This window comes from Spinacia oleracea, chromosome 4 (assembly GCF_020520425.1).
Source record: "Spinacia oleracea cultivar Varoflay chromosome 4, BTI_SOV_V1, whole genome shotgun sequence".
Classification (NCBI taxonomy): domain Eukaryota; kingdom Viridiplantae; phylum Streptophyta; class Magnoliopsida; order Caryophyllales; family Amaranthaceae; genus Spinacia; species Spinacia oleracea.
Genome location: NC_079490.1, coordinates 181,607,508 through 181,751,686, shown reverse-complemented (window position 1 = coordinate 181,751,686; position 144,179 = coordinate 181,607,508). Strand labels below are relative to the sequence as shown.

The window sequence follows — 144,179 nt, the reverse complement described above, 5'->3', positions numbered from 1 at the left end:
ATTTGATCCCCGCTCTTTATTAAAATAAAGGTAAGATACTAAGGTTGCTTACATTTGAACCTTCTTTGGAGAGCTAAATAGGGGAGCCTTGTGCATTGGGTACAACGTTTTTTACTTATCTATAACTATTACTAAAGTGATAACCGATAAGGTCATTACTGTCCACATGACAGCCTCACTATAACAAAATTCCCTCCAAACTCTAAAGCTGATGTCATTAATTTATGCTTTTGCATTAAATTAATTAATTATTAAGATGGGTTAGAATTTAATTTACACGCTTTTCAAGTTCCAAAATAAATCTTGCACCACCACTCTCCATCTCTTTATGTCTTCCTTATTATTGGAAATCAGCATTAGCATTACTATCCTCCGAACTTCTACCTTCCATTCATCTATTCTCTGTTAAATATGACACCTTTATCATTATGTAACTTTTTTCTTTGTAATTTCGTTGCATTAATCTTTCTCTATTAAAGAACGATAGTGAAAGTTCATCAAATGAGCAAGAGGTTTCAACAAACTGTGCATTGCACGGGTGCTAACCTAGTACATCAAGAATCAAATACCTTGCATGCTTTTTTTAAGCTAAAAAACCATGTAACACAGAATAAGCAGACAGCTTACATTTGAACAACATACATTTGAACAGCATAAATAAAAATAAGATTATATAAGGTAACCCCAAATCCCAACATCGAGAAAAGTTTTAAAAAATTATGTCGACAAACAAAAGAACAATTTGAAGCGAAGTCGAATACCCACTTGATTAAATTAGTGAAAAAGAGCTCGAAAAATAGCTACTTTTTAAATTCTGATCACCGATCAACACAAGTTTACTGTTTCTTGAGAGTTGAGACCACCCAGAAATTTATATTACACAATTTCAAAAAATTACACTTAACAAATCCAAACGATCTAAAATTGAAAATTACTAATGTTGGAAACTGGATTAATGTTGTATTTTTTTGCTAAAAACAAAGCCACTTTTAGGATCAAACCCCATAGAATCTGAGCTACATAAATTAAAAAAATATTTCAGTTCAAATAAAATAATATCATCCAATTTAAAATTAACATATTATACGATTCTGTTAGATTCAAGAAAAATCAATCCTAGATTAACCCCAATCAGCAAATGTTTAGACTAATAATTACTCCGTAGTAACTTATCAAATTTAGAAGGTACCTGAGGATTGAGGAAGATGTCGGCATCATGAGCGTAACCCATGTGGCAAATTGGCAATGGTGTTTTTTAATTTTGTTTAAAATAATTCTTGGATTTTGGACTTGCCGGTTGCCGACCTAATTCGTTCGGTTCTTGTTGTCGGTGAAGATGATCTACAGTGAACGTCACAGAGTTTGTTTGGACTTTGTACGGGATATCACATTTTCTCAGTAGTTGACACGCACGGGGAGCAGGCGGTGCCGGGAATTATTTTTTTCTCCCCCCCTTAAAAGCATTTTTAATGGTGAGCTATAATAAGTTGTGGCTAAATTTATCACATTAAATTTTTAGTTATAACACTAAATTTTTAAGAGCTGGTTATGTCATTGTTGTACCAATGGTGGGCTACATATTCACATGTTCTTTTTTTGATAAACAAATGAGGCAGAAAAATGAATAATGAGAATTTAAATGGCGACCTATTACCATAGGAGACAGAACCTCGGTCTCGCTTATTTAAGAGCTAATAAGTTCATACTTCGTACTAGTATAATATGAACTCATATGTAGAATAAGGTCTTGCTCTTTTAGATTATCCATGAATGCATGAAAGTAATTTAATTGAACTAGAATTAATTGAATGTTCATGAATTGAACTGAATTTAACTTGATTGAACCATAATATAATTATGATAATAATAAAGAAATGATAATAAATAAAAAGAGTGGTATGGAATTAGAGTTAGGAATGACATTAAGATGGTAACAGTTTGAAACTTGATTTTTAATAACACATGTTTGGTTTAATCCGGTTTTTTTTTTCTTTCTTTTATTCAATACCTAAAGCAAAGGTATAAGTCAAACACAACTCCCCTTAGGTTTCTAAACCCCGTACCTTAAAGGTTTGAGATACGTGTTTAAAATTATCAAGCAAACGCATGAATAGGTTTAAGTCATTCTAAACTCTAAATGCATACCTCATACCCTGAATTCGTGAACAAAATACTTAACAATTAAATACCAGTATATTTTTTATCTAAATTAATTATACATCATTTTATGATTGGATTCCTCTTAATGTGCAGTTGCAAATTAACGAATTCCCATAACTTTTTAATTCTATGTATTGGGAGATTTTGTTCCTCGACAATATGAAAATAGTGAAAAATCAAAGTGGCAAAAAGAAAACAGAGGGAGAGTACATGTCAACCACTGTTGTTTAATGGGTAGATAATTTTATACGAAGAGCCACTTACATTATGTAAAAAGAGATGGCTATCATGCCTAATTCATTGTTGAGAATACAACATAGATACATCATACACACCACTATAACTAGATTGCCACTAATTTAGCATAAGTAGGCTAAACATAATTTAGCTCATGAGATAGCAACAAGACATTGTTGCAAAAATATAATTATCTCAAACTCAAAGCATATATAGTTGCATGGGATCCAAGCCTTATTAAAGAGCGGCTATCCCCTTCCCATGCCTTCGATACCACATCCTCACCCATGGTTATGTTCCGTAGTATTTTATGGCAGGTTATGCGGGGTTCAGATCAACCTTCTTTTTTTCCTTTTTAAAAATACAATATCGACAATCATTGTACTCTATCCTCCCGACATAAGAAAATGTCTCGAAATAACTGTCATTAAAATATGACAATTAAAATTGGACGGAGGTAGTATTATTATTGTTATCATGCAGCTGGAGGAAGAACTTTCTGTGAAGGCCTTGGTACATTGTTCTTAAACTTGAAATCAACCTTAGCCAAACTTTGATGTCCACCTTTATTTTCCAACTTACTAGATAACACTCCATCGACGAGAGATAATAGGACACGTTCGAGGTCTCCGCCGTCGGACCACCCATGGATCTTAGCATTGATGAGCTTAGGGTTACTTGAAATTACACCCCAAAGTGGATAGTTCTTCCTAGGCATGCAATAATCAATTTCTCTTAGCTTTAAGCTAGGACAATGATCACCATTTCCATCACCTAAATAAATGAATGTGTTGTCCCCTTCATTGGTTAATAGCTTTTCCATCACTACACCCTGTTGTTAAGTACAAAAATACATATTAGTGGATATAATTTTAATTTAGAGAAAATTAGATTTATTGAAAATAAAATATTTCTTCCACTAAATGTTAGATGCTTATTGTGCCTTTCCTTTAACTTTGGAAATAACTTAAATACCCCTTTGTATCTTAACTTATTTTGATTGTGACATTTTTTGTCTACCTTCATTCATGCTACTATTCTTTAGTTTATTTTTCAAATACAAATTTGTTTATGCCCCATATATTTGTTTTATATGATCGTGGATGAATTTTAAACACATAAAAGATCATCATATACAAAAATATCAATTTAAAATTCATGGTATAGAGTAAAGACACAGGACATAATAGAGTAACCCTAAGGGTTGGTAACCCTTTAAATATTGAATTATGATTGGATACAAATGCATTGAAAGTTTGAAACTCACCTTACAACATTTTCTCTCTCCAATTAATTACACTCATATATTATTTTATGTTATATGTATCTTAAAGGTTGCTAACCCTTAGGGTCAACCAAACATTTTCCGTACACATTACATAATAGGAGTAATGACTTTTTTTTATAACCAGCAGTAAAGTTCTTTTCTTGTTTTAGAATAGTAAATGAATGAGTCGACTATATTTTAAATAATTTTTCTAAACAGTATTGAGTCTTATAAAAATATCAATGTAATATTCATAGTGCGTATAGACTAAAGACAACTATGCACATTTTATAAGAACGACAATTTTTTTGTTTTGTTTTTACTAGCAGTAAATTTTTTTTTTAATTGAGCTGGAATAGTAGATGAATGATCTTACTAGATCAAAACAATCAGATCCTCTGTACGATGTAATATTTAAACACTCACCCCTAAATAGACTTTTTTTTATTTTTAATGGGACCATTTTTTTTCAAAAAAATTGAAAAACAATACTCACTACTACTCCCTCCGTATCTGTCCTGTTTGATTAAAAACACGGATTTAAAAAAAAAGTAGAATATAGTGTATAAGAAAGTGGAAAAGTGAAATATAATGTATGAAAAAAAATGTAAAAAGTGAATTATAGTGTATGAGAAAGTGAGAAATTAGAAAAAATAATGTCCAAATAAAAAACATGACTACTCCGTATAAGTTTAAGATGCTCGAAATAAAAAACAAGACTATAATTTTAGCACAGAAGAAGTAATATTTTCCCACTTAAAATGTTGAAAATGTCAGTTTAATACATAAAGAAAACAAAAGTAAAAAAATAAAGGGATTGGGCCCTTTGATTTAGAGCACATAATAGTTTGTGCACTCAATTGTGAAAAAAGCCATGAGAATGTGGATGGGCCCATCCTTCCCTTCTCTCATAATTGAGTACATAGCCACATATATGGCTGTTAATCTGTTATGTGCACTTCACCTTTATCATGGGATCATATACTTCATCCGTTTCTTATTAGATGTAATGTTTCTATTTCTACACTAATTGCTTAACTATTTTTTACCATTTATACTTGAATAAAAATATATTTATAGTGAAAACGCCTGTACATAATATATTTAATTAAGATAGAGCTTTTTTTAATTAACTCAAAACATTAATTAATCGAAGAGATGGTTAAACGTTTAATTCAATCATATATGGGGCCTTATTAAATTATAATAAGGAGTGTATTTTCATTTCCACAGTTAAAATACTTCGTATAATTTAGCATCCAATGAGTTTTCCGCCGTATATTGAAATATATAAGGGTATAAACTCAATCTAATTTCTTACATTGTGAAACACATGACAAAATTAAATCTATTCCTAAAACTATATACATTTAAGTGAAAATTACTAATGTGAAAATAGAAAAATATATACCTTACACATGTTAGGAGGGCAAAGAATGTTTTCACAATCATGAGGTTTTGTTGTGAAATCATGATGGGGAAATATTCTAACTCTCCCATTTTCATCCACATAACCCGGATTTGTGTGAATCTCAGTAAAATAATCCTTGATTCCATGATGATCCAAAATTGTTTCTATAAAGAACCTATTTGCATCACTTAGTATCCTCAGATCACACCTGAAATTACAGTCCCACATAAACCGAGTGAAATATTAAATATTAATACATAGAACGTAAATCATACTGTAAATCTGTAATGAATAACTATGTAGAAAAAAAATTGAGTTTTATATAATGGGTACAACTTAAAATCTTACTGTATGAGTTAAGTTATCTTGTAGTATCTGATGTGAAAGGAGGTGACTCACAAGAACTTCACTCGAAACAATGACTTTTATTTTTTCCATTTTCTTTCTTCAGAAAGTTTACTATTTTAAGAGAGCACGCTTCGTGCTAGACGGGGAGAAAAAAATAGGTTTAACCTGACGCTGAATATTCTAATTTACTTTTTTTATTTATTTTAATTAAAATACTCCTTAAAAAATAAAAATAAAGAAGCTAGTATCCTAACTTAAGAATATTTTCTTTTAAGGATAAGATAGTAGGTGTTAAGCCCAAAAAAATCAAAAATTTAATAAGTGGGAGATCTTCGACCTCTAAATTTGCAATTAAGAGCTCAATAATTAAACTTGCACTATAGTATCATAACCCTAACTTTCATTCCAAGGTTTTCCTTCAAACATTTTTTAAGCAACTTGGACCTAGAAATTTATTTACCACATCTTTCTAGTATTGTTAATTATCAAGAAATATTTTCTTTTTGAAACTTATCAAGAAACAATTAACAGGAAATATGTTAATCAAGTTGATTATAAAAATTAACATACCATGTTTATCAATTTATTTGATCCATTAATAACCGGAGAGGTTATTCCCAATTAATCACGCACTCCTCCCATTCGATTTTACGTAAGTAAATTTGTTTAAACGACCATTATTGTTTCTTACTCTAAAATCACAATAGAGTGCCATGGACTCATGGAGTGGCATGTAGTATTATTATATTAACTAATTTCTCGGTATTTCTGTTACTCTACCTAAGTGTTACCATTTTAATTAATTGAATTTATTTCATAAAAAGTTGGTGCATTTTACGTGGTCGATAAGTGCTATTATGAGTTTTCTTTTTTTAAGGTACCGAAAAATGAAAATTACCCGTGATATAAAGGGGCTTACTATTTACCGTCCCATATTACTCAAAACCGCCCTAATATTTTACCCATATATCCCCTTTATTTACCCCCTCATTTTAGCATTTACCATTATCCTTTACCTTTTCCCTTTTTACCGCCCACCCTAAACATAATGTGAAATAATTTTTACATGGCCGAGACTACCGGTGGAACATCAAATTCACAAGAGGACTTTTTTTCGGAAAAAAATATTCAGAAACTTATGCATTTCTAGTTTGTACCATGGTACAGACTTATGAAGTTTAAGCCTGTACCATGGTACAGACTTATGAGTTTTGAGCTCCGACCATGGTATAGACTTATGTAGTTTAAGCTCGTACCATGGAAGGAGCTTAAACTTCATAAGTGTATACCATGGTCGGAGCTCAAAACTCATAAGTCTATACTATTTAATGTTTTGATTTGTTGTTGAATTTGATGTAATTTGTTTCGGAGAAAAGATTAAGACACTTATGCATCTTAAGCTTGTACCATGGTACAGACTTATGAATTTTAAGCTCGTACCATGGCAGGAGCTTAAAATGCATAAGTCTATGCCATGGTGTGAGCTTAAAATGCATAAGTCTATGCCATGGTGTGAGCTTAAAATGCATAAGTCTCTACCATGGTGTAAACTTAAAATGCATAAGTTTGTGGAATCAAAATTAAATTAGTATTTTTTTAATTTATTGATTAATGTACTTATTGACAAATAAAATTGCTTGGTTTAAATAATTTTTTTTATGGGTGTATGGTGGTGGTTTGGATGAAGATACTTTCTCTCTTCAAAATAGATGGGGTAATTAATTTGGGAGAAAAGTTTCATTATATAAGGATATTAAAGTAAAATAATAGGGCGGTTTTGAGTAATGTGGGGCGGCTTTTAGCGCCTCCACGACATAAATTGTGTAAAGTAATTAAAAAAAAGAAACAGTAAATGCGATTGAAAGCTCAAAATGATTGGTGACTTATTAGAGAGAAAAAGGCAAGAAAAATACCCAGCATCGTAAGCTGATTTAATGGCGGGAATGATACGATCATGCATAGGCGTTGTTTTTAAGACCTCCACTATGTCATTCTTCGTTACTCCTTTCTCATGCATCGTCTTCATCATTAAATCCTGCAAAATTTTCGCAATTCGCGTTAATAACTATTTTTAATCATTAGAAAAATAAAATAATAAGCGTAAAATACAATTTATTGTACCATTTTCATTCATGTGTTCTCCTCGATTATTTTGTCGGGTTTTTTCATAATGTTCTCTAAGTCCACAAATCTCCAATAATCCGTATTATATTTGTTCCAAAGGAAAGTCCTTGTTTTTATGATTCTTAGTGCATTTTATATTTATTTTATTATTATAAGGAAAATAGAGTTAAAAAGTGAGTATTAATTTCTGCATTATACAAAATGAATAAGATGATAATAAACAGAGGAAAAAACAGAGGAAAAATAGAGGGAAAAAAGGAGACCATTAAAGGATTCCAAGGCATGGTAGGAAGAAGTTGTTCGAACAATTCAGTGAAACCAAGATTATCCAAAACCCAATTATCAGTATCACAATCAACAATGGTTTTATCGAAGTCGAAAACGACCATGATATTCGCCATTGTACCTTGGGAACCCATGATAAAAAGATAAACTTGGTTTTCAAAAACAGCAAAGGCTCTTTGTGTTTATGTTTAGAGGTGGGAATTTTGGAGGACGAGTAGGGGGGTATTTATAGAAAACGATGGTATGTTTTCATGTCGAAAATAAAAAAATAAAAATAAATAAAAATAAAAATAGGGAGTAAAAATTTGATACTCAAGGAATATTACATACATTCGTGTATAATGAGGTGGGAAAAGTCATAAAGTGTATCCCTTTAATTTTGGAGGATAACAGAAATAAAATCAAGTAGGACAAACATGATGGTGGTAGTACGTTATTGGAGTATGGAGTTTATGTGGATTATTCATACTCGTACAAAAAAGTGATCTTTGCTTCAAGAACTTGCATTTAGTTGTTTTGAGATACAAGGAGGTCCATATAGTCATTTTGTTGGCCATTTAGACCGGTGTAGATGCACAATAATAGGTTATAGGTTCAAATTTTCCTCCATGTTTGTCTTTTGTAATGTCTTTCTGGTTTAATGACACCAAAAAAGAAAAATTCTTATGCTTTTTTTCATGTGTACTTATGAATATATATATATATATATACCTACATTAGTTACATACATATATATCTTATCCGTTTCATAAATATTACAATGTTGTTGATTTAACAAAATTCAACAATATTACAAGTATTCCCTTTAGAAAATCTAATAGTTCCTTTCGCAATTCCAAATAGTCAAATCCCCTCAATGTATCTGTAGACACAACAAATTACGTTGCCCCAAATTAGTACTCATTGTTTGGACTATACATTCCCCAAATTAGTACTCTCATACTCAGTGTTTGGACTATACAATGTTGTCTAAATGGTATAAGCTTGAGAATTGGATCAACAACATATTGCTAAAAGTTTAAAAAACGAAGCCCAAAATATGATAGATGGAAAGCCCTAATTAGGTTTAAGGCTACAAGTCAAAGTAACCCTAAAGTCCAATCTCCATGTTAAGTGTAATAATCCACGTGTGAGTTGAGATAAATTATCCCGTATGGAAAAGAAAGAGGGAGTATGACTAACATATAAGATTGACGGACTACTTTACCTATCACCAATTGGTTTAGAATGAAACCCCATGAGACTTACTCCTTCCGTATTTATGTAAGGGATACACTTGCCTTTTCCAGCCGTATTTATTTAAGAGATACACTTGCCATTTTTAGTAACTTATCAACCCCACCATCTAATTAAATAATACATCTAATTTACCCTATGACCCACCATCCTATTAAACAATTAATTTCATAAACCCACTCCCCTCCCACCCACCAAAATGATATGGTCCCCACTTGTTTAATTATTAAAATATCTACCCAACCCTACTTGCTTTATTATTTAAATAAATACGGAGGGAGTATATGTGATCAATCTCTCTGAAGTGAAATTGATTGAAGATAAAAGTAACTCTAATTAAGGACAACCACGACCATATTTAAGGGTAAAATAGAATCATGACTCAAGTACAACAATAACCTTGCTTAAGGGTCAAGCGCAAAAGAGAAAATACGGAGTAACAAACATTTCGTATTATTTGTGTCAACTTTTACAATTATCAGCAGTTACCATAATAGTATCTCATCAAATTTGTGAAAATGCAAGCTACATAAAAATTATCAGAAAAAATTCTTTGAAATGCGGACTTATCGTTTAGTTCGCTTATCAGTGAAATAGACGACAATGATGTAACGTTTGGTGAATACTGAATTGTGTTTGTCTTTATGCTCATCGAGTATTGCAGCTAAATTGTCGATGCCCATTTTTTTAGGGAAGTTGACACATATACTCCTGGGTATCAAATAGTAATATATCATGGACTTCTATTGGTTGTTTTCACATAAGCAACTTCATAAGAGATTAAAATTTAAATCTAAAATAGCAACCCCACATGAAATTTAAAATTCTAAACCAATCACAGCCAAGGGTATCATACCCAGGGGGTATATGTAGCATTTTTGATTTTTTAGTGAATTGAGTTGTAATTGGTAGAAGGTACGCCCGATTATATGTAGATTTACATATAACCAGATCTTTTTGTACTTTTAACTATCAAAAAGCAAATTTTATAGTTTAAAAGCATTTTTTGTATATTAAAAGCACATTTTTACAGCTTAAAAGAACATACGTTTTAAAAGAAGAGAATTTTAATCTACACTTGATTAAACCGGGGTCCTCAAATTTAAGTTTAAAGGATTTGAAAGGATATGTAAATTATTGTTGGTTACTCACCTCTTAGGTTTAGTTTATTTTCTTAATTCGAAGAAGCTACTCCATATTATAGTATTTGAAAAAAAAAATGAGTGCTTTAAAATTGCAAAATGTGCTTTTAAACAGCAAAAATGTGCTTTTAAACCGTACAAATGTGCTTTTAAGCTAAAACTAAAAATATAAAACAACCCGATTGCATGTAGCTCTACATACAACCGGGTGTACCTTCTAATTCGTGTACATGAGGGGAAGATGGTCTGAATGTTCATGTTGAGTCTGAACAGGACATACAAGGGCCACTTCTCCATGTACCCGTATAGTACCTGAGATCAGATTCGAGACAGGGCCGCCCTCATTGGCAATGACTGCTACCTCGACGATGATGATGATCATTGGGAGCTCCCTAGCTTGTGCATCTTTGATTAAGTTCATGTTTGAAGTTCATGTCAAGAGTCCAGATCTAGATTCCATATCTTTCATTTTTCAAGTCCAAATAAGTCCAAGAGTCTAGAATTAGACTCTTGCATCAATGAGTCTAAGCCCGCAGAGGCCGAATGTCAATCTAAAGTTGTTGATGTAATGATTGTTGAATTTAATAATAATTCCATTTCCTCCTATTCTCCAACTTCATAACACATTTCTAATTCACTTGACTTTTCTTCTCAAGAAATTGACCTTGAAATTAATTTGAAAAGATATTGAAAATCATGAATCAACACGCCTACAATTGAGGAAATCGAAAAAGTTAACCTTTCTAACAACAATGATCCGAAACTAGTTCATATTGGTTTGACTTTATCTCAAGCAGAGCGTGATGATCTGATCAAGCTCCTCACATAATACATAGACGTCTTTGCATGGTCCTATCATGATACGTCAGGGGTTGATCCAAGCATCGAGCAACATACAATTCCCTTCATTCTAAGTTCTTTTCCTATCAAGCAGAAACTCCGTCGAATGAAACCAGATGTTTCCCTCAAAATCAGAGAAGAGGTCTCCAAGAAGCTAAAGGACGGGTTTATCAGAGAAGACAAATACCCAGACTGGATTACCAATGTTGTTCCAGTTTATAAGAAATATGGCAAAGTACGAATGTGTGTTGACTACAAAGATCTTAACAGGGCTAGTCCTAAAGATGGTTTTCCACTTCCTCACATTAACATTCTAGTAGATAATACAACAAATTATTCCTTACTCTCGTTCATGGACGGGTATGTAGGCTACAATCAGATTCCCATGGCAGAGGAAGACATGAAGAAAACAACCTTCATCACTCAATGGGGTACATATTGCTACACAGTTATGCCATTCGGACTGAAGAATGCGAGGGCTACTTATCAGAGAACAACGAAAGCCATCACGAGTGACATGTTCCATAAGGAAATTGAAGTATATGTCGATGATATGATCGTCAAGTCCAAAGATCGTCATGGACATACAACAATTCTTTGAAAATTCTTCGACAGACTCAGGCAATTCAATATACGACTCAATCCACTGAAACATTCGAGGTAACGTCTTGCAAGTTACTCGGGTACGTCATGAGCTCTCGAGGCATTGAATTTGATCCTTCCAAAATCAAGGCTATCTTGGTTATGGTGCCACCCACGAATAAAAAGGAAATTTGGGGGTTCCTTGGAAAATTACAACACATCAGTCGATTCATCTCCAAGCCAGCTATGGTCTATGAGCTAGTGTTTCGCAAGATTCACAAGAATGAGCCTATATAGGACGAAGAATTTCAACAAGCATTTGACATCATCAAAGTCTGTCTTTCAAATTCTCCAGTGTAAAAGCCCGCAATTCCAGACATTCCACTCCGGGTCTATCTTATAATAACCGACTTAGCAGTTGGCGCAATGCTCGCCCAAGAGATCGATGGAACAAAAAGGTAGTGTACTACTTAAGAAAAATCTACTCGAGTACGAGACCAGATACACTCAGCTCGAAAGACTTAGTATCGCCTTAGTTTGGGGAAAAAAAGAAACTCAGACACTACATGTTGTCCCATACAGTGCATGTAATATGCAAAGCAGATCCTCTTAAGTTTTTGTTCGAGAAAACGGCTCTCAACTGTCAATTATCCAGATGGTTGGTTATGCTAATCGGGTTTAACTTGAATTAGTATCTTCCTCAAAAGTCCATCAAGGGTTCCACGGTCTCAGATTTCTTGGAAGATTGTCCTATCGAACCCGAGGAAGAAAGTTATGACTTATCGGATGAGCAAGTATTAATGACAAGCGGTAATAGTTAGTCGCTACACTTTGACGGTGCATTCATCTAATAATCAAGAAAAACATTCGAAAAGTTACGAAAAAATTCAGAAAATTTCGAAAATATCACAAACATATAAACATGATAAAAAGTACTTTAAATACATGAAACTCATGACACCACTGATGGAGTTTACAGTTAAATACATAACATGATAGCGGAATAACCTCAAAGCAAGAGTAACAGCAGAAGAGGTGAAATATGCCTTATTTAGTATGGATAGTGAGAAGGCTCCAAGAATTGATGGTTACAATGTTCACTTCTTCAAAAGTACATGGCCTATGGTTGGCTCTAGCATTGTCGCTGCATTCCAAGATTTCTTCACTCACTGTCAGATGCCTAAACATGTAAATTGTACCCTGGTGACTTTGATTCCTAAGGTCCCTGATGCTGTTCACCTCAAGTAGTTTCGACCCGTAGCATGTTGCACTGTACTATACAAGGTAATTTCCAAGGTCTTGGAAAATAGAATGCAAGACATTCTGCCTAACCTTGTCAATGAAAGCCAATCTGCGTTTGTTAAAGGTAGAGTGATCTTTGACAACATCCTGGTAAGTCATGAGCTGGTGAAAGGGTATAATAAGAAGAGAATTTCTCCTAGACGCATGATCAAAATAGACCTTCAAAAAGCATACGACTCAGTTGAATGGCCTTTTGTGAAATATCTAATGCTCTTCCTTGGTTTTCCTTCCCAATTTGTTTCTTGGATTATGGAATGTCTAGGTACAGTTTCTTACACGTTTAATGTCAATGGGATGCTGACTGCTCCTATCACAGCTAAGAAAGGGCTTAGACAGGGAGATCCCTTATCTCCTTACTTATTTGTACTATGTATGGAGTACCTCAACAGATGCTTAGATACGTTGAAATATAATAAGAGCTATCAGTTTCACCCTCGGTGTAAAAAGTTGAATCTCACACATGTGTACTTTGCGGATGATCTACTCCTATTTTCTAGAGGAGACATTTCTTCTATAAGGGAGCTATACAAGGCTTTTCAAGTTTTTTCTACTGCTTCCGGGTTGAAGGCTAATCTGAACAAGAGTTCGGTGTATTTTGGCGGGGTAAATCTTGAAGTGCATGAAGCAGTGCTTGAGGAGTTTCAATTCACCAAGGGCACTCTTCCTTTCAAGTATCTCGGGGTTCCTCTCTCGACCAAGAAACTATCTGTGATTCAATGCCAACCTTTAATTCAAAAGATTTTAGTCAGAATAAACTCGTGGACTTCAAAATTTTTGAGCTATGCAGGGCGAGTTCAGCTTATCAAGTCGGTTCTCTTTAGCATGCAAACATATTGGAGTCAGGTTTTTTTGATTCCTATGAAAGTCCTTCTACTTATTCAAACTGCTTGCAGGACTTTTCTTTGGACTGGAGTTTCAGGAGCGTCTAAAAGATCACTAGTAGCTTGGGAGACATTATGTAAACCCAAGTCTTCTGGTGGATGGAACTTCACCAATATCATCCTTTGGAAAATAGCTGCAATTTGTAAACTGTTGTGGAATATATATCAGAAAAAGTACAAGCTCTGGATCAGGTGGGTTCATACTTACTATGTGAAGTCCAGACATGTGCTACTTATGGTGCCTCCTCCTCAAGCATCATGGGTGGTCCGAAAAGTGTTTGGTGTTGCTGCTTATCTTACACATCTGCCTCAAGGTGTAAGTTTTCTTCACCAAGCTACTTATTCAGTCAGGAAGGTTTATAATGCCTTAAGAGGTGACAATCTTAAGGTTCCTTGGAAGAAGGTTATATGTAATACTTTGAGTCCTCCTGAATGTGTTTTTATTGCTTGGTTAGCTGCACATACAAGGCTGTCTACTTGTGATAGGCTGCTTAAATATGGTGTGCATTATGACCCCTTGTGTATCCTATGCAACCAGGAGCTGGAGACACACGAGCATTTGTTTTTTTTTCGTGCACTTATGCTGCTGAGGTTTGGCGTTTAGTACTTATGTGGCTGAAGATTGATAGAAGTCCAGCAGGTTGGCAAGCAGAATTGCAGTGGATGTGTTCTCATACTACTGGTAATTCCGTTTGGCATTATGTCTACAGATCAGCACTAGTGGTATCCATTTACCATATTTGGAAAGAGAGAAATAATAGAATTTTTCAGAGTTGTAAAGCTGACGCTTCTAGTCTGTTTAGGCAGATTCAGTTTGTTGTGTATAGCAGATGCTATGTGAGAAATAGGTTCCGGTCTGTGGAACTAGAGTGATTGGTTTTTTTGGGGTTGATCGGTAGGGGGCCTTCCTAGAAGGGCTGCTACTTGTCGGTTTTTTTCCCCCTTGAGATTCTTTGACTTGCTGTTTAGCTTTTGTCCTTGTTTTGGTTAATAAAATCCAAATATTTACCAAAAAAAAAAAAAACCTCAAAGCAAGGAAGCATGTATAAAGTACAAATTAAGCATAACTTACGTTTGTAGCGTGTTTTCCCTTTAGTTCAACGAACACGAACAAGAACTACAAATGTCATTCCTCTACTTGGTTCACCGACACGTTCAGATCCGTCTTGAGATTGATGACTTAGATCTCCTTTAAGATATTTTCTTTTGGGAAGAACACTCTAATGGAGGCACAAAGAGAATTGGGATTCTCTAGGTCCTTAGGTTATAATAGAATAATTAGGTTAGTTGGAAAACATGTAGAATAGGTTATTCATCAAACCAAGCCAACCAGCCAAGCAAGGAGCTCAACCGGCCAGCAAGGCCCACGACAAGGTGCATCGCAGCGAGCAGTTGGGCCGCGGGCCAACACTACTGTTGTTGCAACTCTTCCGCGCGCGTGCCTTGGAAGCCAAGGCCATGGGCCAACGCTGCGTGCTTGCGCGCTGCGCCCATGGGCCTTGCGCCTCGTGCGCTTGGCTCATGGGTTGCTTTCGTGTTTGCGATTAAATTATCCTTCGACAATTTATTTATCGTTTCGTACTTGACGATCCATTATCGTGCGATACGATTATTCATTTCGCCTAGATTACGAATATACGCAACACGATATACGATTTCAGATCCAATGTTAAATCGTATAATTATGTTTTCCGAACTAATTTTCCGAAAAGCTATTAAATGAATTTCCGATTTATTTAATCCGGTGATCTGTTACATGCCAATGGTCTGAACTTATAGGTTCAGTCAAGAGTAAGTTGTGAGCCTAATTAGGATTAAAACTCACTGATAAAAAGCATTGCTCCAGCCAGCTGTTCCGATCACTTGATCTCACCTAATTAATTGTTTGTAATTAGTTTGAACCTTTGGTATTAGACTAATGCACATTGGGTGAAGGACATATTTCCTTCACCGATATGTCCAGATGATGTCCAGATCAGAACTAACATTTCCAGATCATAATTGATCTGTCCAAATCATAACGGTCTGTCCAGATCATGTCCAGATAAGAACCGATATGTCTAAGCAATTTATAACATATCATGTCCAAATCAGAACCCATATAGTCAAATCATAACCGATATGTCCAGATCTTGTCTAAATATGAACTGATCTGTCCAGATTACGTCCAGATCATAATCCATATGCCAGGTCTCCATATCATGTTCAAATCAGGACTCATATGACCCAATCAAAATCGATTTGTAAAGATCATGTTCAGATCATAAATTATCTGTCTAGATCATATCTAGATCAGAACCCATATGTCCAAATCAAAATTTATTTGTCTAGATGATGTCCAGATCAGAACCGATCTATCGATAACATGACCAGATCAGAATTAATCTGCCAGATCATGTTAGATTAGAACTGATTTATCAAGATCATGTCCAAATAATATCCATATTAGAACCCATATGTACAAACCACAATTAATATATCCAAACCATGTTCAGATCAAAACCCATATATACAGATTAAGATCTGTCCAGATCATATCCAAATCAAAACCCATATATTCAGATCAAAATCAATTGGTCCAGATCATAACATATCTGTATAGATCATGTCCAGACCAGAACCCATATGTCTAGATTAGAACGATCTATCCATATCATAATCGATATGTGCAGAACATGTTTAAATCGGAGTCGATTTGTCAAAATCATGTGTAGACCAAAACCCGTATGTCCAAAACAGAACTTATTTATCCAGATTATAAATGATTTATCTAGATCATTTTCATCTATGTATAATATAAGAAACAGTTAAATCATGAGCAAAGTGGAATAGATAATGTGTAATTTTAATAACAATACTAGAAATTTTAGTAACATTTATTTTACATGTAAATCGTTTAATATTAATAATTTTAGATTTTTATTTAAATCTTAATTCTAAAAAATCATATCATTTCAGATCAGATCATATCAGATCAGTTCATATTTATAGACATGCATTTGTAACTGAAAACAAGCAATTTTATACATGGGCGAAATAAAGGAGGTTGTCGGGGGCCATGAACCCTTCTAAATTAAGTATGTATTATCAACGGTTTTTTCATGAAATGCCCATGAGGTTTGCAATAATGCATCAAATACCCTCGCGTGTTTCGAATCACATAATATACCCCTATTTATCCATATTGTTCACCAAATACACTTAGACTTAACGGACGTTAGTCCTCCGTTAGCTATGTTTTACCATTTTACCCATAGTGAAGGACATAAACTACAAAAAAATCATCTTCTACTGTTTCTCTCTCCTCTCCCCTGTTCTTCCTCCTCTCGGCGGCCGATCTCCTCTCTCTGGTCACCGGCGAGCCTAATTCGCCGTCGAATTGCAAGGATTTCATCTGCCGTAGGTAAAGCTCGTCGGATCGTGTTGTTAACCTTTCTCCTTTTGAGGTGGTCTAATTAATAGTTTTTGGTGTTAAATGATTTTTGATTCTTGAGTTTTTCCCCAAATTATAGGGTTTCTTGAAGATTTTTGAGCAATTTCATGTTAATTGCAAGAATCTGAAAATTGGTGATAGATTTGTTTCTGCGTTCTTCGGCGTTTTGATCGAAGGATTGACCGGATTTTGATCGGAGGTTGGTCTGTGGTTTGGTTGCGATTCTTGGGTTCGTTGTTGAGCGAGGCATCTTATTCCTCAGTCGGCAATTCACCTCTACAAACTCCGAAGTTCTCCACCGTCCTCCACCCCTGGTTGAGCGGAACTCGGAACTGTTTGACTGAGATGGATCTTGTCTTTGCAGTTTACAGTGTGGCATTCCCAATCGAAATCTGCATACCTTGAGGCGTTTGGTTTGTCACCAAACCTCCGTTGCTTCTGCTCTGTACTACTAATTTTTAATTTTCTATTCGTAGTTTCGTGACATAAAACGAAGAACTACATTTGAACTGTTTGTTGTCTCCGTTGTATATTTGTCATAGTATACGAATATATTATTTTGGATGTTTCTCTGTGGAATATGATGACGGTATTTCTTGAAGCAAGAGATTTAGATAAATAGTTTCTATCTTTTGTGAATTGATTCATACTGAGGTTAAAGTGGACTCTATAATGATTATGAGCTTGGTTTCCACATGTATTCAGATAAACAGCACCTCTGTCACTAATTCTGTATTGGCGTTTGTGAATAAGAATGGTTTTCTCTAAGAGAAAACTGTTTGTAATGTTTATAGATTTGTATGCAAAATGGGGGATATTCCCATAGCAAGGAAAGTGTTTGAGAGTTTGCTGGACAAGGCCACTGTCTCTTGGAGTATAATAATAAATGGGTATGGATTACATAGAGACGGGGAAGGTGCAATTTCTCTTTTCTCAGGGACGGAAGATTATGGAATAAAGCCTGATAACATTACATATCTTAGTATCTTATCAGCCTGCAGCCACGTACTTTGTATATTATTTTGTATATTTGTCATAGTGTATGAATAACAATTAGCAGAGTGATGTTTTGTGTGTTCTGATCTGTATTCTGTTTTGCAGCCACGTATGTTTTGTTGTTCTGACAATTAGCAGAGTCATAGTATACGAATAACAATTACCAGGAGTATTTGGAAATGAATTGAGTATTAAGAATATCTTGTTGGACGAAAGCCTCACTCCAAAACTCAGCAACTACTCGATTCAGGCACAACAAACATGGACCAGCAGTGGGAATCTTGCTCTTAACAGCGAAAATCTTGTATTGCATTTGTCCACTTAGAAATCGGTTTATGTAAAGCTGTTAAATTCAAATACTTGGAATTTGGGTATTTGGTGCAACTTAGTTTACAAATAGGTGTATATTATGCAATAAGTTTATAAATAGGGGCATTCTGTGAATTATAAACATGACTTAACGGAGGACTAACGGAAGGTCGGATTAGGGGTATTTGGTGCAAACTTAGGTAAAAATAGGGGTTTATTATGTGATTCGAAACACGCGGGGGTATCTGGTGCATTATTGCAAACCTCGGGGGCATTTCATGAAAAAACCGTATTATCAAACATATGTCTAATATAGCTGAAGTGGAAATGTTACATTGAAAGTTAAAATGTGTTGGAGGTACAAGGTTTTAAATTTGTCTCCCTTACTTTTATACTTGTGTGTGTGTGTTATTTTTATTTTATTTTTTATGCATTGTTATAAAAAATTATATGTTAAGTTTTGGGTCTTCTATATATAATTTTTGTTCCACCACTGTCTATATATTTAATAATGTAAGGGAAGTGTAGGGGGTTTTCTTTTTCCCGCACTTGTTGGATTTGCTTTCCCCTACGGGTTTTGTAGATTTTTGAATTTCGAATGAGTCACCACCAAACAATATTTAAGGGTTCGGTTTGGAAAGACCAAAGTTGACTCTTTTGGATAAGGCATTGAATCTTAGAAATGGATGTGTGAGATCCGGGCAAGGGAACGAAATGCTTATTTTGCGAGCTTTTGAAAGTATATTCGAGTACATGACAAAGATCGTTTTCGAATAATCCTAGTCATAACACTAAGTTGGTTTGAGCATGCATTTTAGAACATAGAAATTTCTACTTGTATGTGGTCACTTTGCTTTAAAGTTAATTAAAGGAACCTAAGGCGGTTTGTCCAAGAATTATCTTTGTTAAGCGTGATGTAACCTTTTGTATGTTATTGAATTTAGCATGTGAGGTGATGAAAGCAATAAACATGTAAAGCATCATCACAAGACAGTAGGAATTATTGAAATGCGTACAAAACCACATCACCTTGAAAAAAATGTAAAGAGTACAGAATTAAAATTGCAAAAGTAAAGGTGTGATATTGAAAGTGCGTTATTGAAATGCGATATTGAAATAGGGGTATTGAAAGTGCGATATTGAAATGTGCGATATTGAAATGCAATATTGAAATTGTATTATTGTACTTGAGATCCGAACGCCAAACAACTACTTAATAAAAAGTGTGCCCGACACGGATTCAATTCTAAAAATCTCCACTTTAGATGAGTTGCTCATCATAAAGTATCTTTGATTTTGGTTATTGAAATAGAAATTGAATATTGAACTTGAATATAGAACTTGAATATTGAACTTGAATATTGAAATTAGGAGTCTTGAATATTGATTCTAGCTAGTTTAAGGAAGTGATTACAAACAACCTAAACATCATTGAATCTTGAAAGTGGGACTTGCATTTGAACATAAAAAATGATGGTTCATTTGTTCTAGTTTGGAAAAGGGTTTGCACTTTTCCAAACATCATTGAACTTGTATAAAGTCGGGATTTTTGAAGATTTGAAGATGATTGTTGTAAGTAATACTTTCAAGAGTGAAAGCTTCAACTTACTAATCATGTTTTTTTAAAACAAAGCATAAAGATTGAAACTTAAAATTTGTAGAAGGAGTTTGGATGATCATTTGAGGGGGAATTTCAAGTATGAAATCCCCTCAAAGATTACTCATTTTTTGACATTTCATAGTTCAAATGTGTGTATGAACATCACAAGAACATCATAGCAAAACTTGAAATAATAAAGGTAGAAACTTTAATTTAATTATGGCAATTTGTATTAGGGATTCGGAATTACCTAGTTAGGGTTAGGTTGGTTTTCCGATTAGTGCTCTCAATTGCTTAAGTGTTTGGAAATTGAAATGGAAATTATAGATTTGAACTTGAATTTTGTATTTGATTTTGAGAGCAGAATTTTGGATTACGATGTTGTACTAGAAATCTGCCTCTCCAAATGCTTAGAAAATGAGGGTTTTTATAGGAGATTAAGCGGCTAAAATCCAAAAGCCACCTGCGTCTGGCGCAGTCCCAGCGCCTAGCGCTGGTGACGTGGCCCAGAATTCGCCAAAACAAGGACGATGACGCCGTCCTTGGTTTGTTTTGTATTGTTGTACCTTCGTAGTATTTGTACGAATTTGGCACGTAGTGTTTGCTTGGGGATTAAGGCTTGGTTTGCGTCTAAAAACAAGCCGTTTTTTAATTTCGGATTTCGTGTTTGAACTCGGTTTTACGGTACGGGGTCTGGCATGCTGGTTTTGTGGCTCGGCGCCCGAATTTGGATTGCTTAATGTCATTTTGACTGGAAAAGACCTTGTAAAAATAGAGAGGTCCATTGGGTGAGATTGTTTTTGGATTTTGAAATTGATTTTTGGAATTTTAATTTTGTACCGAGATCAAGTGTCAATTGATAAAGTATATTCCAAAATTAGACTTTGGATTTTGGAATATACTTTATCAATTGACACTTCCGCACGGAGTTGCACCAACCACCTAGCAAGGATAATAGTATAGTCATCATCCCATTAGGGGAGACACGAATTAGGTGTCTACAGGAAGTATACGTAAACTCAAAATTATGACCTAACTTATCAACCTTTGTATATACTACCTCCGTTTCAATAAGTTCTTTACACTAACTATTTACACGAACTCCAATGTCATATATAACCGTTAGTATATCCAATTCTATTTGGGAAAAAAATATAAAAAATTGATATTTAAAATACATTTCGAGACAAATCTAACAAAATATCTCATGATAATTTTTGATAGATATAATAATAAGAATTTATTGTCAAAATTTTGAATGTTGATCACATTTTTCAAAGCGTAACGAAGGTAATAAAATATATCCTATTCATTTTTTTAAGTAAACCATACTTTATTAAGGCTCGAAAGGCCAAGGAGAACAAATGATTGATCAGCAAAAATTCCGACACTAATTAAAGAAAACTAGTTTTTGGGCCCGGGCGATGCCCCGGGTTACTACATTAATAAAATTCACTTTTAGTTATATGTGTTTTTTTTTCAATAATAACATGAAACATGTAATAGCTTAGTGGTAAAAAGCTTTATTGTTTAAACTCTAGGTCAAGGGTTCAAACTTTAGCAAACTATACTTGATTTTATTTTTAAGATTACATAGAGCGAATTACCCATAAGCAGAGCGCCACGTGTCACGTATACTTTCTCATAAACGCCTTTTAATATATAGTATAGATAGGAGTAAAAGTTAAGACCAACAAGTCGTTAGCCCCTTGGCCCCCTTCTGATTTTCAGCATTGTTTTTTTTTTTTTTGGTTTAGTATATACGTTGTGTAATGGTCTCTTCTGACCTTGTGTAGTTTGTATTTGGTAAACCTTAACTTATTTAAAAGGTCTTGTACGTATAAAAATGTATAATAAATTTATTGTATATCGTAATAATTTTTACTTAATTTTTGGTAATTTTTAACATATTTTATGCTTTTTAAATAGATAAATATTTTAAAGGGTTACATAGTTACGTTTATACTACGTACTATTACATTATTAGTGATTTTAAAGGGATAATTGTTATTAAAGCAAAAAAAAATTATTACTAAAAATTATGTAGCAGATAATATTTACGTTATATCAGGATAATTTTTAAATATTTTGACTTAACTTTTACTACAATGTACAATATTTATTGTACGTCACATTTAAATAAGAATTAGTATTTGGGCTCGGGCGATGCCCTGACTTGCATGAAACATGAAATATATAATAGCTTAGTGGTAAAAATTATATTATTTAAACTCAAGGTTAAGGGTTCAAACTTTACGCAAATCATATTTGACATTTTTTTATGTGTATGAAGATTATATGGAGCGACAAAAATGAAATAATTCCACAAAATAAAGCTAAAGCTCGTTGTTCATAGATGGACCAACCAATCAACAATAATTGTTAAAGAAGTGCACGGATGTGCCCCTGAACCACTAATACAATGCCCTAAATAATTCATTAATAAAGATAGTTAGTTGCAGATGATCTCTGTGGCAGCTCAATTTACGATCACTAATTTTATAATGTCTCTTTAATAATGGGTATTATTATTGGTCTTACTTTAATTTCTGGTCAAATTTATTGTGAATTGAACAAATTGTTTCATTTTCATGAAATAACTTTATGTAAAGCATACTCCCTATACCAATAATGATCATGTAAGTTTTCCCACTACATATAGTAATGTATCTTTTTTGTTACAAATTGCTAAAAGGAAAAAATCTCAATCTAATCCAAAAAGTAATATAATGCTGCCTAATTAACTACGTCAGCAAATTGCGTAGCAGAACCACCATTAATAAGTAAATTAAGACATCACACACTTCCCCCCGCACAAACTTGTTAAAAAATGCACGGGTTTAACTTGCAATTTGGATTATACATCTAGGTATATAATGCTCATCATACACTCTAAGGAACACTTCTTAAGTGCCTAATGAATATGGAGAAATATTTCAATGTACACGTACAAGTGAAATATTATACTATAAGTTCTTTGGAATTTGAACTATATATTCTTCTGGTATGAAAGATATGTTCTTTGATTTTGAAATAAATATTCCTTTAAAAACATGGTGCACAGTGAGCATTTTGCACCCGTACACATAATCCACATTTTGGGTTCCTTGTTGTCGTGCAAGAAATGTATCAAGTATACGGTAAAAGTTTTAGAAAAGGAGAGGAGAAAAGAAGAAGACAATGTTTATTTGTGCACTTAGGCCACATTTTGTTCACCTTATTACTCCTCATATGTGACGCAGTCAGAATTACCAAAGAAAAGCAAGCGCTAATTTTTAGAACGAACGAACAGATTTACGAGCGATAAATCTGTAAAAGCTCCGGAATCCACCAGAAAAGAGATACACTCTCAGAATTTTATTATCAAAAGAATAGTTGTTCTCTATTGACGAAAATAAAGTGTTTAAATAGTTAACACATAACCCTAATACGAAACGGAATTAAAAACAAAAGTCGAAAATAATTAAACTGCAATTTTCGAGCCCTAAACGAACTTGGATGGCTTAAAAAGCCCATCAGTCACATCATAGCAGTGGGTTCAACTCGTGGGCCCATTTCCTTTCCAAAAACATATTCTATTAAGCAATCGGACACCGGAGGCTCGACTAGTAGAAATCATTTCAGCAATTTTTGGCAATTTGCTTCTTTGCCGAATCGTGCAGCCATCCTTCCTACGTCAATATGATATGATATAACCTTGTCTGATATGATCTGAACTGATTTAATTTGATCAAATATTTCAGAATTAAGATTTAAATAAAAATCTACAATTATTAAAATAAAGGAAAAATTGATTCTAAAAATACAACCTTTAAGCGATCTGCTTAATTAGGGTTGACTTTCCGTTTAACTAAGAATACCACAACCTTTTAGACTTGTCTTCTTATAAGGTGCTCCCCCTCATAAACGACTTGCTACGATAGGTAATATGAAAACCAACCTCACAAATTAAACATTTTTTCTTTATATAATTAACAAGAATATTAAAAAAATATTGTAGCATATTACCTATTTTAGCAAGTTATTATAGAGGGGATCCTTTTAAAAGAAGATAGGTCCAAAAGGTTGTGTTATTCTTAGATTAATATGAAGTCAGCCCTTTTTAAGCAGATCGATTAAAGGTTGAACTTTTAGAATCAATTTATTTATATGTAAAATAAATGTTATTCAAATTTATAATATTGTTATTAAAATTACACATTATTTACTTGACTTTGCTCATAATTAAATATACCTTATATTAGATATACATGCACATGATCTAGGTAGATCGGTAACGATCTGAACATATTGATTTTTAAACATGTTCTGCACATATCGGTTAGTTATGATCTGTATATATCGATTCTGATCTGAACATGTGGGTTTTGATCTAGACATTATCTGTATAGAATGGTTCTGATCTGAACATAATTTGAAAGATCGATTTTATATGGTTTTGATCTGGACATGATCTAGACAGATCGGTTCTGATCTGGACTCAATCTGGACAAATCGGTTCTGATTTGGACATGAACTTGACAAATCGGTTCTGATCTAGACCATGATCGGTTTTGAGATGGAAATGATTTGGATAGATCGGTTTTTATCTTCTGATCTGGACATTATTTAGATAGATCAGTTCTGATATAGACAAGATCTGGATAGATCAGTTCTAATTTGGACATGATCTAGACAGATCGGTTTTGATATGGACCTAATCTCAACATATCAATTTTGATTTGGACATATGGGTTATGGCTTGGAGAGATCGATTACGTTCAGGGCATGATCTAGACATCTGTATAGATCAGTTATGATCTGAACATATAGGTTCTGAGATGGACATGATCTCGACAAGATCTGGACAGATCAGTTTTGCTCTAAACATATGAGTTATGATTTGGAAATGATCTGGAAAAATTTGTTAGACATATCGGTTCTGATCTAGACATGATCTGAACATATTGATTTTGAGCTAGACATGTATGATCTGAAAAGATTGTTCTGAATTGAGCATGATCTGGAGAGATCGGTTCTGATTTGGGCATGATCTGGAGAGATCGGTTCTGAACTTGACATGATCTGGACAGATAAGTTCTAAACTAGATATGAGTGACCATATGACCAACCAGTTTTGATTTGGACATGATCTGGTAGTTCGTTTCTGAACTGGACATGATCTGGACATATCGATTTTGATTTTGACATATAGGTACTAATCTGGAAAGATCGGTTCTAATCTAGATATGATCTAGAAAAATCGATTTTGATCTGAATTGTGAGTTCTAATTTGGACATTATCTTAACAGATCGGTTCTAATATTGACATGATCGGGATGGATCAATTCTGATCTGGACATGATATGGACATATCGGTTCTGATTTAGACATATATGTTTTGATTTGTACATGATCTACACATATCGATTTTGGTCTGGACATGATATGGACATATCCGATCTGATCTTGACATAATATTGACAAATTTTTTCTGAGCTAGACATGACCTGTACACATAGGTTCTGATCTGGGCAAGATCTGGATAGATCAAATTTTCATTTGGCCATATGTGTTCTGATTTGGCCAAGATCTGGATAGATCGATTTTTTGGACATATGGGTTTTCATCTGAATATGATTTGGACATATCGATTTTGATTTGGACATGTTCTGCACAGATAGGTTAGGATAATAATAATAATAATAATAATAATAATAATAATAATAATAATAATAATTAGGATAATAATAATAATAATAATAATAATAATAATAATAATAATAAAACCTCCTAAGGAGAGGTGCTTTGTCTTGTTACCTCAGCGGAGATTCAAGACTTTAATGACTTTCTTTCTTCTCTTAATCTAGAATAATAATAATAATAATAATAATAATAATTAGGATAATAATAATAATAATTACGATAATAATAATAATAATAATAATAATAATAATAATAATAACAACAACAACAATAACAATAATAATAATAGTATAAATAATAACAATAATAATAATAATAATCACCGGAGGCATCAAAGTAGTGCTCTTGGGTGGTGACCCGGTTTACCATACTCTGATAGATCAACATTAGAGGTGATATGCTCTACAGCCCCCAGACGGTTACTCACTGTTTCTATGGTAGTGTCAAAGTTATCCACTGGCCCACTGAGGCCATGAGCTTAGTGATCTGATCAACTGTTGCCATTGGTTCTGGAAGTAGGAAGCTTGGAAATGGACTACCTGAAGAAGGACTTGCTGCTTGCTCAATACCGGTTAATACGGAGGCTAGGACTGATGGATCTCTTCTCAATTTGTTGTTAGGTTATGATACATATGACAATTCATAAATCATGCGGAAAAACCATATAGCCAGGAAAACATATTATTTAGACATAATCATTTAGCATAGTTTAGATGCATACTCTTTGTTGCGTGCCTTCCCTAGCTGCGCCCGAACCGAACAAGAACAAGTCTTTAGGACTCCAAGTGTCGTCCCTCCGTAGATAGTCCACAGCACGTCCGGATCCGCCTTAAGATTGACCAACTAGAATCGCCCTTAAGGTACTATTATTTTCGGCACTTTATAGGCAATTATGTAATTGAATTTTGCTCTCAAAAACTCACTTTGAATACTTGAATTCTCTCGGTAAATATGTGACCCTAGGCACTTATTTATAGAGTTTATGGAAAGGAAGTATAATCCTATTAGAATACAAATCTATTTAATTATAATCCTACTAGGACTCTAATTAAACAAACTTTATCTATTAGGATTAGATTTAATCATATTACGAATCCCGGTAGCCTTAGGATTCGAGTAGCACACACGAGTGGCGCACAAGCACCGCACACCCGCACGCAGGCCTTGCGGCCCACGCCGAGCGCACAGCGCAATGCCCACTGTCGCAGCCTTGTCCGCGCGCGCCCAAGCTTCGGCTGGGCCTGGCTTTTGCGTTGGGCCTGGTCGTATGCTTGGCGTGTGGTTGTTGCGCTTGGCTTGCTGGGCGATGGCCCGGCTTCGTGCTGGGCCTTCGTCTGGCAGGCCTCGTCCGATGCTAATTCGTACGATACGCTTCCGATTAAATTCTCGATTCCGGAATTCATTTCCGATACGAACAATATTTAATATTTCCGATTCTGGATTTAATTTTCGTTTCGAACAAATATTTAATATTTCCGTTTGCGGAATTATTTTCCGATTTCGATAATATTTCCGATTCTGACAATATTTCCGTTTCCGGCAATATTTCCGATTTCGGCAATATTTCCATTTCCAATAATATTTTCCGATACGTACCATGTTTCCGTTTCCGGCAACATCTACGACTTGGATAATATTTATATTTCCGATACGATCCATATTTCCGTTTCCGGTAATATCATCGTTTCCGGAGTATTCATTTCTTGCCTGTGACGATCTCAGCTCCCACTGAAACCAAGATCCGTCGATTCCGAATATCCATAGATGGAGTATTTAATGCCATTAAATACTTGATCCGTTTACGTACTATTTGTGTGACCCTACGGGTTCAGTCAAGAGTAAGCTGTGGTTTAATATCATTAATTCCACTTGAACTGAAGCGGCCTCTAGCTAGGCATTCAGCTCACTTGATCTCACTGAATTATTAACTTGTTAATTAATACTGAACCGCATTTATTAGACTTAACATTGAATGCATACTTGGACCAAGGGCATTATTTCCTTCAGTCTCCCACTTGTCCTTAGGGACAAGTGTGCATTTCCTAATTCCTTTGTCGCTCGATGCTTGCTCTTGAACATAAGGTAAGAGTTGTCATCCTTATTATGTCCAAAGGTGTTCCTCGGTTTCAGAGTTCAACTGATCAAATAAACAGATAATCATAGCCTATGATTCATCCGAGCACGGCCATGCATTTCACAGTTTCTAGCTCTCCGAGTGGCCTTGTACAACTTTTAAGCATCTCATCCCGATTTATGGGAGGACAATCCCAATCTTGAGATCTTGAGATTAGACTTCGTTTGATAGGTGATTACCTGAGCGTTGCCTTTATAGCCTCCTTTTACGGTGCGACGGTTGGTCAACGTCAAAGCAACCAGTTCTCAAACAAGTAATCTCAAATCACTCAGGTATTGAGGATTTAGTGTCTAATAATTTTAATGAAATTTACTTATGACAGATTTTCATCTCTTACAGTAAAGTTTCATAGGTCTTGTCCGATACTAGTCTTCCCAAAGTAAGTATCTATGCAAATGATTATGACATTGCCATGTCCACATAGTTCAAGAAACAGAACTACTAGTCATCTTTCATTCTAGTCGTCTAACGTTTTCTATGCGTCCAATTTTATAGAAAACTCCGACTAGGGACCATTTTCAACCTTTGACATTCAAGTTCACTTGATAGACATTTCTTAGTCACAGGACTGGTCCTGACAGTCTATCTTGAATATATCGTCAAATTGAAGGGACTCATCATTTAATAAACCACAAATTAAATGGAAAAATGAATTCTTTTCATTTATTGTGAATGATTAACCAATAATGTTTTACAAAGATTTAAACTCTAAAACTTTAAAACATTAAACAGGGCCATCAAAGCCATTCTCCAATATGCTTGATTCCCATAGCTGCAGTGTGCGAGTTGTGCTTCGCCTGCGGCAGAGGTTTAGTCAATGGATCTGATATGTTGTCATCAGTTCCAATCTTGTTTATCTCGACTTCTTTTCTTTCAACGAACTCTCGTAGAAGGTGAAATCTACGAAGTACATGCTTGACTCTCTGGTGGTGTCTAGGTTCCTTTGCCTGTGCAATAGCTCCGTTATTATCACAATACAGGGCTATTGGTCCTTTAATGGAGGGGACTACACCAAGTTCACCTATGAACTTCCTTAGCCATATAGCTTCCTTTGCTGCTTCATGTGCAGCAATGTACTCCGCTTCAGTTGTAGAATCCGCAATGGTGCTTTGCTTAGCACTTTTCCAGCTTACTGCACCCCCGTTGAGGCAGAAGACAAACCCAGACTGTGATCTGAAATCATCTTTGTCGGTTTGGAAACTTGCGTCCGTATAGCCTTTAACAATTAATTCATCATCTCCACCATAGACCAGGAAGTCATCTTTGTGCCTTTTCAGGTACTTCAGAATATTCTTGGCAGCAGTCCAATGCGCCTCTCCTGGGTCTGACTGGTATCTGCTCGTAGCACTGAGTGCGTACGCAACATCCGGGCGTGTACATATCATAGCATACATTATTGAACCAATCAATGATGCATATGGAATCCCATTCATTCGTCTACGCTCATCAAGTGTTTTTGGGCACTGATTCTTGCTTAGAGTCATTCCATGAGACATGGGTAGGTAGCCTCGCTTGGAGTCCGCCATCTTGAACCTATCAAGCACCTTATTGATATAAGTGCTTTGACTAAGTCCAATCATCCTTCTAGATCTATCTCTGTAAATCTTGATGCCCAATATGTACTGTGCTTCTCCTAGATCTTTCATCGAAAAACATTTCCCAAGCCAAATCTTGACAGATTTCAACATAGGAATGTCATTTCCGATAAGTAATATGTCGTCGACATATAATACTAGGAAATCAATTTTGCTCCCACTGACCTTCTTGTATACACAAGATTCGTCTGCGTTCTTGATGAAACCAAAGTCACTGACTGCTTCATCAAAACGTATATTCCAGCTCCTGGATGCCTGCTTCAATCCGTAGATTGACTTCTTTAGCTTGCATACCTTTTTAGCATTCTTTGGATCCTTAAAACCTTTAGGCTGTGTCATAAACACAGTTTCTGTTAAAACGCCGTTTAAGAAAGAAGTTTTGACATCCATCTGCCATATCTCGTAATCGTAATATGCAGCGATTGCTAACATTATCCGAATAGACTTTAGCATTGCAATTGGTGAAAAGGTTTCATCGTAATCCACACCGTGGACTTGCCTGTAACCTTTTGCAACCAATCTAGCTTTGAAAACTTCAAGTTTCCCATCCTTGTCCTTTTTCAGTTTGAAAACCCATTTGCTTCCAATGGCTTGGTAGCCATCTGGCAAATCGACCAAATCCCATACTTGGTTTTCAGACATGGAGTCTAATTCAGATTGCATGGCTTCTTGCCATTGCTTGGAGCTAGGGCTCGTCATAGCTTGTTTGTAAGTCGCAGGTTCATCACTTTCAAGTAATAGAACGTCATAGCTCTCGTTCGTCAAAATACCTAAGTACCTTTCCGGTTGAGATCTATATCTTTGCGATCTACGCGGGGTAACATTTCTAGATTGACCATGATTCTCACCAGATTCTTCTAAAGATCTCTGAGTTTCATCCTGAATGTCATCTTGAACATTCTCTAGAGTTTGTTGTTCGACTCTAATTTCTTCGAGGTCTACTTTTCTCCCACTTGTCATTTTGGAAATGTGATCTTTCTCCAAAAAGACACCATCTCGCGCAACAAACACCTTGTTCTCAGATGTGTTGTAGAAGTAATACCCCTTTGTTTCCTTTGCAAAGCCCACAAGGATACATTTGTCAGATTTTGGATGAAGTTTGTCCGAAATCAATCGTTTGACGTATACTTCACATCCCCAAATCTTTAGAAAAGACACATTTGGAGGCTTTCCAAACCATAATTCGTATGGAGTCTTTTCGACAGCCTTAGACGGAGCTCTATTTATAGTGAGTGCAGCTGTATTTAGTGCATGTCCCCAAAATTCTAATTGAAGTTTGGCCTGACCCATCATTGACCTGACCATGTCTAGCAAGGTTCTGTTCCTCCGTTCTGACACACCGTTCCATTGTGGTGTTCCAGGAGGAGTCAATTCTGATAGAATTCCACATTCTTTCAGATGGTCATCAAATTCATAGCTCAGATATTCACCGCCTCTATCAGACCGCAGTGCCTTAATCTTCTTGCCTAATTGATTCTCTACTTCACTCTGAAATTCCTTGAATTTGTCAAAGGATTCAGACTTATGCTTCATTAGGTAGACATAACCATATCTACTGAAGTCATCAGTGAAAGTGATAAAGTAGCTGAAACCACCTCTAGCATTTGTACTCATTGGTCCACATACATCTGTATGGATTAAACCCAATAGTTCATTTGCTCTTTCTCCAACTTTAGATAAAGGTTGCTTTGTCATTTTGCCAAGTAAACATGATTCGCATTTACCATAATCCTCTAAGTCAAATGGTTCTAGAATTCCTTCCTTTTGAAGTCTTTCTAAGCGTTTCAAGTTTATATGGCCTAATCGACAATGCCACAGATAGGTGAGATCTGAATCATCCTTTTTGGCCTTTTTGGTATTTATGTTATATACTTGTTTGTCGTGATCTAATAAATAAAGTCCATTGACTAATCTAGCAGATCCATAAAACATCTCTTTAAAATAAAACGAACAACTATTGTCTTTTATTAAAAAGGAAAATCCCTTAGCATCTAAGCAAGAAACTGAAATGATGTTTTTAGTAAGACTTGGAACATGGAAACATTCTTCCAGTTCCAAAACTAGCCCGGAGGGCAACGACAAATAGTAAGTTCCTACTGCTAATGCAGCAATCCGTGCTCCATTTCCCACTCGTAGGTCGACTTCACCCTTGCTTAACTTTCTACTTCTTCTTAGTCCCTGTGGATTGGAACATAAGTGTGAGCCACAACCTGTATCTAATACCCAAGAAGTTGAATTAGCAAGTATACAGTCTATAACGAAAATACCTGAAGATGGAACGACTGTTCCGTTCTTCTGATCTTTCTTTAGCTTCAAGCAATCTCTCTTCCAATGCCCCTTCTTCTTGCAGTAGAAGCATTCGGATTCAGAAGTGGGTTGACTGACCTTCCTCTTTACAGATTTGGCGCCAGTTTGCTTAGTTGGGCTGGCCTTGTTGCCACCTTTCTTAGCATTCCTCTTCTTTCCAGATTTCTTGAACTTGCCCCCACACACCATAAGCACATCCTGCTTATCACTTTTGAGCGTATTTTCAGCGGTCTTCAGCATACCGTGAAGCTCAGTGAGCGTTTTGTCCAGACTATTCATACTGTAGTTCAGTTTGAACTGATCATACCCGCTATGAAGAGAATGGAGGATGGTGTCTATAGCCATTTCCTTAGAAAATTGCTGATCCAGCCGACTCATATTCTCAATGAGTCCAATCATTTTGAGAACATGTGGACTTACGGGCTCGCCTTTCTTAAGCTTGGTCTCAAGAATTTGCCTATGAGTCTCGAATCTTTCGACTCGAGCCAGATCTTGGAACATGTTCTTCAACTCACTGATGATTGTGAAAGCATCTGAGTTGATGAATGTTTTCTGCAGATCCGCACTCATGGTGGCGAGCATTAGACATTTCACATCCTTGTTGGCATCAATCCAACGATTGAGGGCTGCCTGAGTGACCCCGTCGCCTGCGGCTTCGGGCATCGCCTCTTCTAGGACATACTCCTTTTCTTCCTGCATAAGAACTATTTGCAAGTTCCTTTGCCAGTCAAGGAAGTTCTTCCCGTTCAACTTCTCCTTTTCGAGAATTGATCGAATGTTGAATGAATTGTTGTTTGCCATATTTAAAACTACAATTGAAAAGAATAAACAAATAAATAACCATTCACAGTTTCTCTTAATAAACTTAAATTCTAACATACATGCATAATTCAATGTTTATTAAGCATTTTATTCAAGTTATGTGTTCCGGCAGGTGTGAATAAAATGATTCCAAGATCCTAAAATCATTGAAGAACTAAGCACAGTTTGTCGACTTAATCCTAAAACATCTTAGGTAAGCAAAAGCCTTTTGCTAATAGTCTAGAAACTATTCTTGGTTGATAGGTACGTCTAAGAACTTATTAGGTAAACCTATCGATTTTGCCACGACATAAAAGGACTCCTTACTTATATCGTTGAGTTTCACCAAAACTAACATGTACTCACAATTATTTGTGTATCTTGCCCCTTTAGGACCAATAAGTAACACCTCGCTGAGCGAAAACTATTACTAGATTGATGTAAAGGATATCCAAGCAAGTGTATATTTTGGCATGGCACCTTTTAACTCAATTTTAAGTTTGGAACTTAAGGCCCTTACTATGTTGGTTAGATTTTAAGTGAACTAAAATCCTTAATCATGCAACATAATCAAGCTTTTGATCTCATGCATTTTAAGACATATTTAGAGCAATAAATAACTTAAAGCATGCATAAGATAAATGTGATCTAGTATGGCCCGACTTCATCTTGAAGCTTTAACTTCAAAGTCCGTCTTGAAAATCTCCGTGGGAGGCATCATTTTCTTCAAATAGGATAAGCTATAATTAAAACTAATTACAACTATTTGATGGTACGCAGACCATATTTGAATTGAAAAACAACTTTGGTACTTTAGACCAATTACATTCAAAATTAATGGTACGCAGACCATATTTTCTATCCTATTTGCGCCATACTAGTCACTTCATAACCTGCAAAACAGTACATATACAATATATATCATTCACCCATTCATTATCATGAATGGCCCACATAGCTGGTTAGTAAAACACATTATGCATCACGTAAACATTTGCAGCAATTAATCAAGGGCACCAATAATCTACCAATTATTCAGTCCTTATTAATTCTAATCAAGTTGATTTAACCTTAAGGATTTGTAGACCTAATCAAGAGTTTATGACTAAAAAGGGCTCCCACTTAAACCAATAAATTCATATGCTTTACTAATTTTAAACATAAAATTGTATTTCTAGTCTAACCGGAAACATACAAATTTAATTAAAATTTAAAGCTCATATAAATTTATAATTGAATCCAAAAATTTTAATTTAATTTCAGTCGTATTTAAATTAATTCATGATTTTAATTTTAGTAAAATAATTAGAATAAATAAAATTTATTATAATTACAATATTCAAAATTAAAATCCAAGAAAATAATTTAAATTATTAATTTTAAAATTAATTAAAATTACGTAAACTGAAAATTTCAAAACGATCAAATCGCAACGCAACAACCCCACGCAACGTACGCCCATGGGCCACATGCGCACAACCATCGCTGGCCATGTGCGCGCAGCCCATGCGCTGCGTCGCATCGCTGTTGCTGCTATCCTTCGCAAGGCACCACGCGAGCTGGTGCTCGCTGCGCGCGCGCCAGCGCTCGATGCACGCGAGCCATCGCTCGCCAGCGCTCGCTTTATGCGAGCCAGCGCTCGCTGCGCGCGCTCGCCAGCGCTCGCTTTATGCGGGCCAGCGCTCGCTGCGCGCGCTTGCCAGCGCTCGCTTTGTGCGAGCCAGCGCTCGCTGCGCGAGGCATCGACGCTTGGCGTAGAACTCGTGGCACGCGAGCTTGCGCTCGCTGCGCGCGAGGCTCCGCACGCTTGCGCGAGGCAGTGCGCGCTGTGGCGCAGCTCGCTTGTTGCCCACACGCGACTGCTTTGCCTTGCTTTCGCCCTCGCCCATTCGTCCATTGCTCACAGCCCACGACACAAGGCAGGGCTGCTGCCTTGTGCTCGTGCACCATGGCCTTGCTCATTGCATTCGTGCCGCATTGGCGACGAGCTCCCTTGCTCGTCGTCACATGCCCGCACTATACAACACCCTAAAGGGTAACACGTAGCGTCCATTGATTTGTGCGTGCAAGTTATATGAACGAATCGCATAAAATTTAAAAAATTTATATTTAAAATTAATGATAAATTAATAAATAATATTAATTTCATAATTTTAGGGCGAAAAATCGAAAATTTATTATTCATTTGATTTCCGATTAACATGGATTCAAGTCTAGGTCATAAAAAATTTAAAATTTATCATAAATTTACAATTTTTATGGTGGTTTTTAATCATAGGTATCTAATTAAATTATAATTAATTATGAAAATCAAATTAATTCTAAATTATTCTAATTTTCAACAAATTAATCATAATTACAAATTAGATTGCATAATTAACAAGGCTAGGCATTCAAACTTGTTAAACATATACAGTAGGTCAATCAAAAATTCAAGATTTATCAACAAGAATCGCAAATATTTAATTTAACATCTTAAATTTACGAAATTTTGCATTCGAAAAACTAAAACCTTCGAAAAGTCATAGTTAGGCTTCGAATTTGAGAATTCTGGGTTCGGCAGAAAATTACTATTTTTGTCAAAATTTTAGAATGCCTTTTACATGCGAAATTGACAAAAAAATCACTCGATTTGGATGAGTAACGAAAAAACTGCCGAAAAACTGCGTACGTATAATTAAGTAAACGCAATTTGCAATTAATTAACAACTACGAAAATTAATCACCCCTTTTAATTCTTGCAAATTTGTAATATTTAACCATGTTCATGCAATTTAGATTATGAAAATAATAAGAGGCTCTGATACCACTGTTAGGTTATGATACATATGACAATTCATAAATCATGCGGAAAAACCATATAGCCAGGAAAACATATTATTTACACATAATCATTTAGCATAGTTTAGATGCATACTCTTTGTTGCGTGCCTTCCCTAGCTGCGCCCGAACCGAACAAGAACAAGTCTTTAGGACTCCAAGTGTCGTCCCTCCGTAGATAGTCCACAGCACGTCCGGATCCGCCTTAAGATTGACCAACTAGAATCGCCCTTAAGGTACTATTATTTTCGGCACTTTATAGGCAATTATGTAATTGAAGTTTGCTCTCAAAAACTCACTTTGAATACTTGAATTCTCTCGGTAAATATGTGACCCTAGGCACTTATTTATAGAGTTTATGGAAAGGAATTATAATCCTATTAGAATACAAATCTATTTAATTATAATCCTACTAGGACTCTAATTAAACAAACTTTATCTATTAGGATTAGATTTAATCATATTACGAATCCCGGTAGCCTTAGGATTCGAGTAGCACACACGAGTGGCGCACAAGCACCGCACACCCGCACGCAGGCCTTGCGGCCCACGCCGAGCGCACAGCGCAATGCCCATTGTCGCAGCCTTGTCCGCGCGCGCGCCCAAGCTTCGGCTGGGCCTGGCTTTTGCGCTTGGCCTGGTCGTATGCTTGGCGTGTGGTTGTTGCGCTTGGCTTGCTGGGCGATGGCCCGGCTTCGTGCTGGGCCTTCGTCTGGCAGGCCTCGTCCGATGCTAATTCGTACGATACGCTTCCGATTAAATTCTCGATTCCGGAATTCATTTCCGATACGAACAATATTTAATATTTCCAATTCCGGATTTAATTTTCGTTTCGAACAAATATTTAATATTTCCGTTTGCGGAATTATTTTCCGATTTCGATAATATTTCCGATTCTGACAATATTTCCGTTTCCGGCAATATTTCCGATTTCGGCAATATTTCCATTTCCAATAATATTTTCCGATACGTACCATGTTTCCGTTTCCGGCAACATCTACGACTTGGATAATATTTATATTTCCGATACGATCCATATTTCCGTTTCCGGCAATATCATCGTTTCCGGAGTATTCATTTCTTGCCTGTGACGATCTCAGCTCCCACTGAAACCAAGATCCGTCGATTCCGAATATCCATAGATGGAGTATTTAATGCCATTAAATACTTGATCCGTTTACGTACTATTTGTGTGACCCTACGGGTTCAGTCAAGAGTAAGCTGTGGTTTAATATCATTAATTCCACTTGAACTGAAGCGGCCTCTAGCTAGGCATTCAGCTCACTTGATCTCACTGAATTATTAACTTGTTAATTAATACTGAACCGCATTTATTAGACTTAACATTGAATGCATACTTGGACCAAGGGCATTATTTCCTTCATTTGTCCCCTTGACGACGAACCCACAAAGCCTCTTGACTCCTAAGGAACATATATGCAATGACTTTAGAATTTGAACTTACCCGACATATGACATGATGATATGTATGAAAATGGAATGAGACCTAGACTGACTCTAAGCACCACTCCGCTAAACTCAGGATATTTGGATTTTGTACTTGTAGCTATTTTTGAGAATTTTGACCCTTTTGTATTTGTACTCGTATCGGAATTTGCAACCTGTCGGAAATTTTTAGAGGAGCTTCATCCTTTTGTAGATTTGAACTAGGAATATTTCAAGGGATTTTCAACCCATGGGATTTGGAAAATTTAAACTAGAAATATTTTAGGGGACTTTCAACCGATCCGAATTTGAAGATTTGAACAGTGCTTCAAGGGGATTTCAAACCAAGTTGTTTTAGAAAATTAAACTAGAAATACTTTAGGGGACTTTCAACCCAACATAGAATTTTGTATTTGGTTTTTTTTCTAGAGATTTTCAACCCATTGGAAATATTTTGGAAATTATCTTAGGGGATTTTCAACCCATTGGAATTTTTTTGAAAATTATTTTAGGGTATTTTAACCCGGTCTAGTATTTGGAATATTTTAGGGGGATTTCAACCCGGTTTTAGGACTTTGTATTCGAATTATTTCTGGGGATTTTCAACCCGTGGAAACTATTTAGAATTTGTATGGGGTTTGAACTATTTTTGGGGAGTTTCAACCCGAATTGGAATGTGGTGTTTGTATTATTTTTGGGGATTTTCAACCCGTGGAAACTATTTTGGAAATTGTATTGGTTTTGTACTATTTTTAGGGATTTTCAACCCGTAGAAATTATTTTGAGAATTGTCTTATTTTTGGAGATTTTCAACCCGACAAACATTTTGAGATTGTATTTGAGGGTCATGACTCGATGAAGTAGGCCAACATTTTGGACTTGTAGTTTGGACTCGTATTTGATGGATGAAAACCATTCTTGAGTTTGGGAAAATAGGATTTGTGTTTTGAATTTGAGAGTTTGAAAGTTTGGAATTCGCATGGGGAAGCATTTGAGACTTCAATTTGATATTTGGACTTGAGGGATTTTTGGACTTGGACATTTGACTAGGAAATCCGGCATTATTGCGCCATGTGTTGGACTCTTGAATTTGTAATGGTAAGAGGTTAAGCTCTTTTGCGTGAGGTATGTTTAAGAGCTTTTGAATCAAACAGAGTGGTCTAAATGATGACCCTAAATCGGCGATTTAATGCACGAGGTTTGATGATGCTCCTTTGAGGTTTGGTTTTCCTAGTTTGGAGGCTAAGGTTTTTGGCAAAGCTAGAACTCAAAGGTTAGTCATTCACAAGTGCAAAGACGCCCGCACAATATGCACATACAAGCACGTTGTCACACTAACATAAATATGAATGCGACATGCAAAGTTCTCAACCTAAGGTCGGTCTAAGTTTAGGATGATGATGATGCAATGGTCGGCTTAGGGTGTCAAAAGGGTCCTTGACTAAGAGGGGAGTTCTGAACAAGGCGCCTCCACCCAAGGGACACGTATGTTTGCGAACACCCTCCAACACAAAATGTCGAGAGCATAGATAGAAAATGTCAAGGTTTGGTAGGATCGGAAACGGTCAAGCACTTTGGCAGGGAGCCGTATAGAGAATGACCAAATCTTTGCCCCCAAGGTTTACCTCGAATGTAGAACACATTCGTATGAGGCGAAGATAGAAAAACTTGATTTTAGGATTTTCAAAAAAATGCATGCAATGCTTAAACACAATTGAATGGACCAAAACTTGAAAAACAATTGTTTCGGTGCTCGTTCTCAAAGTTTTGGAGTGTCCTATTTCGAAGGAAAATATTATAGCTAATCTCCCATTCCGAGAATTTGAATAGAATTTGGGCAAACTGCCACTGTGAGCTACTGCGTTGGACGCAAGCAGCTGTGCCCTGGCAGGGGCTATGACGAGCGCTTCAGCAGGGCAGTGGCAGTTTACTTGAAAGATGTTCGTGCTCGAAATGCATATTTAGGAAAATCCCCAGTGGAGTCGTCAGATTGTTGGGGGCTAAATTTCTCGTAAAGGATCTTGTATTTATCTCATATTTTGTATACTTGTACATTCGAATTTTTGTAATCTAAGATTTGGGAACTTGGCGAATCCCATTTGGAAAATGCCAAGAACCTAAACTTGGCCAATTTATCGAAAATTCCGACCATTAGATTTGACTTGATTTTTTGCAATTCCACCCTAAAGGGGAGTCAAATTCTAAGTTTGAATTACTGACTTTAATTGGTTTGAACATTTCGAAAATCGAAAATTACACAAAATACATTAGAAATTTCCCTTACGGCTATTGATTATTGAATTCCCACGAAGTCGCCACCAAACAAGTTTATGGGTCCGGTTTGGAAAGACCAAATGACTCGGGATAACACTAGGACTTGAAACCGCATAGAGATTTGGGTAACGGAACGAGACACTTATTTTGGAAGATTGGACAAGTTCGGTTCAAACAAGACAAGGATCATTTTCGTGCATAATCCTAATCATGACACTATGTTTAGGTTGGTGGGCATGCCTTTTTAGAACATTGAATTTGCTAATTTGTACGTGATCACTTTGCTTTAAGTCAAACTAAAGGAACCTAGTCCGGTTGTCCAAAAATTATCCTTATTAAGCGTGATTGAAATTTGTATGTTTTTTATTTAGCATGTTGGGTGATGAAAGCATTAACAAATAGAGCAAAGCATCACAATAAAAAATAGGGTGCTATAAATTAAAGATTAATACATCACCACACAGAATGGACTAGGTGTAAACCAAATTGAATGCGTAAATAAAGGTGCGTAATTGAAAGGTGCGGAATTTGAAGGTGCGATATTGAAATAAGCAATATAGTAAGCAAGTAAGCATAAAGAAAATTCTAGCGTTGGTAAATATTTCAGTTTCTTTTTTATTTTATTTTACAAAGTCGTTTCGTACTCCTACGTAATTTGAACTTTTTGTAATTGGTTAAACCTTATTGATATATATGCACACAAAAGCGAAAAAATAAACAATTAAAACTATGCATTTTGGTAATATGTTAAAAAGAAAATTAAAGAACACACCTATCGAGTATTAATTGAAGTAGATCATTCCTACAAATAAAACCTGCAAAAATCAATACAAATATACAATCGACCGAGTATAGCTAGTGAACATATTATAATTAGTAATATTTAAGAGAATAAATGATTAGATGGAAGTCTCAAAGGACTATATAAACCAATAAAATATAATTAAATTATATAAACAAACAAAAGAAATCTATAGTAATAGTAAGAGAAGATGTTGTTAATCAACTATTGGTTTATAAAGGAAAAAGAGACTAAGATTTGATTGTATATAGGAATCTATAGTTTCATCATCTTGATTAATTTGATCCAAAGTATAATACAATTAACTAACCTTTTGTAAAATTATGTTGGAGCTTTGGAGGTGTAGGTTGATACAACACTACTTTTAAGCAATCCTACGTGATAAATTAGTATTTTATTTTTCAAAAAACTTTATCTAATTTATTTTTTTATCTTAAAATAATATGAAGTGAATTTTATCTTTTTACCATATTTATCTAGTTACTAATTTTTTTTTAAATAAGTAATATTTGATTTTATGACTGGAGTTTCTTATGGGCGCTATGAAATCTCTTAAAACTTTATATATATATATATATATATATATATATATATATATATATATATATATATATATATAGAGAGAGAGAGAGAGAGAGAGAGAGAGAGAGAGAGAGAGAGAGAGAGACTCTCGTAAGAACATTTTTCTCCGTAAGAAGTGTTCTTACGGTAAGAACACTCCTTGAGCCGTTGAATGAAAATTAATCTAACCGCTCAGATTTGATGATTACTAATGGCAAGTTTGTAATTTTTGCTGGAGATATACTCTCCCCTTCTTTTTTGTCTTCCGTGATTTTCTTTCTCTCTAATTTTTTTCCGTTGTTTTCTCTCTCTCTCCTCCTTCTCGCGCAGTCACCATTGCAATCGATCAAATTCATTGGAATTTTTATTTAATTCTTCATCAAATTATTTTGTTTTTCCTGTGTTTTCTTTGATTATCGTTTTGCAATTTCAATTTATTCGAGTTTTCTCAATTCATCGATTCTCTTCATTAATGTTTTTCCAGAGACAAAGTGGTGAGAGAGGGGGAGTTATTGTGTCTGAGGAGAGAGAAAGTGATATTTTTTCGTTTAATAAGTTTGCTCGCTTTTTTTTATTTACGATCATGCCATTATGGCAGTTGCACGAGATTAGATCGTGGCCATTGGATCTTTTCTAATCCTACGGTGTAAAAGGTGTTCTTATTGATAGATGTGTTCTTACTTAAGTGAGTGTTATTACCGGATTCCTCCCCTATATATATAAATATATAGTAGATTGAATTAGAACAGATTTCTCAAACTCAGACCGTGACATTTGAAGTGACACTTAAAATATTAGATCGAATCTCATCTACATCAATCATATGGAGAATTTCCATTTTTCTTCCTAATTGTGGTCGAATAATTGATGGATTTGTGGACCATAAATAGGTTATGTCACGTTACAAATTGACAAAAATTGATGTAACAATGATTTCTGAAGCAACCATGTCTTGGAGTGCATTATATTTTAGCCTTTTCAACCAACCTATGAAAGCAGTTTAGATGTCACTTTCTTTTGAAATGTTTCATCTTTTTCTCTCTCTCTCTCTCTTTTTCCCTAGTAAGTGAGCAATCTGAGCATGGTATATAAATAATAATAATGGTACGTAGTGAAATTTGAGTTAAAAAACTTCTTCAAAAACATATTATATGATATGGTACATAACAGATTGCAGTTCCAGACGTTCCAATCGCGTCGTACTCGATCTGCCGATGAATCTCCAGTTTGACACCGTATCGCATATGAATATGCAAGGTAACATTTATGCTTCTGCGAAACTGTTTTTGAAAACTGACTCGGCCTAGGCTTAGAGAAACCTCCGGACTAGTTAAAGGTCAGACTCTTGAGAACAATGCCAGATAAACCAAACCCGTCTTCTAGATCACCACAAGCTTACTAAGGTTTAAATGATTTACTTTGATCTCACAAACAAAAGCTTAATTTTAAAGAAAAGGAAGTAAAATTTCCACAATCTAAAATTTTAACTCATACTATATTCTTTATTTTTATTTTTATTTTGAGTATAAAGAGTATAATTCATCTTGATTTTTTTTTTGTTGAGTGTAAAGAGTATAATGGACTTTCCACTAATTGTGATATGCGCAATTCTTTTGTTTATTTTATAATAGATAATATCATAATCTTAGAGAACAAACAGCACTAATGCAATTCAATTTCATAACAATAACCCAATACTACAATCTTCTCCTGTTACATAAATATTACACCATATGCGTAGAGTTTAATCTGTGCTTCCAAATGTAAAGTTTGACCATTAATATGTTTAATTCTTAACAAATAAAAATTATCAAAAGTTGATACATTGAAACTATAAATCGAGATAAATCTAACTAGATCTCAGTATGACTACATTTTTACTTCTAATTCACATTAGCTAGATAGCAGTAAAAAAAAGAACGCGTAAATAAAGTTGATCGACATGATGCAGTATTTGTGAATTAGATGAAGTACTTATATCATCCACAAAGAACGAGACAAGAGTACTATGAATGAGACAATGACCCCAATAACACTCCACCAACCTTAGCTAGCTTGCGTCAAAAATAAATTCTGGTTTACCTCTTCATGGTATCAAAGGCTCTTCCACAAGAACAAAAAGTTAACCCTACAATGGTTTTACATTTCATTACCTCCACAAAAACACACAATTTTCTTTGTGTGTGGGGAAAGAAATGCATGTTGGATGTAGTATTTAGATGTCATATCAAAGTTTTCATTATTGTTTAGCCAAATTGCCCCGTACGTGCTGACTAATATAATATTTAATAAATAAATTAAATAATATAATTATTATATGAATAATTGGAAGATAAATTAGAGACCATATATTATGTGGTGTAATATGGTTCTCAAGATATTAGAATAGGGCCAACTTTATTTTGGTAACATATCATAAACTTAAGCCACGCACCTATTTGTAAAATGGTATGTCACCTTCAATCATTTTCTTGCTTCCCATAACATGTAGTCATGTCCCATACTCTTTTTTATCGCCTTTCATGGAAACTTTGAGCTCAATCCACCCTTTGGTAACATTGTAACGTGCAAAATTATATTGAACATACTAGCTTGACGCGCGTCTTCGGGTGCAACAAATTATATGCACTCGAAGATGATCATTCAACTCAAAGAAAAATTCCAATTATGATTAAATAAAAATTTGAAAACTTTTACCGTAAATTTTCACTATTAATGATGTAATTTGTTTCTTGAAATTTTACTTTATGTACATAATAATTGAATACTTTGGTAATCAATGAAAACTGCAAAACCTTAATTTATAAGAACAAAAAATTCAAGTAGTAACAATAATAATAATAATAATAATAAATAAATGTTACTCCGTACTATTATTATTATAATCAATAATCATATTGGCCGGTAAAATAAATGAATTATAATGGTAGTACTCATTTCCGTCACTACAAAAAATTGTACTATTAACGACGAGAAATCCCATCGCTAAAGGTCAATAATTGTTGATTAACGACGGGATTTTCCGTCGCGAACCCGTCATAAAAGGGGATCGTCGTTAATGGAAAATCCCATCGTTAACCCGTCGTAAAAGACTTTTGCGACGGTTGTTCCCGTCTTTGTTGAGTTGTTATCGTCCTTTTACGACGGGATTTTAACCCGTCGTTATTAGGTTGTCATAAAAGATACAAATTTTTGTAGTGCGTTCATGTACACAAGTACCCATCTCGTGTCCTTTAGCACAATACTAGTGATAAAAAAAAATGAATTATAATTAAGTTAAATTACTCTATCTATTTCATTTTACTTGTTCTATATAGCTATAGAATTTTCATATTTTGATCATATACAATAAGTAAAATGAGACAAAGATAGTAGAATCAATGAATAGATACGAGTGGAGCACAAGAAGAAAGCAAAGAGGGGCAAAGATCGAATTAAGGAGGAGCGGCTAAGGTTATAAGCAAATTGGTGATCGTACATTCATATTACTCGTATACAACCAATTGAGGTTGGCATGAGTGGTTAAGGGCAAAGGGCCTCTTGTTCCTTAACCAAGGTCTCGGGTTCGAGCCTTGGGAATGGAAAAAATCTCAACTGGGAGGGATGCTGCCCATTGAGGTACCCATGCAAACTCCCACGGGAGATTACCTCGTCGAAGGCGGTGAGAACTCCTCGTAGTAGAACAAAAAAAAATATATATTACTCGTATACAGGGTCACAATTGATGACCAAAGTTGCTAATAAAAATAAAGATAATGGCACCAAAACTTGACCAATTAGCCACATATATCACTGATATCCCATCCTATTCCTCACGCAACTCAACTTTTATTGTTGTTATTCTCTAGTGACATTACACGTACCTTCCCATTGTCTTTACATCAGATCATGTCACGTTTTTTTTTTTTTTTTTTCTTTTTTTTGGTGATAGGAATGTATTAGCATTATTGGGTTCAACAAATAATTAACATAATAGAAAAACAAAACAAAAGGCACTTATATATTACTTCTTGTAGTATAATTGTGTGTGACGATTTTATGAGATTATATTCCACTCTAACGAATCTTTATCTAACTAACATAAGTTGGTGGAGTTGGTGGGGAACTCACCTTGTGACTTGGAGGTCACAAGTTCGAGCCCCATCAACTGCGAAATGCTTGGGAGTGACTCAAGCGATGACCTGCGGAGCTGGGCTGGTTGACGTGTGCTAGATGCTGGTTCAGTTAGAGTCTCTTCTTCTTACCAATTAAAAAAAAAATGAATCTTTATCTAATTAGTCCCACATTAGTATAAGAGGACCTAATGATTATGATTATTTATAACAAAAAATGGTCCCCTCTTATCTAATAATTAATCACCGATAGTTAAATACTGTACTTCGTAAGCTAATGTTCGAAACAAAATAATGCCCTGAACTTATCATTTCCGTTTGAACTTATCTAAACTTAATTTATCTGAAATAGATTTATTTTTGTGTGAAAATGTCTGGAAAAAAAAATCTTATTTGAACTTTTCTTAACTTAATTGAATTTATCTGAACATATTTTGTCTGAAATAAGTTGAATAGAATAGAGCATAACTTATTACGTGTTAGAACTTATAAAACTTATTTTAGTTATAATGTACTTGGTCAACCCTCAGTTTTTTTGAACTTATTTTATCTAAACTTGGGTTATATCTTGTTCACCCTATTTTCACTTATTTCAAAAAAAATAAGTTTAGATAAGTTCAATTAAGTTTTAAAAAGTTCAAATAAGATAAGTTCGGTGAAAATAAGAGTTGACCAAGTACAATTTATAACGAAAATAGATTAGAATAAGTTTTATAAGTTTAGATAAGATAAGTTAAGAAAAAATAAATGAAATCGGGTAAATAAAAGACACACTTACATAACTTATATGAACTTATTTTCACGATATAAGTGGGAATAAGGCCGGTCATCTTAGTTACATAACAACATTTATTAACTGCATTGACTAGGAAGAGGATAGCAATTTAATATTATGAAGTTCATGATACAAAATAGTCGTGTTGGGTCACTCAAAACTCTGAATAAAATCTCATTTGATATGAGCTTGTGTTCAATCTAATAAACATTTATCATCAACCACAGTCCACCTGGGATCAAGGAGTTTCGATCACTTATAACTTATAAGCGTTTGATAAACTAGTTGGTTTTAATCAAAACTAGTTTTAAGCCCGTACGATCGAAGTTTTGTGTTGATATCGTGTTTAAAACTTAAATTCTACGTTTATAAGTATATCATACCAAGAAATTAAGTTTTTTTTTGTTATATATCTAATACTCTGTACTTGTTATGTTAAACTCTTTTGATGATGAGTAATAAAGATTTGGTCTCACACTTATATCCGAATACCAATAAAGCTAATCATAAAAAAAGATAAAAATAATCATTATTTTTTTGCGTGATCTTAGTTATATTAATCCGAACTAAGCTAAACAACTTTAATAATTAGATGATCAACACATTTGTCGAAAGTATTGAAAATTTGGAACTCTCTAATTTAATGTAAATAAAACTCAATTATCGTATATTCATCATTCAAGAAAAAATTAATTATTAAGAACAAACCATAGTGCATACTAAATAAATTGTTTTTCCTTAACAAATTATTAAGATAAAATAGTGCATTTGAGACTAAAATTTTTAACACGTGTTAAAATTTTAAAATTGCAAATCTTATTTTTCATTGGTCTTTTTCTAATGATAGTTTAAGTTGCGGTAAGTAAAATTTTAATTTTAATATAAAAATTGTCTAAATATGTTAAGTACATACGGAGTAGTAGTATTTGTTTTCTTATGAGATACTAAGTTTATCTTTCAACTAAATGTATTTGTTTTCTTATCATGAACTTGATCATTTCTCTTTTATAAATTAATTTAAAATATATTAAAGAATATTTTTGTGACTAACAATATATCTTACGTGGACGCTCTGAATGCTTTTGAAAAATTCCCCTTTATATACGGAGTATATATATATATATATACTAGATTCAAGCCCGGCCCGTGAATGCACATATTTGTATTAATATATTATATATTGAATTTACACAGCATATATCTTAAATTATTTATTGTATATTTTGTAAAATATTCTACCTTGTCCTATCCAATGTTAAAGCTAGAGGATAAGTGGATAACCAATAAAACTTAATATAGTTTCTTTTTATATATACATATATAATCTATGTACTGGTTAATATATTTGTCATAAAGTAGAACTTTTTTTTATACAACTTATACAACATTTTTAATTCATTTACTACGTTCCTTATTACTACGTACCTCTCAATTTCAATTCACTTTTGAGTTATTATGAAAATCCAGAAAACAATTACAAACAATACATGTAGACATGATATCATAAGATCCGTGAAATTATTAAAAAGCTTAAAAAAACAAACATATATTATCTAAAAATGTATTTCGTATCCTATAATATGAAAGCTAAATATATATACATACATACACGGATACACTAAAATATAACATCATCATCTGCATGGATTTTTCTCTCATCGGTTAATCTACATCAGTTTTGTTGTTAATTGGGGTTTGTTGAAGGAATATTTTGTGTAAAAGAATGATAATTATAATTAAATCTACAAAAAGTAGATGCATTTATAGTGCATTTGTGAGAATATTTTTTAAAACATGTTAAAATTTTAAAATTTCAAATCTTATTTTTCATTGGTCGTTATCTAATGATAGTTTAGGTTGCGGTCTAATATCTCAGAAAATACACAATATAAGCAATATGTTAAGCATGAAAAAATTATAAAAAATATTAATACACCTTATTACTATAAACTAAAAAAAAACTCACCCAACAAAACAAATATCATAAGAACAAAGTAAATCAATTAGAGAAAAAAAACATAAAAATAAATCAATAAAATCTTAATTAAACGTACTGTTTGGTTTGGTGGGAGTAACTTTAACATTTCATCTCATGGATTTATATACTCATACACAAAAGAGATTTATTATCTATAAGCTCTAATTATATATCTTATTCCAAAGTCCAAACATACTTTTAACTAAAGTTCATCTCTTATATTAGAAGATACTTTTTACATTTTTAAATTTGTTCAAAATTATTTTATCTAATTTGTTAGTATTTACTTGTGTGGCATTCAATTATTTTAATTCTAAAATAAATTGAAAATCTATTTTTTTCATTGGTTGAATTGTAATGATGAAAATCTATTTTTTTCATTGGTTGAATTGTAATGATTTCCCACTTGGCGCTTTATTAACTCGACAAATATGCCCGCTTTAACTATATATACGAAGTATTAGATTAGATTGAAAATTAACTTTCGTAAGTAGTGTATTAACCTGGTTTGGGCTTAACATTAATCTGGGCCGTACAATACCTGTCCTTCCTAAGTGCTAACTAAGATACTCAGGCCTACTAGTCTATAATGGACATCGAAATTGAGAGGTGATACTTGGGCCGAGGCTATTCAGCATTGGACGAGTGATGAATCGATGATGCTATTTGCCTTTTTCTTCACGAATAAAATAATTCATCGATCAAAATACACAAACAATTAGAAAATAAATCTGAAAACAAATTAAAATTAAATTGAACTTTTTTTCATTAAAACTACGATTGATGCACATTGCAACTTCTTCACCACATGATATGGACGCAAAAAAGACACAAAGAATCGTAATCTAAGGCTTAATTCTTAAAGGATAGTATAAATTTTCTAAACAACATATCTCATTTAATATTTTATGGAAATACTATTGAGATTGTTTTAGAAAAAACTATTTACAGTTGATACTTCGACCCATATTTAAAGATGCGTTTTTTTCACTTACTTTTTCTGAACTTATATCTAGTTATCATAATTTATTTTAGTTATAAATTGTGTTGGGTAAATGTCGCAAATCCTAAATACTACAAGTAACTTTTTCTTCTTTAATTATTTACTTGGTCTCCAAAGCTTGAATACCCTTGGCCTCCAAGGTTGTAATACTTGGTCTCCAAGGCCAAGACTGTCTCTTGTAGACTTGTAGTTGATTATCAATTGTTATTTTATTCAAAAAGTAGATGTGATCGGAGTTAATGGATTTTTTTTAATTGAATGAGAGAGGGTGTGGGGACAAAAAAAAAGTTAATGGAAGAGTGAAACAATATAATAATTGTGGGGGCATTCCTAACTTAGAAGTATAACAAGTAATCTGGGACGGGCGAAAAAGGAAAGTGGAACAAGTAATATGAGATGGATGGAGTATTAACGCAAACTTGTTGCGCGCAAGACCAATTGATAATCATTATGCTCCTCTTGTATCATTAACACACAAAAATCACACATCACAATACTTTTTCGAGAGTCCCACCATAATCTTGTACCCTTCGGAGTTGTACTTTCATACTCCTTTTTATATTAGATAATTAGTGCTCGTCGTTTGTGGGTCGTTTACCCTTTGAGGGTTTTTCCTAAGTTAATATGTGTGTATCGTTTTTTTCTTATCTTGTCTCTCTTTTGTCTATTTTTCTCAAACTTTTATTTGCTTCCGTCTGCTTTCTAACCCCAAAAAATTGTATTTGGGTAACCCTTATTTTTCCCGAACTTATTTTTTCACTTAAATAAGTGGAAAAAAGGTGAACAAAACAAAGCCTAAATATGAAAATGTATTAATAACTTCTAGCCCTAGCTTACGAATATTGTACTTTACAAAATTTTAGGAAAGACTGCCAACTAAGCACTGACTTCAATTAGTTAAGCTTGAAATTCAATTAGTTAAGCTTGAAATTCTATAAGTTAATACATTGGAACCAATTAGTTAAGCAATGAAATCAATTAGTTAAGCACTGAAATCAATTAGTTGAGCAATGTCCAATTAGTTACTCAATTGAACCAATTAGTTAAGCTTGAAATTCAATTAGTTAAGCAATGAAATCAATTAGTTAAGCTATGAAACCTGTTAGTCAGCACGTGCGCCACATAGCTGCCAACAAAACTGCCAACAAAACGGTCTTTCTTGAAGGCAGTTTTACACAAAAGCTTTTGATCGTACTTTGGCCAAACATTAGGGTCCTTTATCTTGCTTTTTAAATTATAGCAAAAATTAAACAGGTACTTGGGTTGGAGTCCCTTACGTAGTGATTTGGAGCATATAATAAAATGGTGCAAGCCTCGTAATTTAGAACAGAATTCATTAGTCCAGCTGTCCAAGTTATAAATGGACCTTAATCAACTAATTAAGGTATTGCATTCTGACACTGAATGCTTTACCTCCATGTTTCATCATTCTAAACGTGTGTGGGTGACTGGTTGTAGTGATGCGTTTGGTGGTAAATCGATACATCACCGACAAGTGATTGTATTTTTTTCCCCCTACTACGAGAGCACTAATCTCATGCGGGAGTTTGTATGGGTATCTCGATGGACAGTATCGGGAGTAGTTCCTTGACCGTATTAAGTGATTAACTCTCTCCTCTTTTATCAATATGAGACTCTCACATGTTTTATTTCCCGTGACCTTTGTGTCACGCTAATTCTGATACCACGTTAGAGGATCGGACCAACTCAACCAAAAGCTTAAGCTGATGGTTGAAGCCTCAAGATTAGTTTTATATTCTATCACGCCCTCTCACGTCTTAACACTAAGCCTTCATGTTCGAGTTTGGGAACGTAATAATTTTGTTGAATTTTTTTCTCAATTATTCGAAATTTAGTAGGTTCTGAATTGATGGGCGGGATAGGTACCCTTACAAAGTAACTTGAAATTGATACAACATGAATGATTGACTGATTGTACATTGTGTTGGTTGATTTGTGAGTTGTTTCAACTTAACTATGCAAAATAGTTATTGTTCGTATAACTAATTAGTTTCATTGCTTAACTAATTGATTTCAATGCTTAACTAATTGATTTTAGTGCTTAACTTATACGACACCAAGGTAATTTTTTGTGTAAGACCGCCTTATATAAAAGTTTGTATAACAAATATACGAAGTATGAGAGAGGAGAGAGCATCAGATTTGGGGTTGTATTGTTACTCTAGTAATTGTTACACTAGGGGGACTAGGGTAATGTATTACACCCTTGTGGAGGGGGGAAATTAGAGCATCAACACTCATGGGGAACCCATGAGTTTCTCTCCCCTCTTCTCATTGGTCCACATCACTTTCCACTAACTTTATCACATAACCTTTCCATTTCACAATTTCATACATACATTCATTAACCTCCCCATTTACCTTCTCTCTCCTACTTTTCCATACCCCACTACCTTTTCTCCCTCCTACTCTCCATACTCCACCAATATTAATAAAAATTATTTGATTCAACACATTAATATTAGATAATATTAATTAAATCAAAATTTGGTAATTATAATTAAATAATTACCATATAATTAATAGGATTAAATCATTAATTGTAGTACGTTAAAAAAAGCGTTATTTACACTAATTTAATCGTTAATTGCTATTTACACTAATTTAATCGTTAACTGATATTTACACTAATCCAACGGTAATTTTAAAAAAAAAAAAAAAATTTAAAGTTGGATTGTTTGAAGGGAAGAAACACACGTGGGGGAGTAATCTCCCATCAACTTGGGACCACTTTTGGGACCACTTTTATGTGGGAAGCTTCCCTTTTTATTAACCTCCTCTTTTGTTTTATAATTATGAGAAACATTCCACAATGGTGAGAACCCTCCCTTTTCCATTTTTTCTCAAATGGGAAGGGTGAAATCCCATGAATGTTGATGCTCTAAAATCTAACCCCAATCGAGACTTATCATTTCAACCCATAACTTTTGCTCCCCTAAATTTTACTCCCCATTCCACCTGATCCAGGCGGCCCCTTAGTTGCAACAACAGAGTCCATTTCATTTGTTAGCTGAAATTAAAAAATCTTGGTTCAAATTAAAAAATCGGTTGAAACACAAAAGAAAAAGAACAACCAAAAAAGCAGGAAAGTAATCCCAAACGAAAAATGGGCATTGACGTACAGAGTTTACACGCCCACACAAATAAGCGGAAGCCGTGATCACTTCAAATTCCAAGCAAAAGTAGAAAACCTAATTGAAGTTGGTCGTACAGGCTGCATTATCATTTGATTTGGTCCCTTGATTTTTCTGACTTGTGAACCCCTAGATATCCTCTTCTGCGATATGCCGAAATATGCGGATCTTGGATTGTATGGATTCATTATACAACTATTTTGTGGTCCAACCTGCATGTGATTAGCATAACATTAATTTAATTAATTAAATTTTGATTACATACATTAGGCTATAATCATGACAAATATAAGGCTTGATTCAGTTTCGGTTATTCTTTTTAATCTGGGGATTCCAACTTGTAACTTTACGGGTAACACTGTTTACAAATATTCTTAAAATTATAGAACGAAACACAAGAAACAATATACAAAATAAAGAAAAAAACCTTCATTCACTTTGCTTTTTATTTTAAACCCTCTAACTTACGGGAAACGCACTGTTTTCTAATGTTGGCAAAATGTATAGAAACAATGAGACAAACTATACAAAAATTAAGAGGAAAACATTCATTCACTTGATTGCTTTTAGTATATGAGCAACAGAGGTAAGTTACATAAACCTAAGGTTCGATCCCCGGTAATTAAGTAAAAGTTAGGGATTATTGATTAGTTTTAGTTTTTTTGCTTCTACTTAAACAACAATGACAAAGGGTTTAACTTTTCTTTTTACCCCTTTCTATAAGTAATATTGTTACAAGCAGTAAATAAGAAGAAAAAAAGAGTCTAAAAAGGTACTCGGAGAGCTTGAGGCATGGGTTGGGAAGAAATTGGCAATGAGTCAAACTTGCAATCAATGTTATAGAGTTGAGCAGCATTCTCATAATCTGCATTGGTGATGATAGCTTGGATGAGTGACAACAGAATCTGTTCGAACTCGACGCCGTCGGTCCATTCATGGATTCTTGATTTGATAAGCTTTGGATTGTTAGATATCAAATCCCAAACTGGGAAATCCTTCCTTGGCATCAGATAGTCACTTTCTCTTAGCCTTAAGGAAGGGCAATAGTCTCCAATTCCATCTCCTAAGTAAATGAATTTCTTGTCTCCATGCTCACATAACAACCTTTTTATCACTAGCCCCTGCAATTTTAAACAACCCAATACGTTAATTTAATACTACAGAGTGTAATTTGGATTATACATGCACCATGATGAACATTCATTGAGAATCTATTGAACATAGAGAATAATTTCAATGTACGTATACTAGTGAAATACTCCGTATTTAAACTATATGTTCTTTGGATTTGAAGTATATGAATATATTTTCCATATATTCTTTGGGTATGAACAATAAATTCTTTTGTATTTGATATAGATGTTCAATTAAAATATTAGGTTCACATCTTCATATGGAAACACAACTTTCAAATGATTATGTTCACACTTCAAAAGTACCGAGATGTAAAAACACCTAAAACACTCTTACTAAACTTAGTTGGATACCTAAACACATTTACCTTGCACATATTCGGAGGGCATGGGTTGCAACATCCATGGGGAGATTTGGTGAAATCATGGTGAGGTAAAATCCTCAATCTCCCTTCTTCATTAACATAACCTGGATTAGTGTTAATTTCTGAGAAATAATCCGTTAACCCAAGATGATCCAATATTGTCTCTATGTAGAACAAATTAGCATCACTTACAATCCTCAAATCACACCTGTACCGAAAAAAATTCCCAAAATTATTTCATTAATTAATTTAAACAACACCGGAATAATGATAAATGATAACGAACGGCCCTTGATTTTACATACCCTGCAGCATGGGCGGCTTTAATGGCTGGAACAATTCGAGGATGAATTGGGGTTCTTTTCAAAACTTCCACCATATCATTGATTGTTACTCCTTCTTCATGCATTTCTTTCATTAATTGGTCCTGAAATTTTAGAGAAAAATAAATTTTAAAAAAATTCAGAAATAAAAACAGAGGAAAACCAAAGGGAAACGTCAATTTTCTAACCATCATAGAATTCCAAGGCATGGAATTAAGGAGTTGATTGAAGCGATTAGTAAAACCCAATTCATCAACAACCCAATTATCACTATCACAATCAATAATTGTTTTATCAAAATCAAAAACTACAACAATTCCTTCCATTGTTGAGTTTTTTTAGAACTAAAAATAAAAACTCTGTAAATTGAGAAATTGTTTTAGATGATTTTGCTGTAAATTTGGTTGAGTACTAAACTTGAAGTTTAGTGGGTATTTATAGTTTAGAGAAAAATAATAGTTTGAAACTCCGTAAGAAATTACGAAAGGAATATTACAATAATATGCGTATCTGAATGGCGACCCATTAAAGACTCCCATTTTCTAGGTTTTGGGAAACACACGTTTTTTGTTGTTGTTAATCTTGTATTTTTGGGCCGTTGATTATATTATACACAATTAAGATTACTATCGATGGATGAGATGGGCTTAGATTATCTAAGGGTTAAAAACAAAGATATCTAAGGGTTAAAAAACACAAGGGCCGCCCAGAATTGGCGGCCTGAACCATGGTTGGCCCACCCGTAATTGGCGGCCCGAACCATGGTTGGTCCACCCGGAATTGGCGGCCTAAACCATGGTTGGTCCATCCGGAATTGGCGGCCCGAACTATGGTTCGTCCACCCGAAATTGGCGGCCCAGCCATGGTTCGGGCCGCCAATTCCGGGTGGACCAACCATGGTCCGGGCCGCCAATTCCGGGCGGCCCTTTTGTTTTTTTTTTTTTAAATGATTTTTTTTCTTGCCAGGTAAAAACGAATGTAATAATAATAAAATTTTAGTTTATTATTTCGTTTTTTATTTCGGATATTTAAAAAAGTGTTGCCAAAAAAATGAATAATTACTGAATTTCATAATTAAAATAATTAATATAATTGAAAAAAAAAATTGTTAGAATTTCTTGTTTAAAAAATGTATTTGTTTATATATTAATTTCGATTAAAAAAAAGTTTAAAAATGTGAAGGGGAAGGGTAAAGGGGTAATTTTCTTTAAAAGGGTAAAATTGTCCTTTCACCATAAATACGAGGGCGTTTTTAGCGATTGAGGACGTCGAATAACGATACACTTATTAAAACATATTATTATACAAGTGATAAAGTGTAACTACTCCGTATTTGCTAAGAAGTTAGCTAGTCTAAATGTCTAATACGTAAGACGGCATATGTAAGTTTTTGAATAATTATTCTATATTATTTATTACAAGACGTTTCTAAGAAAGTAGAACGTAACCCCTAACCTTGAGTTTAAATAATAAACCCTTTACCACTAAAACTTACATAAACATGTTTCATGTTATTATTGCGGGAAAAAAAATTACATACAAATCTATACCTAGTATTTAAAAAAGAAAATCATAGATTATTTGAAGCCATGTGACATCTCATTATTAGAAGTCAGGTGGCATCTCTCCTTTCATCCATCATTTTGTTTTTTTGTTTTTTTAAATTTTCTTTATTGTTTCTATGTTTTACAACTTCTAATCTCTCTTCCACTCCATTTTCCTTATTCAACATCAAGTTATTAATAGTCTACTATACTCATTAATCTCTTCCACTCCACCCCTTTAACATCCAATATTTATTCAACATTATAGTTTTTATATTTTTCCAACCTTCAAATTACACATCTATTTAATTCATCCGTTACCGAAGTCACAAGTACTCACTAATAAAAACTTTAAAAGACATCTGAACAATCACTATACAACCGCCCGTTGTTTGAATGGGCTCAAAAGCTAGTTTTATTAATGTAGTAACGCGGGGTATCTCCCGCGCCCAAAATCTAGTTATTTATTAAGAGTCGAACCCAATATCTTACGAAGCAAAAGGTTTTGTGCGCACAAGGTGTACAATAAATTTATTGTACACCAAAATAATTTTATGCATTTCTTTGTAACTTCTACATAGTTTTGATTAACTTTTATATTATAAAAATAAAAGTTGATAGATAAACATTTTAAAAGGTTCAAGGATTAGTTTTATACATAATTAGTGATTTTGAAGAAATATTTTTTATTAAAATAAAAAAAAATTATCACTAAAAATAGATAACTTTTACATATATAAAGGTAACTTTTAGACATTTTGAGTCAACTTTTACTCCGGTGTACAATATTTATTGTACACCACTTATAAATAAGAATGTGTGCTTACGAAGTATGTACTCCCTCCGTCTCTTTTTGTTCTTTACGTTTTCCTTTTTGGGTATTTCAAAATGTTCTTTACATTTCCTCTTATATTATCACATAAATGACTTAATATTCTATCAAAATTTGTGTCTAATTATTATTTTAACCAATTAAATTTATTGGGTCATTTAATGTCTCACACTTTTTCATTTGGACATTAAAAATTTCTCATTTCCCAATATCAGAATTTTGATAAAAGTGAAAACATTATAAATAAACGTAATTTATCTTGTTTAAATAAAAAAAAATTGAGGAATCTCGATGCAAATTAATTAATCGTTAAAACGCGTGAAAAATACCAAACGTAAAGAACAAAAAGAGACAGAGGGAATATTATACAACAACACACTTTAACCATTGCTACAATTTTGTTTTTATTTACCTTTAGGAAACTAGTTATACTATATCTGAAATTTGGGATCGGATCATGTTTCATTGTTCACCCCGCGCCGCCGGAAACCGCCCTTGTTGCTTGGCTAAGAAACTAAATTAAAGGAAGCCAGACTTATTAGGAAATGCAAAGTAAATGAGGTGTTTGGTTAGATCAAGTACACATATTTTTCCTTTCTAATTTTAATTATTTGTTTTGCTTAACATATATTGAACCAGTTAATTCACTATGACAGTCATATTATATGGTGTACACCATAGGTCCATATTAGTAATTAAATACTCCGTATTGACAAACTACTCCGTATTAGAGCACATACAACATTGACATGTTATTTGGATCAAGTGATAATTAATAGGACAAACTGACTATAATGGTTGACAGTGCGTAAGGGTCAAAATTTTATTAACTTGACCCGGGTCGTATATGTGGCTCAAGATCAAGTTAATTTAAAAAGGGATGTGGGGCCAAATAAAGCGCAACTTGCATGGAGCCTAGGCAATAGTTGTTACATGTTTGCATATGTAGTATTATTTTAAGCTAATACGGAGTATTGGCTAAACTCATTTTGTACTGCATGTTGCATGCATGCAATGCATTTTTTTTTCTTTTGGGGCTCATGTGCTGCCACGCATGCAATACATCTTACTTTTTTTAAGAAAATTTTCACGATAAGTTTTTTACAATGCCAAGTGTGTACAATTTCCAGGATAATTTTTTTACAATGCCACATATGTTGAGTTAATTTCATATTTATTCGTTTGTAAAAATTAATAATTGTGTTTGAAGGTGAGTTTAAAGTGGAGTATATGTAAAAGTAAAAAAGTAGGTAAGAGAAATTAATGACCTTGAGTCAAGATTGTAGAAGAAAAATGAGAGATTTAAGTAAGTTGTATGTCAAGTTAGTGGAAGATGAGGTGGAAGAAGGAGAAGGATGAAAGAAGAATTATTTTTCACTTGACCGAAGGTCAATGATGCACATGGTCTTACTAAAACTTGTCTGTTAAGACAGTAGCATAAATCCGTACATAAGCTTAATAAGTACTTCACTACAAAGTTAATTGAAAATTATTAGGTGTATTATAGTGCATCCTACACCTAAGGGTATTTTTAAATTTATCGGGGAGCTCTCAAATCTTGTCCTCACATATAAGGAGAAAATGTGAAAGGATCTTGTGCACCTTACACGTACCAGTAGTTAATAGCAAATAATAAGTGACAAGTGTAATGTATAATGTGTTTTATTCTTAATTGTGATTTGGTTAGATAAAAGAGCACTTTGGTAGCGTAATTGAAAAGAAAATTAGGCGGGAATATAAGAGAATATACTTTCGGATTTGGATGTCCTAGTTTGAATTGCACATCACCAATTTCAAACCAGCTGCCATGCCTGCCAATCAAGTCAATCATAGAATATTCTAAGTTTTGTCCTATGTTGTATTACAATTAACACTGAGAACATTTGTGTAAATACTCTGTATGATTTAACATTTGTATAACATGATGTTGTATGCAAGTAAGGTTACGATATTTGTATAAATACTACTCCATGTATAATTTAACAATTTAAATTTAAAACAGGATATTATCGATATTTTACGTGAATATCAAGTGTTCAAGAATGAGCTTATACAGAACATATATAATAAAGGTTCTTCTTGAAGATTTTATTCATGGAATTGTTCTCCCTTTAAAAAAACAAAAACCAAATAAATAATCATGGACATATTCACAATTTAAAACATGAGGTGGTAGTTGGTTCACAAAAAATTAAAATATGAGCTAATTGTTTATTCTTTGGTTTATTTTCTTTTTGATGGGATCATCTTATGGATTTTGCTTCTTGGAGAATATGCTAATTTGGTTTCCATTAATTTGTGGCTATAGATTATATATTTATTATTCCTACAATTTTTTGGGGATACTATTCCTACATATTTAGGGATATTATTCCTACATATCTACCCACATGTTTATTTCAAAAAAAAAAAAAAATTATGTTATGGAACGACTTCTCTACTAATGCGTTAAATGAGAAAATTACTTTTCTGGTTGCCTTAGTTAAAAACTATTTCTCGTTGCACAGTCCATGTAAGTAGGATGTCAGGGGACACCAATGTTAGAATCCAGAGGTAGCTACACTTTTATAAAAGCTATTATATTATTTTGTCTTAACTTATTTTAACTTTTTTGGAATAATTTTAATAAAAAGTCAAATATATTCCAATAAAATTGCCTCTTTTCCGATTATGATCTCAAGCTTTCAAAATTTTAAATTTGAAAATCAAAACCTTAAATTTACACGTCCACTCTAAATTACAACCCCTGGTCATTTTCCGACGAAATCAATCGGAATATGATATCATTAATTTTATTAAAATCCAATTACATAATTTCCTATGAAACAAAAAAGATTAATTAGAAGATACAAATAGTAAAAGTCATCAACTACACTTTTTTCTATTCGATCTCTCGTTACAAGTTTACAACCTCTACTCTCCCCTTGCCTGTACTTCTGCCAGCACCACCGCAAATCCCACCACCTAGAAAACTCCTTCTTTCCTTTCTCCTAGTGGTGGTGCCAGAAATTTCCTATTAAGAGTTCGATATTTGAGTTTTTTTTTAAAAAAAAAGTTAATTGATCGAAAAAAGGAAAAGACCCCCTAAACTATTGATGTTTTTACAAAAATTCATTGAATACAAAGGATATATATATATATATATATATATATATATATATATATATATATATATATATATATATATATATATATATATATATATATCAGATACCATTAAACCCTTACTGGCACCGTCACTTCTTTCTCCTCCCTCTTCCCACCTGACTAACTGACCACCACCATCGACACACCTACACCTACTGCAACCCGCACCCTCATCCTTCACCGCCAACCCTAAACCCATAACTAAAAAATCTCCAATTTCGTTCTCTCTATTCGACCAAAATTGAACAACAAAGAACAAAGAAAGTATCGCACCCTTCGGTTTAATCGAGTGAACATCGCCCAAAATTAGAGAGAATTCCCCAGCTTTCAGGACAATTTTGGAGAGAGGGAAAAAACGTACGAAAATTGCACTGAGAACCTCCATTCTGATTTAATGTAGGGTTTGATTGATTGCAGGGATGAGATTGAATATGAGAGAGAATTAGATGATGATTGAAGAGAAATTGAGAAGAACTGGTGGTTTGCTTGAAGATTTTTGGGGGAATTTTAGGATAAAATTGAGATAATAGTAAGATGATTTTGGTTTTTAGGGTTTGATTTTATGTGAATAAATGGAGGTGGAAAACAATGAAGTTGAAGATTTTGGTTAAAGATATTTTTTTTTCACAATCATTTAACTGGGAGGAAATCATAATTATGATATCACTTTCCGATACCATTTGTAGAAAATTGATACAAGGTTGTAATTAAAAGTGTCGGAATCATATATGTCAATTATCAAACTGAACCATTGAACCACTGGGTTGGTCCGGTAGTTTAGAACTCGAACCATTAATAAGCCGTGAGCTGGAACCGCGCATGTTTGGTCGTAATCTGTTCGACCAGACCACGTCTTGCAGCTCTTCAGGCGTCAGGGTTGCGGGAACCTGTGCTTCTTGGTGGAAATGGAAGAACAACTCCTTATGCTTTGGAGACGTTCTCAGCAACTCCAAGATAGATATGTGGGCAGGTAACTTACTGAGATGACCGAGAAGATCATACTCCGGCTGTGTGGCTACCTTTTCCCTGGTCCGATCCTATTATATTCAACCCAAACCGACTTGAAAGTATTAACCGATTAAGATCCAAAATCCGATAACAAATCGTTCCGCAACAACCAGATCCGTTTCAACCCAAATCGAATGGATCCTAAACTTGTCAACGACCCGATCCGTTCCAATCCGAACCGTTTCAACCTAAGGAAAAATCGTTTAATCCAAACCGCTTACAACCCGAACTGTTTTGACCCGTAACCCTTTAATCTGAATCGTTTACAACCCGTAACCCATTTAATTCAAATCGTTTATAGCTCGTAACCCGTTTAATCCCGTTATTGATCTTGAATTCTTAACACTTTTAAAAGTCAGTTATCTTCCTAGTCCCCTAATTAAGGCCTCAACATTATAATGTATAAACGTAATGAAAAATGTGATTTTAGTAATAACCTGATATTTTGATTTTATAATTTGGAATCGAATTGAACTAACACTTTGTACAACATGCTACTGATTTATCTACACTGTATGAACCCAAACCAATAAGAAACGAAATGATAAGAACTCGAGCCAATAAGAACCAAAACCCGATGTAACTCGATTAAACCTGTTCAACCCGACCCATTTCAGATCGTTATCCAATGAACCCGACCCGGTATAATCTAAACCTGTTACAATCCGGCTAAATCCGTTTATAACCCGATGTGTTCCGACCCGACCCAACTATAACCCAACCCAATTATATTCCGACCCGATATGAACCTGACCCGAAGTGTAACTGTGTTAATAAACCGAACCGATCCGACCCGTTAATTTTTGAATCGGTCCCAATCCGTTAGCAAAACGAAACTGTTTCAACCTGACCCGATGATCCCCACCCAAAACCGACCCGTTTGTCCGAATTGACACCCCTAGTGGAAATAAGTTTTGGGTTGTAATTAACAAAAATTAAAGTTTGAGGTGGTAACTCGTTAAGAGACAAGTTTACGGGTTGTATATTCCAAATTTTCCTTAATTTTATCATAAGTCATATTATCTGAAAAAATTATTTTGTGTTCAATAACCTTTTTTTTATGGGGAAGAACAATGTCATTAATTAATAAGTCACACGACATCTACAATGATAAAACATATATGTATACCACAGATTTAGAGAAAATACGTAACTGTTACAATTACAACAATTACTATTCTGCATCCTAAAGCACAACTCGTACTCCACCACTTCTATAACTTAACGCGGGCTGTGATTTTCGATGTTTTCACATCTTTCCGAATAGAGTCATATTCACAATCTGCGGACGAATTATTCCGATCGACGAGTTGATGATAAATTATAAGCCCGTGTGAATCCAGATAACCATTCCAATTACTGAAACCTTAAAAAATCAAATTCTATCCATGGATGAGATTCAAGAACCTGGAAAAATCTAGGGAAAACCCAAGAATAAATTGGGAACAACCCAAAAATAAATTTGGAAAAAACAAAACAAAACAGAACCTGAAGAAAAAACAATGGAAAACCAAGAAGAAAGATTGGAAATAGTCCACTTTATTTATTTATTACCAGATATGTTTGAAATTAGACTATTACCTGCTTAAACGAAAAAAAATTGAAACCCTAGAAGATGAGGGAGAAAAGAGAAAAGTAGCCTCTTTATTGTGTGAAGTTTAAAATAATACGAAGTATAATTTTTTCCATAAATTTTTTGAAATTAATTTCGTATTTTGTTAATTTATCTAAACTTATTTTATCTTATTATGGTCAAAATAAATCAGAATAAAAAGAATATGACCCTTGTATCCTTCGTTTTATTTTGTTGCTATCTCAAGTATCTTACATTCAATCTTGAATGATGGTTAAGGTTGTCTGTCCGATTTTTTAAATAAAAAAGTGAAAATGATTATGTACGACAAATGGTATTGGGTAATGACGTGGTTCAAAATGACCAAATCCATAATGTAAGCTAATAATTAATTGGTTTGTTACTTGGTTCTTCGTCATCGCCACACCCACACAATTCTTGGCGCAATGCTCTAACGTAACAATCTACAAAACCTCGTAAATATTTTAACAAAATCAAGGAAGAATAGCATGCTACGCAACAATAACTATATATGGAATTATTGGTGGCTTGCATAGTCACATAGAGGCTCTTTTCTTGATGATTTAAATATAATCAATTTATTATTATTATTTGTTAATCAGAATTGATGAGTTGTGTTAGGAATGAAGTTGGTACGTAAGAGACTAATTAAGAGGGGTCTTCGTAACAAATGTTTCTTTAATTATTGAACTTTCTTACTTGGATTCCAACAAGTTTATCTTAAACTTTCCCAACGATAACAAAGGTTTGCCACTAAGCTTTTACTTAAATGCTCGATCATGCTTAGGTAGATATAATCTTAGTATAGTACGTGAATAAATAAATTATGTCTACGTCAAATTTTTTTTTATACGGTGCGAATAAGTCATAATGAAATATAAATTACAAATGGGAGAGAATAATTCGAGCATTTGATCTATCGTTATAAAATACCTTAATCTTAACAACGTATTACGCCAAGACTTTATTGATACATCATCGTCCTTCATGATTTTATCATAAGAGTCTTCGTAACAAATTTTGCATTTATAGATGGGCATAATCTTAACCACGTATTATAAAAGTTTCATTCATACATGATTTAGAGAAGAAGTGCTTGAAGAAAAGTCATGAACAATGGAAATATACTACGAGAACTTATATTTCTTCGAATACTCATATTACGTCTGACAACTAGAGCACAAAACAGTGTAAATTAGAAAAGTAAATTGAAGGAGGACTTTTAAGTTATATCCCATACTACCTCCGTTTAAAAAATATCTTTACAGTTACTATTTGCACGGACTCCAATGCAATATTTAACTACTAATATATCCAATTTCGTATGTGAAAAAATTATAAAAATTTGATATTCTAAAATTACATTTCGAGACCAATCTAACAAGATCTTACATGTAACGTTTTGATGTATAATAGTAAGAATTTACATTCAAAGTTTTTATAATTTGGGCACATTTTCCAAAGCGTAAAGAACTTTCTGAAACGGAGGTAGTATAACATACGTAGATAAATAACCTTGAACTTGAGAAAAATCACTCAAACCGAAACCTTTAAAGCCAAAAAAGAATTAGCACATTGTAATCCTAATTTAATGTCCATCAACTTGTAACAAACTACAAACCACCAAACTAGTAAATTAATAATAATGCCAATTGACCAATTAAGGATTAGAAACACAACAGAATGAAAATCCCTTCTAAATTTTCCTTGAACATGATCTTTCAGTTAAGCCCTTCATCATATGACAGGGCCGGGGTCAACTACTTCAGAAAAATCTCAATTCACAAGCCTAAAACATTCATAAACCATCACAAGATTTACGATATTAATTATTTACTCAAAAGTGTCATACATAGGCCCTGTTCTTTTGCACTTTCCGACTTAATTGCAGTTCTATTCAGTTCAGTTTTATTCAGTTCAATTCAAAAGAACGAATTCATCTTTCTTTGAAGTTATTTTTATTCTTGATATTGCAATTGAAATTGACAATTATTACTTATATATATATATATATATATATATATATATATATATATATATATATATATATATATATATATATATATATATATATATATATATATATATATGTATATATACATATATATATATATATATATGAGTATTGTTATAAATATTAACATTATAATTATTACTATTAATATTTTAATTATTATTAATATTGCTAAAATTATCACTACTACAATATTGGCATATGCGCGAGTAAAATTTCAAAATAACGATGTAAATATTTCTATAAAAACATCATAATTACAACACAAATTTATTTATTATTTATTACTCCCTCCGTTCCATGATGTTCCTCACTTTTCCATTATGTGCGGTCTCCAATGCATTACTTTGACCATTAATAGTATTAATTTTACATTAGTAAAAATTATAAAAGAATGATATTTAAAAAATTTATATTGAAACGAATCCAATGGTATCCCACAAGTTAATATTTTTACTCTTAATAATACTATTAATTACGGTCAAAGTTTTTAAACTTTGACCATATGAATAGTAAACACGAGGAACATTATAGAACAGAAGGAATATTTATTATTTATTATTTATTATTTATTATTTATTATTTATTAATTATTATTAATTATTAATTATTTAATATTTATTATTATTATTTGTTATTTATTATTTATTATTTATTATTTTTTATTTTTATTTTTATTTTTATTTTTTATTTTTTATTTTTATTTTTTATTTTTTATTTTTTATTTATTATTTATTATTTATTATTTATTATTTATTATTATTATTTATTATTTATTATTTATTATTTATTATTTATTATTATTATTTATTATTATTATTTATTATTTATTATTTATTATTTATTATTTATTTATTATTATTATTTATTATTATTATTTATTATTTATTATTTATTATTTATTATTTATTATTTATTATTTATTATTTATTATTTATTATTATTATTTATTATTTATTATTTATTATTTATTATTTATTATTTATTATTTATTATTTATTATTTATTATTTATTATTTATTATTATTATTTATTATTTATTATTTATTATTTATTATTTATTATTTATTATTTATTATTATTATTATTTATTATTTATTATTTATTATTTATTATTTATTATTTATTATTTATTATTTATTATTTATTATTTATTATTTATTATTTATTATTTATTATTTATTATTTATTATTTATATTTATTATTATTATTATTTATTATTTATTATTTATTATTTATTATTTATTATTTATTATTTATTATTTATTATTTATTATTTATTATTTATTATTTATTATTTATTATTTATTATTTATTATTTATTATTTATTATTTATTATTTATTATTTATTATTTATTATTTATTATTTATTATTTATTATTTATTATTTATTATTTATTATTTATATTTATTATTTATTATTTATTATTTATTATTTATTATTTATTATTTATTATTTATTATTTATTATTATTATTTATTATTTATTATTTATTATTTATTATTTATTATTTATTATTTATTATTTATTATTTATTATTTATTATTTATTATTTATTATTTATTATTTATTATTTATTATTTATTATTTATTATTTATTATTATTATTTATTATTTATTATTATTATTTATTATTTATTATTTATTATTATTATTATTTATTATTTATTATTTATTATTTATTATTTATTATTATTATTTATTATTATTATTTATTATTTATTATTTATTATTTATTATTTATTATTTATTATTTATTATTTATTATTATTATTTATTATTTATTATTTATTATTTATTATTTATTATTTATTATTTATTATTATTATTATTATTTATTATTTATTATTTATTATTTATTATTTATTATTTATTATTTATTATTTATTATTTATTATTCATTATTCATTATTCATTATTCATTATTTATTATTTATTATTTATTATTTATTATTTATCATTTATCATTTATCATTTATCATTTATTCAGTTCCATTCAGTTCAGTTCAACTCAGCTCCATTCAGTTCAATTCAATTCAGTTCAGTTCAGTTCAGTTCTAGTTTAATTCGGAATATTCTGCCAATCAAATACGTAGTACTATTTTGATGACATTGTTTCTTCAAATGGCTTACTTACTTTTGGAACAACTTATTTGCTAAACTAACAGTCATGTCATATCATTCTTTGTAGATTAGGTTCAAACTCATTACTTGAGGAACAACTTGCACCGGTTCTCTAACCAGAAAAATATACTAACCGACCGTAATAACAACCTTATTTTCAGACAGGTTTCTAAAACGGTACTAGAGTGTTTCTTATCTTATTAAAAAGAGAATACAAGTTTTGGTGTTTAGGGATAGTGGAACAATTCATCTTTTGCAAAATACCATCTGCGTCCTCCAACCTTTTATTTTTTGCCTTTAAATTTTTTGTTTATTTTGGCAATTTCTTCAGCCTTATTTTCTATTCTCCTTATTTTCCTTCTACTTTGCAAAATAGTACTTCCTCCGTTCATATTTATTGTTCCCCAAAGGAATGATGGGTGGTTTTTAAGAAAACTAGAATCTTGGTTTTTATTAAATTATGAGTAATGATTAAGTGTAAGAGTAACGATTGAGTGCAAGAGATTGTATTTTTAGAATAGAGTAAGGAGAGAGAAAATATTAAAGAAATAGGGAAAAGGAAAGATATTTTATTAAAGTATTCCAAAAATCAGTACAATTCTGATGCACATGGGGCAAGTGGACCCATCTGATGCATACATGGACCAATCAACATTAAGTAAAGCATATTTCACGTTTTTTTGAGTGAAAATTTACCCAAATAAGAAACGTTTTCATTTTCCCTCTAAAAGTTTCCCAAATAAAAAAACTTCACCCAAAATTTTCCCTCCAAAATTTTGAGGGGTGTGAAAAGTGGATTCCCTTTATAAATAGGGTCACATTCCCGCAAAAAAAAACAACCTAACTCGGCCACAATTCAAGTTCAATAAATATCAGAAGGAACAACAAAATCTCTGCCTCAATTCAACAATAAATAACTAAATACAGGGGACTTAAATGGCTTCAAATCAGGAGGATGACGATTTCTTCGGATTTTCTGATGATGAAGGAGATGGCATTAACTCCGATTCTGACTCGGAGGATGATGGAAATGCTGCTGACTTGGTACAAGTTGCTGAAGGGGTACAACATGCTCATGAATATGGGGAATTTGAGCAGTTTGAGTCAGTACCAGACCTCAATGAAGAGGTACAACAGGTATCAGATGAAGGTGGAGTGGGACAACAACAAAATGACACAACAGTTGGTACCAACATTCAAGAGGTACCATTTCTTTTTTATTTGAACATGCTACCACCAGAAGAAAATGCATCATTTCAACATCATCAAACAACAACACGAACACCAAATCATCACAAGCCTAAGACTCCAAGAATAAACAATGAATTGAGATTAGAAATTTTGTTGTTCCTGCTAAACAGACAAATTCCAGGGCTAGACACTCTATTGTATGGGACAGTAAGGGATGCAATGGTACATTTTGGATACACCAGAAAAACCATAGGCAAATTATGGAACAGAGCAAAGAGACAGAAGCAAGCAATGGATTCATATATTTTGGAAAGAAAATATCACAACTGTGGTAGGAAAAATATTCAAGTCACATATGATTCTATTGCATCAATAGGCATGGGGGACAGAACATGCCTTAGAGATCTTGCAAAGATGCTAAATTTGGGAGCAACAACAGTTTGGAGGTTGGTGAAGAGGAAAATGATTAAACCACACTCAAGTCCCTTATATCCAGACATTTCAGAAGAATGCAAGATGGCAAGGATGAGGTGGGTACTTAGACTTATAATGGATTACACTATACCACAAGAACCAACATATTACAACATGTATGACTTTATTCATATTGATGAGAAATGGTTCTATCTTACACAAAAAAAGAAGAGAGTTTATTTTGCAAACAATGAACCCTATCCACATAAAAGTGCAAAGTCAAGAACAAAAGTACCAAAGTTCATGTTCATGGCAGCAGTAGCAAGACCAAGGTGGGCTCAAGATAGGCAGTGTAAATTTGATAGCAAAATAGGAATATTTCCTTTCACAGATTCAGTGGCAGCAAAGAGATCACCAAAAAACAGAGTGAAGGGGACAATTGAGACAGAACCAGTGAAGTCATTCAATCAAATAGAAACCAAGGGCATGCTTATCAACACCTTAATACCACCAATCAAGGAAAAGTGGCCACCACATGAAGGGGAAAATGTGATCTTCATAATTCAAGACAATGTAAGGGCACACATATTGTGAGATGATCCTGAATGAAAACAACACTACCAACAAGATGAGATTACTTTTGTATTGACTCAACAGCCAACAAACAGTCCAGATTGCAACATCTTGGACTTGGGGTTTTTCAGGTCAATACAGTCACTTATGCACAAGAAAATGCCTAAAACTATGGAAGACTTAACTGGAGCAGTGACTGGTTCTTTTAATGAACTGCATCCTAAGACTTTGTTTAATGTGTGGATGACACTACAATTTGTTGCTAATGAAATTCTAAAACCCAAGGGCAACAATGACTACCAACTTCCACACAACAAGAAAAAGATATAAGAGGATGAAAGAAATCTGCCAGAGCAAGTCAAGGCACCAAGGTGGGAAGTCAATGAATGCATACAACTGTATGATGAATGAAAAGAAAACCATTGAAGCAAAGAGAAAATAAGTAGATAACTTTTTGTGTTTTTGGGACATGTTTTGAAAGTAACAAGTACAAACATTATGTTACTTTTGTAATCTTGAATGAAAGCATTACATGTAGGCAAAACATTTTGTAAGCAACATATCTTTTGGAAGCTTCAATGAATGAATTTCATGTTGTTAATTTGAGTTAAGTTTGTTTTCAACATTGGTTATGACAAACAATTACTTTCATGTTTAATTCTTTAATTCACTAACCCTTTCCCATATGATATCACCCTCTCAAACTAATCAAGGCAACATTATCATGAATCAGCAAGGCATTATATGAATCAACAAGGCATTAAGTTAATCAGCAAGGCATGAAATGAATCAGAATGGCATGAAATGATTCAGCAAAGGCATGAAATGAATCAGAATGGCATGAAATGATTCAGAATATCATGAAAAGAATCAGGAAGGCATAAAATAAATCAAGAAGGCATTATATGAATCAGCAAGGCATTATATGAATCAGCAAAGGCATTATATGAATCAGCAAGGCATGAAATGAATCAGCAAGGCATGAAGAGAATTAGGAACGCATGAAATAAATCAGGAAGGCTTTATATGAATCAGGAAGACATTATATGAATCAGCAAAGGCATGAAATGAATCAGCAAGACAATATATGAATCAGCAAGGCATTAAGTAAATCAGCAAGGCATGGAATGAATCAGCAAGGCATGCAATGAATTAGAATAGCATGAAATGATTCAGAATGGCATAAAATGATTCAGCAAGGCATGAAATGAAACATATTGGCATGAAATGAATCATGAATGGCATGAAATGATTCAAAATGGCATGAAATGATTCAAAATGACATGAAATGAAACATATTGGCATGAAATGAATCAGGAAGGCATGAAATGAATCAGGAAGGCATGAAATGAATGAGAAAGGCATTATATGAATCAGCATGGCATGAAATGATTTAGCAAGACTTTATATGAGTTAGAAAGGTATGAAGAGAATCAGCATGGCATGAAATCAGCATGGCATGAAATGATTTAACAAGGGATGAAGAGATTCAACAAGACATTATATGATTCAGCAAAGACATGAAATGAAGGAGTAAGACATTATATGGATCAGGAAGGCATTAAATGAATCAGCAAGACATTATATGAATCAACATGGCATTAAATGAATCAGCAAGGCATGAAATCAATGAATAAGACATGAAATGAATCAGCAAGGCATGAAATGATTCAGCAAAGGCAGTATCATGAATCAGCAAGGCATTAAGTTAATCAACAAGGCATGAAATGAATCAGCGAGGCACGAAATGATTCAACAAAGGCGTGAAATGAATCAGCAAGGCATGAATTGAATCAGGATAAAAATCAGCAAGGCATGAATTGAATCAGGAAGGAATGAAATGAATCATCAAGGCATGGGATGAATCAGAATGGCATGACAACCATCAAGGCATGTGGGGTTTCAATCTCAGTTTAGTTGACATACATCAAGGCAACATAGTCACATGTGAAAATAGGAACATAGGGTTTCAATCTCAGTTTAGTTGACATACATCATTGACCATTTTGTTTTTGAATTTATCACAACCTCATCATCATCCTTTTACCAAAGGGAATACATTATCACATTGGCCCATGTGAAATGACATTTACTCCATTTAAGAAACATAAATCTCAGATTATCAACAATTACATCATTAATATCACTAACACCACATTACTAACATCACATACGGATCTCAGAATGTCCCCAAGCATCACTGACACAAATCCTATCCACTAACACTTAGTTCTTGAAAAGCATCAATGATGCTAATGGTGCATGAGTGTTTATGAAAGAGTGGGTTTGAGTCTCAGCAAATGATGACTCATCACAGATCAAACAAAATAATATTCAACAAGGCATGAAATGAATGAGCAAGACATGAAATGATTCAATAAGGCATGGAATGAATGATCTTGTTAATGGTGCATGAGTGTTTATGTAAAGAACTCACTACAAGTCATTCATCACATGGGACATATAGGACTCACACACATGGGACAATCTCAGATTAGTTGATTAGTTAAAGTAATGTAGGGTTTCAATCTCAGATTTGTTGATTTACATCACTGATCATTTTGTTTCAATATTTTCACAACTTTAACATCCTTTTTCCCAACAGAATGATTGACATTCACTATTGGTCATGTGAAATGACAATCACTCCGTTCGACAGAAGGAGTTAAAGGATATTTATTAAAACAGAGATCTCATAATATCAACAATTACATCATTGAGTATCACTAACACCACATTCATACATGTGAAGCACATAAGGGGCAATTAGGAATCATCATGGATCAAACACAAAAAAATTGTTATAGTGTTTTGGTGGTTCTTCCGAAAGGGATTGAGAAATTGTTATCTATCACATTGGATAGTAAACAATCACTCAATCCCCTTCGAAGATCCACCTAAAGACTAAAAGTCATTCATGCAAAACAAGAATATTGATCTCAGAATGTCCCCAAGCATCATTGAAACAAATCCAAACTACAAACACTTAGCGCCTGAAAAGCAACATCATTGATACTAATGGAAGCATGAGCGGTTGTAGTTAATTGGACTTGTTTCTCAGCATATAAAAGACTCATCATCGATCACACACAACAAAGGAACTTAAGGGGACAATTAACAACTCAGTAAACAAGACATGAATTGCCTTCCCGGTCTAATGCCAGTTTATATGTGAAGGATTCAATTTATTTGTTTCCTAACACAATAAAACTGGAAAAAGACCGAAAAGCCAAAACAAATCAAGTTAAGTGGAGTTTTATTAAACATAAATTCAATTGCCTAAGCAATCTAATGCCAGTTTATATGTGAAGGAATGACTAACATATATTCCTAACACATTAAAACTGGCAAAAGATCACAAAGCCAAAACAAATCATGTTAATATTGATCTCAGATGTCCCTAAGCTTCACTGAAGCACACCATTTTCGCAAACCATTAGCACACAAAATCCTCAAACAACCAATAGCTGGATACTAATGGCGCGTTGTGGTTTATGAAACATGGATAGTTTCTCAGCACATTGAAAGACTCATCACAGACCACACACAAACCCTAAGCCAATTATCCTAAGGGACATACAGGGACATCAAGCATTCAACAGAAGCACAAATTAAGAGGGGACTTCACTAATTCAATTTAGGAAAATTTGTGAAACACTACCTTAATGTTTGGACGTTTTGTGAATTACTACCTTATAAAAACTTTTTTATATTTTACTACCTTATAAGTTTGATATGTTCTAGTAACACTACCTTATAACAGAAAACGTCAAATCTGTCCGTTTGTGGGGCCCACTCCAACAATTTTATTCCCTTTCCCTTTCCTCTTTCTCAATCTCTGTTTTCTACTTCTCTTCATCAATCTTTATCTCTCATTTCCAAAAATCCCTTGTGCGTAACTTGGGATCAATAACGACGATCTCAACCTGGATTGATTTACAATCTAACGGCTACCGAAAATTAATCAACAAAACTTCAAATTTTAATAATGCTAATTTACCCCCAAATCGCGTTTCTACAACATGCTCCAAAAAACTAGCCGTTACAGAACTCCCGTATCCAACCACGGTTCACCTAATTGTCCCATTTTCTTCCCTTCTCAATTTCTCATTATCATCGCACAAAACCCATCTCTCTCTCTCTCTTTAGTTCTCTCCATCAATTCCAGTTTAAGAAAGTAAAATGGCAACTCAAACAAAAGACACACTTATTGCCTCAATTGCAAAACTCAGGGTCAACAATACCACTACAATTGATGCTAGTGCCCCCTTGAAAAGACCCACTTATATTGGCCCACTCATATTTAGGAAATTTAAACTTATCTTTGGTCATCAAAGCAGGAAAAAAAATAAAGGAGAGGTTGTATCATTTCAGCAAGAAGTACAGGGATAGCAGCAAGAAAATAAATGGAAGCAGAGCAGCAGCTCCGACACCTTGATGGCAGAGAAAGAGAAGCATAGAACAGAGATTGAGAAAGAGGAAAGAGAAATGTAATAAAGTTGTTGGCGATGGGCCCACAAACGGAGAGATTTAACGTTTTCTGCTACAAGGTAGTGTTACTAAAACATATCAAACTTATAAGGTAGTAAAATATAAAAAAGTTTTTATAAGGTAGTAATTCACAAAATGTCCAAACATTAAGATAGTATTTCACAAAATTTCCTTCAATTTATTTCACACAATTCAATTCATTTCATGCCTTGCTGATTCAATTCATGTTTTATTCTTAAATTCACTAACCCATCCCCATATGCTTTCACCCCTCTCATAATAATCAAGGCAACATTATCAGCTAACCAACATGATCAGCTAACCAACAAACATACTTCACCGTAAAACATGAGACATTCAACATGCTAGCCATAAGACCAGGATGATTAGCTAGACAACATACCACAACATCATAAAAATTAAACATACTTTTTTTTATACCAATATCACAACATCATCATCCAAACAACAACACCCTGGCCAACAACAGATCACAGTTTTTGGCATCCACATTATAAATCCACAACTAGCCAACATATAATAAATTTAAGAGGAAGAAAAGGAGATAGACTTATCTAAGCATCATCAGATGCCGAAACCGATTTTTTTTTCCAAATCAACATTCTTCGAGTAAGGATAAGCAGATGAACATTACCTGGAAGACCCATCAACAACACCATTATCATTTTCACACTCTCCAACATAAACCAGTTCAAAAGAATCAGACCCATTTTGTTCCTTGCAAGCAATAGAGGACAAACAAGATGATTAGTATCATCATATTAAACAGAGGAAACACAAGAAAAACAGAACAAAGTACTCAATTAAACACAAAGAATTTCAGATCAACGATTAAAGGACATGGACATGAACAAATTTCATATGTTGTCATTTTAATTTCATAATCAGCGAGTCAATCCCAACAAATAATACAAAAATCCAGATTCAATAAAAAAAGTCCCAAATAAATTCCAAATAAATCCCAAAAAAATTCCAAAAAAATCACATCAACGAATTTTACACATGTAAATGAAGCCATATCAGATTTTGTCATTTTAATATCATGATCAGCTATTTAATCCCAACAAATCACAAAAATATCCCGATTAAGTCCCAAAATTCCCAAAAAACTGAATATTACAGATCAACGACTTTTACACATGCACATGAACAAATATCAGATTTTGTCATTTTCATATCAAAATCAGCGAAATAACCCAAACAAATCACAAATAAAACCCGATTCAATCCAAAAAAATCCCAAACAATTTACAGAAAAATCAGATCAACGAATTTTACACATGCACATGAACCCATATCATATTTTGTTATTTATCTATCATAATAAGCGAATGAATCCCAACAAATCACATAAAAATGTCGATTAAATCCAACAAATCCCAAAAAAATCCAAATATTTCAGATCAACGAAGTAAACTCATGCAAAAGAATCTGAACCCTAATTTTTTCATTTCACCCACGAAAAAAGTAAAAAAATCGAAAACAATCAAAATTTATACCTCATCATCTTCTTCATCCCCGAAAAATTGCAGATCTGAGGGTGTGGGCTTCCGATCGTCGTATTTTGATTCAACCTCCTCCCCTGGCTCCACTTCCCTCTTCTCAAACCATTTTTTCAGATAGTTATGAGTACTCGTATTTTTTTGGGCCATCATCCGATTATACAAATACTCGTGAAAGTAGGAAAGCTCATTGTTGGGACAGTGACAGTTTGATCCCCAATCACAGTTGGGATCAGGAATTCTTTGACCATAACTACCTAAAAAAGACTGACCAAGAGATCTAGAGGAAGACGAACCCATTGATAATAAGAAAACCCTAAAGATCTCTTACTTTTCTCTCTCGATTTTTTCGATACAAATCAACTCGCAACACCGATTAGAGACAAAACATGAGACAAAAAGAGAGGGGATCTGCACGGAATGTGATTCCGATGAGATTATATGAAAAAAAAATGGGTCGAAAATCCTTCATATCTGAGAGATTTGAAGAGAGAAACAGAAAACAGAGGCGGAAAACCTAGATTTTCCGAAAACAGAGTAACAAAATAGAGAGAGAGAGAGAGAGAGAGAGAGAGAGAGAGAGAGAGAGAGATAAATCAGAAGGAGTGGGTGAGAAATGAATGAGAGAGGGAGAGAAAGAGACGGGATATAAAGGGGATGGGGCTAGGGTTATGGGGAATGATAAATTAATTAAATAAGGATGGTGGAAAATTGAGGTTGGAAAAATGGTAGAATCTTAGGGTTTTTTTTGGTAAATAGTGGGGACTATTAGGGTAATTTGGTAAAAAAATCATGGCCAAAAATAAAAATTATTCAGTTGGGAATAACATTTAGGAATGACAAAAAAGGAAATGGGAACAACATTTAGGAACAGAGGGAGTAAAAGATAACAATAAAAGTATATAAAAATTCTCTTAAACAACTATATAGCTAGTTAGCTACAAATCTACAATGTTTATTGTTCGAAAATATTAAAATGCATCTAAATATTGTACGTGTCTTATCCAAAATATAAAATCTGGATTTAGAAACTATGATATATCTAAATTTAGTTCTAGATTCATTACCCTCTATGAAAAATTGAAACTGCAAAATTGGCTGTGTGGGTGTTATAATTTTGCCGATGTCCTGATATACATAGGAGTAACAAAATTCTTTTTCCACTTCATTTGAAAAATTATAACGACATACAAGTAAATTAACTTATAAAATGCTCACTTAAATACTCAATCAAAGTATCATTTCCGGATTAGTGATTTGGAAACACATGTGTATCAATGATTTTACCGACAATTTGATTTGTATTTGCTGCACCTAATCCTCTGACAAATTGATGTCGTACATTTTAACGCTTGATGTTTCTCGAAAAAATTAGGGTTCTTGAGCGTGGAGTATTTTCGAAAACGCTACCTGTATCCTCATGGTATGAAACCCTTAGCTGTGATTGATCTAAAATTTAAAATTTTATGTGAGATTGCTATTTTAGATTTAAATTTTAATCCCATATGAGATTGATTATGTGAAAAAAACAATGGGAGCCCACTAGCCCAGGGTATGTTACTATTTGATACCATGGGAGTACATGTTGCAACTTCTAAGTATTTTGGATAGGAAAAGGGGGAAATGTCACCGTACTATCTTTGTCTGATTTACATTTTTATTATAATCAGTCAATGATTCAAAAGTACACAAATACTTATTTATAAGGGATGTACAATAAATATTGTACAACAGAGTAAAAGTTACCCTTAGAGCAACTCCAATGGTGAGCTACAAGATATTGTGGCTAAGTGTGCCACATCAAATTTTTAACTACAATTGATTAAAACTATAAATTTTCACATTGGTGGGTTACAATACTTTGTAGCTCTCTATAATATTTAATTTAAATAATTTATTTATTTGAGTTATATTTTTTTCATCTACGTAGCCCAAAATAGCTACACGATTTTAACAGCTGCTTATGTCATTGTTGTACCAATGGTGGGCTACCTGCTCACATACTCATTTTTTTTGTAAGCAGGTTCCTTTTTTCACCATTGGAGTTCATCTTATACTCCGTATACGTAAAGGTAATCTATTTTTAGCGATAAAAATTTTCATTTTAATAAAATTATTTCTTCAAAATTACTAATAATATATAAATTTAATCATTTAATCGTATAAAATGTTTATCTATCAATATTTTTTATAATATAAAAGTTAATCAAAACACATTAAAATTTACAAAAAAAAATAGGTAAAAAAAATTACAAAAAAAACGATAGTTACAACTTATGCGTGCAAGACCTTTTGCCAAAAGCATGTGACGATCGTGCAAGCTAACCGAACTCAGCAGCAGTTACACTCAAAGCTACGGGTATATCATCATACAACTAAATTACTGATATTTATTTCCACAAGAGCCAAAAATGAGTACAAATCGAGAACTTATCTCGAAAAGAAATCAGTTCACTTTGTTCATCCTATATCACATATATAATCTACATATACAGCTATTTAATCTTACGAGCCTTTTGCCTTATCTCCTTCCGCAGAAATGCACAATGACGTGAAATCCTTAACTGAACAGGCCATTTAATGTCCGTGCTCAGGTCATCTTCGATTATATACTCTGAAGTTCATTGTGGTTCCACCGGCATTGCAAATTTGCAATTATATCCCAAAAATGATCAACAGGAAAATTTGCAAACGGGCTTGAACATGGAAAATTGATGATTGAGCTTAGTAGCCAAATTTAATCCCTTATGTCTGAGGCAAAGTCCATAATCATCCGCTTCAGATGCTGCAATGACAACATATTCACATTAATAAAAATACAAAGGACATGATGAGTAAAACAGGAGGAAGAGGAAAAACATTGAGTAATACCTTCAACTCTTCATGAAGCACAAGAAATAGTTTCTTTTGTCGTTTATGCCGCTGCAGAGTAACAACGATTTGAAGACTTAATCAGAAGCTTGTACGAACCAACATTCACAAAATATAAAGAATAAAAGAAAATCAAGAGTGCTGATAACGGTAGAAATCTAGGACAAAACCATAGATGCAAGTATCTTGTGAAACGGGAAACGCAAAGGCTCGAAAGCAAAATATTCCATTTATATAAAGTTCATATGTATTTATCAACATAGGAGATTAAGAGCTAGATAAAAGAGAGACAATCCATGCAAGTATGCAACCTTGTCTTGTTACACAGCAAAAAGTAAGGTAGACATGTAACCATACAACAGGAAAGCATCCATTGTTCAGTTGACCAATTAAACCATGTCAATCTATGAAAAGCAGTATATACACATGCTTCTTAGATCACAGATTCACAGATAACAAAATAGGACAATTAAAAGTTTAAGCAGCTTTTTCAGGTTTGCATTTGTTACTGTATACGAAGTATGATTTAATTAATCAAACGTTTACGTAGTTGAATATCCATTACTTTTGAGGCAGGGAGAAGTAAAGAATTCAGCCAACTCTAAACCGATACACACAAATGCATACCATTCCACACCGGTTATAACTTTCTCTCAGCTGTGCCAAAATGTCGTAATATGTCTCTGTACCTTTAGCACTGTCAAGGTCCATCCCCAACTTCTGAAACTCATTCCTTCAAAAAAAAATATATAAACCAAACGAAAAAGAAAGAAGACCTTTTTTAACATAAAAGTATTTTAAAATATCGATGACAAATCACACCCGCTTTACAGGGTGAAAGGGGAGTTGTCAGGGAGTTGAAATAGCAGTAAGGTATAATACCTGTAGCTCTCCAAGATCTTGATCAGGGAACAGTAACTTTCATACTTCTCACGGTACTCCTGCACGTATTCTTTATACCTAAGGACACAAATTAAAGAGAAATCATTGAAGAGAAGTTCTGGGCACAAAATAGTGTAGCTGTTTCTATAACTCCAAAAAGTTATACAGGCACCACAAAGCCATCAGATGATCAGAAAAGACTTTCATTCATGAAAACAAGCACGAAGTACTAAAATTACTTACTGAGAGAAACTTTCAATTGGTCCCTTGAGTTCTGGCTCTTCCTTTTCATACTTAAAGTATGAAGTATTTTCATCCGAAAAGGATTCACTCCTTTTGCGCTTATTTGTAACACCTTGGGTACTTGGAACATCTCTTCTTCTCTCACTACCATGTTTTTTCTTTTTGGTCAAATCACTAGCATCTTTTTTCTTTTTGGTCAAATCATTAGCATCTTTTGATGCGTTAGATTTTCTTGACTTACTTCCTTTCCCCTTACGTGAACCAATTTCTTGTCTGGAGTCTTCACGTTGTGAGTTAATTTGTGACTTTTTGTGTGTTTCTCCATAACCTTCAGCCTCGGTTCCTTGATTAGCAACATTTTCAGTGTACCCCGATCTGCTATGATCCACTACTTTGATAGGGAGGGAGCCAACTTCAGCTTGACCACTCCTCGACTGTTGTAGCTGTGATTGTAAATCCCCATGAGGCCGATAATTATCTTCAACATGCGGCTCTAGAGACCTTCTCCTGGAAGAACTGTAAGAAATATTAGGAGCTCCTCTTGCATCGGGAGGGGAAGTGTTTCCTGAATCCACGATTGGCTTGCTAGTAGATTTGCTCTTCAACTCTGGATTCCGAGACACTGAGGTTCCTAATTCTGTCTCTGATTGCCTGAAGGAGCCTAATCTATCAAACTGCCTTTTATTCCCTGCTGGTTCCTCAGGCAAGGGCTCACGAAGTTCGCCCAACTCCAGGTCTGATAGTTCTCTATGGAGCAATCTTCTGTCAGCAGGAGACCGGTCAAACTCAGCCTTGCCACTATCCTTCAGTGAAGACCCCGTGCGCAACCTCGAAGAAGTCCCAAGTGAATGGGAATTTTTATCCCATTCACTATGCTTTCTGTGGTGGGACTCCGGCCGTAATGAGTGCTTCTGACCACGAGGACTTTCTTTATACTTCCCATTTACTTTCTCATTTGAGCCATCCTCTTCATCCTGTGCCTCTCCGTAATCCTTATCTTCGTGTTTCGAATAACCTTCTTGTGTAGAAGAATTAGGCTTCTGGAATTTTAATTCTACTCCCAAATTTGAAGGATTCTTCACAGCTTTATCAATAGGTTCAGTATTGTAGGAACGTGCAGCAGGCCTTCGACCAGACTGTAGTGACTCGACAGCAGATTTACTGGGAACAACATAGTTATATCCATTCTGCACGCCTAAATGTGCGTTAGCACTATCATCCCTGTTGGGCTGTTTTGATTTTTGCAAGTTTTGGCTCTCATGAATGTCTTCATTTATTAAGTCAGCAAAATGTTTCGGCGGACTCCCCAAGATATGCCTAGACATTGACGGCTGAGCAGAATTTTCTTTAAATCTATTGTCATGGTCACCATTATGCTCAAACTGGATCAAATTAGATCCTCTTTTGGATTTACCTCCAGACTTAGCAAAACTGTGATTCTCACGTTGAAATTCATCTCCAACATCGTGCTCAGTAATAACATCCGCCTTATTACATGGTTGATTTTGATCATGGTCTGGTGAAACAGTCCTCAATTTCTCAGTAATTATACCAAGATTGCGAGGGGCTGTTGCCAGCTGAGATACATTATCATCAGGAAAATCGTTCTCAATATCAACATCCTCAGATGCATAGCCATCTTGATCTCCATTTCTTCCATCTTGTAGGGGCATCACTTCAGGCATACTCCATGGAACAGGTGCTGTAGATAACCCATGTTCAGTACCTAGTAAATTCCTGGGTTCTTTATCATCGTCACTCATTATATCAACATCCACATCAGATGCCTCTTTGCTGTGGGAAGAAGAATCATCACCGTCACTATCACTGCTACTAGCACTCCCACTTCCTGCAGGGCTTCTACTTCGGCTTGCACTATCGCTGCCACTATCACTACTTCCACTATCACTATCACTCTCACATTTATTGTCATTAGTTCTCACGGCTTGTCCTTCGTTGTTGTCAAGGGGTTCATCATCACCAAATAAATCGGTGAATTGTTGTGAGGCATCAAATTTCTCAATCACATTTAACTCTTCATCTAATATTTGTACTTGTTCCTCCACATCCTGAGCTGGGGATTTCCCTGCAATTCCTGAGTCTGGAGCCGGTACTCCACCATGATTATCTTCTGGAACAAACTGCTTCTGGTTATTGTCTTCAGGAGAGCTGAAAAACAAAAAACATCATGAAGGGAATGATGGCCACCACAATAAAGGTTATGCAGCTAGACTCTGCAATAAACTTACTTTTCCAATAAGCATAACAAAGATGCCTCCTAAAACAGCATCCCCGGGCTGGAAAGGGGTTGGAAAATGATTTGTAAAGTCAAGGACAAAATGAAAAGTGGTTATGTAGGAAATGACTGGTCAGCTAGAGCTGGTAAAGGTTACACGGTGGGGTCATGGGTTTGGAACAGGTTGTGCATTCTTAAACTTAGTTTCATAGCTCGGCTAGCAATGCTTAGTAGATTAAAGACTAAGCAAAGGTTGGCTAATTATGGGGTGTGTCAAGATGTTTCATGTTCTTTTATGTGGTGATGCTCCAGAAACAGGGACCATATTTTCTTCTCTTGTCATTACAGAAAAATATGTTGCAACAGTATCAGTGAGTGGATGCACATTCATTATAAATTCAGGAAGCTGAACAAAAACAGTAAATGGATGCTGAAGTATCCTTCTGGGTGGTTCAGAAAGAGAGTAGTTCACTGTTGTTATACTGCTCAGATTTATCACATTTGGAAGCAAAGGAACAATGTAGTCTGGAACAAGACGTTTTTGAGACCCCAAAAGACGGTTAACTGATTCAACATGATGTAAAGGTTAGGATTGCGGCTGTGATGCCTAAGAAAGTTAGTTCTCATGATATAAATTGGTTTTATTCGCTGGCTTGAATAGTTTTTGTGTTTCTTTTTTGTGTCCTTGGGTTAGGGGAAGCCCTTCCTAGAAGGTATGATACTTCCCAAAGGATCGTTGCAAAAGGCCTGGGCCTAGTGTAAGTGTAATTAACTGTTTTGATGAGCTATAAAATTTCTCTTCTTACTATTGAAAAAAAATATTAACAAAGATTCCTGGTCATGGCTGTGTTCCAATTAATCTACTAAACCAACTAGATTTCGTAAAGGTTCAAAGTGAAGCCTATCACAAAAAACAATAACTGAACAATATCTAAACAGCAACAATGAAATTAAAGACATATTTTGTTTTAATACTAGAACCTCAAAGGATGATAATAACAAATTAGACAGTAGTACTGATAGATGAAAATATTAGAACTTTAAAGGATTATAGCAACGAATTAGACAACAAAATTTTTTTTCATGAACAGCAGAACCCTGACTGATCAAATAAAAAATAAAAGACCAAAGTCATTATTTGTTGACTAGAAAGGGTAAAATTCTCCCAATATAAAATTTTCTTGCCTTTTCAACAAGCTCAAACTGACCGCATACCTAAATGATAATGTTAGAAGAAAAATTATATCCCAATTTCCACTTCTTTCGTCATTTAAAAGGTCAGAAACACAAGGACAACGCTTACCTCCCAATATCAGAATATGACCTCTTCAAGCTTTCCAGCTCCACACCCGACTTCAAAATATATCTTCCAGAAGGTTCACAAGTTGCAATCTATAGCAGTGGATCTCATCAGAAAACATTATGTTAAAAACTCTTAATGACAAAAACAATTTTACACTCACTTTCTTAAGAATCGGCTCAATCTTGCGAAGAGAGTTAGAAGTCATATCTCCAACAGCTTTCTCCAACGCCTAGACATTATAAATACAGGAGAAAAAAACCTTTGTTATTTCTAGTTGTAGCAAATAAACAAAAAGGGGGGAAAAGGATTTTTTGAATAAAAAATAAACTGTTAGGCAGTAAAAAACCTTCAGAAAGAAATCCAACACTTATTTACCTTTATACTCATTCCTTTTGGACTCTCTTTCAGCAGTGTTACAAGCAAGTTCCACAGATCCGATATTCCAGCTCCTTGATCCCTGGGCACTACTGCTTCTAGCATCCCGCCGGAAACCTGGGAAGGGAAAACATTCCCAGAGCTAACAGCATTTTCCTTTTCCCTTGTTTGGTTAGTTGTTGGATTCTCTGCAACGATTTGACTTTCAGTTGCAGTTCTTCTTACAAAAGCAGATGTCAAAGGAACAGACTGATTCTGGGGTGAAGGCAGAGGTGAAGTTGACTGCCTTCCTTTTGCAGTAGCAGTTGAGGAGGATACAGTAGTTGACTTCACAGGCTTAGGATGTCCACTGACTAAAACATATGAAAACAGCAAACATTAGGAAAAGGAAAAGATTGAAGAAGAATAGATGAACAAAATAAAGGTAGCCTTACCTTGTGATGGCTCAAAAAATCTCTTGTTTTTTGGTTTTGACTTCCATGGACTAGCTACAAAAGAATGAGATCTGAGATCAGAAATATTAGCAATAAACAATAGTTGGATTATTCTAGAATTACTTAGAGATGGGATTATTATGGGAAGAATGACGATAGTTGGGAACGGAACTTGGGATCGTTCCTGTCAGTTTTTCGTATTATAAGTTATAGCTTCCGATATTTTGAGTCAAGAATTGGTTGCTCACCCACAAGTAGGGATTAGCTTCCATAACCCTCCTCCCTCTCCCCCCCCCCCCCCCCCCCCACACCCCACCCAACCCAACCCAACTCCAAAAGGGGAAAAAAGAACCCCGGAAACAGGAAATTATATATTCACGGACTCTAATCTCTAATTTAAGTACTGCAGCTAAAAAAATGCCTGCACAAAAGAACTTTGGTGATACATCCATCAAATGTTCACCTCATGTCATTGATCCATTATTTACACACAGTTCGTTCATCCTAACAGATTCATCTAAACAAGTTCCTTTTCTGTTTCTTTACCGAAGAATGTAAATTGGCTGATACTCACCCTCAGCAGCAGCTAATGCTTGCATTTGACTCTTCATAGAGGGATTGCATTGGTCCAAGACGATAGCCCTGTCAAGAATTTAATAATCACAAGTGACTAAGTTATGAACTATAAGAAAATATCACATGATATTGATAGGAGGAGGGGTGACACGACAAGCATAATCTCTTCGTACTTAAACCAAGCATAACCAACAAAGGACTATTCCCTGTCATAGATCACAACATTAAAGAAATTCACCCATCACAAAAACCTTCCTAATTATGCATCGTGATTAACAATATCCCATCTATCTCAATATACCCCAGATATTTATCTAAACAGCTGCATTTCTAGTACTCACATAAGTGATGACTAAATAATGGATCGACCAAGATGAATTTCATCAAATGAAATAACAAAAGCCACCTAAGAATTAGTTCAGCAACTAAACTGTCTATACTCTACATTGACAAGGACTGCCTACATGGAGAAACCAAATCCAAGTATTCTGTAAATTGACAAAAACAACCTACATTTCAGACATAAATCATACAACAATGCAAGTAGGAGCATAAGGACAGGCATTTGAACAGTTTTTTTAATAAATTTATCAGCAACATGAACCAAGATTCACATTCAACGGCAAGATTCCAAAAGCTTGAATACATAAGACCTGAACTATACCTTCTAAACCATAACAAATTGTAAATGCAAAATGATGTATAACAACATCAATCCTGTACCGCAAGAAGATTTTCGACAATACAGTAGGTAGAGAGACATTTATCACACTGCATTTTCTCAGCCACAAAGATTAAAGTATGAAGAGGAAAAGATAATATATACATATACATGCATATATACAAATAAATGTAAATATGCATATGTGTGTGACCTGTATAACATACTTGCGTGATTTGAGTTTTTGCTCATATTCTTCTGATCGCTTCTTGACCTGCTTCTTAGTGGACTCGTCTAAAACACGCTGCACATTCAGCTTGCGCCATGAACATCCAGATTCAACAAGTAAACCATTACCATCTTCACAACTCTGACGTTCTTCATAGATGTCACAAAGGCCGCCCATTTCATGAGACCATGTAAATCGATATTCCTTGCCACCCACATCAATAACCTGAGAGAAATTGAGTACTTCAGTTTCACAACAGAGTTAAATAATAACAAGAACTCAAAAATTAACTGAACTTATCAACTTCGTGGAAAAATAAATCAGTCGAGGATACAAAGAACTATATATTGGAATTGAAAAATAAATTTATCTGCCAAGAGAAGCACGTTAAATAACCATTCCTCATAAGAATTTTCAAATAAAAGCACACTGAACCCCCTTAAACTTGCGATTAAAGGATATACTAAAGTCAAGTAAATAATCAGTTTGAAAATGCATCCTGTCCAGCAGTTTCCTGAAGAGCCTCACAGAAGCTTGCCTACTAGCAGACCTAAAATAGCCATACTAGAAGCATAGCAATGAGCTCCAAATTCTAAACCATATGCACAGAAATATAATTGAATAAATAAACATTCAAGACTTCCAACCAAACAATAGAAATGCTAATTCTTTTCTACTTGTCCGAATAGGATTGCTCGGCTGTATGAACCAAAGATTTTATATCCAACGGTCGTCGACAAAGGTCCTCTTCTTCCATTCACTTCTAAGCGCTATTGCTCCTGCAACACCAGTTTCTCCATGTCATCCTTAACTCCCTCCATCCAAGTCATCTTTGACCTACCTCGGCTTCTTCCAAAAGTGCATCTTCTGCTCAAACCAACTTGGCTCACGCTCATGCTTAGTTTAAAAAGGCGCAAGGCGCACTAAGGCGCACAAGGGTCATGGAGCCTAGGCGCAAGGCGCAAGGCTCAGCCGCGCGCCTTCTAGATACAAGGCGCACATAATTTTCTAAAAAACCTTAAAATTCGGTATAGAAAAAAATTTAACATAATTTATACTCAAAACAACATGTTTTTATTGGAATGCCATATTTTCTTGCCGGTTCATAAGCATTGCGTGTTCCCGTCGATGGAGTGCCAGAATTAGAACCTTCCATGGTATTACAAGCTGGAAATATGAAAATTAACTAATTTTATGCTACTTCCACTACCCAAAAAGCTAAGGTTGTAAAGATATGACCGTTGATAGGTCATATGGGGTGTGTTTATATCATTAAAAAGAAAAAAATGTAAATAAAAGATCCACGTCATCCTATCGCGCCTGAAGACTGAAGGCACACAAGGCGTTGCGCCTTGCGCCTTACCTAAGGCGCACAAAGGCGCACGGAGGCGCGCGCCTGGTTGACATCAGTGAGCCTGGAGAGCTCAAGGCGCCGAAGGCTGAGCCTAGGTGAGCCTTGCGCCTAGGCGCGCTTTTTTAAACTAAGCGCTCATGGATGTGACCAAACAATGTACTTCATACATAGTTTTCCAAAAGATACCACATTTAACTTGAGGATTTCCATAGTCTTTTCTACTCCAAATTTCCCATATTTACTCTTGAACAAGATCAATAATTTTAGAAATTCATGGCTTTCTACACTTGTACTAAGCAACATTTCTAGTTCAATTTACATTACGAAAGAAAATTCTAATTCCAAATACACGGAATAAAACTACGAACAATCAGAATTCTTAGCAAAAATATATACTTACTAATATTTGATCAAATTAACAAACAGAAATCTAAATTCAACCAAAGTAAAACTATAATGATTTGAATGAAGACCGAAAAAGCAAAAAATACTTACATTGCCGGGAGGATTATTAGGGTTAGAATCAAATTTAATCCGAGCAGCACCACCTTGAGTCTCCACGCGCTTGATCTCATCAATGAGGTCAGGAGCGAGGCGAATGATGGCGGTGAAGGAGAGAGGATTTCCGGGGACGAGGCTGAAGGATTCCTCAGATTGAGTCGCCGGCGGAGGAGTCGCCGCCGAAGACGATGGCGGTATGCGGGAGGATAGAGAAGGCCGTCCAGCAGAGGAGGGACGTTGAGGGGGCGGTGGAGGGTATGAGTTTCGCTTGTTAGCGGAAGCACCGCCACGTGCTCCGCCGCCTCGGCCGAATTTATGGGACCCGCCGTACATCCCTAACTTTGAGTCTTGGATTTCTTTCCGTCTTTCTCTAGTTCTTCTTGCCTGTTTTCTTCCAGTTTCGGTTATGTTCTAATTACAGATTTTTTTATGAAATACCCTCAATTTTCACGAAATTCACCAAATGTCTCTCACCTATAAAACATTCACCAAATGCCCTCGCCTTTAATATAACACCCAAACTATCCTTACTAATGACTTGCCGTTAGTCCGTCATTAGCCTACTTTTTAATTCACCAAATGCCCAAATGTAAAAATTACCTTTTTAAAACTCAACGGCTAGTTTTTGGGATTGAAAAATAGTCGTTGCTTATTGTTTTAGTACAAATAATCCTGTTTTGAGTGTTTACTTAGTCATCAAATTGTTTTGTTGTAGTTTCATCTCATTTTGGGTCATGAGTTATCATTCAAAATCATCATCCACACATAATGAGTCCACGTATGTTAGAGTCCCAAATAAAATTTGTTATTATGGGAGGAAATTTGCCATTCGTAGCTCCGATACAACAGTCAATTCACAAAGGTTATACTACAAGTGTGATCCATGCAACAATCTAAAATGGTGCAAGGGGGTAATTGAATATGAAAATAGGGGGCAGCAGCAACAACATGGTTGTTACCAGCATGAAGCACAAAACAGAGGGAGCGTCGACGAAGGAGAAAGTGTTGAAAATCCGGGAAACAGTAAGATGCAAGAAGAAATGAAGGAAATGAAGAAGAAGCTAAAACAACAACAAAAACTAGTTAAAGTTGTAATTCAAATGGGAATATTGATGTTTGTAATCTTACCTTTTGTACTCATGAAGTGAATACTCAACAAGCAATTACTTATTTTTGCATAACTACATATGCACAAAAACCCACATTATGGAACTATTTTAGCTTAACTAATCCAAAATATATGCACCATTTACATGTGGTGTTATTTTCTATTTTATCCTAAATCAAAAAGTCATACTACCCCCCAAAAAGTCTTAATGCAGCTCTGCCTCATGCTTGCTTTGATTTCTTCCCCTTTCGTGGTGCCTTGGATGTACTTGCACCATCGGATGATGCTTCCTCTTCTTTGTTGGAGCTCTCTATTTTAGTGGAGCCTTGGATGTGCCAGTACCATACTTGCATGTCATTGCATTGTGGTCCATTTCCTTGCATTTTTCACACTATACTAAACTATGCCTCTTCCTCTTCTTAGCTTCCATGGCACCCCCCCCCCCCTTCTCTGTTTAGGAGGTCTACCAGCACTCCTCTTGATCCCAGGAGGTTTAATGGTGGGAAGGGAGTACTCAGGCCACTGAGTGGGGTCAGGCATTGCATATGTCTGTTTATAGGCAGCACCTTTGAAAAATTCAGCCACAAAATCTTCATGGCTAAGTCTCTGGTTGTAAATCACCCTCAAACCATGTTTACAAGGGATTCCAGAGACCTGCCATACTCCACATCCACATTTCTTGGTGTCTATCCTCATTGGGAAATGTACATGGTCATCCCTCACCTCATACTCCCCACCACCACAAGGAGTATAGTAGCAAAACCTTGACTCTGCACTTCTTAGCTCAATTAGTTCCTGTCTAGCATACTCAGTTAAGTGGTGAGGTTCTATGCTGGCAGCTTTGTCAAACCTAACCTCAATTCTCTACATGGCTCAGTTTCTTATTGCTGCAAAGGAATAGAACAAACAAAGGAACATAAGATGCAAGAATAATGAAACAACAGACAAAATAAGCCAAGTAGAATAGAAACAGAAGAGTTTACCTTCAAATAGTGTCAACACTGGTAAATCCCTGTATGACTTGGTCAGCGTATTGAATGATTCCACAAAGTCAGTTGTGTTATGATCACAACACACTTTTGGATCAAACTGATGCCTGGACCACTTCTCAGTACATTTGTCCAAGTATTTTGTTGCATTTGGATCAAACTCAGTGATCTTCTCTATTTCCTTGTTATAAACAAAGGGGTTGTAAGTATTTGCAGCTATCCAGAACAACTTGTGAAAAAGTTCTCCACTCCAACCTCCATTCTTGCAATTCATGTAAAGATGTTGATTGCAACACCTTCTAGTGGCCCTTGGGAAGTTCTCATGTACAGATAACTCCACCCACTATTACAAAAGGCATGGAATCTCGACACAAGGGCCTCGACACTGTGGTAAACTGTCATTGCAAAAAGAAGTCCACGTTATTTCTCGACGATTTCCCGCGTCTATTGAATTCTCGACATGGAAAAGCGGCGAAATATCACATGTCAAGCACGTGATCCAGTAAATTGGCAGCATGTTGTCCTTTACTCCCTTGATATTTGGGAAAAGGCAAAACCGTCCTAGTAAACCGGATGATGATAGAAGTACACAAGGTGTGCAAGAGCATCTTGCACACCACCACTCATAATATGCCACCTTAACTTTAAAAGATTCTATCTCTTTTGAAAATTTCAAACTGAAATTTGAAATGTGTTTTGAAATTTAATTTTGAATTTCAAATTGGTTTTAAGTTCCCAACACAATCAACAATTAATTATTTTTAATTTCCCATAAAAGCAATGAGTGCATTCCCCATAAAGGAAACGAGTAACCAAAAAATTAAATTATCTAATTTTTTGATCTTTTCATGACTAAAATGATCCCGTAAAATGGTTTTGATCTGCAATTAAAAATTTGGTTACTTATCCTCTTGAGAAGAATCGAACACAGGTTTGCGCAGTTAGAGTAGATGTTGTAACAGCTTAGTAGTGACCATTGTAGCAAGGGGTATCAGCACGTAAGTCATTGCAAACATAAATCTTTTAATCTAATTTTACCGAGTTTGAGAATTCTAAATATGATTTATGTAAAGGTGAAATGATCCTTTATAATCGTAGATAATATTATAACACATTCATGTGTTCTAGCTATTTTTTCTAATCTTGGTGGTGGGTCATAATTTTGTATTATAACAAGAAGTAAACAACTTACTCAGTAGATGTTTATGAAAATGTTAGGAGTTACACATCTATTTTACTTGAGTTTATTTTTATTTAAATTTAATTTCTTCAAAAGTTATATAATCTTGTGTAATCTTAGCCAAACTTAGTAATTAAAGGCTAACTCTTCGAAGTTTGATCTAAACAGTTCATTTATAACGTACGGAGTTATATTTTTTGATAACGTTACTATTTTACAGGTTTAGACATACGGTAATAAAAATTTCATTTGGAGATTGGTAAACATTTTCTGGTATCATTAAGTTTTATTGTAAGCCTTTGTGTAATCAAAAAAATATGTAATATATAATTTTTTAAAAATAAATTATATTTTTAACAACCAACTCTTTTTTGATAGTGAGGTAAATTAATTATCAGATAGTCCCCATAAAGATAACGATTTACCAAAAATAGTTAAAGGTGAAAAAAATATTCAATATTAAGTTTGATGTTTTATTTACTAAAATGATCTCATAATTTGGTTTGTCACATTTAAAATTTTGGTTATTTTTTCTCTAGTCAAGAATCAAGCACGGGGTTCTCGCAGTTAGATCGAGTAGATGTTATAGCAGTGTAGTAGTGATCCCCTTAGCAAGAGGGATCAGCACATATGTCATTTCAAATGAAACTTTTTAACATAATTTTACGGAGTTTGAGAATTCCGAATAAGATTTCTTTAAAGGTGAAATCATCCTTTTTAATCGTAGATTATAATACAATATTCGGTCCTAATTCAATAGGGGGTTATTGGCAAAAAAAAGCTTTTTTATTATATTTTTACTAGGAAGTACTCCGTGTGTTTTTTCAATGAAAATTAAATTTTATAAGTATGTATTTTAATACGTGGGATCATTATATGTATTATGAAATCTAAACTTTCGCTGCTTATAAAACCTTATCTATATTCTCAAAATCTCAAATATGTTATATATTTTCTAGCACAAATGGATGTGCTGATACCCCTTGCAAAACTGGTTACAACGAAGTTTATATGATCATCTTTACACTGCTCCTAGACCTGCGTTCGATCCTTTATATGTGGATCTTTTTTTTTCCTTTGGGCAATTGTTGTTTTATGTTATTATTGTTTTTATGGTTTCTTTTTAGTATTTACGGAATCATAATAAACAATACTTCCTTTCTTTATGTATTGAATCTTTTTATGGGATCATTTGTGAGTTTATTCATAAATTTTATCCAAATTTGTTTATCTTTTCATCCAGTTATATGGCCGTAACGATATGCTATTTCGACAATATATGATGTGGACTGTAATGACAGATGCGTGAAACGAACAATCTTTTGCATATCAGAAACTCTTAGATGTAGTTTAAGCTTCAGATATTATGAATAATATAATGATTTTTCAAAAAATATATTTGTTGTAAACAATGAAGTTTAGACTTTGAGTTTAATTATCACGTGTAGCTTCATCAGAAAACTTTTTGTTATATCTTGAAAAAAAAAAATTCATGTACTCATATGATTCGTCGATGGATAATGAAAGAAAATGCATGTACTGATACTCATATCTTTAAACTTAAAAAATCATAGTTAAAGGTGAAGAAAAACATCAACAATTTGATCTTTTCATGACCAAAAGGATCCCATAAAAATGGTTTGTCACAATTAAAAATTTGTTTTATTTGCTCTTGGCAAGAATCGAACACTGGCACACACAGTTAGAGTATATGTTATATCAGTAGAGTAGTGACCATTGTAGCAAGGGGTATCAGCACGTAAGTCATTGCAAATAAACATATTTTTGTCTAATTTTACCGAGGTTGAGAATTCTAAATGTGATTTTTTTAAAGGTGAAATGATCTTTTTCATCATAGATAAAGTTATAACACATTGTGTTTTCCAATTTTGGTGGTGGGTCATCATTTTGCGTTTTAACAAGAAACAAACAACTTAGATGTTTATGAAAATGTTAGAAATTACGTATCTGTTTTACTTGAGTTTGGTTTTATTTAAATTTAATTTCTTCAAAAGTTAAATGATCTCGTGTAAATATAGTCAAACTTAGTTAGTTATTTTAATCTAGCTCACTAGTACGTAAAAGGCTTCTAGTGACGCTTTATAAATGTCTATTACGACGCATAAAATCGCCACAAGTGCTTTTACCTACGCTTTCAAAAGCGCTCTCTTTGCCTGTGCCGCTACCCCCTATTACGACGCTATTCTTTTGCTTAGGTAAAACTTATGATTAGCATCGCTACAGATCTACTACGCTTTTAAGCGCCGTCAGAGATCTAATTCACGTTTTCCACTACCGTACCTTTTGGAGTACACTAAAAGCGTCGCAAGAGTTCACTAATAGTGTCGTAGAAACTTAATTTTCATGGTAAATAATTTTAGCCAAACTTAGTAATTAAAGGCTAACTGTTCGAAGTTTGATCTAAATAATTCATTTACAACGTACGGAGTTATTATTTTTGGATACCGTACTATTTTACAGGTTTAGATATACGGTAATAAAAATTTCATCTGGAGATTGGTAAACATTTGTTGGGATCGTTAAGTTTTATTGTAAGCCTTTGTGTATAATAGAGTTATGAGAAAGCTTGAATATATTGCATTGTATGAATTACATTATATAGCTATAATAGTAACAACTAACCTAGCTTAATCCTAGGAATTAGAGATATTCTTTGACTAACAATTAGGGATTTACATTGACAAATAACCTAAATGCAAGGAGTAATATTAGGGATTACAATAACTATAATATTGACTAAGATATACTACGTATATCTTCTACACGCCCCCGCAAGACGGACGGCCGGGACGAGAGACCAGTCTTGAACAGATCGAAGTAGAGGAGGTAGCGAACACCGAAGATGTGGGTTGCACGGTTTCACCATAGGAGAAGTTGTCGGAGCTCCAACGTGAGGTTGAGCGACCAAAAACATGAAGAGTAGAGCGTGCTCCAGGATGTTGGGGTTTTGGCTTGTTGGGTGAGAACAAAGAAAACCACCAAATTTGCTACATGAGAAAGAGATGTGCCAAAGAAAATCATCAACTGCTCTTTTCTTTTTTTTTTTTTTTTTTTGAGAGAAAGATAATTTTAAAAATAAAGAGGGGAATGAAGGGAGTGTTGATGCATATTTAAATTTTTCATAGAAAGTTCCATTACCAATTACCATCAATGAAAGAGAGGGTAAAAGGGTATGGTACAAGTTTATGTTTCTCCATATTCCATAAGAATGAGGAGGGGTAGAGTTTCATACTTTCATTGCCACAAAGGAGGTATTCCCTAGGGGTTGGTGAAGGAAATAATGCCCTTGGTCCAAGTATGCATTCTATGTTAAGTCTAATAAATGCGGTTCAGTATTAATTAACAAGTTAATAATTCAGTGAGATCAAGTGAGCTGAATGCCTAGCTAGAGGCCGCTTCAGTTCAAGTGGAATTAATGATATTAATCCACAGCTTACTCTTGACTGAACCCGTAGGGTCACACAAATAGTACGTAAACGGATCAAGTATTTAATGGCATTAAATACTCCATCTATGAATATTCGGAACCGACGGATCTTGGTTTCAGTGGGAGCTAAGATCGTCACAGGCAAGAAATGAATACTCCGGAAACGATGATATTGCCGGAAACGGAAATATGGATCGTATCGGAAATATGAATATTATCCAAGTCGTAGATGTTGCCGGAAACGGAAACATGGTACGTATCGGAAAATATTATTGGAAATGGAAATATTACCAGAATCGGAAATATTGCCGGAAACGGAAATATTGTCAGAATCGGAAATATTACCGGAATCGGAAAATAATTCCGGAAACGGAAATATTAAATATTTGTTCGAAACGGAAATTAATTCCGGAATCGGAAATATTAAATATTGTTCGTATCGGAAATAGATTCCGGAAATGGAAATTTAATCGGAAGCGTATCGTACGAATTAGCATCGGACGAGGCCTGCCGGACGAAGGCCCAGCACGAAGCCAGGCCATCGCCCAGCAAGCACGCACGCCACAGCCCAGCGCGCACAAGGCCGCGCATGCGTGGGCCGTGCTGCGCGGGCTGCTCGCACGCGCATGGGCAGCCCTTGTGGCTGCCGTGTGTGTGTGAGTTTCAGCTCATGCGAGATTCCTGAATCTGCAAGAGTCAGTGTATGATTAAATGTCTATTCCTATTGGATAAATTGATTAAGTAGAATACATGTAGAATTCTAATTCCAATTAATTCGCATCCTACTAGGATTACGATTCCTTTTCCATAACTCTATAAATAAAGGCCTAGGGCTCATAATTTATACACAAGTTTTCAAGTATTCAAAAGTGAGTTTTTGAGAGAAAATCAAACACACATCTTGCTCAAAAGTGCCGAATTTTCTGAGTACCTTAAGGGCGATTCTAGTTGGTCAATCTTAAGGCGGATCCGGACGTGCTGTGGACTTTCTACGGAGGGACGACACTTGGAGTCCTAAAAGACTTGTTCTTGTTCGGTTCGGGCGCAGCTAGGGAAGGCACGCAACAAAGAGTATGCATCTAATTATGCTATATGATTATGTGTAAATAATATGTTTCCTGGGTTAATGGTTGTTTCCGCATGATCTATGTAATTGTCATATGTATCATAACCTAACAGTGGTATCACGAGCCCCTTATTATTTTCATAATCTAAATTGCATGAACATGGTTAAATATTACAAATTTGCAAGAATTAAAAGGGGTGATTAATTTTCGTAATTGTTAATTAATTGCAAATTGCGTTTATTTAATTATATGTACGCAGTTTTTCGGCAGTTTCTTCATTACTCATCCGAATTGAGTGATTTATGTGTCAATTCCGCATATAAAAGGCATTCTAAAATTTTGACAAAAATAGTATTTTTCTGCCGAACCCAGAATTCTCAAATTCGAAGCCTAACTATGACTTTTCGAAGGTTTTAGTTTTTCGGATGCAAAATTTCGTAAATTTAAGATGTTAAATTAAATATTTGCGATTCCTGTTGATAAATCTTGAATTTTTGATTGACCTACTGCATATGTTTAACAAGTTTGAATGCCTAGTCTTGTTAATTATGCAATCTAATTTGTAATTATGATTAATTTGTTGAAAATTAGAATAATTTAGAATTAATTTGATTTTCATAATTAATTGTAATTTAATTAGAAACCTATGATTAAAACCACCATAAAAATTGTAAATTTACGATAAATTTTAAATTTTTATGACCTAGACTTGAATCCATAACAATCGGAAATCAATTGGATAATAAATTTTCGATTTTTCGCCCTAAAATTATGAAATTAATAATATCTATTAATTTGTCATTAATTTTAAATATAAATTTTAAATTTTTATGCGATTCGTTCAAATAACTTGCACGCACGAAGCAATGGACGCTTCGTGTTACCCTTAAGGGGTGTTGTATAATGCGGGCATGCGACGACGAGCAAGGGAGCTCGTCGCCCGTGCGGCACGAATGCAATGAGCAAGGGCGTAGTGCACGAGCACAAGGCAGCAGCCCTGCCTTGTGTCGTGTGCCACGAGCAATGAACGGATGGGCATGGGCGAGGGGCGAGCCAAGGCAGTCGCGTGTGGGCAGCAAGCGAGCTGCGCCACAGCGCGCGCTGCCTCGCATAACAGCGCGCAGCCTCGTGCGCAGCGAGCGCAAGCTCGCGTGCCACGAGCGCTGCGCACAGCATCACTCGCGCGCACCAGCGAGCGATCTCGCGCGCCAGCGAGCGATTGCTCGCGCGCACCAGCGAGCGATCTCGCGCGCCAGCGAGCGATGGCTCGCGCGCACCAGCGCGCGATCTCGCGCGCCAGCGAGCGATGGCTCGCGCGCACCAGCGAGCGATGCAGCGCCCCAGCGAGCGATGGCTCGCGCGCACCAGCGAGCGATCTCGCGCACCAGCGAGCGCGGTAACGCGCGCGCGCTGCGAGCGATAGCTCGCGTGCGGTGGGCGCTGTGCGGAGGCTTGCGTATGGGACAGCAGCAGCTATGCAACGAGCGCATGGGCTGCGCGCACATGGCCAGCAATGGCTGTGTGCGTACAGCCCATGGGCGTGCAACGCGTAGGGTGTTTGCGTTTCGATTAGATCGTTTTGAATGTTTAATTTGAAAGTTTCAGTTTACGTAATTTTAATTAATTTTAAAATTAATAATTTGAATTAATTTCTTGGATTTTAATTTTGAATATTATAATTATAATAAATGGAATTTATTCTAATTATTTTACTAAAATTAAAATCATGAATTAATTTAAATACGACTGAAATTAAAATTAAATTTTTGGATTCAATTATAAATTTATATGAGCTTTAAATTTTAATTAAATTTGTATGTTTCCGGTTAGACTAGAAATACAATTTTATGTTTAAAATTAGTAAAGCATATGAATTTATTGGTTTGAGTGGGAGCACTTTTTAGTCATAAACTCTTGATTAGGTCTACAAATCCTTAAGGTTAAAACAACTCGATTAGAATTAATAAGGACTGAATAATTGGTAGATTATTGGTGCCCTTGATTAATTGCTGCAAATGTTTACGTGATGCATAATGTGTTTAACTAACCAGCTATGTGGGCCATTCATGATAATGAATGGGTGAATGGTATATATTGTATATGTACTGTTTTGCAGGTTATGAAGTGACTAGTATGGCCCAAATAGGATAGAAAATATGGTCTGCGTACCATTAATTTGAATGTAATTGGTCTAAAGTACCAAAGTTGTTTTTCAATTCAAATATGGTCTGCGTACCATCAAATAGTTGTAATTAGTTATAACTTATCCTATTTGAAGAAAATGGTGCCTCCCACGGAGATTTTCAAGACGGACTTTGAAGTCAAAGCTTCAAGATGAAGTCGGACCATACTAGATCACAAATATCTTATGCATGTTTTAAGTTATTTATTGCTTTAAATATGTCTTAAAATGCATGAGATCAAAAGCTTGATTATGTTGCATGATTAAGGATTTTAGTTCACTTAAAATCTAACCAACATAGTAAGAGCCTTAAGTTCCAAACTTAAAAATTGAGTTAAAAGGTGCCATGCCAAAATATACACTTGCTTGGATATCCTTTACATCAATCTAGTAATAGTTTTCGCTCAGCGAGGTGTTACTTATTGGTCCTAAAGGGGCAAGGTACACAAATAATTGTGAGTACATGTTAGTTTTGGTGAAACTCAACGATATAAGTAAGGAGTCCTTTTATGTCGTGGCAAATTCGATAGGTTTACCTAATAAGTTCTTAGACGTACCTATCAACCAAGAATAGTTTCTAGACTATTAGCAAAAGGCTTTTGCTTACCTAAGATGTTCTAGGATTAAGTCGACAAACTGTGCTTAGTTCTTCAATGATTTTAGGATCTTGGAATCATTTTATTCACACCTGCCGGAACACATAACTTGAATAAAATGCTTAATAAACATTGAATTATGCATGAATGCTAGAATTTAAGTTTATTAAGAGAAACTGTGAATGGTTATTTATTTGTTTATTCTTTTCAATTGTAGTTTTAATATGGCAAACAACAATCAAAACATCATCATGGGTTCTGAGCTTATGGTCAAGCTGAACCTGACAAATTTTCTTGAATGGGAAGCTAAGCTAGTTGAAATAGTCAAACTCAATGGACTTGAGTATGTACTATCACATCCCATGCCAAGCTACTATGCCAGAGACATGACCCCTGAGAGATTTTACGCCTGGGATGCGGATCTCAAAAAGGTTATGAGTCTCATGCTGAACAATATCCCTGATGATTGGGCTAGAAGGTTTGTAGCCTATGAACCTCTTACGCTCATCAAGAATCTGAGGGATATCTGTCGTGGAAGTACGGAGGACAGGGACCTGAACGTCCATGAGTTGATTGAATCAATGTCTGGGCTAAAGGTTAGTTCTCCCAACAGGTGTTATAGGATGGAGGTCCAAGAAACACATGTTCAGCTCCTTCGCACTAAACAGAGGGTAGGCGTCCCACTGAGGTTCCATGTGGATCTTATGTGTTCATATTTTGATCGCCTAAGTCTACTAGGAACACCAATAAGCGAAAGGATGGCAGTCTCTGTCTTGCTCAATTCACTACACAGTGGGTTTGGTCGCTTCAAGCAACAATACCTAAGTGAACCAAGAGAAGAAACAGTTGCAGAATTTATTCACCTTGTCAGAAAGGCTGAAATAGTACTGGACTGTGAAGCCAAAGATTTACTCAAGGCTAGAAAGAGACCATTCAAGAAAGGTGGAAAGTCCAAGGGCAATGCTAAATCAAAGCAGGACAAGTCCACATCAAGCTGTCTTTATTGTGATGGAATAGGCCATTACAAAAGAGAATGTCCAAAGCTAAAGGAAGATCAGAAGAACGGAACAGTCGTTCCATCTTCAGGTATTTTCGTTATAGACTGTATACTTGCTAATTCAACTTCTTGGGTATTAGATACTGGTTGTGGCTCACACTTATGTTCCAATCCACAGGGACTAAGAAGAAGTAGAAAGTTAAGCAAGGGAGAAGTCGACCTACGAGTGGGAAATGGAGCACGGATTGCTGCATTAGCCGTAGGAACTTACTATTTGTCGTTGCCCTCCGGGCTAGTTTTGGAACTGGAAGAATGTTTCCATGTTCCAAGTCTTACTAAAAACATCATTTCAGTTTCTTGCTTAGATGCTAAGGGATTTTCCTTTATAATAAAAGACAATAGTTGTTCGTTTTATTTTAAAGAGATGTTTTATGGATCTGCTAGATTAGTCAATGGACTTTATTTATTAGATCACGACAAACAAGTATATAACATAAATACCAAAAAGGCCAAAAAGGATGATTCAGATCTCACCTATCTGTGGCATTGTCGATTAGGCCATATAAACTTGAAACGCTTAGAAAGACTTCAAAGGGAAGGAATTCTAGAACCATTTGACTTAGAGGATTATGGTAAATGCGAATCATGTTTACTTGGCAAAATGACAAAGCAACCTTTCTCTAAAGTTGGAGAAAGAGCAAATGAACTATTGGGTTTAATCCATACAGATGTATGTGGACCAATGAGTACAAATGCTAGAGGTGGTTTCAGCTACTTTATCACTTTCACTGATGACTTCAGTAGGTATGGTTATGTCTACCTAATGAAGCATAAGTCTGAATCCTTTGACAAATTCAAGGAATTTCAGAGTGAAGTAGAGAATCAATTAGGCAAGAAGATCAAGGCACTGCGGTCTGATAGAGGCGGTGAATATCTGAGCTATGAATTTGATGACCATCTGAAAGAATGTGGAATTCTATCAGAATTGACTCCTCCTGGAACACCACAATGGAACGGTGTGTCAGAACGGAGGAACAGAACCTTGCTAGACATGGTAAGGTCAATGATGGGTCAGGCCGAACTTCCATTAGAATTTTGGGGACATGCACTAAATACAGCTGCACTCACTATAAATAGAGCTCCGTCTAAAGCTGTCGAAAAGACTCCATACGAATTATGGTTTGGAAAGCCTCCAAATGTGTCTTTTCTTAAGATTTGGGGATGTGAAGTATACGTCAAACGATTAATTTCAGACAAACTTCATCCAAAATCTGACAAATGTATCCTTGTGGGCTATCCAAAGGAAACAAAGGGGTATTACTTCTACAATACATCTGAGAACAAAGTGTTTGTTGCTCGAGATGGTGTCTTTTTGGAGAAAGATCACATTTCCAAAATGACAAGTGGGAGAAAAGTAGACCTCGAAGAAATTCGAGTCGAACAACAAACTCTAGAGAATGCTCAAGATGACATTCAGGATGAAACTCAGAGATCTTTAGAAGAATCTGGTGAGAATCATGGTCAATCTAGAAATGTTACCCCGCGTAGATCGCAAAGATATAGATCTCAACCGGAAAGGTACTTAGGTATTTTGACGAACGAGAGCTATGACGTTCTATTACTTGAAAGTGATGAACCTGCGACTTACAAGCAAGCTATGACGAGCCCTAGCTCCAAGCAATGGCAAGAAGCCATGCAATCTGAATTAGACTCCATGTCTGAAAACCAAGTATGGGATTTGGTCGATTTGCCAGATGGCTACCAAGCCATTGGAAGCAAATGGGTTTTCAAACTGAAAAAGGACAAGGATGGGAAACTTGAAGTTTTCAAAGCTAGATTGGTTGCAAAAGGTTACAGGCAAGTCCACGGTGTGGATTACGATGAAACCTTTTCACCAGTTGCAATGCTAAAGTCTATTCGAATAATGTTAGCAATCGCTGCATATTACGATTACGAAATATGGCAGATGGATGTCAAAACTGCTTTCTTAAACGGCGTTTTAACAGAAACTGTGTTTATGACACAGCCTGAAGGTTTTGAGGATCCAAAGAATGCTAAAAAGGTATGCAAGCTAAAGAAATCAATCTACGGATTGAAGCAGGCATCCAGGAGCTGGAATATACGTTTTGATGAAGCAGTCAGTGACTTTGGTTTCATCAAGAACGCGGACGAATCTTGTGTATACAAGAAGGTCAGTGGGAGCAAAATTGCTTTCCTAGTATTATATGTCGACGACATATTGCTTATCGGAAATGACATTCCTATGTTGAACTCTGTCAAGATTTGGCTTGGGAAATGTTTTTCGATGAAGGATCTAGGAGAAGCACAGTACATATTGGGCATCAAGATTTACAGAGATAGATCTAAAAAGATGATTGGACTTAGTCAAAGCACTTATATCAATAAGATGCTTGATAGGTTCAAGATGGCGGACTCCAAGCGAGGCTGCCTACCCATGTCTCATGGAATGACTCTAAGCAAGACTCAGTGCCCAAAAACACTTGATGAGCGTAGACGAATGAATGGGATTCCATATGCATCATTGATTGGTTCAATAATGTATGCTATGATATGTACACGCCCGGATGTTGCGTACGCACTCAGTGCTACGAGCAGATACCAGTCAGACCCAGGAGAGGCGCATTGGACTGCTGCCAAGAATATTCTGAAGTACCTGAAAAGGCACAAAGATGACTTCCTGGTCTATGGTGGAGATGATGAATTAATTGTTAAAGGCTATACGGACGCAAGTTTCCAAACCGACAAAGATGATTTCAGATCACAGTCTGGGTTTGTCTTCTGCCTCAACGGAGGAGCAGTAAGCTGGAAAAGTGCTAAGCAAAGCACCATTGCGGATTCTACAACTGAAGCGGAGTACATTGCTGCACATGAAGCAGCAAAGGAAGCTATATGGCTAAGGAAGTTCATAGGAGAACTTGGTGTAGTCCCCTCCATTAAAGGACCAATAGCCCTGTATTGTGATAATAACGGAGCTATTGCACAGGCAAAAGAGCCTAGACACCACCAGAGAGTCAAGCATGTACTTCGTAGATTTCACCTTCTACGAGAGTTCGTTGAAAGAAAAGAAGTCGAGATAAGCAAAATTGGAACTGATGACAACATATCAGATCCATTAACTAAACCTCTGCCGCAAGCGAAGCACAACTCGCACACTGCAGCTATGGGAATCAAGCATATTGGAGAATGGCTTTGATGTCTCTGTTTAATGTTTTAAAGTTTTAGAGTTTAAATCTTTGTAAAACATTATTGGTTAATCATTCACAATAAATGAAAGGAATTCATTTTTCCATTTAATTTGTGGTTTATTAAATGATGAGTCCCTTCAACTTGACGATGTATTCAAGATAGACTGTCAGGACCAGTCCTGTGACTAAGAAATGTCTATCAAGTGAACTTGAATGTCAAAGGTTGAAAATGGTCCCTAGTCGGAGTTTTCTATAGAATTGGACGCATAGAAAACGTTAGACGATTAGAATGCAAGATGACTAGTAGTTCTGTTTCTTGAACTATGTGGACATGGCAATGTCATAATCATTTGCATAGATACTTACTTTGGGAAGACTAGTATCGGACAAGACCTATGAAACTTTACTGTAAGAGATGAAAGTCTGTCATAAGTAAATTTCATTAAATTATTAGACACTAAATCCTCAATACCTGAGTGATTTGAGATTACTTGTTTGAGAACTGGTTGCTTTGACGTTGACCAACCGTCGCACCGTAAAAGGAGGCTATAAAGGCAACGCTCAGGTAATCACCTATCAAACGAAGTCTAATCTCAAGATCGCAAGATTGGGATTGTCCTCCCATAAATCGGGATGAGATGCTTAAAAGTTGTACAAGGCCACTCGGAGAGCTAGAAACTGTGAAATGCATGGCCGTGCTCGGATGAATCATAGGCTATGATTATCTGTTTATTTGATCAGTTGAACTCTGAAACCGAGGAACACCTCTGGACATAATAAGGATGACAACTCTTACCTTATGTTCAAGAGCAAGCATCGAGCGACAAAGGAATTAGGAAATGCACACTTGTCCCTAAGGACAAGTGGGAGACTGAAGGAAATAATGCCCTTGGTCCAAGTATGCATTCTATGTTAAGTCTAATAAATGCGGTTCAGTATTAATTAACAAGTTAATAATTCAGTGAGATCAAGTGAGCTGAATGCCTAGCTAGAGGCCGCTTCAGTTCAAGTGGAATTAATGATATTAATCCACAGCTTACTCTTGACTGAACCCGTAGGGTCACACAAATAGTACGTAAACGGATCAAGTATTTAATGGCATTAAATACTCCATCTATGAATATTCGGAACCGACGGATCTTGGTTTCAGTGGGAGCTAAGATCGTCACAGGCAAGAAATGAATACTCCGGAAACGATGATATTGCCGGAAACGGAAATATGGATCGTATCGGAAATATGAATATTATCCAAGTCGTAGATGTTGCCGGAAACGGAAACATGGTACGTATCGGAAAATATTATTGGAAATGGAAATATTACCAGAATCGGAAATATTGCCGGAAACGGAAATATTGTCAGAATCGGAAATATTACCGGAATCGGAAAATAATTCCGGAAACGGAAATATTAAATATTTGTTCGAAACGGAAATTAATTCCGGAATCGGAAATATTAAATATTGTTCGTATCGGAAATAGATTCCGGAAATGGAAATTTAATCGGAAGCGTATCGTACGAATTAGCATCGGACGAGGCCTGCCGGACGAAGGCCCAGCACGAAGCCAGGCCATCGCCCAGCAAGCACGCACGCCACAGCCCAGCGCGCACAAGGCCGCGCATGCGTGGGCCGTGCTGCGCGGGCTGCTCGCACGCGCATGGGCAGCCCTTGTGGCTGCCGTGTGTGTGTGAGTTTCAGCTCATGCGAGATTCCTGAATCTGCAAGAGTCAGTGTATGATTAAATGTCTATTCCTATTGGATAAATTGATTAAGTAGAATACATGTAGAATTCTAATTCCAATTAATTCGCATCCTACTAGGATTACGATTCCTTTTCCATAACTCTATAAATAAAGGCCTAGGGCTCATAATTTATACACAAGTTTTCAAGTATTCAAAAGTGAGTTTTTGAGAGAAAATCAAACACACATCTTGCTCAAAAGTGCCGAATTTTCTGAGTACCTTAAGGGCGATTCTAGTTGGTCAATCTTAAGGCGGATCCGGACGTGCTGTGGACTTTCTACGGAGGGACGACACTTGGAGTCCTAAAAGACTTGTTCTTGTTCGGTTCGGGCGCAGCTAGGGAAGGCACGCAACAAAGAGTATGCATCTAATTATGCTATATGATTATGTGTAAATAATATGTTTCCTGGGTTAATGGTTGTTTCCGCATGATCTATGTAATTGTCATATGTATCATAACCTAACAGTTGGATGGAGGAGATTTACGTTCGGCAATGCTCTTGGTAGTCTAACTACGGGGTGATGCCGAAAAGTTAAGATGGAGTTTTGAGCTTTCTCTATTGAAGAGAGGGAAGAGAGGGGGGAGGTTGCATATAGAGGGTTTCCATTTTCATGTCATTAGGAAGAAGAATAGGGTAGAAATGATGTTTGATAGACATGGAGAGGGAACTATTATGGTCACCATCATTAATTTTTCGGTGTCGACAATGGTGATTGATGGTGTCGCCATGAAAAGATGAGAGTCTTGAGAAAGGAGGTGGATAGCGGAAGCAAAAAAAATGGATCTATAGCTCATGATACCATGATAGAGTTATGAGAAAGCTTGAATATATTGCATTGTATGAATTACATTATATAGCTATAATAGTAACAACTAACCTAGCTTAATCCTAGGAATTAGAGATATTCTTTGACTAACAATTAGGGATTTACATTGACAAATAACCTAAATGCAAGGAGTAATATTAGGGATTACAATAACTATAATATTGACTAAGATATACTACGTATATCTTCTACAGTGTAATCATAAAAATATGTAGTATATATATAATTAAGGAAAAATAAGTTATATTTTTAACAACAAACTCATTTTTGATAATGAGGTAAATTAATTATCAAATAGTCCCCATAAAGATAACCATTTACCAAAAAATCATAGTTAAAGGTGAAAAAAAAATTCAATATTAAGTTTGATGTTTTATTGACTAAAATGATCCCATATGTTGGTTTTTGACAATTAAAAATTTGGTTATCTTTTGCTCTAGTCAAGAATCAAGCACGGGTTCTCGCAGTTAGATCGAGTAGATGTTATAGCAGTGTAGTAGTGAACCTTTTAGCAAGAGGGTATCAACAAATATGTCTTTCCAAAGGAAACTTTTTAATATAATTTTACGGAGTTTGAGAATTCCGAATAAGATTTCTTTAAAGGTTAAATCATCATTTTTAATCGTAGATAATAATACAGTATTCGGTCCTAATTCAATAAAGAGTTATTGGCAGAAAAAGCTTTTTTTTATTATATTTTTACTAGGAAGTACTCTCAGTATGTTTTTTTAATGAAAAATAAATTTTATAAGTATGTATTTTAATATTGTGGGATCATTTCATGTATTATGAAATCTAAACATTCGCTGCATATATATAAAACCTTATCTATATTCTCAAAATCTCAAAAATATTATATATTTTCTAGCACAAATGGATGTGCTGATACCCCTTGCCAAACTGGTTACAACGAAGTTTATATAATCATCTTTACACTGCCTCTAGACCTGCGTTCGATCCTTTATACGTGGATATTTTTTTTTCTTTGGGCAAGTGTTGTTTTATGTTATTATTATTTATGGTTTCTTTTTAGTATTTACGGTATCATAATAAACAATACATAATCAGATTGCATATTGCAATAAACGACCATTGTCAGTTCTGAAAAGCCATTGTCATCTTCATCAACCTTCGCTAAAGGGTCCAACTTTGGCTTCCGTTCAAGCACAAAACATCAATATAGCTAGTTTTCTTCTACACCTTCTTCCAACCATCAATATAACTAACTTTTGCAACTGAAACTAATTTAGAAAAGGTAGATTAAATTTATTAATTCAATTACGCATTTTATCAAACACCTTATATGCATCACAAAGGGAGGTTTATGTAAATAAAATATGAATGCTCAATAGTTGAAATGATCTCGAACTGAACAACATGTAACCAATATCACGAACTGATAAATATGAATGCTCAACCAGGAAGGAAAGAACAAAAAAATGTCAAGTACAACATGTAACCAATATCACGAACTGAAAAATATGAATGCTCAATTACTTTAGAAATGGAAACCAAAAAAAAAGAAAGAATGAAAATAAGAGGAGAAGAAATGAAATGTTTGCCGGTGAAGAATGAATGAAAATAAGAGGTGAAGAATGGAAAAAAGATCAGTAAATGTTTGGCGAGAAAATGAAAGTGGATAGTATGGCGCAATTTCATCCCGCCTAATAGATGCGAATGGCGCAAATGGCTGAAATATTTTGCCGCCCATTATCTTCCTTTCTGAAATTTTCCCCCCCTCTTTTTTTAGTGGAATTTGTGAATTGGCATCATTTAATTGGTGGTGTGCAAGATACCTTTGCACACCAACCTAGCCTTTTCCTAAGAAACCTTGACATTCGCTCCTCGTTTCTCACTCACCGTATCTCCGCTATCTTTGTTGAAGAAATCCCCAAATTTTCTCATTTCTCACAGATCTACTATCAATGGCTTGCAAGTTCTTTGACCTCCTGATTGGGTTTCAATGCGGTTTGTATTTATATCTCTCCACACCAATTCTAGGTTTAAATTTGTGTAATTTGGGGTTTTCTTTTCCATTTGGATGAATTTTCGACTCACCAAATATGGGTAGTTAGATTTCTATTATCAATCCTGGTTTATTTTTTTTCAATGTTTGTTATGTAAAGGATCCAACGGAGGCAGCTGCAGAAACTCCTATTGAGTTTTAGTTTTTTAATTTCCGTAAAACTTGTTTTGTGTGGAGTCGGTGTTAAATTGATGAAATTCCGCATTTAACTGCCAATCAGGTGTTGATGATCGATTACTTAGGTTCATAATAGACCTATCCATCTCTAGAATCAGAGTTGCATGTCACTTCAGGTATTTTCTTCTCTCTATTTCAATTTCGGATTATTTTTCGTTTTCTGGGTAGATGTTAGTTTATTTTTTTTACTTAATTGTTAAAAGATTTATAAGTAGTTTGGAGAGTTTAAAATTTTAGCAAATGGCTTTGTCTTCCTTTTTTAATATAATTTGCTCGTATTAGTATACTATATATGAACTATGAAGTACCTGGTGCTAATTTTTCTTTGCTGGATCGAGTGATAAAAAGTTCCATTGAATTTGAAGGCGTTTTCTTGCTGAATATATATTATTATATCTCAATCCTTCAATCTATAGACTATATAAATGAAAATTATTGGCAAATTTCTCTAGTTATAATATTTAGACTACAACCATGTGCTATAATTCAGAATAAGTTTAATAATAGCTAAACCATGTGAGTGTATTAATTTTGGAACAATTTTTCTGAAACTTGGGTTTATTATTTCTACTTATTCAGCGAGATTCAGGAACCCTGGTTTGCGGAGATGATTGATGAAAGACTTTGACTTGACCTCACTAAAATAATCTCCTGCTTTTTGATAGATATTTTTTTATGCTGTCACATTTCTGCTAGTGATTTATTGTCCTGCACAGATGACTAATAACAAAACTAATGAAATAATCAGGGACAACGACCCTTAAAAGCCATAAAGAAGACAGTTGATCTAAAGACAGAAGTAGTGTACCAAGAGAACCCTGACAGCAACTTTGTCAAGTCCAACAAATTCTCCTACGCCATCGTTGTGGTGGGGGAATGCCCTTACGCTGAGATATTCGGTGACAACTTGAATTTAATGATAGCTGACCTAGGTTACACCACCATCAAAAATGTATGTGGGGCAGTGAAGTGTGTTGTTGTTGTCATCTCAGGCAGGCCTGTTGTAATCGAGCCATACGTTTCTAAGATGAATTCCCTAGTAGTTGTATGGCTACCAGGAAGTGAGGGTCAGGGTGTTGCTGATGTTCTAGAAACCTGATCTGACAAGTTGTCAGTTTAGAAGTTGTGGATCGCTGCTTCCTGTATATCATCTAGTGTTATTGGAGCTTGCTATCATATGTTGTAGGTGAGGATTGGCAAAAAATACTTTGTATTATAAAAGTAAAGATTGATGATATGAAGATCCAAACATCAGGTGCTTCCAATTGTGTCTCAGCAGTCAGCACCACTTGATCGGAGAAATCAAAACATATTGTTTAACAGGTTTGTTTCTAATTCCAAAGTTGCTTATGTATAAAAGTTGATACCTTCAACCTTCAACTTGTTTGTTAAACTAATCGAATTCAGTCGATTTCTTAATGAATTTTGAAAGTTTGAAATATAACAGCTTGTTTGGAAATGCATTCATATCCGTAGCTTTGTACTGGAGAAATCGTTATGAATTAAACTTAGTTTTTGTTACACTAAATTAATCTAGGGATATCAACTTGTCAAGGACAACACTGGAGCATTTATCTGAATTTTTTTAAGAGATTAGTGCAGAGGTTCTTTCTTGAATTTTTAGAGCTAAAACCACAGAACAATGTTGATCCCTAACTACTTACTTTTCACTTATCTTGCAGAAAAGCAGAGAAAGTAAACTGAGAGCAGGTATTTACTCTACATTACTTGCTATCTTTATAGAGTAACCTCTCTCTGAATGGTACTTTGTTCTTTTTGCTAGACAAACATGGAATCTCTTTTACTTTTGACTTCTATGTAGAGGGAGCAACTTCCTACTCTGCCACTAGCCTTTAGCATCTATCTGAACTTTGCCTGAGTTTAGTTAGCAAGAGTATGGTCGGAGAAGAAAAGTGAAGCAGAGAGAAGTACCAAACAAACTGAAGCATTTGGGTTTTCCAAAATTGGTGATAAATATCCATTTTTCTTATTATTTAATTCTTGTAAGTTCTGAAGGTCCTGTCGGGTTTTCCAGAATTATGTTGCTATTGATGTTGTCAAATAAGCTTGACCACACCTTTCATTGTGATTTGCTTCATGTCTTTTAAAGCACTAATTCCTAACATTAAGGCTCTGATTGGCAACCGCTTTTAATATAGCTTTTAAAGTTTTGACAGTCAAAACTATGGCTAAAGTTCAGTTAGCTATTAGTGGCGAGGTAATGTTTTGATATCGATTCTGGAAAAGGCTAAAAAAGAAGATTTAGGTTGGAGCTTTTGGAGGTTAAATGGAGTTCACTCGTAACAAATTTTTCCAAACATCCAATAGGCTCTAAGTTTCGGGGAAATTATGTACTTGTGTGTATGATTCAACTGAAAGGTTATGATTTATGCATGACTGAGTCAAGCTAGCTGGTTTTGGTATTTATTGTTGGTTTTGCTTCAAACAAATTACTTGATGCTTCACCGTGTTCCATTCTACTATACAAGTATGACGACCCTCATCCCTCAAACATGTCACGTACTAGTTAGATGATGATAACCCATACAACTCATGTATTCCAGTTTATTTTCTATATTAGCAATATAATTGCATGCTTGATTTACAATGATTCATATCTTGATTGTTTGACTTGGATTAGGAAATCGTTTACAACTCAGTTGTTCAGATACGTACTTATTCTTATTATTTTGCACTTCTAGTATAAAAGCTTGGTGCACTCAATATCATTGAAATTTGGGTGCATGTATTCGTTTCATTCTTTACAGTGGACTTTTATTAATTTATTTTTACACTGTGGGAAAAACTAGCTTATCGTTTTTATAATTTTTTTTTGAGGTCCGTGAGGCATTTGAAGATTATGGTGGTGGAAGAAAGGAATGAAGGGATGATGCGTAGCTCCTTCTACTATGAAGCTCATACTCTTGAACAGGCTTCGATTGGCCTTTGCATGTTTTCAAGATGAAATTTTAGACTAATAGGTTTTTGTATTACTTAATTTTATACTTAAGTTTTTGTAACCCCTCTCTTTATCTTTTTATAAAAAATTAATCCATTATTCGGAGTACGTACTAGGATATTTATAAAAAATAACTAGATTAATTTATCGATTTGTACATACATAATAAGTACTCCGTATACAAATAAATTAGAAACTCGATCAATTATGAATAAGAGCGTATAAAAAAGTTACTATAATACTCATTTTAACAACTGAATTGGATAATTATAGTCGTCAATCTATAATATCTATATATTATACTAAAATATAGGAAATCAATGTGGAGCTGACAATTCCGCTCTCTGATTCGCCTCTCTTTTAATAATAAAACTTAAAATAAAATAATTAAAATACTTCGTATATTTTTTACGTAAAAATTCTAATTATGGTAATAAGTCAATTACACGAAATACTTATTTTCTTATGGAAATAAACTTATTAATTAAAATTAAAATATATAACATGTTGAAATAATCTGTGTATACATTAAGATAATTGACTAAAAAAATTATACTAACAATCTACTTCAAAATCACAATATTTACAATATGACAATAATGTGTTTAAAATAAAATTAAATATTTTAATAAGGTTGTCTAAAATATCTTTTTATTTAAAATATTTTAACATCTCTTAGCATGTATTAAAATATTTAACTTAAATGTACTAATGACTAATTCTATGTATTGTCAATTTTGATTTAAAATATGTGTCTCATATTGACTGTAGATATGTATAACGAATATTTACCTTTGCTTTTAATATTAGAAGTAGTATTAATCAAGGTTGTGTAAAACATGGATATTGAAAAAAAATGTTTAATAACTTTGTTCTTTTTCTTTCTTGAATTTATAATTTATACTTATCCTTTTATTTAATAGTTCCTTAATTACTTTCTCGAATTTATAATGTATACTATCTCCTAGCATACCTATTTTCTATTAAATTATAATAGATGAGTTTACAATAACTTATCACATAAAACTCTGTGAAAATTCTACTGTAACGATTAAATTCGGACGGAGATGGTACATATTATAATGTTTTGTTTATTTACTCACTTATTATAATAAGACATTGAAATTGTAGAAGACTCTATAGTAGAATTTTAAAATTCAATATGCTCTTACTAAAAAAAGATGTTGAGTCCAGGGGGTGGGTTTGAGGCGAGTGTGGATACATGGGTGGGTGATAGATCGGATAAGTTTTATTTTTACCCAACGAGAAGGAGATTGAGAGGGGTGAGTATCTTTCCTATCGCGGATGACGGGGATAGGGATTCGAATTTTAGACGAGTACGAGTGTGGAGACCTCGACCAGCCTCAAAATCATGACTAGCTGAATAAAATAAACAGTGGAGTATGTGTTAAGTGATCGGATAATAATGTAAATATAAATTAATTAAGTAGGTATGATTATCAAAGTGAATGGTGGATGAGAATAACACTATGATTGACACATATGATTAGTGAGGATGAAAATAATTTTGTCTACATACCCTTATTTGTTTTATTTTTTCAATAAATAAGACATCAAATGCGAAAATACCAAATTTATCCATCATTAATTTTAATTTGGAAAATATCTATAAGCTACATGTGAGCAAAGTATAATGTAACCAAACAACAAAATTGTCAAATACACTTAGAGTTTTAAAATTCAAAACTCTCTTATTAAAAAATAATGTCGCGTCTAGCGGTCTAAGGCTTGGTTTGAGACGGGTGTGGATACACAGATGGGTGCTGAAGAGGGGTTAATTTTATTTTGTGCCCGCGACGCGGGATCAGGACGGCGATGAGTATCGTACCTATCGTAGTGACGAGCATAGGGGTGAAAATTTTAGGCAGGTACATGTGTTAAGAGACCGACCCCACCCCACTTGAAATTATCTCTAGCTGAACAAAGTATATGGCGGAGGTAGGTGTTAAGTGATCGGGTAATATGTAGATAATAGGGGAGTATTAAGTGGATATGACTATCGAAGAAAAAAGAGCGGATGAGAATAAATTTATGTTTGGCATGGGTTATGAAAGGGGAGAAACGTAAATATATCTATGATTCTATTTTACCCTTATTCTGTTTTCAATTTGTTAAATAAATACGAAACAGAATGAAGCAGTAACATATCTATCTATCATTAGTTTTAATAAGAAGATTATCTATGAGCTATATTTTGATGATAATTGTCTATAGCTATAGTTTAGATATGAAATTTAATATTCATATTATAAATCGTGCATTGCACGGGTACTATACTAATTACATTATACTAAAATAGAAACTGACACATGTCATTTCATGGTGCAAAATTTTCCCGCCAAACTTTTTTACTAAAAAAACATATTTTTTTTTTATTTTCTCTCCTTTTGTATGTTTATATATTAAAAATAATAGGATTATGAAATATGACATTATTAGACAATTTTGGTAATATTTTAGTCAAATCATCATATCAACAATAGAAAATATTATTACACAATATTTTAGTCAAATTAGCATATTAAGCATATCAAATATTTTTTTAAATCATCATATTAAATATCTAAAATATATAATACATAGTAGGGAAAATTTTGTATATTATATGACAAAATGAGTACGTTCGAGACTTTTTTGATTACGCAATTGATTTAAGGGATAAATATCTGAGTTAAATCTAATATATATATATATATATATATATATATATATATAAATATATATATATATATATATATATATATATATATATATATATATATATATATATATATATATATATATATATATATATATATATAAAGGAGAGTGTTTTGGAGAGCATTTAGAGCGTCCACGTAGGATTTCCACGTCATCACACATAATTAACTAATATTTTAGGTTTATTTAAAAAAAATAAAAAAAATATTAGAATCTTGCCATGATTAAATTGGTAGATATGATAAAGATAAATTCCAATAAAAACTTATCCTATTTCTCACTTTTTGTATATACTAGTTGTTGGACCGCGCGCTAACGCGCACGGTCCCCCAAGATATTGAAATCAGTTGTCAAAACAAAATTAGCAAACAAGAAGAGCAATTAGGGGAGAAAACCTCGGGAAAAGGCGCTGAGCGAAAAAAATTCAATTACACAAAGATTTCCATATTTTGAGTTGAAAAAACATTCACCAAACCACCATCCTTATGTAGATCACAAGAGCTACTACAATAGTCTGCATATCTCATAACACCTCTCGCACACCTTTTTATCTCCTCTTTAAACCTCACTGCATCAATCGAGTTATAAGGCGGTAATCTCCCGTTTTTAAAGATGTTGGTTGAGATCTCCATGAAAGAAGACACGCCTATTATCTTCGTCCTCATGCTGGTTAACCTAACAAATGGAATACAAAGACATGAACAGTGTTAGACAAGCCAGTAGAAAACTAAACAAATGAATGCTCAGTCTAAAAATCACAAATTTACGAAATTATTAAAAACAATAAAGAATGCAAGACAAATCCAACATACCTTATGTGATATTAGTTGAAACCGGAAGCTATTGAACTCATTCCAGTACCTGAAACAAAGTGTAACGTGATACTTAAATCTAAAACACAACACTTCCCCTTGGAAACTAAAGAACATTAATCATCATACGATATATTACTGTTCATAAGATATATTCCCCTTGGAAACTAAGATTTGGCTACCTCTCCTCCAACTCTTTAAAACGGTTGGATTTAATCTCCTATTCTTTCAGTTCAGTGTTCACTTTCGAGCACTGCTTCTCTGTTTCTTTAGCTTCAAGCTTCCTTTCTTCTTCTTCAACCTTAAACCATCAAGCGGGGAGTATTACAAGTTTTGTGTGTGGAAAAAATAGAGTAAATTTGTGTGGCATTGCAAGTTTGGTAGAAGCATTTCAAAATCAACCATCGGTTGTACCCAATGTATAAAAACTAAAAATATCAAAATAATTGAAGCAATAATCGCAAAATCCAGGAAATATACATAGTTACTATAAATTTGGTCCTCCCCAAGAAATGTTTCCTGAAACCAAACTTGTAAATGAGATTTGTCTGCATCAATGAAAACTATTGTCAAACTCACAAATAATCTATGATTGATGCAAGGATGCAGCAATCACAACTCACAAGCAAAAGAAAGATTGGACAGTAAGAAATTTAGTAACAGAAATATAAATGTGCTTATGAGCTACTACATATTTGTCTTGATAAATGGTGAAAGTTCAAAAGAAAAGCAACCTCTTATTGCAAATACAAATTTTGTGCCGTTCCCTCCGGCTAGAGTTGCACTCAACTCTGTTTTACTAAATGTATTCAGCGTCCGTTCTGCCTTGAAAAACAGTTTCTCAGAACCACCACCTCCCCTGAAGCCTTTCCAAAACCCATCCATCCAACATAAGAGTAACCATAAACTAATTACTTTTTTCTAGTGAGCAGGACAACAAGCAAACATCACGGCCAACATGTCACCTAATTTCATTGCTCAATAGCAAGTACCAATCATAAACAAGCATTACAAGTTATTAGTCTTGTTATTCTTGTAAACTAAGGTTTTGAAACCTGAAAACTTGGAGCAAGTCCTGAATTCTAGAAAACTGAATGAACATTTATTTCGTAAATAAAGTTCTGGAACTAAAACCACTTGTTCTTGAATGCGAATTCATTATACAGGCGTGCGACCCCCTAAGTCGTTGTGTGATAGAATTCAGCAACTTCGTATCACAACTTGAAGCAACATCAATAATTATTAGTGAGTTAAGAACTTTTACAGTTGCTTTATTGAACCATGAATATTTTGTTGTTCTCCCCACAGCCCACACCCTTCCCCTCTGTTTGAACTTTTATTTCTATAAACATCAGTAAGTGGTTTCAAGTTGATTAAAAGAGACAATTCTTATTCGAACAACAACTAAATCACAAAAACAGTTCATTACAAATAGGAGAAGATTAGCTAATAGAAGACCAACCTATTCTTCCTCCCTCCATCTCTCTCTCTCTCTCTCTCTCTCTCTCTCTCTCTCTCTCTCTCTCTCTCTCTCTCTCTCTCTCTCTCTCTCTCCATATGGATTTTAAGGTCGTACATATAAGAATTTAAGTCAAACAAAATACAACTTGGACAAATAGTACCGTTTAGAGTCATACTTGCTTGCAAAGCCCTAAATCCTCCCTATATTATAGGAAACAATTTTGTTTTGACGTAATGACATAATGCTAGCTAGTAAACAATGTATAGAAATTCGAAAAGCCAATAAATTCCATTTAAACACCAAAGACCGAAGAACAATAAATTAACAGTTTCAGCAAATTGAGTTAAACCAAGTCTAACTCAAGAAATGCCTAAGATCAGAAGAAACCCCCCAAAAAATGAACAGATATCAATCAACTGAAATTTACCAGCCTAATTTACTTCTTAAAGACAACACAGACATTAAACACTGATACAAATTGTCTTTTGATCCCTACAGAATTACCGAAACTTCAATTCCAACTGAAATCAAAATACCAGAAAAAAAAGACAGCAATCATCTGCAATAATTTAATGAAAACAGCGGGGGAACCCCCACAAGTCTAGTAAAATCATAAAAGAAGAACGATAAACAATATTAACAATCGAAAAACAAATTAAAAATTTAACAGATCCACAAATCTGCGAAAAATATAATCAAATATAATTAGATAGTTATAAAAGAAGAACAAAAGAACAAATCACCCAAGAAAACATAAAATGAAATAGAATTAAATAATTATAAAAGAAGAACAAAGAAAAAATCATCCAAAAATCGACCAAATGAGTAGAGGTTTCACATGTCCGAGCGATAGATAGATAGAGAAAGAGATTAGAGGATAAAGAAATTGAAGGTATGATGGAGAGTGAAAAGAAGAAAAATGGTGGTCCAGTGGAGAAGGGAGCGAAGGATGGAGGAGAGAGGAGAAGGGGGCGGATGAGAGGTAGGTTGAAAGAGCAGCGAAAATTGGGGGAAATGGGTAAAAGAAGGGAAGCACGTGTAGCAGGAGGGAAGCACGTGAAACACTGTTATTAAGCACAATACTCCAATCTCTTGCATTTTAAGGGTTTGGGATATAGATACCCGTAATCCCTCTCCCTCCACTTCCTTTCTACAACCTTCAATTCAAACAAGGGAGCTTGTTCCCCTCCATTCCTCTTATACAAACAATGCGTTGTAGTAATTTATGTTCTTCATCATTGATCCCAACACAACTTTCCTCCTTGGCCATACTTTTCATAAGCAATTATCCCTCTTGAGCCTCGAGTACTATAAGAGTTGAGCAACAACTTATGCATTCTTGTATATGTCTATGATGTTTCAACCTCTTTATGAAAGAGCAGAGTTACATGCTTTTTTTCTCTTACATTATTTGTAGGACCTAAATTTAGCCTAATTTGGTGATGGAACTCTATTCTCTTTTGAAATGGGACGATCAAGGAACAAAATCTAGGATATTTGAGTGTTCATTGTCTACGAGTTTGCGAAAGAAGGTTGTTTAGATTAGATATGTAGGGAGAAGAAATAGATAAGCGATTGTGGGCCTTGTGGCCTTGAAAGAAAGGATTCAGAATACTATTAAGGGGAAGTTTATCATCTAATATAAGTTGGCATACAAAATTGAGAAATTACAAATTGAGCTTTTGATTATGTATGTTGACAGTTTTACTCATACAAGACATGTCAACTGATCAATTTCCTTACATAAAAGCACTTAAATTTGCAACAGAAGGGTTCAGTTGAGCATTTGAGCAGTTTAGACTCAAGCATGGCCAAGCAAATACTATCTTAAATCAGATTGTTTAAACCCCCCAAAAAATGGAAGAAAAAAATCATCTCATAAATATTAAGATGAACCTTCTTCCTTATAGAATAAACTCTCTCTCTCTCTCTCTCTATATATATATGCGGAGGACAAACATTGACAACCAACTAATAATTCCCAAGAGGAAATGTACTTTGACTTTTGAGGATATAGACAGTGGCTTTAAACAAAAATAAAATAAAACAAACAACCACTTGGTATGATATAGGATCCGCGTCTAGTTGTTTTTTCTAAAGATACAAACAGACTTATGTAAACACTTGAATAGTTAGGACATAAATAACGCTTTCAAAGATTAAGTGGCAGGAGACACAAAGGCAACCATAGTCCCAAGGTGAGTTGCAAGAATGTCAATTATATTTTAATTTTTCCATGTACTATAATTTTTCCATGAACTCAAATGACCAGTTCAATTTAGATCATGAAGGAGCATACAAAGTAAGATATTAACACAATAGATTAACAAAAACAAAGATCGAATCAATTCAATGATCAAGCTAGAAAAGCACCTCACAATGCTATCCATTGATTGGACCATTGATAGAACATGGACTCTCTTATGCAGATATGTTGCCTCAGCCACCATGCCCATTCGCAGGTTACAACCATTACGGTCTGAGCAAATCTTACTTCTACGATATCTCCTGCACTCTTGAAAAATCTTCCTGCAATCAGCAATAATGTGTGAGAAAAGACCTCGTAAATTCAATGCAAGCTTCAAAAAAAAAGGAGAGTACATGTGTTCTGTTCATCGATACAAAAACAAAGATTTTTGCAAACAAAAAAAAGGTTCAGATTGCAAACTAATCAACAACACACCCTAAACGTCAATTTCACAAAAAGAAAGATTTTTGTTGTTTGATTATATGTAAGTTTAAGATATTATGGTCCATATTTGTTGCACTGAGACTTCATTTGTATACGTTGCTCCTGAGATAAGGAGGGATTTGAAGATTTTTCAAAAAAAATGTGAGCCAATTTCTTCAAAAACAGTGACCAAAATTAAACAAACCAAAACACATAAGGCCTCTGCACAAACCACTCCACCCCTCCAACCCTCAAAATACATAAAAATAGAAACCATGATGTAGATACCTTTATTCGCTGATAGAATAGTCTCGATACATTGCTCGTATTCCTCTGTGTACTGCCTTGGGAAATCACTCCATGTATTTCTCAAATCAGTAAATGACATCCAAGTAATTTGACTGTAAGTTGGACTTTGATCAGACTTCAGAGCTGTTACAATTGCAGCTAATATTGCAGACGGATCAACGACTATGCAAGTCAAGTCAAAATCTGAAAATAGCATGAAATAAAAATCACTCAAAATACCCAAGATATACAAAACTATCAGATTTAAGAACTGCTCAACTATAGAACTTGTTAACCACCTAAGAAAGGCTTCAAACAACCAGAAGGCCCATACCATTAGACGACAATCCCCACCCCGGATCTTTGAATCAGCCAAAGAGGAACAGAGTTGAGCCCCCTGAATAAGTCCGTTTTACTTGATAAAATTACACTTTCAAATCACAGTAGTATGACAACCAATTAAATGTATTGTTTAGCAATAGAAAGTTAACAAAATTGATCAAGCAAAAGAGAGAGAAAACCACTTTGACATCAGTATATCATCACACACTCATACGAATGAAACTATAAATCATAAATTATTTAATCAAAAGTGTAAACCGAAAAAAAGAAGCTAACTATACCGAAAAAAATCTTTATAATGGAGGCAACAACAATGGCGTCGAGCTTTATAGTGGAGCCAATAAATATATCAAGTTTGACAAGGGAGCCGCTCTAGCTTGACAGTGGGGCCACTAAATTTATCGAGTTTGACAAGAGGAGAGTGGTTCATAAGCCAAGGGCTGCGATTTAGCGGATCTATACTACATGATAAATCCAAGCAATCAAAGCCGAACAAAGTGCATTTAAACCATCAAACAAATAGTACTCCCTCTAATATAAATCTCTTTGACGTTATTTTAAGTGCGATTCACTTACTAATCTGAAGCAAAGTGCATACAAATAATTAAACAAACATCACTACTTCCATTTCACTTCATATTGTCTTTTAACAATTAACACTATGCAAATAGGTGTTGCATTGGTGTTCAAGGCATTGCTATGCTAACTGAAACGCGGCAACAAAGTGCAAATATTTTCAGTCGCAAACTATACGAACTAAAATTCTGAAAAGTTAGTTACGTGATCAATTAATCTGAAATGGTGGTAGTACCATACCCTCAAGATTCATCTTAGGCATAGACTTAAGAGCATGTGGAATTCTAAGGAAACTCTCCTTGGCAGCATCTAATTCACGCCGAATTTTCTTGACCTCATCCTCGATCACCTCGTCCTCGATCTTCAGCACTTTCTGGTCACTGAAATGCCGCAAACTCCCTCCAATTCCTGAAAATAGAACTCATTTCATCAAAAAATCAAAATACTCACATCATAACCAAATTCGATACAAGAAAAGTTGAATTTCAGGAGAAACTGAAAAAAAACCTTCAAGGGTAAAGGTACTGTAAGTCCGAGAGAAAACACGGAAGCGTAAGGGAATGAGCCTGCATAAGGCAGCCATGGCAGAGGAGGAGAGAGAATTTGCTGAAAATTCAGGATCGCATCGATGTTGATGAAGATGAACTCGGAGGAATTAGGGTTTTTCGATGAACAAGTTGCGTCTAGGTGTTGCGACAGGAAAAAAATCCGGCCTCGAAGAAACGATTCAGCTGGAACGCAGCACCGCCACCACCTGGTTGAGTCTGTGACGAACGGCACATGAATGGTGGTGGGAAGATCGGAATTTGGTGGCTCGTTGTGGAGTTTGATTTGAGGAGAGGGGGCGGAGGTGAGAGGAGAGAGGAGAGAGGAGCTTAGGTTAGAAATTGATAACGATCCAGGAGGTGGATCAGAAGAAAGAAAGGAAAGGAGAAAAGGGATAGCAAAAATAGTTGGAAATATGCAAGGATCAAGAATCGAACCTCGGTTGATTGAGCAAGGCTGATAGAGCTTTCAAAGGGAAGGAAAATAAAATTTTCCTTATGAATAGTGAATTTCACCTAAATGTGACTCAATACACTATTGTTAAGCATAGTGTTTTGAGTTCATGCATTTTAAAGGTTTGGGATATACATATAAGAGGGAAACGTTTTTGGATGAATCATGCTTACTTTTTTTTTATTCAGTTTTATTACGCCTTGGGTATTAAATGTTTGATCCCCAATGCAAAGCACAATAATCTAAGCACGCTATACATGAAGAGACATATGATCCAGCCATACTGGTCACTCTAATCTGTATGGTTTGCTTCAACACAGACTTAGAACAACGTTTGCAAATATCGGCCACAAAATTTGCAAATTAGAATTCTAAAAGCTATTGAACTCCAATTGCGAAAATGATAAAGGTCGCAACATGCGACCTTTAAGCCGTGTCACAATGATGACATGGCATGCTTATGTGTCATGGTTTAAATTGGAAACCCTCCAATTGTATGAGAACCGACGGAGAACCTATTTGTCAGTATGCTATGATGATCTGCCCCGGAAGCCATATATCTTTACAAACGTCTAATGGTACATGCATTACAGAATACAGAGACAATGAATCTCTCAAGCGTTTACTGTTACTGAACTCCAATAAGTGTATTATGAAGCGCCTACAGATATTATTTGGAGGTGATTGGAGTCAAAGAAACTCCCATTATTAGATTACGTCAATAGAGAATTAAATAGAGAATTATATTATTAGATTACGTCAAGGATCCACTTAAAGCATGTTCTTGCTTCGTAAGATCCAAACTTTAGCTAGACTATTGGTTTAAAAGAATTTGCGCATCCTTCAGCAGACCCCTTCTCCACTATTGGCACTATCGGTCCAACCTTTTTCTTATCTGGCACAATGAACCACAATTTAACATAGGATATACGGACAATGATAAACATTAATTATTTGCTTAATAATTGTTGTGCTTAACATATTTTTACAATTAAAATCATTGTAACTTGTAATTTATTTAGTAAATACTAGAATTAACAGATGAAATTGCATCTGGGTATCATGGAATCATGCAAACCCCCTTTTGAATTTTGGATTTTTGAGTGGGAAAATTGAATTGCATGTTTATGATTTAGTTAAGAATAATGTAGGGTTTAATTCAAAGGGGTTTTTCTGATTTGTAAAATTCTTTATTTTTCTCACTTAAATCAGGGAAAATGAGAAAAAAACGAAAAATATTTGATTGAGGAAAGGTATCATATATGGGATCAAAAGGAGGCAATTGAGTTTTCTAAAGATGGTACAAGAAAGAGCTGTGGAAATGCAAACATCATTGGTGCCGTTTTTACCTAATGATTTGATACAAAATCTTATTTACATGGGGTGTATGATAAATATTGTACACCAAAGTTAAAGTTAACGTAAAATGATTAAAAGTTACCCTTATATAGGTATAAGTTTTCTATTTTGTAGTGATAAATTTTTTCATTTTAATAAAAAAATAATTCTTCAAAATCACTAATAATGTATAAAATTAATCATTTAACCTTTTAAAATATTTATCTATTAATTTTTTTTTTAATAATATAAAAGTTTGAGAAAATCGGGTAAAAGTTAAAGAAAATTAGGTAAAAGTTATGTTGGTGTACAATAAATTAATTGTACACCTAGTGCATGCAAGACCTTTTGTTCTTTTACTGCCAGTTAAATCTCTTATGAGGTTTACTTCTGTTTGTAAGGCATGGTATATAATATTATAAGCTGATCCATTGAGCTGAGTTTGTTGAGGCTTATAATACTCATGCTCAGACTACCCCAATCATACTCCGAGGGGTCGAGAATGATTTTGATCACTTCTATGCATGAAGGACTTAGGACTAGGCATAGATATTCTTCCTCGGAGCTGCCATTGGTTAACATGCAGGACGGCTAATTGTGATGAATCCTATTACTAGGAAATTGATAAGGTTTATCTATAAATATTTAACTAATACTATTCATATTTTTAAAATAGAAATAGATAAATAAGTATCAGATAATATATAATAAGAGGAATAAAAAAAGATAGATATTTACTAATTAAGTAAAAGATAATAAGAGATACAATAAGATAGAATTGGAAACAAAAAGAGTTACGTGAGAGATAGATCTTTCTAAGTATTTTATTTAAAAAAACACTTTGAGCTTTTATAAACTTAAATAAAATTGTTTGGAGAAAACTGAACGAGAGTCATAGGGATTAATATATACGGAGTACTTAATATGAACCAAATAATTATTCTAACATAATATTTCCTAAGATAATTCTAACGTAATATATTCCTAATATTCTACACCTATTTTAACATTTAAATATAGATATACTTTATATACAAACTTTTGTAAAAGACGGTCTTACAGAAATGACCGCCTTGATGGCAACCAATATGCCACGTAATTGCTGACATCAGCATGACCCAACAACTTTTTCATTGAAAATATATATCAAAATTTTCTTTTAATTTTCATTTCAAAACCCTACTGCATTTCTCTCTCCTCAACCACTCTGCCCCTCTTCTCTCTCTCCTTCAAATCGCCGCCCCCTCTCATCGAAATTGTTGTCGGAGATGAAGAAGCAGGCGAGGGAGATCACGAAGACGACGACGGAGGCACCTCTTCCATCCCTCTCTCCTCCATTTTTCTTCAATGGTTTAAGGTTTTTTATGTTTCAATTTTCGTTGATCGAAGGTGTGAGGAAGCCAGGCGGCGATGGTTGTGGCTTCCTAAGAAGTTGAGGTCGTCTCTACGAGCAACAGAAGCAGCGACAACGGCGGTGGTGCCTGAGGGGAGGAAAAGAGGAGAGAGAAAGAGTGGATTACGAGGTTGAGTCTCTGATATGTGTGTTTTATGTAGAGTTTTTACCCCCGTCCCTTAGTACTTTTTGATCCCAAATGAGCTCTTCGGAGCGATTTTTAGTACTAATGTGCTCCTTGTAGTGTGTTTGTAGTTTCAGGTTCATCATTGTAGGAATTAGTATATTTTTGTGCATTTCCTACTCATTTGAATCAATAAAAGAGATTATGTACTTTCGAGAGCACAAACATTAAGTTTGAAGAGTTTTGAAGCAAAGCGAATAACGAAGGAAGTACAAAAATGACTATAGTCCACTATTTTAAGCATAACTCAAGTTCTACAACTCCAAATGATGTAATTCCAATTGGGTTGGATTATAGACTTCAATATATTTCCAACAAGTGGTCACTCGCCTAATTCGGACGAATAACGAAGGAGATATGACGTTTTGAAGATAGAGGATCGTGCAGTTCAACACGCGCCCGATCGGGCGGGCTTCGCCCGATCCGGATCGGGCGGTCATTCTGGGCGCTGTTCTGGGCATTTTGCAACCGCCCGATCGGGCGGAATTTCGCCCGATCGGACCGACTATCGAGCATATCGCCCGATCGGGCCACGCCAACCTCCAGCGTATTTCGCGAGATTTTATTTCCGATTTTGGGCTCTATTTTGGGCAAACTATAAATACTAGCCCCTTATATTTTTAGTGACACCTTTTATTCTAGTTTTCTAATTACTTAGTCTATTTTAGTTCTCTCTATTTTCTCCAAACACTTAGTTTTAATTTTAATCAAAGATTCAAGCTTTATTATTCCATTGTTCTTCAAGTCGGTATTGTTTCTTGCTTTAATTTATCTTATTGCTTGATCATGTTTTCTATTATGTTAATTGCTTTGTTATTTATTATCATGAGTGAGTAGTTTAATTTCTAGGGTTTAGGGGATCCATGAATGCATGATTGGGATTATATGTGGACTTGATTAATTGATTGATTGATTATAATTTCTATAGCTTATTATTATTGCTCGTCAATTCTGTTCGGCCGGACTATTTTGATTTGAGTTTGATTAACCTTAGATTATGCGCCGAGAGGTATAAATATGATGTTTTTTGGTCTGTGGCTATTAGATAGGAATTATTTCTAGTACGTAGCGAGAGCCCGCTAGTTGTTCTATCCTAAGGAATTCATAAGATTCGAGAGATGCATGTTTTCCTAATTATGATTGTTCATTGATTGTTATTGTCCGTTGTCCAATCCCGCTCTGCATTTATGGTGAACCGTTGCCCTAGATTCCTTTAATATTGTTATTTTCCGATTTGATTATTTGCTTTAGTTTAATATACAAACCAATCCAACTCTTTGTTACCAGTAGTCTAGATTAGTTAATTAATAGTAGAAAGAACATTGTTTCCCTGTGGATACGATCCCTGCTTCCCTTACTATATTTTTAGTTGGTGAACGTTAGGTTTATCTTTGATAGGAGTGCGATTTAGCCTGTCAAATTTTGGCGCCGTTGCCGGGGAAACGGTTTAATTTTCTGCTACTAATTTTATGATCTAGATTATTTTCTTGAGTCTCATAGAACTTCCTGTTCTTTGAGACCATGTATATATTTTATTTTCTTTAGTTTATTTTATTATTATTATTTTTTTATAATTTTTTTAATTTTTTTTCCCCTGAAAAAAATGGATTATTATTCTTTCCCTCAATTCTTAAATGAGCCTTTTTGGGTGTATTTCGATAGGCTAAATGATTTTATTGGTTACCACAATTTTAATCTTTGGGATTCTTGTGGTTTTGCTTATGGTGGTTTAAATGAGTATACAAGGAATGTGATAGAAAGTAGATTTAATGGTGATTTTCGAGCCTTGTCTTTGGATGATATGTGGGATTACTATATGTGGTTTGCAAGGGATTTGTATGAGCGTGAAATGGCGATTCGTGTTACATGTGCTAATCCAAATTATGAGCATAATCTACATGTTTCTACCCCCTCTCCCTTGAATGCTTGTTATAATGAGGTGCATTCTAATGTTTATGATAATCATGTATATTCTAACGACTTATCTAACCCTTGCATGGATATCAATGTTTTGCCTCATGATTCCACTGTTGCTTCTCCCGTGTATTATTGTGAACCCTTGCTCAATCCTGTTCAACCCGAATCAGAAAGCAGAGATAGCTTCTTAGAGGAATTAAGAAGATTAAACTCTGAGATTGAGATTCAGTGTACTAGATCTCAAGAGGCTACTAATGAGATTATTAAAGCTAGTAAGGCTACTCTTGAGAGATTTAGAAAAGTTCAAGAAATTATTGAAAATAATGATTCGAGTTGTGTTGGGGATGGGGGTCAACTGAGTGAACCCATAGGCAACCAAGAGTGGGAGGAGCTTATAACAGAGGCTGAGGATGAGTGGGAGGATGATGATTTGACTGTTGGATCAATGGATGAAGGATTTGTTGAAACTGAAAAGCCATATGCCATAGAGCAAGTCCATGAGGAAGTTGAAGTTGATAAAACCCTTGTTGTTGTGTCAACCCCTACCCCTCATATTCCAAGTCCAAGAAGGGTTATTCTTAGCCCCGTTTACACCGTCTCACTCCCCTTCTCTTTCCCCATAAAACCTTTACTTGAGGATCTTCCTCCTCCCCATGAAAATCAAAAGCCCAATGACCCAATAGAGTATGTTCCTCTTTGTGAATCTTTCGCAGGTACTTACAATACTTACAAAGAAGAGGTGGATGCTTTGCAGAGAGCTCTATATGGTGAAGAGCCTATCCACCATGAATTCCAAAACACAGAGAGAGCTATTTCATTGATCATTGAGGTTGAAGAATCAATAGTCCGTAAAAACAACTTCCATAAGGAGAGTATGCCTACTTTCTCTTTTCCTTCCTTTTCTTATTCTTCTTTTGTTGTTGTTTTTTCTTTTTGTTCTTCTTCCTTTAGGCATCCTACTCCTTACTGGCATAGAGTTCATTCGGACTTTATGCAAATGTTGTTGTTGATTATCGTGCATGTCTTGTTGCACGAAAGTTGTGCGAGTGCGCATGACAAGCTTCTGCGCTCGTTCGTTGGTTATTTACTAACCAATCTCTTTGCGGGAGGCACGATTTGATGATGCTGAGACCCGAAAGGCCGAAAGCTCGGTGAACGGTGGGCACCGCATTCATGATCGGGGTCGTGGTCTGTCACTTCCCGCGCCACATAGCTCATCCAAGGCAATTGATTCGACACCAGATGGCACCATCTTTGGTGCCCCCATTCGATGAGTTGTCGTGGCTCTCATCCCCTTCCTTTCGTTGTCTGTACATAAACTAAGATTGTGTAATGGGGACATTGCATCAATCTAATAGGGGATGAGTATTTCACTATCCATTTATTGCTTTTCGTAGTGTATTTTTCGCTTTTGTTTGTGTGTTTTAGTATAATTTTTGAGCAAGTGTGTGTTTCATTGTAGTTTTTGGTGTTAGAGAGGTGAGAAGAGGGTATTTTAAGGTTTGGACGTTTAATGCTGTGCAGGTCTAAGGCTCCAAGTTCGAAAAAGTTGAATTCAAGCTGAAACGGAGTAGTCTGCGTTTTTCCCGATCCGGATCGAGTGAGGAGCGACCGATCGGGCGCGTGTCGATTCAAGGAAAATGTTGGAAAATCGCCCGAACGGGCGACGGTTGCCCGATCCACACAAAAGGCGAGTGAAATGCCCGATCGGGCGAAATTCCGCCCGATCGGGCGGTTGATGATGACGTCGTAGAAAGGTTAAGGAAGGATTCTGGGCTGAGAAAAGTCAATAAAACAAGGCATTGCATTTCGCCCGATCCGGATCGGGCGAGGTGCTCCCGATCGGGCGCGCACAGATTCAACGGAAAGGTTCGAAATTCGCCCGATCGGGCGATCTGCTTCCCGATCGGGCGATCTGCTGCCTGATCGGGCGATTTGCGAATCAGCGACAAATAAGCCACGGTTTGCTCACTTTCCTCATGATACCCCTTGAGCCAATGAGGACATTGTCTAATTTAGCTTGGGGGGGTGTTTCACTCACTTGTACATATTAGGTATGTTTTTCCTTTTATTTTTGCATTTACTTATTTTTGTGTGTTTATTTTGGTGTGTTTAATGTTTTCTAGAGTAGTTTATTGCTTTGAAAAAAAAAAAAATACAAAAATACGTTCCGATGAATACAATATCATGCTTCCCTGTGCCCCTTGAACGAAAATTGTTTTGATTCTTGGTATTTGATGATGGGCAATGTAGATGTGTTAGCCATGATTTGATATTCGATTGCTTTGATGCCTTAACATGAGTCAACCCCGACTAACTATTTGTGGACTTGGTGCTTGACTAGTTGATTTGGTTAGGATGTGTGATAGCTTCCTGGTGTGTCATTGATTTTGAGTATTGATTTGCAACTATTAGTAGTGTTTTATGACTCATATACATGCACATTGTGGAGGACGAAGGCATTTTTATATTTAGGTAGCCTTCAGATGAAATTAGATACATTTGTCCCCTCCTTTTCTACCCATGTTGTTGCTTGTGCCCTTTTATTCGGTGACTAGCCATATTACAAGCCCATGAAAAACCCCATTGGTTACTAGTCCCAAGCCTAGCTTGGGGGAGCTAATAGTAGTGAGGTGAGGGAGTTGTAATGTGCTACATTTTGAGCACAAAGTAGGTATTGAAAAAGGAGTTCGTCTTATCATGTTTGTTGTTGAAAATGAGTTGAAAATGAAAAGAGATGAAAGAACAACACAAATGTGAAGGTTTCTAAAAAGAAAGAAAAAAAGAGAGATTGAAAAGGAAAAGAAAGAGAAAAATCTATTACTCTCATAAAAAAGTTCAAAGTGTTGTTTCAATCAAGTTCTGCAAATTCATATCCTTATGAGTGATTGGTTACAATTGTGAAAAAAATGCAAGAAAGTATGGTGTTGGCTATTTGTTGTTTTGTCATGTGTTGAGTGGGAGATTATGGTCATTATGTTGATTGATCACGATTGTTTTTAGGATTTATGCTCCCCAAAGCCAAGGCTTTAAAGCTCACATTATACCCAAATTTACCGCACCCTTACCTAAGCCTAACATTACAAGCTTTGAAGACCTTCCGACCTTTGTGCATAGAGTCGTACTTATGTGAAAATAGTTGTTTATCAATGCAAGTTATGACATGACACATTTCAAGTCGACTACTAGGTTGAGTGTATGTTTTTCTAGACACACGAGTGTTGTGAGTTTGGGAGGGCATTGTTCACTTATATGTTGGGAGGAGAGCGAACGGGTACATCTTTTACCCGCCACATAAATGAGTGATGAGTGTGTGAGCACTAGTCTTGAATTCCATTGTGCATTTGTGGTTCGCTTTGCGTGACGATTGTTAGGGAGGATTTGTGGTTGGGTGGATTTGATTGGTTGACATTGATGCATGCTCGTTAGATTTTGCCTTGAATTATGTTTTTCATTTTGAAATATGGTGGGGGTGAAGTTGGTCTTGTATTCATCGATGATTTTCTTGCTTAGGGACAAACAAGGATATAGCTTGGGGGAGTTTGATATGTGTGTTTTATGTAGAGTTTTTACCCCCGTCCCTTAGTACTTTTTGATCCCAAATGAGCTCTTCGGAGCGATTTTTAGTACTAATGTGCTCCTTGTAGTGTGTTTGTAGTTTCAGGTTCATCATTGTAGGAATTAGTATATTTTTGTGCATTTCCTACTCATTTGAATCAATAAAAGAGATTATGTACTTTCGAGAGCACAAACATTATGTTTGAAGAGTTTTGAAGCAAAGCGAATAACGAAGGAAGTACAAAAATGACTATAGTCCACTATTTTAAGCATAACTCAAGTTCTACAATTCCAAATGATGTAATTCTAATTGGGTTGGATTATAGACTTCAATATCTTTCCAACAAGTGGTCACTCGCCTAATTCCGACGAATAACGAAGGAGATATGACGTTTTGAAGATAGAGGATCGTGCAGTTCAACACGCGCCCGATCGGGCGGGCTTCGCCCGATCCGGATCGGGCGGTCATTCTGGGCGCTGTTCTGGGCATTTTGCAACCGCCCGATTGGGCGGAATTTCGCCCGATCGGGCCGACTATCGAGCATATCGCCCGATCGGGCGAAGCGTCGCCCGATCGGGCCACGCCAACCTCCAGCGTATTTCGCGAGATTTTATTTCCGATTTTGGGCTCTATTTTGGGCAAACTATAAATACTAGCCCCTTATATTTTTAGTGACACCTTTTATTCTAGTTTTCTAATTACTTAGTCTATTTTAGTTCTCTCTATTTTCTCCAAACACTTAGTTTTAATTTTAATCAAAGATTCAAGCTTTATTATTCCATTGTTCTTCAAGTCGGTATTGTTTCTTGCTTTAATTTATCTTATTGCTTGATCATGTTTTCTATTATGTTAATTGCTTTGTTATTTATTATCATGAGTGAGTAGTTTAATTTCTAGGGTTTAGGGGATCCATGAATGCATGATTGAGATTATATGTGGACTTGATTAATTGATTGATTGATTATAATTTCTATAGCTTATTATTATTGCTCGTCAATTCTGTTCGGCCGGACTATTTTGATTTGAGTTTGATTAACCTTAGATTATGCGCCGAGAGGTATAAATATGATGTTTTTTGGTCTGTGGCTATTAGATAGGAATTATTTCTAGTACGTAGCGAGAGCCCGCTAGTTGTTCTATCCTAAGGAATTCATAAGATTCGAGAGATGCATGTTTTCCTAATTATGATTGTTCATTGATTGTTATTGTCCGTTGTCCAATCCCGCTCTGCATTTATGGTGAACCGTTGCCCTAGATTCCTTTAATATTGTTATTTTCCGATTTGATTATTTGCTTTAGTTTAATATACAAACCAATCCAACTCTTTGTTACCAGTAGTCTAGATTAGTTAATTAATAGTAGAAAGAACATTGTTTCCCTGTGGATACGATCCCTGCTTCCCTTACTATATTTTTAGTTGGTGAACGTTAGGTTTATCTTTGATAGGAGTGCGATTTAGCCTGTCAGTCTCAAACCCTAATTTAGTGGTTGTTATACCGATTCTTGTCTGCGATCTCTATTCCGGCGATCTCTCTCGGTTGACGTTATCGTTTCTGGCTGCTGCGGTGGATTGATTTGTTGCCTTGCACTCTTTTTTTGATCTCGCGATTGGTGGTGGCGAAGGTGAGATTTGGTTTGGTTTGGAGTCGGCTCAGGTCTCGGCGTTACGCTGGTACTTCCTTCATCACTCCTTTATTTTAGCTTCTTAATTTAGTTAGGTTTTGATTTTTCAAATCATGTGATTTGTATTTCGATCGACTTTCTATTGATTTTTTATGTGTCTACTTTCCGTCGTCGGTTGACTTGTCGGAGATCAATTCACCCCGATCTGGTTGAGTGTTGATGCTAGCTTGGCCCGATTTTCACCCTGATATAGTGATGATTTCTATTAGGTTTTTGTTGCAATTAAATTGAATTCAATTAGTTTTTTGTTGTACAGGTCTGTGGTACTATAGATCTCCACTTCGGTTGACAATCCGACCTCTTGTACAAGGAGGAGGAGGATTTGCGGTGGTGGCGGTCGGTGACAGACTGAGGATTCGTAGCTGGAAGCACTGTGACAGTTGTTGATGTTGGTCGAATATACCGGTGTTTTAGTTTCGTTTTATTTTTAGTTAAGAATTGTAATATTTTAGTTACACTTTTTTTGTATTTAGTAAAGAATAATTATGTTTTAGTTTTAGTTATAATTCTGAAATTATGGTCTTCTCAGTCGAATGGCTGGACTGATTTTCTATGATTTAGTTATGAATTTTTAAGTTTTAGCCACGATTTTTTTGGTTTTAGTTAAGGTTTTTTGAGTTTTAGTTACGTATTTTGAGTTTTCATTCAGCGCTTTAGTTATGGCTTTTCGAGTTTTAGTTATGATTTTACCAGTTTAAGTTACGATTTTCTTGGTTTTAGTTAAGATTTTTTAAGTTTTAGTTATGTATTTTTGTTTCAGATAATGCATTTTAAAGTTTTGTTTAAGATACAATATTTTAAGCATTGAACTTAATTAGTTAAGCAATTGAATCAATTAGTTAAAAATGAAACTAATAAGTTAAGCTTCAGAACCAATTAGTTAAGCAATGTAATAAATTAGTTAAGTGATGTAACATATTAGTTATAGCATGCAACCAAGTAGTGAAGCACTGAAACCAATTAGTGAAGCACTGGAAGCAATTAGTTATGCACTGGATTTAATTAAGTTAACCACTGGAACTAATTAGTTGAGTTTGAGATTCAATTAGTTAAGCAACGAAATTAATTAGTTATGCAACAAAATCAATTAGTTAAGCAATGAACCAATTAGCTTAGTTAAGCAGTAAAATCAATTAGTTAAGCATTGCATCTAATTAGTTATGATTTTATGAGTTTTAGTTAATAATAAGTTTGTTTTAAATTAATAACTATTTGACTCATAAGTTTAACTATTTGTTTTTATGCCCTAACTATTTTGTTATTCAATTTGTTATGATTTTATTACTTTTAGTTATGTTTTACACTAGTTTAGTTAGTACACAAAAAATTTGAAAATTTTAATTTCGAAAAAAAAAAAATCGAATCAAAAAATAATAATTTAAGCCTGAAATCAAATTAGTTAAGCTTGAAGTCCAATTAGTTAAGCTTAAAGTCCGATTAGTTAAGCCTGAAGTCCAATTAGTTAAGCCTGGAAAAAAAAAATCAAAAAAAAAATCAAAAAAAAAAAATTCAATTTTTTTTTTTGAAAAATTCGAATAAAAAAATAATAATTTAAGCCTGAAATCCAATTAGTTAAGCTTGAAGTCCAATTAGTTAAGCCTGGAAAAAAAATCGAAAAAAAAATATTTCAAAACTTTTTTTTTGAAAAAAAATAAAATTAAAAAATATACATGCTGACGTCAGCACATGCGCCAACATAGCTGCCAATGGGGCTGCCAGCAAGACTGCCAACAAGGCGGTCTTTCTTGTGAGGCGGTCTCACACAAAAGTTTCTCTACTTTATAAAACGCCTATTTGTATACGATGAATACATAAGACAAAAAATGTACAAAAATTGTCAAACTCGTGCATCGCACGGGCTTCAACACTAGTATATATATAAAGGAGACATATTTGCTGAATTATTAGAGCGCTAAGTAGGATTAATATTGGTTTCGGCCGGTGTAAAAAATAAGATTTTTAATTTAATTTTGAATTAAAAAATTCGATTGCCACGTAGATAATTAGTTATCTGCCACATAGATATTTTAATTATTTAATTATTAATATATACTCCGTACAACTTCATCAAAAATCAAAAACTCTAATAATTAAAAAATAAATCTAAAATAAAAATCATCCAAAACCAAACACTAATCTAAAATAAAATTCAATCCAAAATCAAACCTTAATCCAATATTAGAGCGCCACGTAGAAAATCTAATGGTTTCGACCAATGAAAAATAAGATTTCAAAATTATTTTTGAATTAAAAAAGTTGAGTGACACGTAGATAAATAATTATGTGCAGCGTAGATATTTTTATTAATTTTATTATTAATATTATGCATATACAATTTCATCCAAAATCAAATACTCTAATAATTAAAAAATAAATCTAAAATGAAATTCAATTTAAAATAAAAAACCAATCTAATCTACTACGTAATATATAAAATATAGCACTTGGTATATACTTCCTGTGTTCTTATTTATATGACACAATGGGGTTTTAGACACTATTCACACAAACACCTTTGACTTTCTTTTGTGGTTTATACATAAGAAAAAACATAGGCGTGTAGGATCTTATTAGATTCGTATCAGTAAATATTATTTAAATATCAATTTTTTTAATTTTTTCCGATCCACAATTAAAGATATTAACGTTTGAAATCGTGCATTGGCAAAGGTGCCTAAATAATTGTGTCATTTAAAAAAGAACGGAGGAAGTATATGAGTTTTATTTTAACTTAACAATTTAATAGAAACCGTACATCGCACGGGCTAAAATCTAGTATTTTATAAAAAAAATGGTCAAATAATAATGTTCAAATATCCGTGCATGCGCACGAGACCTAATCTATTATTTTTTTTTATTTTTATTTTTACGCAATCATCAAATTATAATATGGTAGGTTACAAGTGCGATAAAAATAGTTGTTACAGAGTAGTATGTATACATTACCCAATTGAATTACATTCCCTAGTACATACGGTTCCGATAATTGGGGTATACTCATGGTAAAATGCGGTGGACATTATACAGCGTAAACTGGTCAGAATCATACAAAGGTCAGAATCATACAAACCAAATATGGTGATGGTGTTAATTTCAGAGATTCATATTTCAAGACATCTATCCTGAAGAACCAATAGCACAAAATACCGAAGTATGACGTTGATAGGGAGAGGAGATCCCCAACATCTAATATTAGTGGTACTTGTATCAACATCTTTTACAATGATACTTGTATCAACTCAACAACAAAAACACCCTTAGTTTTGATGAGTTTCAGTATCTATGACATTCAATTAATCGCATACTTCATCTGACAACGACATGTAGCTCCAACCGCACCTTAACCAGCTACTCAAGTTATAGAGGCAACATCAATGGAAAATGAATCGCTGCACTTGACAATATATATGGTTTCTAATTCACCTTAAAAGGATGTGATGCTTGAAACGAACAATTATACAAGAAAACCTGTTATTTATACAGCAAAATTTTATCCAATGGGAGCCAACTTCATCTCACATCATTTTCCACCTATGGAATCTATTCAAGAACAATGGGATATGTGCTGTGCTACATTCTTCTACATGCTCTGTACGCCAGAAAATTCCAAGATCTTCCACCTAGTCATCATCCTCTGAATCTGCAGTAAAAAAGAGATCTTATGGAGCAGATGAAACAAAACAAAAACGGAAAGGAAAATCAGACTGAAAAGAATATACATGTGTCAGTCATAAAATGTGTAAGAGAAAGAACAGGAGGCTCCCAGATGGATAGAACAGAAGCACTCGGTCGGAAACAACAATCAAGAGTTCTGCTGATACCAACCATTTCCCACTCCTCTAGGGCCGGGGGATGGCATGGCATCATACTCTATTGAAAGTGCTTACTGAGAGCTTCACTACATGTCTACATTTATACTCCCTTCGTCTTCATGCGATCAAGGAAAAAGTGAGAAGTGAGAAGTAAGAAGTAAGAAGTTCCACCAAGACCAAAAGTTGAGATACACAAGTCTTTTGTTGAGGAATAAGCTGCCAAAAAGGAAGTGTAGCAACCAATTCTAAACAACCCAAATGGAAAGTGGAACAGCTATCAGAGAGCGTAAATAACTACAGAAAGGTAACAAGTTCAAGGGTTACACCCGGGAAAAATAAATAAAAGGGTGCTAAAAAGTAAAGCCTACAAAAAAAGCAAAAGCATAAAGCTGACATCAGTACTAATAACCAAAGTTGGGAATGGGGAAGAGAAAGAGAAACTTACCAGATCTTATATCTTCCCCAACTTTCCCTTTATTTTTCAGCTGCCGCATTATCATTGAGCATATGAGAATCCACCAGTACACATGGAAAATAAGCAGCATAATCAACATGGTATTGTAGACATAGTACATAGATCTTGGATAGGGCTTCGAAAGGTCCAAGTAGTTTGGCAGATCGTAGCTGGAAAGACCAGGCAAAAGTTAAACAAAATGACACCATTTTTAACCAAGGCACTGAGGTCAGGGAAATCTACATGCAGTGCACACCTGGTGGCTCTTATTACCCAGAAGGGAAAGAATATTAGACGTAACGTGAGCCATGACACAGCAAATAAACCAAAGAACACGCTTGCTGCAAGCTCTTTCTCAGAATACTTGAAAATTTTTGCAGCTTCCATAAAAACATCACTTGCATCATGCAGGACTAAGATAATTGATCCAATCCTGAAAAAGCTGTACAATAAACAGAAGAATATCATCTTAAGGAATTTTCAGTACAACTATTACTTCATGCACTTATAAGATCCATCTATATATCCATATATAACGGTTTCTGGGTCAAAAGAGGGGGGAGGAGGGGGTGGAAAAGGAGCTCAACTTTTAGATCTCATGTTACATTTTAGATGCCATGATTACACTTAACATCTGGACAGTATGGAGTATGGATAAAGTGGAGGCAACACCTTTGAGGAGGACTCTTCTATGGGCATGAATCATGATTCGAGATAGGTACCTGCCAAGTGCGAAGAATAAAAATTTCTGGGGTTTTCGCTATCTCTTATGACTTGTACTCTTCTAAAACATATGTTCTGTTAGAGGTCCATGACAAGAACTACTTCATGATTTTATTGGATTAATATTATGTATCATGTCTGTGTCATACGCTGATTTTATCAGTTCTAATATTGAAGTGCATGTATAAATATAAATGGTGGAACCTGCAACTTTTTCCTTCCAAACATCTACCTATCTGCAGCAATCATTTGCCAAACCGATTAAAACTACCACTAGAACTGCAATTACAAATTCACAACCCTATAAGTGTATTCCAAGCAATACCCGAGACCAAGGAGAATCATAGAATCATAACTTTTTTACTCATTGCCTTTAACTTATTTGTAGGCTCATAGCCATTAGGTTTTATGAATTTATTAAATACTTCCTTTCGCATGATTGTTTACACCTTCAAAATTTTAGGGCATTGCATAAAAGATGGATTAAGTTTTACATATACAAATTGCACAATAGATCCATATCCTTCCAATTATCAGGGAGATCTGTGTCTATAATGTAAGGTTGCAACACTTGCAAGCACATTAAATTCCTATCCAAAATAGCACTTACCTTTGGAGTAAAAGGATGAGAAGTGTGAGCACGTAAGTAGTGGAAGTTTTTCATAAATTAAAATATGAGATATATTATTAAGTAAAAAATTATGAAGCAAGGCTAATGGCAAGATTAGATGATGTACAACAACAAAAACACCACGCCTATGCATCTTGAGATGAAAAATGAATGGATTCAACTAAAAATGGCGGCCACTACTGCTGCTGCTGCTATGCATTATAGTCCTAATTACTAGTACTACTACTAGAACTGCAACAGTTGCTTCAAGGAAAGAGCTGAAAGACATAAACCAAGATATTGCGCTTGAATTTCCAGGAGACAGAATACGAGATAGAGTAAATAGCTGAATTACTATAACCTAATTAACCCATAACTGTAATCCTCGGAGCTTCTCCCTTCATTCTTTCACTCGTTGGAGATTACACTCACCAACCCAAGTGCCTGAACTTAGACAACCTTTCTCATAATTCATAAGTGCTACTGCATGTGAGTACATGTTTATTTTCTTTCTGGAGGTAAAAGTATTATATTAATAAAACCAGGGGATAGGGGTCGGACACATACAAGCAAAGGATTTACAAGCTACCATGTGTTTTCCTATCCACAAAGGCAAGGGCTACCATGTCCCTTCAACGCATGGCAAGTTCAAGATTTCCATGCACCATTGAAAACTCGTCGTTGTTACCTCTATCTTCATGAATTATGTTCCTCTCCACCTCCGCCTTTGCCTACCCCTCCCCATACTCAAGCTCTTCTATTTTTTTTCATTTTAACAAACGCTGGCAAAGAATCTAAGGTTTGGCATTGAAGTACAGTTATGCCTTTATCATCTTTATCCACAATGGTCTACCTCAAGGGCACTTTATACCTACACTAAATGCTGTTTTAGTTGCAGAATGTCATCAATTTCTCAAAAAAATCCCTAAAAAAAAAAAAGAGCTGATAATTCAAGAGGGAAGGAGCTACTATGGCGTAATAGAGAGGAGGAAAAAAGTACGTAAGAATATAGAATACTTTCTGATCACTTATCCACAAGTGAAATATCTAAGAATTGGTGCCTACAAAGATACCACAAAGCCTTTAATTACTGAAGATCCAAATATCTCCACTTGAACGTACAAACTAATCCTTCAAAAACCAATACCTCTCGACCTCTCGTTGGAAATCAGGCTTCAATTAACATGGACATGAATCACTCTTTCTCCAAACGTAAAATAGACCTAGATCAAGTATGCATAGAACAGGCTTCATATCGAGATATGCTTAATCATGTCTCAACTAGCAAAAAGCAAAATGACAAATGACATGGTTGAACACCATGCTAACTAGGTGGCTCATACATAAACCAACTCTCCCCAAAGGGCTTGGAAAGGGGAAATTATTCTAGCATTCTATTGATCTCAAATTACAAAGTGGCCAAACGAACAATCCTGAAAGGGAATCTTGAGCACTAATTTCCTAATGAACCTACAACCCCAAATCAATATTATTTTTCAATCAAGTTCAGTTGACCTAAAGCCACCATTGAAATGGTGCATGCACCCCTTCCTGCATACCAACAGAATGATCCAAAACAAATCCTCAATCCTGGAAATCAGAAAATAAGGAATCAATCTAGTCAAATATTTTATTTTCTCAATGCCTCCCAAGAATTTTTGTGGATGAGGAGGCATAAGAGGAGACTTCCAGAATAAAACCACCCCCTAAGCAAGGAGAGAAGGAAACCAAACCAATCTACACCCCAAATGAAAAGAAAACGGGGAAAGGAAAGAAAGAAGTACGAGAGGGTTGAAGGCCAAGGTACTCTAAGTGGCTTACAAATAAAGTCTAAACCCACCTTGAAGGGGGAGGAATTCTTTACGGACTACAACAAAATCAGATGAAAACCAATACCAGCATCCTATAAATAAATAAAATTTACTACGAATTACCCTATGCCAAACACATAATTTAGTTCGAAGTTAATCAGAATCAAGTGCCTTTTCACTTGTGCCTAAAATCCCTTCATGCACAACAAAGGATGACCCTATATCATTCGTGATACTGGAAAATTTTCCAGCAAATATAATGCACAAGGATGTGCAGTGCATTACTATTTAAAGTGATACTTCAATGATAAATTACCTTGTAGCATATGAATAGCCTATAAGAAGAACAGTGATCACATGATGAGACATCATCACTGCAAAATCCTTCCTTCGAGTTTCCCATGTGAGAAGGGCAGCAATGCTATAGATGTAGAACCCGCATTGGCACATGTAGAAAACTTTCAAAGGAAGCCTGGAGCAAACAATCAAAACCAAGTAAGTGAGGAAACCATATGAGCTGTGTGAAAAGAAAGCCGGAATCATAGCATGACACCAGACGCGCCAGAGCAATTTAAATCAGCTAAGTTTAAAAGAAGCACATCGAATAGACACAAGGGATGTGATTCATGTGCAAAAAGAAGTTTATCATCACAAAAGAGATGGACCAAGAATAATTTGTGTATCAGAATATTGTCAAATACGGTTCAATATCTTAGCAGCAATGAACATTATTGGTGAACTCTGAACTTTTTAGGATGAAGTAATTAATCGACATTTTAGCAATAGAAACTAAGATAGAGGAGGCCATTGGGCTGTTCAAATTTGATTTAGTTAGGGTCAATTCCATTCAGGGTTTTTTTTGGCTGATGAACCATTCAGTTTAGTTTTACATCAGTTCATAAATGTTCAGTTAGGATCATATTCGGGTCAATTGTCAACTAGCTTATTATGATAAATTGATTGGTTTTTTCATGAAATGCTCATGAGGTTTAACAAAATGCATCAAATACCCTCAAGTTTTCCCGAATGCACCAAATACCCCCAAGGTTTTGTAAAAATGCACATATACCCTTAATGACCAATTTCCGTCAACTCCGTTAACTTTAACTTTAATTTTTTTTTTTTCATTATTTTTCTTTCCCTCTTGATTTCTTACGTTTCCTTTGTTTCTCTCTTTTTTTTGTCCGTATCTCTCCCTCCTTTCCAGTTTCCATTCTCTTTCTCCTTCTCTTTTCTCAATCACCTGCAAATGAGTATACTAATTGTTTTATTTCTCAATCCCAATTTGATTTGTTTCCAATTTTCCCCAATTTGATTTGTTTCTAATTTCCATGTCAAATCTTTCCTCTAACATGGGACACTTCTCGATTCCAAATAGCCTACCTTCTTAAGCCGCATCATTTTTTTAAGTGCATGAAGTTGCTTCAAACTCTTATATTCTTCTATAATCAAGATCCCTAGGTTCTTGAGGTTGTGAAAATGGTTTTGTTCAAGGGTTTGGAGATGAAGTGGGTATTTGGGGTTGGAGGAGAGACAAAATAATGGCGGGTGACGCCATTGATGGAGGTGAAAGCTCGCGGTGATATTCTTCACACATCATCGAAGTTGGTCAAATAGCTAAGTGATGATGTCACAACCTCCACCCTAAAGAAGCCACTTTTCCATCAAAAGGGCCACTTGTCATTGGCTTGCACAATGTTGTATCTACAATGTTCAACTCCCCATTCGAATTCCCTAGACTGTCCATAATTCTCATATGGCTTAGGATGCCAACACTAAGACCAATGAGCAAGCTTTTGGATAACCTCCAGATTAATAAGATAGTAACGAAATCTATACTCGAAGTATAAATACCACAATCAACAAATATGGTGAGAACATAATTGTTTGTTTGGGGTTTGCAATTTTTAATGTTTTACCCAATTTAATTGTTTGGGGTTTGTATTCAATTTTTTCCCAAATTGATTTTTCTGGTTTTGCAATAATCTGGGTTAAGTGTTAGAAAGCTTGTTCGGCGGTGTTGAAGAGACGGAGTGTTGGGCGGTAGTGATGGCCATGGATGCCATGGTGGTGAGAGAAAGAAAGAAGATGATGATGGTGTCACGAAGAAAAAGATGATGATGGCGAGCAGAAGCAGTAGGGAGCAGAAGAGCAACAACAAGGTGGGGAGAGAAGATAGAAAAGAGCTAAAATTCGGGTTAATTAATTAATTTAGGGGTTTAACTAATAAATTAATTTAATTAGGGGTTAATGTTAGGGTAAATCGAGAAGAGGATTGATTAGGGGGAAAAAGGTAAACATACTCTAACGGGGACTTAACGTCCGTTAGCCTTGTGGGCATTTTTTGTTATTTTTTTAAACCTTGGGGGTATTTGGTGATTCGGGAAAACTTGAGGGTATTTGGTGCATTTTGTTAAACCTCGGGAGCATTTCATGAAAAAACCGTAAATTGATCAATATAAGACATACTGTATTAGATTTTGGGTCAACCTTACTTTGTTTCATGTAGGTTCAAGTACTATTTGCATCTGGATCGGGTAACTAAGGGTCAGTTCTCCCTGGTCTTTGTCGTCCCACTAAATTGACAATATAGTTATTACCAAAAATATAGCAATATCCAGGATTCATTTGAGCACTAACTTGTTATACCGCAACTATAAGAGCTTAAACACTTCTAAAGTAATCACCCTAGAGAAGACACAACTCCAGTTCAGATTAATTAATATTTACAAGGCGTAGTCAGCAAACTCTTCTCACTACCATTCAGTCTATAGTAATATTGCCAAATATGAAAATACGTCTTTTCAACTACGACACAGAAAAGTTGGAAAAGCAATTATTACAACAAAAATGCCATCTATCCCTCCTTGATTTGCTTCTCATATTGAGAATGAAAGAAATGTTGAGTTGTTTCAGTCTCAAAAGATAGGAGTTACACTACATACTATACAAAAAACCCCAAGCCACAAAGTTGAATGTTTGATGAATTAACAAGTAGACACATAGATTCATTTTGAACTTACAGAGATAGCTAAACACCTTACATCACTCTTCTACATTTACAATCCTATAACATTCCAGTAGCCATACATAAGCAAATTCCATGATTTTATCTTAACAATGGAAAAAGAGATGAAACAAAAGCTCTTATTACAGGATGCACAACATGTAAATGCATTTATGTCCAAGCAGATACTATACTACTCAAAAAAAGTATTACTCACTTGAGCTCTTGATCTGGCCATCCTCTAAAGTACTCCTTAGTATCTCTGAACCATGGTTCATCATAGATGATGCAAAGAATTGAGGCCTCTATTGTGGCATAGTAAATCAGCTTCCATAATGACTCGGAGCACTTTATGATTTTTGCTTGTGTAGCCTCATCAAACTTCAATCGAGCAGATCTCTTACTCAAACCCAGCAACCATATGGATAGCCTCTGAAATAAAAAAATGATGTCAGGCACTCCTTGGTTGAATTGAAATACCGGACACGACAGTATCAAAATTGAAAAAAGGAATTAAGATGGCATGAATCAGACAGCCTGCTGATCCAGATCCATGGTACGAGGACGAAGGCTGCATGCTCCACTTTATACCACACAAGGATAGTTTTCAAGAGGCTTTAGATGTTTTCATTTACCCCATCAACTTTTACATCAATTACTTGTATACAAGTACAACCAATCAAACCAAGTTTTTGTCTTCTGTTAAATGGAAGAGTTTGGTGTAGATTGGTTGATTTATTAAAATAGATAAACCTAAACAAATTAAATCCTCATGCATTGCTTAAAATTTTGGAATTAGTGGGCCAATGGAAACCAAGTATGAGAATCATACTTAATTAATAAGCCAAATACGAGAATTGAACTTAGCACATACCTAGAATGCAATACAAGTTTTCTTTGATCTCTTGTTATTTTTTACTTATTTTCGAAGGTTGGGAAGATTAACTGGACATATTGCATTTCATATATAGTTGGACTCAAGATTTGCATTTAAAGCTAATAATATGGCATGAAAAGTAAACAGATCACTGATGAAACATTAACGGAAAATTTTATGTAAATATTTCTGTCACAAATCTCTTAATTGAACATCTAATGACAGTATAGTTGACCATATATATTCATGCATCGTGCTTGAAGATTGTAAAACCTTCAAACAAACAATTCAATATGGAATGTTACGTTACATAAGAGCTCATACGACAAATTGACAAGTATTTACTTTTCTTGATAAGAAAATCAAGTTGATCAATACATGAGATGTTTTTCTCTAACCATAAAACCTGTTATAGGCCACAAATTTCAAACTTGATCAAGGAGAACTTGCAACTCATACACAGACCAGTACGAATGCCTAGTTACTACAAACTATTACCGCTTGATAGAATGACAAGATAAAGTATTGAAAGAGGTAGTTCAGAAAGCGGATTATCTAAAGTTTGAAATCAAAAGTTTCAATATGTATATTGACACTGCTCCGTCCACAGTCCCAGCAACACTATGTATGATACCACTGCAACAGCCACTACCAACTACCAAGCCAATTTTGTTTCATGCTTTCAGTTTCAACAAAAAGAAACAGTTATATTCAACATATTTGGGAATATTAAACACTGACAACTAATAGTCATAATGACATAGAATGACATACGAATGACATAAAAACGCAATTGTGCTTGATAAAATTAAATAAGAATACAAGACCACTAGTAGAATCACAAAAATAAATAGTGCCAACATGACCCTGTCGGTTAGCCATGGAGTATACTATCTAGTATCTACAGCCATAAATAAGTCACAAGTACTATGAAGCACAAAGAAGGTAGAATCTGTTGACTTCTCTTACCCCAACCCACTTCTCTATTGTAATGGACCAGATGGTACTTGTGGTAGACTCAGTTATCTTAGTTCAGCATCGGCGGTAGTCTTATCAGTTGCAGAATTAGTAAAACAAGGACTAAAAATAACCAAACATGATGGATTACTAAAAATAACCATTCGATTGTCATAAAATACTTGATGGATTACTACAGTTAATTAAGGATCTAGATCACATCTCCTAAGATTACAAGCATGTTGGAGCCTCCAGAAACTCCTAACAAGCCTCCATGAGTCCAATGTGAAGTTGAAGTAACCTCATCAAGGTAAGTCACACCTCCAAGTATCAAACTAAACAACTACAGATATTACAGCAGAGAGAAAAATTCAAGAGCAACCACATTCCAGGTAGCTCTAAGACGGAGAAAATAACTCATACGCAAAGTATTCAGACATTGTTTGTTGCTAGTCTCACAGACAGCATATTTATGCAATTAACAATTCGGATACTTCCTCTATTTCTTTTAGTTGTTCCACTTTGATTTGGCACGTTTTCCAACGCCCAACTTTGACCATTAATAACTTTAATTACCTATTAGTAAAAAAAAATAAAAAAAATTGATAGTTGAAAAATATAAGTTTAGACGAGTCTAACAAGATCCAACAACACCTTATTTTTTTATTTATGTATAAACACCAAATAAAAAAAAAACACTATGTGAATAGTGTCCAAAGTCAATATGGAATAACTGAAAAACGGAGGAACCGGAAGTACTAAAATTTACGTATCGCGTATTAAAGCATAAGAGAATCTGCAACAACTATCTTGATATCCGTACTACTTAAGTTTGCAACAAGATATAAGAACAAATGGCAAAGGTGTAGTCAGAGGCAAATGAGAAGGGAATAGAGAGAAACTTACACGAAAGACAAATTTGTCAAAGAAGAACCTAGCACCAACGAAGAAAATAGCGAAATATATTGCTACAATAATATGCCATGCCTCTGGAATGCCACTGGGCTTCAAAAAAGACTCCATGGGAAAATCAAGAGCTTGGAAATATTATCACTCTTGCGAATCAACCAGAACAATCAAATGAGTTCTCTTGGCATCGTATCACATCATGTATGTGTTCCTAAATTTGACCAGTCAGCCCTGGCTACCTGAAAGACAAAGGCCAAGGGAGAACCTACAATTTTAAAAAGGTAGTTACTAGTTATGTTTCTGTTAAGTTAAAAATTAAAAGTTATTAATAAGTCATTACATTCAAAATTACAACCTATTCCTATGATTGTGAAAAAATGTGGATATAAATTTAACATGTTTTCAACAAGTTCTCATCTTTTGGAAGCACTTTATAACACTGTCATTACTCAGATTTCAAAATATATCTTTTACAATAAAATCTAACAACTGGTCTCCTATAATTGTACACAACGTTTTTAACTCTGGTACACCCAAGGTTTTCTAATCCTTAGCTCAATAATTAACTAATATACAGTTTTCAGATTTGTCAACTCCAAAATAATGGAATCACTATAAGAAAGCTGAAAGATGTGACGTAATATTAGATTGAAAAAAGAATTTACTGTTTCAAATTGATATAGGAGAGTCTTCCAAAGTCTAAAGGACTTGATGTAAACCGAAATGCAGAAGTTAACTGCTGCTTGCTTCAATAGTTCAGCACTTTATACCCCTACAAAAATAATTATTTCTCAATGACGCAGAGTATAGACCAACAAATTAACATCTAATCAAACACATACTTCGTATTACAGACCAAAAAACTCATAACTCCTTAGAGTTTGAATATGCAACCAAATATAAAAGCTAACTGGTGCCACAATAACTATGCCACGTTGTTACCGAATAATTGAATTTTATTATATAAAAAATAGACAATTGCTGAAGAAACTATTTGCAAATGTCCTTCCATCCCTCCATCTTTTTCCCCTCCAGAAAACACCTCCTCTTAACAAGAATGTATAGCTTATTTGATACAAGGCAACAAATTCAGAAAATGGTAATGAAGTTCGTGAGTTTAACCTGGAAAAAAACACATATCAGCATGGCATCTCCACTTGCAAGTAGGTGTTTTCCAATAACCTAGAGAAGTGAGCATGAGTGATTGAGTGCTAGAAGAAAAGGAAATGTTTGCAACTTGTAAGTGGACCACCTAGGGATGTGAGCATGAGTGAATGAGTGCTAATGATGAAAAGTAAATGTTTGCAACTTGTAAGTGGATACTCATTGGCTTATGCATCCAAATGGATATTCCACACCAAATTTTACACAAAATTAATTAGAATTCCTTCAAATGTAACCTTATACCAAATGAGCCAAAGAGTGTAACCAGAGACCGAGTAAATTAGATTCGAGCTTCAGCCTCGCCCACAGCCGACTAGGGTGCCTTGGGAGAGAATAAAGATACACATGCTCTGGCTCATGCTTGTTATTATTACTAATTAGAACCTTAGAGTCTCCTGAATGTCTCAGATGATGCACGCTGAAATATGCAACTCAAGCAGCCATATCACTACAGTGGGTATTGAGATTTGCACCAACAAAACAGTGGGTATTGAGATGAAATGAACAGATTAGCAAGAAGAAATCAAGTTTCATGTGCCCACTGCGCAATTCCGGAGCCTGACTAAGAAGACAATATCTATGCATTTACCAATTGACTTCTAAAAGCAATGGGAAACATCGGCAGGAGAGGCGCCCCCCCGGACCCAAGGGGAGATGAACGATGATTGTAAGAAAAATCGAATCATATCCCAAAAAAAAAAAACGAATTTCAAGCAGAATTATGAAGTGGGTATAGACTAATTAGAGATAAAACAAACCCCAACAGAATATATTTAACAATTTGAAACCCGGCCTATCAGAATAATCGAATCAGTTATCCTAATTACCGAAAATAGCAGCAGAATATATTTAACAATCGAATCATATCAAAAAGGATAATGCGAATTTCACAACACCGAAACAAAGCTTAGAAGCAATCCAACAGAATGTATTTTAACAATTTAGAAAATTACATCGTTCAATTCAAATCAACAGAAAAAACGATACAAAATACTTTTGTAGATAATTACCTAGAAATAACAGCAGCAGCAGAGAAGAAGAGGTGGTTGGCACAGGCGCCGCTGACTAGAGATACAACTACAAAATGCTGCTTTTGTTGGAGGGTTTAAAGATGAGGACGGAGATGCAGCTGCGACTGCGATCTGCAACAATGCGATTTGGAGTTTGAAGAAAGACAATTCTTTTGGGTTTTTTTTTTTTTTTTTTTGCTTTTTTTTTTTTTTTTTCTTTTTTCTTTTTTCTTTTTTCTTTCTGCTTCTACTAAACTTGGATTAGAACGAGAGCAAACTTTTTTGCGAGTACTATATTAACATTATTACCCTTTTCTCTCCCATGCGTTATCTCACATTCTCACTTGGTGAAAATGATTACCCGTATGATGGAAAAGTTTAGAATGCACTTCTTTCTTCTAGGTTAGTCTTTTACGTTAAGTTTGGACAATTGTTTCGATTGATGGCGTATATAGGTAGTGCAATAAAGGTAGTGCAATAACATGAATGTATAAGAGTTTGGACGAAATTATATCATTGTCATATTTTCATATTTTTATTTTTAAATCTCCAATCATCGACGTCTAACATTAAACTCTCATGTCAACCGTATAAAATCAAAAATGATTTTTATGTCGCCCTTTCTAATGCAAGAATGATCCTTATGGATACCAGAGCCCAGAGGTGGATTATGTGGGGGAATTACCCCGTATCCACCCCGATCAGATGAGAATGATGATTTGGCGAGTGGTGGGGGATAAAATTTGTCCCCGTCTTTGGTGGTGGAGTGGGTCTTGGGTGTGGATTTTAGGTAGTACTTGTCATGTCCCCACTCACCATTTCTCTTTTTTCTTGTACACACTGGCAGTGG

At 34.7% G+C, this 144,179-nt stretch overlaps 7 protein-coding genes and 1 long non-coding RNA gene across 15 annotated transcripts; 2 read left to right on the top strand and 6 right to left on the bottom strand.

The window, feature by feature from the left end:
• Positions 1–2,367: 2,367 nt before the first annotated feature.
• On the bottom strand, positions 2,368–8,043 carry LOC110798066 (inorganic pyrophosphatase 1). Its single transcript, XM_022003196.2, has 4 exons — positions 7,811–8,043; positions 7,337–7,458; positions 5,076–5,283; positions 2,368–3,229 (listed from the first exon to the last, which is right to left on the bottom strand). The coding sequence occupies exons 1-4, from the start codon at positions 7,964–7,966 to the stop codon at positions 2,873–2,875; spliced, it is 843 nt and encodes a 280-aa protein (XP_021858888.1). The 5' UTR covers positions 7,967–8,043; the 3' UTR covers positions 2,368–2,872.
• A 43,403-nt stretch (positions 8,044–51,446) lies between these two features.
• On the bottom strand, positions 51,447–53,928 carry LOC110798072 (inorganic pyrophosphatase 2). Its single transcript, XM_022003208.2, has 5 exons — positions 53,611–53,928; positions 53,405–53,526; positions 53,103–53,307; positions 52,378–52,722; positions 51,447–51,813 (listed from the first exon to the last, which is right to left on the bottom strand). Exons 1-5 carry the CDS (start codon positions 53,746–53,748, stop codon positions 51,628–51,630), a joined length of 996 nt encoding a protein of 331 aa, XP_021858900.1. The 5' UTR covers positions 53,749–53,928; the 3' UTR covers positions 51,447–51,627.
• A 12,696-nt stretch (positions 53,929–66,624) lies between these two features.
• On the top strand, positions 66,625–68,196 carry LOC110798060 (uncharacterized). Its single transcript, XM_022003191.2, has 2 exons — positions 66,625–67,866; positions 67,951–68,196. The coding sequence occupies exons 1-2, from the start codon at positions 66,625–66,627 to the stop codon at positions 68,194–68,196; spliced, it is 1,488 nt and encodes a 495-aa protein (XP_021858883.2).
• An 8,046-nt stretch (positions 68,197–76,242) lies between these two features.
• LOC110798067 (uncharacterized) lies at positions 76,243–86,010 on the bottom strand. Of its 2 annotated transcripts, XM_022003198.2 has the most exons (12): positions 85,540–86,010; positions 83,689–83,915; positions 82,799–82,866; positions 82,225–82,278; positions 81,791–82,143; positions 81,576–81,644; positions 81,416–81,504; positions 77,877–80,045; positions 77,634–77,711; positions 77,379–77,484; positions 76,752–76,802; positions 76,243–76,665 (listed from the first exon to the last, which is right to left on the bottom strand). In XM_022003198.2, exons 1-12 carry the CDS (start codon positions 85,876–85,878, stop codon positions 76,618–76,620), a joined length of 3,651 nt encoding a protein of 1,216 aa, XP_021858890.2. In that variant the 5' UTR covers positions 85,879–86,010; the 3' UTR covers positions 76,243–76,617. The 2 variants fall into 2 exon arrangements, with proteins under 2 accessions (XP_021858890.2, XP_056699117.1); XM_056843139.1 differs by lacking the exon at positions 85,540–86,010 and having other exon boundaries at positions 83,676–83,809.
• Positions 86,011–87,049: 1,039 nt separating this feature from the next.
• On the bottom strand, positions 87,050–87,916 carry LOC130472244 (uncharacterized). The gene is made up of 2 exons (XM_056842764.1): positions 87,637–87,916; positions 87,050–87,480 (listed from the first exon to the last, which is right to left on the bottom strand). The coding sequence occupies exons 1-2, from the start codon at positions 87,914–87,916 to the stop codon at positions 87,050–87,052; spliced, it is 711 nt and encodes a 236-aa protein (XP_056698742.1).
• A 16,751-nt stretch (positions 87,917–104,667) lies between these two features.
• Positions 104,668–108,158, top strand: LOC110798069 (uncharacterized). Of its 2 annotated transcripts, XR_002536003.2 has the most exons (5): positions 104,668–105,207; positions 105,840–106,414; positions 106,774–106,801; positions 106,875–107,094; positions 107,930–108,158. It is a non-coding gene; the product is annotated as an uncharacterized lncRNA (long non-coding RNA). The 2 variants fall into 2 exon arrangements; XR_008932542.1 differs by having other exon boundaries at positions 104,670–105,207; positions 106,774–108,158.
• A 3,006-nt stretch (positions 108,159–111,164) lies between these two features.
• LOC130459675 (uncharacterized) lies at positions 111,165–117,947 on the bottom strand. The gene is made up of 7 exons (XM_056827162.1): positions 117,430–117,947; positions 117,163–117,330; positions 116,005–116,208; positions 115,419–115,574; positions 111,766–111,884; positions 111,584–111,632; positions 111,165–111,446 (listed from the first exon to the last, which is right to left on the bottom strand). The coding sequence occupies exons 1-4, from the start codon at positions 117,503–117,505 to the stop codon at positions 115,420–115,422; spliced, it is 603 nt and encodes a 200-aa protein (XP_056683140.1). The 5' UTR covers positions 117,506–117,947; the 3' UTR covers positions 111,165–111,446; positions 111,584–111,632; positions 111,766–111,884; position 115,419.
• A 13,202-nt stretch (positions 117,948–131,149) lies between these two features.
• LOC110798070 (ceramide synthase LOH2) lies at positions 131,150–143,685 on the bottom strand. Of its 6 annotated transcripts, none has more exons than XM_022003201.2 (9): positions 143,330–143,685; positions 142,278–142,337; positions 141,821–141,927; positions 141,153–141,420; positions 138,630–138,844; positions 135,722–135,877; positions 132,518–132,703; positions 132,253–132,431; positions 131,150–131,635 (listed from the first exon to the last, which is right to left on the bottom strand). In XM_022003201.2, the coding sequence occupies exons 4-9, from the start codon at positions 141,267–141,269 to the stop codon at positions 131,616–131,618; spliced, it is 873 nt and encodes a 290-aa protein (XP_021858893.1). In that variant the 5' UTR covers positions 141,270–141,420; positions 141,821–141,927; positions 142,278–142,337; positions 143,330–143,685; the 3' UTR covers positions 131,150–131,615. The 6 variants fall into 6 exon arrangements, with proteins under 6 accessions (XP_021858893.1, XP_056699116.1, XP_021858892.1 ...); XM_056843138.1 differs by having other exon boundaries at positions 141,153–141,394; XM_022003200.2 differs by lacking the exon at positions 142,278–142,337.
• Between the last annotated feature and the right edge of the window lie 494 nt (positions 143,686–144,179).

Bases quoted from the DNA above. Each gene is read 5' to 3' on its own strand.
- LOC130472244 (XM_056842764.1), bottom strand. From the start codon at position 87,916: ATGAATTGCAAGAATGGAGGTTGGAGTGGAGAACTTTTTCACAAGTTG. The intron at 87,481-87,636 runs GTAAACTCTTCT...CTGCCAGCATAG, and splicing joins AGTGTTGACACTATTTGAAG to AACCTCACCACTTAACTGAG.
- LOC110798067 (XM_022003198.2), bottom strand. From the start codon at position 85,878: ATGTACGGCGGGTCCCATAAATTCGGCCGAGGCGGCGGAGCACGTGGC. The intron at 82,867-83,688 runs GTATGTTATACA...AATTCTTGACAG, and splicing joins CAAAAACTCAAATCACGCAA to GGCTATCGTCTTGGACCAAT. The intron at 82,279-82,798 runs GTGAGTATCAGC...ATTCTTTTGTAG, and splicing joins AGCATTAGCTGCTGCTGAGG to CTAGTCCATGGAAGTCAAAA.
- LOC110798070 (XM_022003201.2), bottom strand. From the start codon at position 141,269: ATGGAGTCTTTTTTGAAGCCCAGTGGCATTCCAGAGGCATGGCATATT. The intron at 132,432-132,517 runs GTGTGCACTGCA...TGGTCTTTCCAG, and splicing joins TGGGTAATAAGAGCCACCAG to CTACGATCTGCCAAACTACT. The intron at 131,636-132,252 runs GTAAGTTTCTCT...TTTTTACTGCAG, and splicing joins TGGGGAAGATATAAGATCTG to ATTCAGAGGATGATGACTAG.
- LOC110798072 (XM_022003208.2), bottom strand. From the start codon at position 53,748: ATGGAAGGAATTGTTGTAGTTTTTGATTTTGATAAAACAATTATTGAT. The intron at 53,308-53,404 runs GTATGTAAAATC...TTTTCGGTACAG, and splicing joins AAAGCCGCCCATGCTGCAGG to GTGTGATTTGAGGATTGTAA. The intron at 51,814-52,377 runs GTACCTTTTTAG...AATCACATGCAG, and splicing joins CCATGCCTCAAGCTCTCCGA to GTTGGACCACAAAATAGTTG.
- LOC110798060 (XM_022003191.2), top strand. From the start codon at position 66,625: ATGGCTTCAAATCAGGAGGATGACGATTTCTTCGGATTTTCTGATGAT. The intron at 67,867-67,950 runs GTAAGGGCACAC...TTGACTCAACAG, and splicing joins TCTTCATAATTCAAGACAAT to CCAACAAACAGTCCAGATTG.
- LOC110798066 (XM_022003196.2), bottom strand. From the start codon at position 7,966: ATGGGTTCCCAAGGTACAATGGCGAATATCATGGTCGTTTTCGACTTC. The intron at 7,459-7,810 runs GTCTCCTTTTTT...AAAATTTTGCAG, and splicing joins TGCCTTGGAATCCTTTAATG to GATTTAATGATGAAGACGAT. The intron at 3,230-5,075 runs GTATATATTTTT...ACTTAACAACAG, and splicing joins GCCCTCCTAACATGTGTAAG to GGTGTAGTGATGGAAAAGCT.
- LOC130459675 (XM_056827162.1), bottom strand. From the start codon at position 117,505: ATGGCTGCCTTATGCAGGCTCATTCCCTTACGCTTCCGTGTTTTCTCT. The intron at 116,209-117,162 runs GTATGGTACTAC...TGCTATTTTCAG, and splicing joins GCCTAAGATGAATCTTGAGG to ATTTTGACTTGACTTGCATA. The intron at 115,575-116,004 runs GTATCTACATCA...TGCTGATTGCAG, and splicing joins TATTCTATCAGCGAATAAAG to GAAGATTTTTCAAGAGTGCA.